The sequence below is a fragment of the Crinia signifera genome, chromosome 4 (assembly GCF_055691185.1).
Source record: "Crinia signifera chromosome 4, ASM5569118v1, whole genome shotgun sequence".
NCBI lineage: Eukaryota > Metazoa > Chordata > Amphibia > Anura > Myobatrachidae > Crinia > Crinia signifera.
Window position 1 is genome coordinate 241,328,840 of NC_139220.1, and position 144,179 is coordinate 241,473,018.

Sequence of the window (144,179 nt, forward strand, 5' to 3'; positions counted from 1 at the left end):
TCATAGTCGCCGTGTAGATAATTCTTCAGGTTATACATTGCAATCCCTATTCTGAAATTATTTTTTCATGTGGTTCGCCATAGGCGAAATGTAAAAATTTATAAAATATTAGTGAACTTATGTGAGAAGTTTTCCATAGTAACTGCGTTGCACATAAGCATTACCTATACAAATCAATCCAGTGACATCATTTTTCTTTAATAGACTGGAAAATATGGACAACACCATCTGCTCTACACAATTACCTGTAAAATGGGGTTTAACACATAGGTGACATTGGCAATTAATACACAGGCCGTAACATTTTTCCATTACAATTTTTTAGGTAATGGACATAATTGAGGTAGGATGTGATATGTCACTACAGCCAGTCTAGAAATATACTGCTTTGATTGTAGATATAGGTCATCTATGCTCTTCTAGATAATACATCTATTTATATGTTTGGCATCAGGGAAGGCAAGATTCATATGCAGTGCACATCTACACATTTCCACGGCACAGTAAGTAGACACGTTAACAGATGGCTCGCACCCTTCTCACATGGTGTCCGTCACCTCTTTCTATCATATCCAGCAAGAGCTATTAAATCTAGCAAGGCACAGATAATAAAACTACTGGTTTTCAAGCGCTACCAATAACACAGATAATAAGCACATCCCTCTTCTAAAGTTAAACAACTTCCAGCTATAGTGACAGTTACAAGGCCAGAGGTACTAAGCTTGAAAAGGGATACAACGGAGAGTGATAAACCACCAGCCAATCACCTCCTACCTGCCTTTGTCACAAGCTGGGTTTGAAAAATGACAGGTAGGAGCTGATTGCCTGGTGGTTTATCACTCTCCACTCTAGTCGGCTAAATTATGTATTTATATACAGTATATGGTATTTTGCAGCGCTTTATTCTGCAGGCAGTGTGTATAGAAATAATACTAGGAAACGCAGGCAATTGTTAAAATCCAGTATCTTCAATGAAGTATTGTGAGAATAAGATGTTTACAACCTGGCAAAATAATCATCTACAGAACTCCCTATTAGTGCACCATGAGATAAGCACAGTTGAGCCTCATTGCAGTGTCCTTCAACATGGAAAATCCCATGTGAATAATATATTCTATCTGTAGCGGTGATAAGCTCCCAGAACATTACAGGTTTGTGTATTTTATACCTTTGCTGCAATTTTGCTAATTTTTAAAAAATCCATGCTTTGATAAGGAGGGGTGAATAGATAGTGTAGTAGTCTTATGTTTATTCATTTTCGGAAGCAATGGATAAAAAAAATACTTTAGAGATTCAACAAGCTATTGTCTCCCCCAAAGGTCCAGTTAATGGAATACAGTACTTTAGACCTATGTAAGCCCAATAATCACAGTAAGGCACTTACCATAGCCTCTCTCTGTGTGATGATTGAGCACTCAGATACGTAGACAGACACAGCAGACTTAAGGGGGCAATTCAATCTGTGATTGCAACTTTTGGAACATCCCAACAGTCAGAATCCCGGGTCCAACAACACATCGATAGTCAGAATTCAATGCTCCAATGTTCTGAGTGTCGGAAAGTCCATGGATCGGTGAAAATGACTGCAGATGGTCTTAAAACAACCGTGAATTTGACAATCTGCGGCTGTTTCTGACAAAACAGAGCCGACGTTTAAAAAGTAATTAACGGCAGCATTAAATAGGTGAGTGACAATATTTATCTTGTCGGGAAATATCAACACAGATTGAATACGCCCCTTAATAGTAAAAACTGCCACGTAGTTACTGCTGGCCAGATAGTGGGGAAGGGGGATTTCCATTCAACTGGAACCTCTGCCCCTCCTTGTGTATGTCTATGTACCAGAAACAGGAAAAAGGGTTGGAGCACCAACACTTTGTGCCTGTGCCATAATTCAGTAACCACTTAAGACTAATGAGGCAGCACGGACGGTGTATGGTTAGCCAATTGTAAAGCGCAACAGAATTTGCTGCGCTATATAAAACTGAAAATAAAAATAATAATTACTGCCTCACAGCACTGAGGTCATGGGTTTGATTCCCGCCATGGCCCTAACTGTGCGGAGTTTGTATATTCTCCTCGTACTTGCGTGGGTTTCCTCCCACAATCCAAAAAATATACTAGTAGGTTAAATGGCTCCCAAAAAATGAACGCTAGAATGTCAGTGTGTGCGTGTACATGTGGTAGGGAATATAGATTGTAAGCTCCACTGGGGAAGACTGATGTGAATGTTCAAATATTCTTTATAAAGTACTGAGGAATATGTATGCGCTATATAAGAAACTGGTAATAAAATAAAATACATAATATTAAATAAAAACCAAAATATTATAACAGATACACATTTCAGAAACTGGGATGGATTAAGCATCTCCAAACACTCAAAAATACACAGATGGCACTAAAATTAGTTCATCCTAGGGGTACATCTGTTTAAGAATCTGTCCGGAACACCTCACAAAAGGTAAAACAATTTTTTTTTTATCGTTATTGTGGAAAAGCAATTTCAGTGCCGTTATCTGTGCTGATACGTCATCTCCCCCACAGCAACATCTGCCAGCTTTGTTCTGCACAAGAGATCTTGTACTGCCCAGTGAGGCATCTGGAAGAGACTCAGTGCATCAGCAGCTGGCATTTTTCACATATGTCCCATCAAGTTCTAGTGTAGGATTAGGCAACCTTCAGGTGTTGATAAGAATTTCAAGTTGTTATGGGAGCACCAATTACATGGAAAGGCTTCTAGCTGGAGGAGTCGGGAACTCTAGTTCAACTGAAATCCTGTTAGCTATATTGGTATGTGGTAGTAAAGTGATGTCTTTGATCCAATTTATTTTCAGTCAGTCAAGGACAATAGCAAATCATCGGTAATCGCACGCAGCTTTGCTTCCTCATTTTATTTTATTTATAGTACATAAAATTCAAATAGAAGATGAGTCAAAATATTAGACCAACATTATAAAATAAATATTTTCTTTAAGTATCTACATTTTGGGTTTAGTATTTTCTCATCTGAAACAATGTCACAAAGCTATATATTCAGTAGCAGTTACATCAATCATCTGGACAGTAACACATTAGCTACAGTGGGCCTGATTCAGGTTTTTAAGTAAAGCAACCAATTGGGCAATATCATGGGGAAGATGTAACGAATAAAGAGATTTAGATTTGGGTGCCATGGGTTTAAACGGAATTGCAGTGTCAAAATAAAGCTGACATTTGTGGGCTACAGTACATGCAAAAGCAGCCAGCATTTACCCTGTCCAAAAAAATTTGTTTCCCCTTACGTTGAAACATGGTTTGTTCCAGACACAAAGTTAAATTGTTTGTTTGCTTTACTTAAAAACCTGCTTTAGGCCCAGTGTACAGTTGAAATGCACCAGCGGCAGACAAGTTGCTGGACACTCACTGATTTACAACACATGTCATTTACCAAATTGGACGAGCTCAGGTCCAACACTAGTTTCCTCTTTACTGAGCCAGTTATTGCAGTCAGAAGATGGAACAGATGTGTTTATATACGTCTATTCTCCGTGCGCTACAAGTCACGTTACACATAAGGCGCGAGTGCCATGTGACCGGGAGCCTTTCTGTACAACTTCCTGCCTGGCAATACATAGTCGTGGCTCCTTTCCGCACAAGGAGGCTAGATGTACAGTATATGGACACATATGATTATAGTGGTCATCTTCCAAATGCATTTCCCCATACTAATTGTAAGTTGTAGATGGAATACAAACAAAACATTGTGGTAGCTACGGAAATTCTCTCCAAAAAAAACGGCGGATACAGAGAAGAGAATACTAATACAGTCTCAGTGTCTCATGAAAAGAACAAGAAAATCCAATCTGCTACATAAAACAAAGGTCACAAAAATGATTATAAGCAGATGACAATAATAGTATTACACAACAATATCCAGAAAATAGTAAAATCGGAAATTGCACAATTCAATCTATAATAAACAGAAAGAAAAAAAAAATTAATTATGATCATGCTTCTACTTCTATTGAGGACTTGAAAACTGCTATATGCCCGATATTGCAGCATCAAAACATCAATAGATCTGTATTTTGCTACAGTATTAAAGAAAGGCAGCAACAATGCTTGGTTTAATAAACATCAATACCTAAGACACCTGTGCCATTGGCGGAAGCAGAGTTTCTTTGCAGCTGTGACTCTGACAGAACACTCTGTTGTGTGCACTATAATCTAAGAATCAAATCACATTTGTCTCATTTATATATGGTAGTTCAGTGCTGGAGCTGTATATTTCCTTGCTTCATTACTTGCAGTAACATAAAGCCTTTTATTTGCATTCCTCTGCAAGTATACTTGAGGAATTAACATCCTCGTATTAGTGCTAATTATATACATATATCTCCTGGCAGTTATATGGACATTGAGAGGGTATTAAAATAACCCCGCAAACTAATGTCAAAAATACATTTAGGATTCTGATCTTCTAAAACTCACATTTTCTATTATAGTAAAAATGACCTCTATGTCCCGTATCATCCCTCAACTAGCAGAATGGCGGGGGACTATAATTTATATGTCATTTTCTGCAAAAAGTTGTTACAACTCGACAAGAATATTTAACAACAGTCAATGAAAAATCCCTTACAAACCATCTATAGGGGCTCATATAGCCCATATAAGTGCAATTTCTAGTGTGCTTTGGCAGTAAGGCTACAGTACAGAGTAAAACAATGGGTTTTGGTAAACCATTACATGTTTGTGGCACCCAGTAGGGTTCTGGTTTCTTTATGAAGTATATTCTCAATTAAATTGTTTGGAATGCTTCCCACAGGAACTTTTGGAACTTCAATGGTAAGATGGGCTGGTCATTCAAGTTACCATAGGATCCTCTGAAGTACCCCAAAGTATGGGACCTAATGACATGATTGGAAGAAGTATAAAATGGGGCTAGGTCTTTTAGAGCTACAGTGTCTAAGTCTACAATCAAATGTCGACATGGTCAAAAGGTTTACATTGATAAGGTTTTTCATGTTTTTTTGGTCGATGAGTGTGCTTTCATGTTTTTGGTGACTGTATCGAAATAATGGATACCTAATATGGGAAAGGGTCATTTTACTTTATTTATCCATGTTTTTAGACCTTAAACACTGTAAAAGGGTGTACAGACTGTTCGGTGTCGCAGCCGTTGATAGCGATTTGACATTGACGGCCGGTAGAATCTGTCATCGAAGAGGAAGGAAGGACAGACGGTACGAGGCCATCGCGCAGGGAGGGGGATGCTGCATAGAGCAGCATTACTCTGCATTCGATCTGGAGGATCGAAGCAGAAATAGACTTGCCGGGCAAGTCTATTTCTTCTTTCGATCCCGGTGCTGCTGGGCCTCAAGGCAGTTAACAGTGATAGATTTAAATCCGATTTAGATTCCGAGTCCAAATCGAACAGTGTGCACACCCCATTACTTGTGTAAGTAAATAATGAAATGTTTCAATGCATACATTTGTTTTTCAAACATACAGTGGGCCTTTAGAGTTAGACTTACTAGTGGGCCCTCCATGACCCAGAAAGATGTTCATTTGGAAATCTTCCCTATGTAGTAAGTCAATTTGATTTTTAAGACAAATTATTATTTCTTAACTAGTCAAAACACCTTTCACGTTGTATCCTAAAAACACAAGAATACAGTGTAACCTACAGATCAGTAACAATCAGTACAGTCTCAGTGTAATATGGACGTAATATAGATTGCAGGAGAGGTAGAAAGGCAGCAATATTTGTTGCACTGTGTGTATGATTAAACATATTCTTCCTCAATCTCCTTAATTATATATAGAATAAAATTATCTTTATAAAAGAGTCAATATAACCCTCCCCGCAGAACAGTAAGCAGTAGATTGGTGCATGTAATCTGCTCTTGGACTTGGTTCTAATTTGAATTCACAATCTCTGTATTGATATGTTCTATTCCCAACAAGCCTCTCAGTGTAAGACAATGTTCCTCTGAGCTTGAAACAAAGGCAGTAGCTTAACCTCCCCTGCAACCCTAGATTTCCTGATAGCTATCATTCAAGCCATCAGCATGTCATATACAGGGAACACAACAGATAGGAAAAAGCAAAACTATAACCAGTGTCAAACTACAAAAACATAAATGACTGACTGTGCGTGGTCCATAAAAGGACCTACTATAATGTCCTGAAGTCCATCTTTTTATCAGGGCAAAGAGGTATCTCACAGCCAAGACAAAAAGGAACCTACTGAGATAATGTCCTTCTCCAGTAAACCATACCGGCAGAAGCAATGAGCTGGTCTGGCCAAATATCCATAACTTCTTCTGTGAGGCAAGGTCACAGCTGACAGGTTGGTTATCTCTTGTTGAAGACAGAACTCAAACTACTTTATTTCAATAGTGAGAGGTTACAAAAAAAAAAACAAAAAAACTTGGCCATTAGAAATTCAGCCACATTCAGGTAGTTCCTTTTAAGCCTGAAATTTTGTATTAAAACTATAATACATTATAATAGACCATTTCCTTCATAGTCTGTTCTGCTATTGAGTGATCTTCAGCCACATTCTCAACCTCCTTGTAAGTGTAGGAGTTCTCCTCATAGGCACCCATTTCCTGATGGCTGTTTATATCATTGGCTTCCTGGTCTGGAAGGTCCATCATTGGGTCTAAAGTGAAATAGCAAAGAAATGTCTTATGAGGATCAGTGGTCATATTAACGCTCTAATTGATCTGTGGTACAGCCTTATAGCTAATGTGCTACATATTCTGAAGCTTAGAATCTAAATGAAATAAAAATTTTACAGTCACTGGTTACAAGATGTCAATTAAAAAAAATGAAATAATTATTAAATTAACCATATACAGCAAGTATGTGATTTACTTTGTACAAGGAATATAAAGCATGAGTCTCCCATATCCCAATGATTGTATTTTGGATTTTTCTGCAATTTGGAATACAGTATTTGCATACAATATGGAGATATTTTGGGGATGGGACTACAGTCTAAACTAGAAATGCATTTATGTTTTCTATACTCCTCACACAAAGAGGGCCAGATGTACTAAGCTTCAAAGGTGATAAAATGCAGAGTTATAAACAGCCAGCCAATCAGATCCTACCTGCCATGTCACAGACTGTGTTTGAAAAATGTCAGGCAGGAGCTGATTGGTTGTTTATCACTCTCCATTGTATCACTTTGAAGATTAGTGCATCTGGCCCATAGCCTGAAGGTCAGTTTATACAATATTCTAAATTATTTTATACATTAAACAAAGTTTGAGTATACCGAACCATCGGAAAGCAGAGATGTCCCTGTCTCAGGGCAGTATTCAATGTAAAAAATTGCGGTGTGCAGCGAATCCTGTTTAGGATTCGCTGCACACTCGCTGTGTTCAGGAGGGCTGGCTGCCACTCGCTCTCCCAGTATTCAACGTCGCAGGTGCTCGTTGCCCCTCGCGGCGAATCTTAACCCCTACAGCGGATGAGCGTCTGCGGCAGGGAGCCGTGGGACGGTGGCAGGAAGGGAGATTGAAGTCTCCCTGCCTGCCCCAGAACGTATGAGGAGGGGGGGAGGGCTCCCCGGGACCCAGGCAGCACAAGCTGCCCCCCCCCAGAGCCAGCAGGGGACCGGGTATATTCACTGCTCCCGATCGTGCATATGTGATGATCGGGTGCAGTGAATATATGAATATCTAATGAGCGGCTCTCGGCTCCGGCCCCCTGCTGGCTGTTATCTGTATAAGCACATGAATAAAAATAGCATGCCGGAATAAAATTCCTGATTTTTTTACACCAAAATTAAAACAAAAAAACTTTTATTTTAAAAGTTCACGTTCCACTTCTCCATAAAAAGATGGAGAATTGCTACACAGAGAGACACTGCGAAAATCACTTAGAAAGACGGCGAAAAGTGCACGTTGAATAGGGTTGTTCGCTTTTTGAGACCAAAATTCTCTATCCAACGCGAAAAAAGCAGAAATTTGCCATAAAACACAGCGAATTTTCCTAATTGAATACTGCCCTCAGTCTTGCTCAGAACATTTTGAATGTTTGGATATTGGAGACTCAGCCTTTATACAGTTCAAGCTGATTAAAATGCTACTAGTACAATTAATAGATACCAGCACCATCCCAACCCATTTAGATTATTATCCTTTATCAGAAAGTCTCTTTACTGTTTGTATGTGAATAAAAGGAAATAAGAACGCAAAAGGGTAAATACTGCATATAGGAATGCCAATACTAGACATTGGGGGAGATTCTCTAAACTAAAAATGCGTTATCTGGGTTTTTACCGCATTTTGGGATGTTCTAAGCATCCCCCGCCGGGTTACCGCGTTGGGGGGCATCACCAGAAAAATCAAGCGATGCCCCATAGAATCCTATGGGCTTCTAACGCGACCCCCCGCACCTGTGTCTGGGCAGCACAGAGCTGTGCTGCCCGGACCTGTGACCTCCTCCTCCCTGCACTATGATCCTCTCCCGGGTGCAGGGAGGAGGAGAGCCACCCCCCCGCCGCAGCAGCACGGTGCTGGGTAAGGGAGGGAAGGACCCACCGCAAAGGACAGCTCTTGACGCAAGAGCTGTCCTTTGCCATAATTATCGCATATGTTACAGCATATGCAATAATTATGTATGCGGTAGCCGGCGGTAAGGGGGCGCGGATGTTAGAGCATCCCCCCATTATCTTTTGAGGTAAGCAATTTCTCTGTATTTGTTGGCTTTGTCCCAATGTAAAAATCAAAATAACATTTGTCCCACTTATTTGTGGTATTTCTATTCTGGAAATGTTTCTTCTGGTTTATTAAATGACATCAGTCCTTGAAGTCTAAATTCTCTACCACATAGATCACACATGCACGAAGGTCACCATTTCAGAAAATGCAGGTAGATTAATAGGCTTCGATAGAAGCCTATTAATCTACCTGCATTTTCTGGTTGAGACCAAAGGATCTGGAGGAAACCCATGCAAACATGGGAACAGCATACACATCTACACACATAAGGTGCTAATTGGAGTTACGCCATTGCCCAAGCTCTGTAAGATATTGGTAACCACTGTGCTATCAGCTGCTGCGTACAATCTGTCCTGTTATATATGATATTTTTTAAGTAATAAGGAACATATAGGAAGCCTTTGGTCACTGTGGGGGTTATTTTGGTTCACTCTTTCTGACAAATTCCTTCTTAGATGGACAAAACCATGTGCACTGCAGGGGGGCAGATGTAACATGTGCAGATAGAATTAGATTTGGGTGGGGTTTTACTTCAAAGTGAGATCTATATTGCAGTGTAAAAATAAAGCAGTCCGTATTTTTCCTGCACAGAAACAAAATAACTCACCCAAATCTAATTCTCTCTGCACATTTTACATCTGCCCCACCTGCAGTGCACATGATTTTGTCCATCTTAGAAGGAATTTGTCAGACAGAGTGAACCAAAATAACCCCCGGTGTGCCTAGTATGATGTGCATAGGTACACAGCTTATCTGGGAGGGCCGTCCGAACGAAGGTGTGCCCCTGCCTGCTCGGGGCGGACATCACATGACGTCAGCGCTCGCCCCCAATTTGACGGAAAGCGGCCATCTGAAAAGTATAGACTTGCTTTTCATAACAAAGTGTGAAGAAAAAAATTCATTTGATAGTGAGCGAGCATTGAATGATTTTTTTCCTCCATGCGGCCGCATGCGAGCAGATGTGTACGCGTACACATCCACTCGCATGGTAGCACAGGGATTTGCTTGGCGGGGGGAGTTGCATTCAGCGGGATGCCATTTACCTGCTCGCTGGGCAGCGAATATACACAGCCTAGCAAGTAGTCCTGAATCAGGCCCTTAGCGCCTAGTGGTTTTCACTAGGGTTTCTTTAAAAGTGCTTGTTCTAACTCCGAAACGGAAAAGAATAAAGTCATATTCATGTAATAATTCCGTATGTTAAAGGAAGAAAGTTACCCGGGGACTATAGATGTGGCTGGCTGCACACAATGGTCTTAATAATTAATCTCCTCTTAGTTCTCTCTTTTGAGACGTGAACATAGGAGAGATTTATATCCACATAGAGCTCATTCATCTCTACAATGAAGATGCAAGAACGGGGCACACGGAGCTTGATTAAAGGAGGGGAGATGAAGCCCTCCAGGGGCACGTGCCCTGGGTTCCCCTCTGTCAGAGGACTCCCCAGCCTTTGGTTGCAGCAGCTGCAGTACAGGAGTACCGTGGTGAGAGCTGCAGAAGTTGAAAAGGAGAATAAAGGTGCAAGGGTTGTACCTTTACTAAGATGGGATGTTGCCCATAGCAACCAATCAGATTGTACTTATTATTTATTTAGCACCTTCTAAATGTATTTATTTATTTATTTCCACTTTCTTATATAGCGCAGCAGATTGCGTTGCGCTTTACAAAAGTAGACAGTGATCGGTATTGCAAGCAGGGGAAACACTGAGATTTTGACTAACTGTTCTTACAATTTTGACTATTTTAAAACTTATTAACACTTTTTTCACTGGGCTTTATGGCTTATGCTAATTTATTAGGGTGCCGCACCTCACACATAGATATAGAAAAAGGGACCCCCAATACTCAGAGAAGTCTTGATGTATTTTTGTTTGTTTCCCCGCCCCTCTTTTTCATACTTACCTTGTCCCCCGATGTGCACAGCAGCCTCCTGGATCCTCTTCAGAGGCATCTCTGGTCCTAGGGGTGCATTGCACGAATGTGCGGGCATGCCGGTGACGTCACAGGCATGTCCGTGCACTCACGCAATGCACCCTTGGGACCAGAGATGCTGCTGAAGAGGGTCCTGAAGGATGCCGGGGGACACCATAGACATCGGGGGGACCATTGGGGCACCACCATGAAAAAATAAATTCTAAATCCAAAAAATTCCTTAACCAAAATGTTCATGGTCCAGAGCATTTTGGATAAGGGATACTCAACCTGTATATGTAACCAAGATCTCTGAATCCTAGCACCATTGGGGAACCAATTTGTTTTTTCTTACTTAGTAGTTCTTATTGCTGATGACTAGAACATTTGTGAGAACAACGGAACTGGATGATTGCACTAACAGAGATGAGGAAACTCCTAGACTCATTCCAAACACAGTTTTATGTTTTGGGAGAAATTCTTCTGAGAATTTTTCCTTTAAAGCAGGATGAAATATGGATTCTTACCTTGATTTTCTAAACTGATATCCATCACCCCATGCTTAACTTTCATATGACGACTGAGGTTGCCTTTCAGGTTGAACTTGCTGGAACAATAGGGGCATTTAAAGGGCTTGTAGCCGGCGTGAAGGTGCATGTGGCCCAGCAGATTATACATTCGATTGAATGATTTCCCGCATACCTAGATGAGAATAGGATATGAATAAATGTGCAGACTGAAGGCAGTGCCTATCCTGATGGGGGGGGGGGGGTGGTGTTATAGACTGGCCTGAGATAATGTATCACAATGAGACTGCCCAAACTGAAAAAACAAAAGTCAAACCAAAATGGCTATGTGTTTTCTGCAGTGTCATAAGCATACTTGGTGTAAGAGGTTCTATACGGCCTACACACATGCCGATATTAAGGCATTTTCTAAGCGATTTAGCTTAGTTTGGCAAAGTCGCTTAGAAAATGCCCTCACATCGGTGTATGTGTGGGGGCTATATCGGCAGCAATGCACGTCCCTGCGCGTCTTTATCGCTAGCCGAGATTGATGGACAGTGTCCATCAATATCGGCAGGGTTCTCTCACCGGAGAACACTGGCGCTGTCTGCTCGCTTAGCACACAGAGCTGACAGCTCGCTCTGTGTGTGGGCTGTCAGCTCTGTGTGCTATGCAATAGCGGCGCAGCACAGCCCGACCTAGCATAGCTAGGTCGCCCTACACACATCGCTATGTGTGTAGGGCCCATTACTCTGGTTGCAGTTTAATGCCTAAACTCAAAAAACAAAAAGTGCATGGTAGTTTCCTTGTTTTTGTCAGATATATCACAAGGAATTTTTTTGGGGAATGGTAAATAACAATAGGTGAGATTTATCAAAGCTTGGAGAGATAACATATTAACCAATCAGTTCCAGTCCTTTTACCGGCTGTGTGAGAAATGACAGAAGTTTATTGGTCGGTATTTTAGCTCTGTCCAAGTTTTGATAAATCTCACGCATAGCTGTAGTGAAATGCTTTCTTAGGTTAAAGTATACCCATTGTATCTGCTCATAGACAGCCATGGTGGGAGCTGAAGCAATATTCAGCCAATCATTTTACCATAGGCCAGTGAAATCACATAGGTATTTCTATATTGTATAGAGGAAATATATACATGTTAATGCTTACTCTGCTCTGCGGATGCAAATAATGCCACATAAATACAACACAATAGGTTAACGTCAAGAATTGATGGGTAATTCACCCTTTGAGTGCCAAGATCTTCTTGAGAGATGTTCAAAATATCCGCTAAAAATACCAGCGTCGCTCACATTTGTTATATAAATTCAAATAAATAAAGCTGCGTACAAAAAGCTTGGCAATTTTCACACCTATTTTGACAAATTCACTTGGCACTCAAAGGGTTAAAATCACTGAATTGCATCATTGCCAACCACAGTCAAGAAAAGCCTAGTCCAGTATAGCCCATTACAGAGGGCAGCTGCCTGGCTTGTACCTTGCATTTGAACGGCTTGACAGGGGAGTGCACTATCATATGAGTCTTCAGCGTTTGCTTTTGCACAAAGGTCTTAAAGCAGATATGGCACTGGAATGGGCGGACACTGGCATGGATCAGCATGTGACGCTTCATGTTGGCATGCAGAGTGAATTCCCGCCCACATACCTCACATTTAAATTCCTTTACTCCCTGAAATAAATAAAGAAGAAATCATTTATATCAAAATGCAGGCAAGAGACTAAGACAAGACATACGTGTGACATACATTCATAGCCCACAACTCTTAATGTATTGCCATAATACCCCGTAGCATTCACATGGCCGTGCTGCATTTGGTTGACTTACAAAGCTGCGAATTTCGCAGCTTTGAGAGTCAACCAGAATAAGATCCTAAGTGAGACTATAAAGGCCCTTCTCATCAGTGGACAAAAATAGGAGGTTGAGGAATCAAGTGGATTAATTGAGGAATGCAGCCTATCAATTCATGAGCAAGTGACATATTTATGACACTGAACAAACCTAAACCAGAATTGTGTCTTCAATTAAGTAAATCCTGTAATTATTGTAAGGGAAATTTTGTTTACATCCACATACCACAAGAGGGAGCCAGATAGTTTCGTAACTTCACAAATCAATGGATAAAAAGAAAAAGCAGCAAGTCCATCTAGAATACCTCAGGAACCAGTGACATTGATAGTCGTTATGCTCTCTTTTGTGTGTGTTCTTTCATAAAATCAGTCAAAATGGTGTACATTAGTCAGCACCAGTTTCCAGTGCAGCCCTAAGATGGGGGGTGCTGGTGGTGGTCATGTAATAGAACATTAATGCATATTAGGATCTGGGAGCCCTGGACTAATTACTTTAACATACCTCCAGCCTTTCCTTAGGAACATGGGCCTAGTTCCAATAACCTCTTATCGGACACTTAGTCAAGATAATCATGGCCAGTCGGACAGGGCTTTACTCTCCCTTCCCCCCCCCCCTCCCCCCCCCTTCCTTTCCTCACTCTCCTTGTCCCCCCCCCCCCCCCACTCCTATTTTTCCTTTTCCTCTTTCGTTCCACCATTAATCTTCTTTTCCTAGATTTTATTTTGAGTTCTGAAGGACACTTTTCTCCTCTTAAATTCCCCTATTTTCTTCTGTTCTCCCTGTACTATTTTTCTAGTATTTCGCACCCTTTTCTATTTCTTTTTCTCCTTAATGTTATATATAAAAAACGGTGATGCCGTTGTAGCATGAATGATGTGCATATGTGTATTCAGTCACGAACCTCTGCGCAGGTTCTTTATATTGTCTTTCGTTCTTGTGATTTCGGCATTACATTAATAAAATTTATATAAACAAAAATAGAACATTCATGCAAATTTTTTAAATGTTTACAAACGATCACACATGGCTTGCATTGAATGTATGGTTATTTCCTATTCCATGGGTGGTCCCTCTATCCAGACAGCTCACTATATTTAGCATATCAGTGGGACTTGCCGAGCAGGATTAGCAACCTGTAGCTCATCAGCTGCTATTGTTGTACACCACCCTGCGTGCACTGATGATGCTATCCATAAATAAGCATCCAAACTAGGAGGAGTTCCTGTTCAGCTTACCTTCCTGCATTACTTTCTGTATTCTGTATTTACTGGGTTTTAATTACAAAACACGGTCAGAAAAACATTTATTTCGGCAATAATGGTTCAATGAAAATGCTAAAAGCATTGTGGGAGTTATAAAGAAAAACCTACCTTGTGCGTGAGTGAATGTTGCTTCAGATGGTGGATCTGACTGAACTCCATGCCGCACTCCTTACAGACAAACGGTCGAACATTCTGATGCTTCAGCATATGGTTTTGCAGCTGGCTGCGATAGTGGAAGGACTTGTTGCACTCCATGCACTGGTACATTGTAGGTCCTTGGTGTGACGAGATGTGACGTTTCAGCTGTGTTAGGGTAGCAAAGTCGAGACCACATTCAACACAAACGTGGCATCTGCCGTTTTCATGTTTTACTTCATGGGCTTTCAGTTCACTGGGATAGGCAAAGCCCCTGCCACAAAAGCGGCAGCTGTAGGGTTTGATGTCTGTGTGGAGTAACATGTGTCTTTTCAGATGGCTGGTCTGCGTGAAAGCTTTGTTGCATACCTCACACTTGTGCGGTCTTGTCCCTTGGTGAGTGAGAAGGTGAGTCTGTAAATGACTTGGCTGCTTGAAAAGCTTGTTGCAGTGTGGACAGGAGTGGGGCTTGATGCCACTGTGCCCCAGTATGTGTGTGACCAAGTTATATTTTGAGGTATAGGATTTCTCACACATCCGGCACTGCCACCGCTTCTGGCGGTCACCAGCCTCCACCAGGTAAGAATCATCAATCTGGACGTTTATGTCTAGCCTGTCCAGCTGGGCCTTTTTATTACGCTCAATCGTTTCAATTGTGTCCGTTTCAAATTCATTAGGCTCTGGCCAAACATAGTTTTGCAAGTTTTCCTCTGCCTTAGGCGATCTGACAATTTGGGCTCTGGGGTCACTAGGCTGCATTAAGCTAGGGCTAAAACTGCATTGTCTTTGCATATTCCCCATATTTGAATTCCCTTGTATCAAAGGCATTGATGGAAGAGGGTACGAGTTCTGCATGGGATGCTGTATAATGTGACTATAGTCAGACTCTACCTCATGGCGTGGTCTTTCCCGAAAGTGGCGAGGCCTCTTTGGCCTCCTGCGGAACGTGCTGAGGTCAATCATTTTCACAGTACTGTTTTGAACAGTGTTCTCACATGTCGGCTCCTGAGTATCCTGTGAAAAGGGTTCTTCACTTTCCCCCTCTTCAGTTTTGGCCTCTACCACTACTTGGCAGATCTCCCCATCATCTTTCTCCTCCTCTGGCTTTTCATATTTTATTTTAGGGACTACTCTGACTGGCAACCGCTTCTTCCTCCTTGTGTGTTTCTCTGAGTCCAAGACCTCATCTTCGATAGGCTCAGCTGCAACCTTTCCCCCTGAGCTAAGGTAGGCCTCACCTTCTGGCTGTTCAGCCTCAGCAGGCCCATTATCTAAATAGTCACTCCTGGAGGCAGGAAAGAAACCACTTGGGCTTATTGTGGCACCAAACAGCTCATTTTCAGACACCAGGCCCAAAACGGCAGCCTGTGCAATGGACAGCACCACGACTGCATCGGTCTGGGTGCCAAAGTCAGTAAACCGTTCCATTTTACATATCATCAAAATAGCATACCCTACCTACAAAGAAAAAAAAAATACATATTTATTACATGGTCTTAAAATATCTTTGTACTATAATCAGTGAGACAGAATTACAAATCTTGTCTTTAGTTGTGTTATAAAACAGAAATAATGTTTACTTAAACTATAAAAAAGACATTGTCGCGGTGTGGGAGATTCTCTGTGGTATGGAAGCACTTACCATGCAACTGGACCAGTTTCTAATTTGGTCGTATAGATGGATTAACTACATTAGGCCTGCTACTAAAGTCTGCAGATGACACAATTACAGAAAGTTTTTCAACAGTGTCATTGTGTGGCTATTAATGGCTCAGCAGTATGTACAATTCCTGACTGAAGTAGCGAAAAATCGCTGCTTACCAAGTGCTAAAATGCCGCCCACCCGAACGCCTCCCCCCTTGCCAAATCCCCTCAGTACCATGCGAGGCGATGTGCTTGCTAAAACATCCCCTCGTGTGCCTCCGCTAGCAGGAGAAATAATTCGATGGTCACAGGCCGTCAAATGATTTCTCCTGCCTTCAGAAATAAAAGTCAGTCTCAACTTGACTTTTATTTCCTTCGATGTCCATTGGAAGAGCGGGCAGGCGCTGACATCCTGTGACGTTAGCCGACCACCCCAGGCAGGCATCAAACTGCCTGCGTTCCCATGGAAACGCCCAGCATTTTCATGGGGATGCTCATAAAACACTGAATGTTCCCATGGGCATGCCCCATTTCTGCTCTGGCCCTCCCTCCCCGCATTGAATGAGCCGGCGTGTGTGTAACTCGCCGGAGCCATTAGTTGCCAGGGTCTGCACATGCGCCTGTACGCACTTGCGCAGACCCCCACCATCGGCCGAAATCACCCCGTTACGATCCAATGTGAATCACCCCCTTGGAAGTTTGTGGATTTCGTCTGAATATTCTGGTTTCCTCCTACACTCCAAAAACATACTGGTAGGTTAGTTAGTTTGCATCTGACAATAGCGTGTGTGTGCGCGCGCATGTCCAGGTGGTAAAGAATTTACATTGTAAGATTGATGTGACAAATATTCCTATAAAGCAATGTATAATATGTGTGTGTTATATTAATACTAACAACAAAAAAAGTGCATGGCAATATTGCTGCCAGCACAGTAATACATGAAACGGGTAAATGCAAATATATTCAGACTTTGTAGGGAACAGACATTTCTAGTCACAATCGTCATGCATTCAGTTTCCTTTTATGCTACGGACATTCTTTAGCACAACAGAAAGGCTTAGCACAAACACAGAGTGTATTAAAGGAAATGGCCTAGTAGTTATAAGAAGTGTACTGTAAATATACAGAGATACTGACATTTTGGAGGTTTTTCTCATAAAGTAAAACACCCATTTTACATGTTCTGATTTCAGATTTCACAGAATTTAGAATTGTATTTTCTTATACAAGCCACTCATTTCCTAATTCATTTCAAAGGCCTGGTTACCTGTTTTTAGCACTAAGGGCCTGATTCGATATCCGGATGATAGGTCGATAGTTAGACAGATGATAGACAGCCAACAGTGTTTAGATCAGGCATGTCCAACGTTGGCCCTCCAGATGTTATGAAACTACACATCCCAGCATGCTTTGCAATAGTTTTAGCATTCTCTAATAGCAAAACTGTGGAAAGCATGCTGGGATGTGTAGTTTCACAACATCTGGAGGGCCAACGTTGGACATGCCTGGTTTAGATAGACATGGACAACATTGACCTTGACAAGGTCGACATTACCAAAAGGACGACACAAGCAAAATGTCGACATTACAATGGTCGGCGCATAAAAAGGTCGGCTAAAATTTGCAAAAGCCGCAGGAAGTATCTTGACTTAAAATACCCCACCGGCTTTGGTGACCGTTGCTGCATCAGAGGAGGCAGCATTGGAGCATCTGTGAGACAACTGGAAATCTGAGTAAACCTCATGTTAGTCAGGATGTCTGGCTAAATCACATTGTAGAGGCCACTTAGGGGGGTATTCAATCTCCCGACTGGGGGAATAGCGGCAGGGCCCTATTCAATTCGGTCTTCCCCGACAGCATTGAACAGGGAACTCGGCAGAACTGACTCGACATTTGAAGCAGTCGGGCCTGTTCTGCCGGTAACGGCCGTGGATTGTCGAGCTCCCGGCCGCAACTTGGCGATCCACCGCCGTATCTCGCAGCCACACCCCCTTATCGGCATTTGACAGGCGAGACATTGAATCCCGTCTGATGATTTCAAGTCGAGCCGGTTGAGAACGGGACAGGGTCACGGCAGTCGTGACCCTGGATTGAATATCCCCCTAAATCTGTATCAGAAGAAACAGACCCAGGCTATGGCATGTCTATGAATCGGAGCTGATTAAGATAAAATGATTGATTGCGCCACAAATGAGATTTCGTTCCTGCCGAACTTCTGTCAAATGCAACTGAATATTCAAGCCGTTGTCGACAAGGTATTCCAGAATCTAACAACCAACTATAAAAATCCAAAGTCATCTGGCTATAGATAATTAGTGCTTCCCGTGCGGAGCCGGGGCGGGTCGCTAGTAATTCATATTTTTAGTACAGATATAACACCGAGGTAGGGAGTGGATAGGTTTTCAGAGATAAGAACACTTTTTAAATGTATATTTTATTTGATGCACAGTAGTGATTTCACGGTCACAGGTACAGCTTTTTCAAAAGTTCATTGAAAAAGCTGTACCTGTGACAGTGAAACGCGTTAGGGGCTGCAAGCCCATTTTGCTGCCTACTGCCACCCTTGCACTTTATTGGATCCAGACCAGCCTCCCACCATTGAGGACCTTTTTCCAGTTGCCTACTTCGCACAGTGGGACTCTATCTCTGCACCTTCCCAACAAAGAGGATATCGCTGCTATGCAATCCTAATTGGATTAACTCCTCAGGTGGACACAATTGGTAACTATAACACTATTAGAGAACTTTACTGGAGACTGTGTCAACTGATGTGGTTCAATCTTTCCCCATCTATACATCCAAGTATGGCGGTATACATAGGATATACATAGGAATGGATCCCATTATCATCTATTAGGAGGTGTGCCAATCTGATGAGTAGTTTTTAATTTCTTTAATTATTTGTCTTATGTATGTTCGTGTGCACCATTAAATGTTTATTTTCGTTTTGAACTCCTCATTGGTATACTAGCGCTACTTTTTACTCTTTTTTGCTGTATATGTTTTCAGGGATTTACTCTATCCCATAAGTAGCTGCTCTACAGACCACCCCCTGCCAGCACCCAATCAGCTACCACGGTAGCAAATGGTCTTGTTCTTCCCTTGTAATGCTTAAAAATCTACAGTAAACCAGCCACGTTCTCTAAAGCCCTTCTTTTAACTATTTTTGCATTATATCTACTTGATAAGCCTGATTATTTTGACTTTTATTGTTAAATGCCTGGAAATAAAATAAACATCTTGTTGTCTCTCACTGTAAAGGAAAGATGGACGAAACACAATTTCTAATTCCAGCACATATTTATTTTCAAAGACTTGGTATGTGGATATTAGCAGCTGCTTTAATTATAAGAATACATGGCACAACTGATTTAATCTACATAAGAATAAGAATGCTGTAATGGAAAAGAAATCTAGAAGGAAAGAATACAGTGTTCCAGACATGATCCCTGGGCTATTGTTAATCACAAGGGGTTAGGAAGATGCCTGGGATGAGACATGGCAGAATGTTAGGAGTGGATGACACTTCATAGAAGGTCCAACATATTAAAACTGCTTCAAAGGCATTTGGAAGGCTGCAGACCACTGGGATTGTATTTTTCACACAGAAAAAAAACCATACATCAAACCAATAAGTGGGAGCTGTACATGTTGAAAGGGGCTTCAATGCAGAATAAAAGCAGCTGCTTGTATGATTTACATTTTTGCAGTCACTATATGGTTAAGGGGAAACAATAAAGCAGGAAATCCTTCCTTGTAACAATCAATATTTGCTCTGCATCTGTCTGTTCTGGGCTCCAGGGCAACTTGAATGAAACCTACCATCCTACTAAAGGGAACAATATATTTTTGCAACACACTAGTTGCACTCAACATATTGACTTGTGTTTGACTGAAATGACAGCCTTGTACCTCTATAAATTATCAAAAATTGTTATTTAGAATGCTTAGCTGACTTTATTAAACCAATAAAATAACTGGTTACAGCAATAAAATGTCTACCCAATAAATGTAAGAAAAACCCTGTACATGCTATGGCCCTCATTCTAATTGGTTTGCCCCATTGTGAATTTGCAACCGATGTACCCTGCCTGGCGAAGACAGGGCGGCCGAGTTTTAGTACATTTGAAAATGCGGGACCTTAGTATATCCCTCCCCTAGTCACCCAGCAGGAGCACTGTGCATCACCAACTGTCACATTAAAAAAATCAACAGGTGACCTGGAAAATGCAAACTGTTGGGGGTACTTGAGAATCGGGGTTGGGAACCACTCCATTAGAAGAAATGTGTACCCTGTGAGGTCGTACGTGATGGGACCCGGTGGGTGTGCCAGCATTGGCAAATGCGTACACACTTGAGGATGCCGGCTGCAACAAGCAACGGCACGCAGGAGGTTCAAGCGGGGATCATGCAGCATTCCACAGCATGGATCTACCTAACAATGCAAGCAGGGCAGACATAGGATGTAGCACAATTTAGTGACTTACAGCAGAGGACATTGATGCAACAATGGTTATAGCAGCAGGGCATCAGAAACCAAGGATTAGGGGCGGGATGTATTAAAATACATCACCGCCCTTCGCGCCCCCCCCCCCTACTAACATATGCGGCTGGCATCGCGATGCGGTGACGGAGGCCCTCCGCGATACCTGGTATGTGGTGTGCGGGGGGTCTCCGTCACCTCCCAGCCGGCTCCTGCATCCCTCACGCGGCGTCACGCCGGGGACAGCTAAGCAAGCTGTCCCCGGCACCTCCTCCTCCCCCCTGCAGCCGGAAGGACGTCCGGTTGCGTAACTAGGGGGAGGAGAGGTTTACCTTCCAGGGTCCAGGAGGACCCTTCAGGAAGGTAAGCCAGAGGGGGGGTCGGCGAGGCGGCGGGTTTGCGTCGGCGGGCGGCGAAAAGAAGCCCATAGGCTTCTATAGGGTACCGCCACCCAAAGGTGGCGATACCCTTCACTGCGGTATCATTTTTGATACATAGGAAAATGCGGTAAATCCGGGGTTTTACCGCATTTTCCATTTGATACATCTCGCTATTGGTGTCGTTGTAGGGAGTATAGAGTAAATGATATTATAAGTAAGGAAAACCAAAGCACATATTCATAAACACAAATAGAAAGTAGGATTGACCATACCTCCCAACATTATTCTGTTGGAAATCAGCCATCCCCAAAAGGTGGCGGAGTTACACCGCAAGTGGGTGTGGCATCGGAATAAGGGGTCAGGCCTATTGTCCTGATCCCCGTTTTTGTCACTTTGGGGGCTTGCCAAGAGCAGCTGGGTAGACCCCGGCTCTCTCGCTGCATTTCTTCTTCAGCTCCCCTCAACTGAACGCCCCCCTCGCGTGACACTACCACCCGCAGGAGGGACAGTCTCCAATTAGCAGGACTGTCCTGCTGCAATCAGGACATTTGGGAGGTATGGGCTAGACCCCTGCACATAATAGCACATAGCTATATATGTGCAGGAACAGAGAACGTAAAACCATACAGTGCATCCGTTAAAACATTTTTAAACAATTGTAATGGTGATTTCCAATAGAAAACTGAAATATTTGGTAAAACGCTAGTAAATAAATAAAAGAAAACTGGGAAGCCCGCCACCGCAACTGAAATGCATTCCTCCACTAGCCCCAAGGCTAGGATCCTGGGCCAATTCCCACTAATAACAGGGGAACTAGTGTGAACTCAGCTCACAGTCAGTTAGGATCCGGGCGGTTAGGTTTTTATTTCCTGCACAATTACAACTGTCCCATTGGACTACGGCGAGAAAGAAGAAAGTTGATTTATTTTATAATAAAGAAAGTGGGAGTCTCGGTAATCGTGTTGCAATAAAACTTTCTTTTAACCCTTGTCTATTAGCTTGGTAAAAATCATTTAAGCCATCACTACTGCCATACTGTAGCTTTTTTTGAATTGATTAAGACTGACAGAATTTGCTTGATTTAGGGTGATATATATTTTTAGTACATTGGAGAGTTTGGTCAATGACTTGACAATGTTATTAAAATATATTTGATAAACAACTGCTAAACATAATCGCTCTGCATTAGATATCCTATATTTGGGTTATTTATTGATTCAGACAATCAAGCATAAGTAGGAAAACAATTAAAAGCCAATAAAATGTGAAAATAATAAAAAAAAATATAAAGCTAGTTTAATATAACTAAATTGCTTTATTTTAGATTTTTTTTTTTTTTTATCATTCATTTGACTGTTGATTGTGAAAAAGTTATTTGAAAAGTTTGGTGCCATGTGATGTTGCGTATAGCGACCAATCCGATAATAGTGATCAATTCTGTATTCTATTGTAGAAAATGATCGACTAAATCAGACTGGTTGCTGAGAACCATAAGTCCCATAAGTCCCAGCATGCAGGGCATTAAAGGGCCCATTGGAACTTGAGGCTGATTTGATCCGCGATGCGATTTCGCGGCCGATTTTCCGTAATTTCATGCCGATTTGCATGCTATTCCATCCTTGCACACCCCCACTATCCAAGTCAGCCCGAAGTGTGGCGAGCGGACATGGTACGCATCCTCCTGACCTGTTCATACCCCCATTATCCACGTCGGCGTGGAGTTGACTTTATAAAGAGTGGCGAGCGTAGCGGAAAATGATCCCGAAGCGTGGCGAGCCCTAGGAGGGGACGCGGAATACATGTCAAGTAATCAGTGTCCCCTCGCTCGCCACGCTTTATAAAATCAACTCCATGCCGACGTGGATAGTGGGGGTATGAACAGGTCGGGAGGACGCGTACCGCGTCCGCTCGCCACGCTTCGGGCTGACTTGGATAGTGGGGGTGTGCAAGGATGGAATAGCATGCAAAATCGCATTCCGATTTTTGCATGCGATTTGCGGCCGCCGTCGTGATACCACACAAGTACCAGTATAACTTTATTACACACTGAGCCCATTAATACAGATACAGACCCGCTCGTACCAAGCCGAATTCAGCCCCTTCCCTGTGTTTGCTCATGCATATTTAGCGCATGTGCAGACGCCAGGAGCGAACGGCTTCGGCAAGTATCACGCTCGCTTGGCCGTTTGCTCCAGAAGCGGCGAACAGGGGGCCGGAGCAGGGGGAATGCCCAGCATTTCATGAGTGTCCCCATAAAAACCCTGGGAACGCAGGCGTGGCATTGCCTGCTCGGGCGGGCGTATTTTTAATACAATCACACAACCTGTATGATTGATGGAGAACACACATACTGTTTGTGGTTTGTAAGTAGTCATGTTTATTGTATGTTTTTGTAACAAGGTCCACTTAAATTTAATAAAAATTACTGAATGAAAAAAAAAATGGGGTGGTCAGGCTGCTGTGAGTGAGGGCGGGCTATGGTTATGGGGGGGTGACAACATTGGTATTTTCACCGCTAACATCTCCACAGGTTGGGATCATTAGGCCGACCAAAGGAAGGTCGACATACATTAGGTCAACCACTGAAGGTCGTCAGGTCAACACCTTCAAAAGGTCGGCACGGGTTTAGGTAGACAGGGTCATTAGGTCGACACAAGTGAATTGCTGGATTTGCAGTACTGGGGGCGGGGCTTGAGGACGTCTACATCAGGCCCCGCCCTCCGAAGTGCTGCTGAAAGTCTCCTCTCTGGGATTCTCCTGAAGACGAGACTTTAAAAAGTAGGCAACCCTGACTTACTGTAAAAATAATAATTATATCATATTCTACAATTCTATGAAGGCATCAGGCATGTACTTGCTGGGGCTCTGAAGGCCGATGAAAGCAAATACCCTATATGTTTCTTGTTTTGACCTTCAAACAATATTTGTCCAAGATAAAGAGAATTACTCCAGCCTCAGAGAGCAACTGCATTTTATATTTCTATGGATAAAAACATTTTATTGTAATAAAATATTTTTTGGGGGATATGTTAATCCATCGATTATTTATTACGGTTGGGGCGCTTAGTGCACTATTGTTGATATATACACACACACACATACAGTACACAGTACATATGCACACAGACACACAAAAGCATACCTACGTTCTTGTAACATATCCAGCCAAGCACTATTTGTGTGCAGACATATTGCTTGGCTTGGGAAACTAGTTAATCTTTAACTCTCTAAACTGCGCTAGAGACAGATAGAGAGAGAGGAGAGCTCGAATTCAGAGCCTCAATAAAAGTTTAATCAGTTCGCATAGGTCAGTGCAACTTGAGCTAGGTGCAAAAATACCACAGATGAGTGCATTCAGGCAACTACACTGCAAGTAAAGCCTCCGGTCCCTGTGAATCACACCAGATAAAAAGGGATATTTTGACAATAGTCTGTGGTGGAAAATGAAAAGGAGCATAGCTGAGAAACTGTACTCTATCGTCACCAGATGCCGATCTCCTTGGCACGGTGCTATTGGTCACTAGGTGAGAAGTATGTAGATTTACAGATTGTTACATCACTTATGATCCTCATAAAATCATAAAGCCCTCATTCCGAGGAGGTTTGTTATGTTATAAAGAATTGCTTCTCATTAGAGGGTTTAAAAAAAATAAAATATATATATATATATATATATATATATATATCAGGGTTGCCTACTTTTGAAAATTAATTTCAGGGAGAAAATGAAAAGCCAGGGGGCGGGCCTTGCGTTACCAGGGGCGGGCCTTGCGTCACCAGGGGCGGGCCTACAGTACTTTGATAAGCAGCCAGATATGGGTTTTATCTAGGTATTAATATGAGAAATTAATATCAGAAAAATATCTCTATGGATTGCCTGCACTGTAGTCCTCAAAGGGTTATATGGTTTTGGATGTGCCCGGAGGAGGAGGAGGACAGACTCAAGGAGGGAGATGATAATATTATTGCTGCAACTCTGCTGCTGCTGCTTGGGCACTGTTTACGTTAAGGCAAGTGATAAAGGGGCTATAATGCTGCACAGGGAACTCACACAGAAGCCTAGAGTATCCAATTACCTTAGTGCTGTGTGTGGAAAGCAGCAGCCTCCGTGACCCGTGTGCCGGAGCCGGCTGTCACAAGTGTCACTGTGTGCTGCTGCTGCTGCTGCAGGAAAAGACTTCACTAGTTAATACTAGCTGCCTGGAGGACGGGAGGGGAAGCCGCTGTCACCTGTTGCTGTTAGGCAGTGGACGGCTTCACGTGCACACTGTACTGTGTTGCCGTACACGGGGATCGGGGAGGTCTCCAGGCTGATGAAGGTACTATTGCCGCGATGCGTACGGCGCTTCATCGCGCATGCGCAGTTGCGCACTATACATATAGGGGACGGAAAGCTGCAGCTGCGGGAGAAAGGGGCCCTCTTCCGGGAGTCCGTGAGATGTCCCAGGATTCCGGGAGTCTCACGGACATTCCGGGAGAGTCGGCAACGCTGATATATATATATATATATATGTTGCAATTGTGAAATCCTGTGTTAGCTCTGTTAAAATACACAACACTTTGATACATGTAGGCATCAAGTATAGATATTTCAGAGCAGTGGTCCTCAAGCTCGGCCCTCAGAACCCCACACAGTTCATGTTTTCCAGGTCACCCAGCAGGTGTACTCATTACTCACTGACACATTGTAAAATATCCACAGGTGGAGCTAAATATTTTACTTGATTCTGTGTTGAGACCTGGAAAAGATGCCCTGTGTGGGGTCCTCAGGACCGAGTTTGAGAACCTGTGTTTTTCATGAAAAGGACAGTAAATCGCAGTATTCAGAATTCAAACAGATTGAATGCAAATCTTTATTTATAACTATCAAAATGTTCAAAGCACTTGACTTGATTACTTTTTCTATTTCCTTCCCAGAAACACAGTAGCCATTAGTGTACATGGGAGAGCTCGGATAATACCAATAAGTACTACTAATAATACTGGTAATACTAATAAGAATAAGTCTGCAAGAAATGGAGCTCAGCACGAGTATGTATTTCTGGGACAATTAGTAAGCATTACCATATATGCAAAATGACACACTGGCTCTGATATACCCCTCCTCATCGATGTTTAGCAGCGCTCCTCTAGGTAACTATAAGAAGGTCGTGTATTTGATGGTTTCCTATTTTCTTTCGGATATTGGGAACTTACTGGGGTGTAACTCCCCTGGAGACGACTATAAAAAATTAGCTCAACTATAATGAACCCCGGCAAGGAGTATGGGAACTCGGATTATCCATCCAGGTAAATGAAAGTCAGAAAATAAGTTACTGGGTTGATCTGTAAGTTGGCAGCCATGTCACACAGGGTAAGGATATAACAAAGGGTTAAATAGGACAAGAATGTTAGAGCCAGACAAAGGAAAAAAGTCCAGACAGAGGAGGAGACAGCTGCAGAAACAAGGGACGCTGTCACATAGGGAGGGAGGACAGGAAAAGAGAGAAAAGAAAAGAAAGAGAAAAATGGGAGGGGGAGGAAGCTCACAGAAAGAGAGAGGGAAGGCAAAGCAGGAGGAAGATTGGAGACAAAGAAACAGAAGAGAGGGACAAGGGTGTGAGATGGTACATTATTACATACAGTAACTTGTGTATATTGGATAATGTTACATTTGTCACATATTCAGTATACTGTGACATCACAGACTACATTATCTGGGCCAGATGCACTAATCTTCAAAAGTAATAAAATTGAGAGTTATAAACAGCCAGCCAATCAGCTCCTACCTGCCATTTCTCCCACCTGCCATGTCACAGAGTGTATTTGAAAAATGTCAGGCAGGAGTTAATTGGCGGGTTGTTTATCACTCTCCATTTTATCACTTATGAAGCTAAGTGCATCTGGCCCTCTGCCTGTAAAGCTGTGTACACACAGGGCGATATTTAGCCCATATCGCTGAGCGACCATATTGCCAGTGATTTCATGTGCTATGGGCGATAAATCGCCGGGAGTGCGCTTCTGTGGCCAGCCCTGCAATGGTCGCAGGAGCATGCTCCTGCAACCAGCGCTTTCCCCGGCAGTCAGCTGTTTCCCCCAGGCAGTTTCTCCTTCTCATCAGTGATCATCTCTGGTCGCTGATGAGAAGGAGACACTGAGCAATATACTGTATTGCTTGAAAATAGGACACCGAGCAATATATTACTCAGCGATATATTGCTCTGTGTGTACACAGCTTAAGTTGCCCACTTTGGTGCTTTTAGACAAATATTTCCACTTGGTAACAAAAAAAAAAAAGAATCCACTAAAAAACTACCCATTAAAACTAATTCTACTGAAGATAAAAGGGAGCGACTTATGCTTGTACATGGTTTTAATGTTTCAAGTAGTCCAAAAGTATTTAGCTGACAGTACACACACAGTTCCTTACTGGAGGGTAAGGCCACGTAATTTCCAGTGAGAGACATTAGTGAACACACTGTGCACAGAAGGAACCTGTACCTTTACTTATCATCACTGGGAACTCAGGAAGACTGTCAGAGCTCTGTCTACAGAAACACATAAAACATCAATGATAGAGGCAGATTTGCTTATATGTTTTCTCCATACTAAAAGATGGATCATCAAACTACACTTCCTATGCTAGGTCCCTAATGCAGTTATGAAAATAACCAAATTAATCAGTAATGTATCGGAGGAAATTACCAAGAGAACTGGTTAAAATATTTTTTAATTTTCAAAACAGCTATATACAACAATTACATATTGTGCATGGTAACTTTAATACAATGTGCAGAAACCAGTTTGGTAATTGTAGCCCAAATTGGCAGATAAGTGGAATGTGGGTGAAACAATCACCTTAGGGTGACAATGGAAATAAGATTCAGAAGTGAAATCAGAACAGAATCCAGCCATCAAGGCAAAATATTGTGTATTCCTCTGTACATACTGGCCTACGGGGTTGTTCAGACACTGTGGTGTGATTTAGCTGTGGTCTGCGATCAGATAACCGATGCCCAGGCTGCAAATCCATTCGCAAGACGATTTTTTCAGACTGGGCAGTCTGTGCGTAGAAGCCGCTACGGTAGAAGCAGTCGGATCAGGACCAGAGCTGATGTCACACAACTTCACCTCAAATGCCTGGGAACGTCTGCGCTTTCCCTGACATTCATAGAAAATGTTCGGTTCTCACCCTCAAATGCCTGCTTCAGGTCAATTAACTTGCATACGGCCAGCGATAAAGAAATGATCAGGATTTTTTTTTCGCAGGATGGCTACTCGGAAGCTTGCTGTGATCCATACGCGTGCCCAGTCTTTCAATGATTGCCCGCCCTGTGAATTTGCAGCAGTGTAATCAGTGTAGTGTGGTTATCTGCTGATAGGTAAAAGATTTCTAGCAGCCGCCCACCAACCAACCAACCAGATAAGCTCAACTTGATCCTAATTTATGTGGTTAGGTATAGGTGTCCACTTGTTAAGGCTATAGACAAACATGGAGTAAACATCTCCCTCTCTCCCTCATTAGTCTAGAAATCTCCCTCATGTCACCTAGCCCACATTTCACTGTTACATCATAGTTACCTCCCCTCCTGCATGAGACTCCCTGACATAGCAACAATCTCCCTCATTAGTCTAGCAATCTCCCTCATCTTACCTAGCCCACACTACACTGTTACATCATAGTTACCTCCCCTCCTGCATTCTGCAGGAGACTCCCTGAAATAGCAGCAATCTCCCTCATTAGTCTAGCAATCACCCTCATGTCACCTAGCCCACATTACACTGTTACATTTTTTGGGGAAAAAGGAATGAGAGATAGATACAGTTACATTGAATCATCAGCGCCATTTCCCAGCACTTTACCAAGTATAGTATCTCTTACTAACTGCTTTGGGGCTCGTCTACATTTGGATATAAGTAATTTTAAAAGATAGCTCTCAGATGTAGCAGTCTAGGTGCCATGTTCACAATCTCTTTTCACAATCTCTCCATATATGGAACTAGCCATGCCCTTTGGGAGGAGCATGACACACCCCCTTATTGGGATGCTGTGCAAAATTCTACTATATTTATTTATTTACAGTTTCTTATATAGCGCAGCAGATTCCGTTGCGCTTTACAATAGTAGACAGTGATTAAACAAACTACTACCAACTATACTCTCCCTGAAACTAGTTCTCAAAAGTAGGCAAGTATGCATTAAATAGTTAAAAGTAATCTAAAGTACACAAACAAAATGCCAGTGCTTTTATGATGCTGCCACTATTTCATACAGGTTGACATGATCCGTCATGCAACATGATTAATGTATGGAGCCTTGTTTAGAAATAACTTACATTTTCCAACTTGTAAGTTATAGATTTAGAGCAGGGATGGGGAACTTTCAGCCCTCCAGCTGTTGTTGAACTACACATCCCAGCATGCCCTGCAACAGTTTTAGCATGGTCAATGAGGCAAACTGTGGCAGGGCATGCTGGGATGTGTAGTTCAACAACAGCTGGAGGGTCGAAGGTTCCCCATCCTTGATTTAAAGAGACTATTTTCATACATTTGTTAGACTATAACATACAAAATAAGCAGAATGTGAATTGCCAGATACAAATTAAAACTCTAAAAGTTTAGGGAATAAACAAAAGACAGGGAAATATGTTCATTATAATAAAGTGAGAATACAGGAACAGTTTTGCCCTTCAGAGAAAGGTAGTGAAAGAGTTAGTGACAGAAGTGGGAGATGGAAGGAGAGAAAAAGAAGAGAGACAGATGTATTGTAAGAGAAGGAAGGAGAAAAGATGAGAATGATAAGAGGAGTGCTGCAGAAGCAGACAGAGACCAACAGTGGAGGGACAAGAGGAAGATGTGATGAGAGAAAACAGCAGAGGTAGAAAGGACGGGAGGGGGAGAGAGGTGGAGAAGGATAGACTGTGAAAAGTGTGTGTAAGGGGGGTGAGAAGTAAGCAATGGGAGGGGATGTAGAGTGAGAGATGATAAGTGTGCAGAGATGGAAAAAAAAAGAGAAAGAGCAATGAAAAAAATCCACAAAGATGAAAAGAGAAATGGAAAGCAGGAGAGGATGGACATGTGAGAAGGATGGGGAGGGGAGAGGGCAGGTGGAGCGAAGAAGAGAGAATGGAAAAAAACTAAGAGCGACAAAAATCTACAAGAGAGGGGGGTAGAATCTAAGGTACAGGAGAAGGAAAGCAAAAATAGGAAACAACTAAATTAGGATTTAGATAGTGAAAGTAAGAAATGGGGATGTCAGAAATGTGTATTTGGTAGGAATGAGTGAATGATAAAGTAGACAGTGTGTGTAGAAATGGGGGAAGGGATGAAGGGATTAAAAAGGAGGACAGTAAAGTACAGAGTGATGGGAGAGGTGAGCTGGGGAATGAGTGAGAGGAGGAACATACAGGAGATGAGAGAGGAGGAGGGGATACAGATCTCTACTGAGACACAGATCGGCAGTTTAGGAGCAAAATAAAACAAATAAAATTAATATAGAGGAGAAATCCACAGTAAAAAATATATGTCAGCTGTATCTCAAAAACAAGGAGACATAATAGGAGAAGGTGATCATTTTACTGAGGGGAGGGGGCAGGAAAACTGGTACAGAACACAAGAAGGCACAAAAAGACCTGATCTCACACAGGTCTGGAGGAAAGGCAGAGCTGCGGTGCTGGGTGCTGGAGAGAAGTACGGACAGGTTGGGAGGGTCATATTGGAGCAGGAAGATAGAGGAGAGACATGGGTGGAGGTGGGAGTTTAGGGGAGGGGGGGGGCTCAGAGTGGAGAGAAACAACTGAAATGAATGAGGAGACAAGAAAAGAGTGTGCTTTAGAAAGATAAGAGAAACGGCAGTCAAGAAAGAGGAAAAGGAGAGAATGATCATGACAAACAGGAAAAGGGCAGGGGGTGGAGGGAGGGTTGGAGTGTCCCCAAGACAGGGTGGAAGGAAAGAGTGGGAAAAAAAACTGGTGATAGGAAAAAGATATATGAGGGATTAACTGTGAAGAGAAAACAACAGCAGGGGTGGGAGGAAAAATGGAGGAGATGAAGGGGGGAGAGACAGATGGAAGACAGGAGAGGGGGAAGGGAGGAATAGAGATATGAAGAGTAGGGAAACGAAGAGTGATCTGGAGAAAAAAAACTGAAGTTGCTGAGATGGTGACGATAAGGAGCAAGGAGGGAAGTAGAATAGAGATAGGATACTAAGAAAGAAACTGATGAAGAGTTAAAATAAAAGATAGACAGGCTTGAGAAACACTGATAAAGAACAGCTGAAGTGTGCAGGAGGGAGACAGAAGCACAGAACAGAAAATGGAAAAAAGAAAGAGGGTGAACTGACCTTTTGTGCTACAGAGAACATACAGTACACTGCTGGCCATCATTGGTACTAAAACCACTGGCCAAAAATCCCCTCTTACTGTTACTGGGTCAGAGATACCCAGCGATATGAATAAGGAAAAACACCAAGCCATCTGTCCAGCACCAAGGCAAATATATTACAGTAACTGTGCCAACTTCTGTGCTCTCTCAGCACATATTACTGCCACTATGAGTACCACGGCATTATCTGAAATCAGTAACTTCTCGTCATTCAACAGGTCTTCAGGGCCAATGTTTGTAACAACAGGCACAGCTACCATCATAAGAGCCACATTATTGGTTAGTATGGCAAATTGCTACACACATGAAACAACTTATCGGAGGATGCCAAATATCCAGGGCCATAAAGATGCCTGCACGCATACTGTCTCTTCCCCCAGATAAATTGTGCTGTATGAAAGTAGAGTGCTGGATAGTGAATATACAGGCAATTTTATTATAAAGCTAAAAGTGGAAGTATTAAAAGTGTATAAAAGTAATTAAACAATGTACTGCAGATGTGCCCTCATCCATATCTGCTGCAGTTATGCCAAACAGCCCCTTTTTGCATAACAGATCATGGGCGGGATGCTCTAACATCCGCGCCACACATCGCGGGTACCGCTGACATAATTATCGCATATGCTCTAACATATGCGATAATTAAGGACAGCTGTTGTGTTAAGAGCGGTTATATGCGGTGAGCCAGCGGGTCCTGGTGGCTCCCTCCCTCAACACACCAACAGTCGAGATTCTGACAGTCATTAGCCCGACGTCGGAATCCCGACTGCACAGCGGAGGGAGCGCAACAAAGCTCGCTCACCACCTATTTTATTCTCCCTCTAAGGGTCGTGGACCATCACGAGGGAGCAGTCGGGATTCCGATGTCGGGGTAATGACTGTCGGAATCCCGACTGTCGGTGAGTCATCAGGCACCCGACTGTGCTGCTGCTGCGGTGGGCTCTCCTCCTCCTCCCTGCACCCGGAAGAGGATTTTCAGTGCAGGGAGGAGGTGGTCACAGGTCCGGGCAGCACAGCACTGTGCTGCCTGGACACAGGTGAGGGGGAGGGGGGGCGGTCGGTTCGAGGTGGCAGGGGGTCCGTTCAGGGTGGCGTGGGTACAAGTGTAATGTAGCAAATGAATCCAACATAGTCTCATCAATGCATTTTCAACAACAATGGACCTGGCGGCTCACTCACGCAAGGCATCTTGCACTACATGTTGTATTGAGACTAGATATATGAGGACACATCTGTAGTATAAAGCCCCGTACACATGGTGAGATATTGGTTAATGGCCAATTGGCCAATTTTGACTAGATGCACAAGAGATTAGTGACTAGATGCACTGGAAATTTTGACTAATGTGGGGTACACACCACGACGACCCGCTCACGATGCACATTGTGAGCGGGTCCTCAGTGTTTCTTCAGACCCGCTCACGATGATGCGGGGGGGGCACATCTTGGATCTAGATTGAGGGGATCGGGCCCTAGTTGTCCTGGTGTGTACCAGGCATAAGCAATTTTGTGTAAGTGATGATGATCTAGTCAAAATTTCCTAGCCTGCACAGTCAATCTATGCTAAGCAATCTATACTAGACAATATTGACTAAGCAGGAGAAAAAAACTTTGGAGATTTTGGATAACCTTCTAAGAGATTTTGACTATCTATTCAAAGGCCCTTATTCAGATCTGATCGCAGTACAAGTTTGTTTCCAAGATGGGCAAAACCATGTGCACTGCAGGTGGGGCAGATGTAACATGTGCAGAGAGAGTTAGATTTGTGTGAGTAATTTTGTTTCTGTGCAGGGTAAATACTGGCTTCATTATTTAAACACTGCAATTTAGATTTCAGTTTCAACACACCCCACCCAAATTTAACTATCTCTGCACATGTAACATCTGCCCCACCTGCAGTGCACATGGTTTTGGCCATTTTGAGATCAAATTTGTACTGCGATCAGATCTGAATAAGGGCCAAAATCTCCTGACAAAATCTCACTGTGTGTACAACCCTTTAGGTGTGTATACAAAATATTCACAGTATGTAATGGGGTAACTAATTGCCTATGAATTGCAGGTACATGCAGTTTTTCTGCAATTAGGTTCTAGATTTAAAAAGCCAATAACTTTAAATTGCAGTTTTAAATTAAGAAGCTAAATCAAATTGAAGGCTGCCAAATTTTCCCCATTATATCATATATATAGAAGTGCATCACCAAGGTATCAAGGCAGCATAACTGCCATTCCCTTGAAAATATAATACATACTCCATGGCGAACGAGCACAATAAAGTGGAATGTGTTATTGTAGCATTGCATCAAACCCCAAAATCCCCAGGTTGACTGAGAAAACCTGGGCACAGAGTGAGTGCTTTGGTGACCCTAATTTTCTGTGCATTCATAATACGTTAAAACACATGCAGAAAGAAATGCCACAAACGTTTTATGATAGTGTCAATGTGTAAAAGATTCTTCTAGGAGAAAGGTTGCATAGTCATACTGTAGGTTTGTCAAACAAAACTCCTTTTTTTTTTGTCACTATCAGAAATATCTAATCTAACCTAAAAATAAAAATCTAATCTGCCCATCCTGGTGAGACGACTATCATAAAAAAAAGTGCAATGATGGTGGGATGGCTATATTTTTGAATGAAAGAGTCCAATATACAAGCTTGCTACATGAACCTAGCAGTGAACCCTTGACAATGCCAGCAGAGATGGTGTGAGTGTGTGTGCGCACACTGGACGATTTAATGATTTTCTTGTAACAAATCATCTAGTGTGTACCTGGCACAAGTCTCCTGTGTAGTGTAGCTTTGCTTCAACCACAAACAGCTGCTTCTAAACTTTAGTATGTTGCTCATTCTTCAAACGTTCTTCAAAGCTACAAGCAATAAAATTAGATTTTTTAAATGAGAACTGGATCTCAGTGGGATTTAGTTAGCAGATCCACACACTGTATATTTCTCTGATATGCTATCTGCTATCCCAAAGCTGCTCTATGGTGTGGAACACATTAAAAGGTGCTTAATTGATTATCTAGGCTCAATGCCGCTACTGCAGTTGCTTCTTGACAGGGAAACAAAGTAAAGAACTGGTTACTGTGGAACTACATGATACGGTCATTGGGACACCAGCAAGTTGTTACACAGTCATTACGTCGACATCATTAGGTCGACATGCAGGAAGGTCGACATGGGTTAGGTCGACAGGGTCATTAGGTCGACATGGAGTTTTTCAATGTTTTTTTGAGCCGACAAGTGCTGACAGGCGGTATTTCATGCCCTACCATCCATTAGGGCGTGGCGGGAGAATAAAATAGTGTGCCGAGCATAGCGAGGCACCGAGCCCGAAGCATGGCGAGTGCAGCTAGCCATTCGAAGGGACACGGTGCACTTTAACCTGTGTCCATGTCGACTGTGTCGACATTCGAAAAAAAAATGAAAAACCCCATGTCGACCTTTTGACTGTCAACCTAATGACCCTGTCGACCTAATGACCCGGTCGACCTAACCCATGTTGACTTTCCTGCATGTCGACCTAGACACAGGTCGACCTAAATGCATGTCGACCTAATGACTGTCTAACAACTTGCTGGTGACCAACTGGTTCACACCCAGAACTACAAACCCCAGAATGACCATATCTCCTTAGACTTGAAGGACATGTTGAGACTTAGGGGCAAATTTATGAAAGCTTCTAAAATGATAAGAGGTGATTTTGTCCATAGCAACCAAGGAGATTTGTCTATTATTTCACAACTGCATCCTAGAAAATGGTAGACAGTATCTGATATGTTGCTATGGGCAAAATCACCTTTTTTCATTTCAAGAAGATTTAGTAAATGTTCCCCTTCTAGTTCTAGAGCGGCAGCTGAAGTATACTACCACTTCTGAAGACAGACATATGACCCCACCCCCAACAACCCATGATCAGATTACACTTCCACTTTGTAGGCTGGCTTCAGATGCATAGATCAAGCAGGATAATTACAGAGTTGTAGTAAATAAAAAAAACCCAGAAACACTACAGTGTAGTTAGTCCATGTATACGCCTCGAAAACTGTTAGTACCAAAAACCCACCAGGGACATGATGATCCGGTAAAACAATGCAGGCACCTATAGTTATACATGCATTATTTTATAACATTATATAGTACTGACAGTTTGCACATTTTTTACGAGTCCAGAAAACCTAAAGCCTTGAAAAATCCATGGAGAAAAGACGGAAAGCACTGCAGACGGTGTGCACAGAGGAACATGCTGGGACAAGAGGGAGGAGGTGTATAGAAAGACAGAGGCAGTCGATAGAAGAGAAGGAAGGAGGGCAAGAGGAATCCGGTAGCGGTGGAAAGGGAGGGTGTGGTGAAGAAAACAAACTAGGCAAAATATGGATGGAAATAGGATAAGTGTGACAATAACAGGAAAAGCTAAGGAATAAAAAGAACAAAATAGGCCAAGAGGTGGTTATATGGAAAGGATAATGTTGAAAAAAGGATACTTAAAGATAAATACAAATACATGAACAGGAATAGTAGTAGACTATGATATGAGAACAGTCCCAAGGAGTAGAATTTATATAAAAAGTCTGCTTAGTAATTCCCTGTTGGGTCTGTATTTTTCCTCAATATATTTCTCTTACAACACATCTAGGGCAGAAGGTCACCACCTCTTTGTCCTGTCCATTTTGGGTTTGTCTACCGTGCTGGTACTTCTCTTATAGTAAATGGCCAATGGCTTCATCTTAAGCTGGGTACACATTACGTAACATTATATCTACATACCTCCCAACTGTACCTATCATAGCAGGACAGTCCTGCTAATTGGACACTGTCCGGCTTCCTACCTGCGGATCGCAGCAGCCCAGGGGAGAAGTTGGGGGAGCCGATGATCACCATTGCTCTACTCTGCAGAGCAGTTGGAGATCACCGAAAAGATGATCAGTGCAGAGAGGGGAGCTGGGGTCAACCCAGCATGCCCCCCAAAAAATGACAAAAACAGGGGTCACGCCACTAGGTCACATCAATCCACCCATGCCCACAGTTTTGTGGCCCTACCCCTTTTTCCAGGTGGGATGAACCACCGGCATGCTAGGTCCCATTTCGAAGATTCTCTCAGTCATCTTGCATGTACAGAAGATGCAGGATATCACTAACAACCCATGGAAGCACGCATCGCTAAGTTTAGTACTTACACACTTGATATGCACGATAACAATCTTTTTGGCGCATATCATCAAATAAGGAGGAGGTACAGGTTTGTCCTGTACCCATGTGAGCTACTCCAACCCTGGTTAGAAGGGTGTGGATTGTATGGTCGACCTAAAGTTGGTTGACCGTCATTAGGTCGACACCACTAGGTCGACATACTGAAAGGTCGACATGGTCTAGGTCTACATGGGACAAGGTTGACAGGTCATTAGGTCGAAACAAGCATTAGGTCGACATGTTCTAGGTCAACAGTCAAAAGGTCGACATGGAGTTTTCACTGTTTTTTTTTTTTACCCAAATGTCGATACGGACACAGGATAAAGTGCACCGCGTCCTCTCACATGGTTGGCTGCGCTTGTCATGCTTCAGGCATGGTGCCTCACTACGCTCGACACACTATTTTATTCTCCAATCATGCCCTAGTGGATGGTAGGGCATGAAATACCACCTGTCGGCACATGTCGGCTCAATAAAAGTGTGAAAATTCCCATGTCGACCTAATGATTGTGTTGACCCAATGACAAGTCGACCGAGACCCATGTTGACCATTCAGTATGTCGACCTAGTAGTGTCGACCTAATGACTATTGACCAACTTTAGGTCGACCATATGACTGTATCCCGTTAGAGAACAGGAGAGAAGTGATGGAATAATAGATGGAGACATTTTAATAGATAAGAAAAAGGAAACTGCGATGACAAGATAAAGAAGAGTAAAATATATATGGTGAGAGAAAATAGCATGTACAAGAAAGGACATTAATGACAGTTACTAAACAAAAGTTTCCATTTTAACATCGTTGTTATTCCTAATTTATCACATATGCATTCTTCTTACTGCATATTTGCCACTTATTTCACTTTTAACCCTTTGAGGGTCAAGAAAATTACCAAGCAAACATTTTTATTCATCATAATGACTTGTAATGCTTACCTTATATAGGAAACAATCTTTTTTTTTCACACATTTTTATTTTAATTTATATAATAAATGGGAGCGGCCCTGGCATTTATAGCCAATATTTTGCATATCTCACAGAGATGTTGGCAAAGGGTTAAATAGGTTTTTAAAAAGAACGTGTCTGAAAAATCTTGCTGCCTAGGTGTCATTCTTGACTCTGAACTGTCCTTTGTTCTCCACATTCAAGCTCAAAATCACGTTACATACATCTAAAACACATCCAAATATGCCCATACTTTACACACAACACCGCTAAACCTCTAATCCATGGGTCCTCAAACTGCGGCCCTCCAGATGTTGTGAAACTACAAATCCCAGCATGCCTTGCCACAGTTTTGCTATAAGGGAGTGTTAAAACTGTGGCAAGGCATGCTGGGATTTGTAGTTTCACAACATCTGGAGGGCCGTTGTTTGAGGACCCATGCTCTAATCCATGCAATCATTATCTCACGCATTGATTATTGCAAAAGTCTCCTTACTGATCTTCCCCAATACAGACTCTCACCACTATAATCTATCATGATTGCAGCTGCGAGGCTAATTTGTCTCACCAGACGTTGATCATCTGTAAAACTGCTCTGTCAGACTCTCCAACGGTTGCCTGTATTTTACCATTTTCAATATAAAATGTTTTTACCTACACACAAGGCCATGAACCAAACTCAGGGGGTCCTCAATTGATGGGATTTTCACTAGTGTCATGTCACAGTGTCGCCATAAGGGGATTCCCAATTGGGGTCCAGGTGGTCTTTTAGGAACCCTTTACAATCCCGTAGGTCTCTTTTCCTTGAGCCTACGGTCTCCCGTAATGATAGTCAATCACTTAGGGAGACCGTAGGCTCCAGGAGAAGAGACCAACGGGATTGTAAAGGGGTCCCTAAAAGACCACCTGAACCCCATTTGGATATCCCCCTACGGTGACACTGTAGTAAAAATTTCTCATCAACTGGGGACCCCCTGTAGGTGTACCAAACACCAATTATGCCCACAATATCCATACCCCCCTCCACCTATAGATTTGTTTGGCAACCCACCCCCATCCAAACAATTATCAGTTTGAATTAGAATTTATTTTTTAATCCTACTTTTATTTCTTGATTGTACTTCTATGTACATATATTTTTTTCACGATTTATTGAGTAAATTGTACACTTTAACATGGCAAATCTTCATCTCAGTGTTATTCTTCAACTTCTTACACTCATAACATTCAAACAAATACATGCAGTGCTCATGCCCATCGACCAAACATTATCTATGAACCAAAAGAGTCTGGGACACCCTCAAGGCAGAGCAGTGCCTAACATGCAACTGACTAACAGGGTGAGTGCACTTTGTATTGATCAACGGGTGCATTGGCCAGGACAAAGATTTCTCAGTGCAACTGGCTGGGGAGCGCAGTGACAGGCTGGCGGACTGGAGAGACGGATATGGGGAAAAAAGAAAAAATGGTACATTAGGTACAGTTTTTATTTGCCGGTACAGAGTGTTAAATAAACGTCAATTTTTTTTTAATGTGTTCTGTGTGTTTGTGTGTTGTACTGTGTGTGTGTGTGTGTGTGTGTGTGTGTTGTAGTGTATGTGGTTGTGTGTGTTGCATGTATCTGTCCAATGCGTAAGTGTGTGAGGTGTGCTATGTATGTACAGTATGTGTATGTGTGTGTTGTGTCTTTGTGTATCTGTGCAATGTTTAAGTGTGTGTTTTATGTATGTTGTACGTTTTTTTGGGTGTGTATGGTGAATGTGGGTGTGTGTTGTGCTGTTAGAGGTATGTTATGTGTGTGTGTGCTGTGTGTATCTAGGTGTGCTACGTATAAATGTGTGTGTGTGTGTAGTGTGCGGTGTGTATCTGTGCAATGTTTAAGTGTGTGTGATCTGTGTATTGTACTGTTTTTGGGTGTGTGTTGTACTGTGAGTGGTGTGTTATGTGTGTGTGTTGTGTGTATCTGCCGAATGTGTAAGTTTGTGAGGTGCGCTACGCATACCTCCCAACATGACCCTCTCCAGGAGGGACACAATGCTCTATTCCTGGACTTCTGTCTTAATTCAGGATTGCTATCACCTGTGTGGAAGCACATTTCTTATCATTTAACCTGTTCAAAGCAGGTGACTTCAATCACAAATTAAGGGGAAGTACAGAAACAGAGCATTGTGTCCCTCCTGGAGAGGGGCATGTTGGGAGGTATGGCTACGTAAACATATGTGTGTAGTGTGCTGTGCCTATCCTGGCAATGTTTGTGTGTGTTCTGTGTGTTTCTGTATCTGCACAATGTTTTAGTGTGTGTGTGTTCTGTGTGCTTGTTGTACTGTTTTTGGGTGTGTTTTGTAGTGTATATGGGTTTGTGATGTACTGCATGTGGTGTGTTATGTGTGTGTTTTGTTGTGTGTATCTGTCTAATGTGTAAGTGTGTGAGGTTCGCTACGTATATACTGTATGTGTGTGTTCACCAGATCATCAATGAAGGCAAATTTAAACTTGGTGTTTTTTAAATTTCTAAGTGAAATTTCCCAAAAACGGCTTCGAGGTGCACACCACCGGTTCCAGAGGTATCTTGTTGCTGAATTTGGTGGCTCTGAGTGCCACGGTGTGTCCGCAATGCAACGGACACACACGCACACACACTCTTCAACTTATTATATAGATGATCATAAATGTGCTGCCTATGCAATAACTTCCAAATGCAATTTAACCATACCTACCTACTTTTGAGAAAGTATTTCAGGGATATATTGTAAAGGAGGCACCAGAATCAAGAGGCCCTGGAAGGTGGCAAAGAAACATAGAATTTGACGGCGGATAAGAACCATTTGGCCCATCTAGTCTGCCCCTTTTTTATCCTTTAGGTAATCTCAACCCTTTTTGATCCTTATTTCTTTACATCTGAGAGACAGATTAGTAAGATCTTCTGTACTTATTGAAAAAAATACACTGATATGTGTCAGGGCTTATTCATGTATTGTGTTTTACATGTGGTTCCATGAGAAACCTTATTTTAAATGCATTCAGCCACAGGGATCATTATATAGCTCGTATTTTTTTTTTCCTCTCAAAAATGTAACTGCTGTGTAATATGAATTAGGTGAAATCAGGGAGATTGCTGGACCTGTCAGGGAGAGAAGGAGATTTCTACTATTTCAGGGAATCTCCTGCATAATGCAGGAGGGTAGGCAACTATACTTTAATGTAGTTTTCAGGTTCTGAGACATAAGGAGGCAAAGTGAGAGATTTCCATCACATTGTCATCTGAAGTCTATGCAAAGCCTCACCATGCCACTATTATACAGTACAATATTTTGGTTTTTTTTTGCCCCTGCCCCTTTTTTCATACCAGGTTCCCCAATATCCACAGCTGCCTTCAGGACCTTCTTCAGTGTCTTTAGAGTGATGTCACCAATGTGCCTGCAAAATCGCGCAATGCACCCCTGGGACCGCTGAAGAAGATCCTGAAGGCCGCCATAGACGCCGGAGGACACCGTGAACACCGGGGGGCCAGGTAAGTATGTTAAAAATATATATTCCTAAAACTGGAAAAATCCCTTATCTGAAATGCTCGTAGTCCCGAGCATTTTGGATAAGTGATACTCAACCTGTATATTCAATGTTTTTAACTACTGCTCTGAAACCAAAGCGAAGATACTGTTTTTTTTTCTGTGTATTTAAAATCCCTCATAGTATGTTGGCACAAATTGTCCCCTGGAGGATACAGTATTTTATTATCTGCCTGTGGGATGATAGAAGAGGAAGCTGTACATTATGGTGGAGGCTGAGAGATTTACTAAACAGTTTCCCAACCCACAAGTGTATTCAAAGCACCATCTAAAATACACAGTGCAGGATAAGGCAGAGGTGGCTCATATATGCTTGCTACCACTGTCGCTGTTTGGTACAATTTTCAAAAGGAACAACAATTACATGTAGGGAATTGTAAAACCATTAAACCTTAATATTTTCTGTTTACATCAAAGAGAAATAATTTTATGGTAATGTTCAGTTTCAGAAAAAAAAATGCAATATGTTTCTATGTAAAGTGCTAAGTGTGTGTGTGTGTGTGTGTGTGTGTGTGTGTGTGTGTGTGTGTGTGTGTGTGTGTGTATATATATATATATATATATACATACATACATACATACATACATACAGGTCAAGTATCCCGTATCCGAATTATTCCGAAATACAGACATTCCAGAAAGTGAAAATTTTTATTTTTTTTGCTAAAAACACACTGGGGACATTTGAAACAGCATCACTGGGGACATGATATGTAACTGGCACTATATATGTGCAAGACAATGATTGCTTGGCATTCAAATTCAGTGCTGAGATAGTACACACATTTTGTTTCACGTTTTGAAACCTTGTTTTTTGAACAATTAAAATATATTTGTGTGTATTTTATGTGGTAATAAAATATATTTGTGTGTATATTATGTGTTTATACAGCATAAATGCAAGATACTTCAAAATACATCATTGAAATATTAAAATATTCCGAAATACGGAATAATCCATTATCCAAAATTCTCCTGGTCCCGAGCATTTTGGATAAGGGATACTCAACCTGTATATATATATATATATATATATATATATATATATATATATATATATATATATATATATATATATATATATATATATATAGAGATATATATATAGATATATATTATATAGATAGATAGATAGATAGATATACATACATCTATATATATTTTCACACACACAAATCATTATAAAATTTGGGTCACCAGAATAAACGTATGCATTTCTTATAACTGAAATGTGATTTTTACATGCACAGCTGACGCTATAATATTTTACCTTCACAAAACGGTGTTATTATCTGATCAATATAGTATAGGCACCCACTTAAAATAAACATTAAGAAATGTGTTTTGTTTTTTTGTGTAGTCACATATTTAAAATAATAATTTTGCAAAAGCTACTTATTTAAAAAAACAAAAAACATTTTGTTCTTTACTAATTGTAGAATAAAGACAGGGAAGGCTGTATGGACACTATGAAGTTTCAAAAAAAAAAAAAATGTTTCTGGTCACTTACAGTACACTAAAGAAAATGTACCTAAACTACCTTTAATTTTTTTATTTTCATCAGGTTCAACAGTTTTCTTGTTTTTTTTCTAGCTTTATTAGTTCCCTAACCATTAAAAACAAGTAACACTGAACATTGAAAATGTAAAGTCGCAGGTATTAGAGGGTCAACTGAAGGACACCACAATCAGCCTCTTGTGCTCCGAAATAACTGATAACCTAATACAAAAGATAACATATCAACTACATAACAAATGTAAATACAATAGTGAGCTATTAATGAATAAACAGCAGTGTACACATGGTGAAATAATGTCTAATGCCTAATTTTGACTAAAGGCCCCATCCACTAGTGTGATATAGCCTGTATTTATGCGATTGAGACGCATTGCTGCGATGGATTGTACGAAAACTGGCACATTGTATGTCCTTTTCCTGCGATTGCGATGCTAGATTATGGTGAGGGTGGCGATGGAGATTATGGTAAGGGTGACTAGGGTCCCAGCTCCATCCGCTCATCCATGGCTCCAGTTGATATGGATTATTGGCGGGGGATAGTAACTGCAAGGAACAATAGGTACATATTTGTCCACATAGTCATTCCCTTACTGGACTGCATGTTCAGAACAGACTTTTCTCATAACTGTGCATTTAGACTCATCAAACTGTCCCCAGCACATGTGATGTTATGATTCCACAGAAAAGGAGAAGCTTATGCTGCTTTCCCACTGCAGACCAGTTTAAAGTACTGGTAATCTTAAATGGTATTTAAAACGGTATTAGCATACCCACTGCAGCAGATTACCGTTTTAAATACCATTTAAGTACCATTCCCATTGCAGTGAACCGTGTAAAATGTAGAGTGCCTAACCCCCCCCCCCCCCCCAGTGTAAAGAGTGCCTAATCCCTCCCCCCCCCCCCCCAAGTGTAAAGAGTGCCTAACCCCCCCGTACCTGCCCTGTGCCCCCACCTCCCCTCCCTTTGTACTTACCTGCACGGGGATGCAGGGCAGTGGGGAGGCAGCGGGGGTCCATGCAGGGTCCATGCAGTCCCAGTGCCTGATGAGAACTAGTAGTTCTCACTTTGCACATATGTAATGAGTGCACGTGCATAATAATGAGCCGCTCATTACATATGGGCATATGTAATGAGCGGCTCTTTATTATGCACGTGCACTCATTACACATGCACAAAGTGAGAACTACTAGGTCTCATCAGGAACTGGGACTGCCTGGAGGCTAAATAACGTTTAAGAGGCATTCCCACTGCCTCTTAAACGTTATTTTAACATGTAGGACTCGGCTTTAAAAACGGGTTGAAATACCATTTAGCTTTAAACGGTATTTCAACTCTGGCACTTTCCCACTGCAGCCTTAAAACGGTAAATTGCGCTGAAAATCGGCAATTTACCGTTTTTTAGCTGCAGTGGGAAAGGGGCATAACTGGACATACTGCTCATCCCATCTACCAAGTCGGTTACAGGTGCACTGTATTCGGTAGTGGAGACTCAGCATTTTTCTGAATGTCCCTGGGAATGCAGGCTGGAACGCTCTGCACATTAAATCACATTGTAGTTTTCATAAACCATTCCTCAGAATCATCTTGGATAGAATGGTGTATGCTACACCACAGTAATATACCATGTGACACTTTCCAGGTCATTGCAGAATGTAAACAAACTGAAATATGAGCTGAGGGGTAGGTGACACGGAGCAAAAAAGTATCGCAAAATAAAAGGACTGCTTTTATAGGTTAGGTTAATTATTCCTTATTGTGAGAATGACGTATACTTTATCTTTAGTGGAAGGACGTGGTATACAAAGACAATATGCAAAATTTCATCAGGTTATAAATGTCAAAACCAAACCATAAAAAATAATGCAACAATATACTGTGGACATTCTGGTGTTTACATTATGAACACTAACATTTTAACCATGTCGACCTTGTCCATTCCGACAAGATCCTGAGTGGAAATTAGTGAAGGGGTAGTTTATGTGCATTAGAAAGTTTACATAAGGTATGATAAAGGCATCCTACATGCTTACTGTTTTACAACAACCTTTATGAGCGTGATCTTTGTACCAGGTTTCATTTTTACAAGTCACTTGTGGGTAAAGGTTTTAGCTTCACATTTTCCAGCAAACTTTGCATTTTTAAGAAGCCTTTCATAACGATGAGCGCCTGAAGAAGGAGTAAAAGGAGAATGAAGTGAAGTGTCTGACTGAGGGCAGATAGAACCTATTGTTTAGATTCCTCCTTCCTCCATCTTCCTGTTTTTCATTCCCCACTACTCTATGACTGTGTAATAACAGTTAGGCCCGCAGGAACTCATTTAAATGTTACAATAATTGTAGTTCCTTCTGGCCACAGTATACATTTACATATGTCTTTATGTTGGCATGTTAATATCCATTACGCCAGAGGCACATGTAAAATAGAAAGGCCTTATCTTCAATAGAGACCTGCAACAACGCAACGAACACAACTAAGCAAATTATGGCCAAAATGCCATCCATAGAGACAGAGCTTTACTATATGGGTGCATTTACTCCACTTGTAGCCCTTGTCTGCCTGGAAAATAAAGAACATAGAGGGGCCAATGCAGAGTAGAGCAATTCCCAGTTGCGGACTTCTATTGCATGTTTTCACCCTATGCATGTTCATGAGCCGAGTGTACACGGTTACGGAGTTGGGGAGGCATTTGCAGCATCGTTGAAGTATAGAGAGAGTGTGGTGATGGACTGCAGACTAAGGGGGTTATTCTAGTTCACTCGCAAAAGGTACAATCACTCCCTAATGGACAAAACCGTGTGCACTGCAGGTGGGGCTGATGTAACATGTGCAGAGAGTGTTAGATTTGGGTGTTTTATGGTTTCTGTGCAGGGTAAATACTGGCTGCTTTATTTTTACACTGCAATATAGATATCCGTGTGAAGTACACCCCCCACCCAAATCTAACTCTCTCTGCACATGTTACATCAGCCCAACCTGCAGTGCATATGGTTTTCTCCATTAGAGAGTGATTGTGCCTTGCCGAGTGAATCAGAATAACCCCTAAATGCATTGCTGTGCTCACATTTAATGACTCCATACAAATAACACACATTCTGCGTCAAGAGTTCAATGATCACTACTACTCTTGTACCTTGCCCACAGTTCACATACTTTCTATGTACCAAACAGAACGGAGAACCACACAAATGGGGCTAATTCAGCATGGATGACTAAATAGAGGATTTGATAATCAAGCATTTATCCAATGACTGTGCATGCGTACCTTGCACATCACACATGCGTAAGGAGAATTCACAACAAAAAATGTGTATGGATTGTGAATGTAATCCCCTCGCAGTTTGACTGGCATTAAGCCAATGTTTAGGCGTAGTATCCTGCCATTTTCTGGGTGCGTCAGAAAAAACTAAGACATGCCCAGGCATTGGAGGGTCTGACTGTGACGTCATCGATGACCACTTCCACCCTGTCACAGATTACTGGAAGCCTCAGACTTACTCACATTTGCACAGACAGCAAAAATGCTTTGAAGGTTTGGGAATTGCATATGGATTTGGGAGTTTCAACGTTTGCAATTCTTAGTAAAAAAAATTGCAGTACAAATTGCACTTTTTACTGCAAAAATCGCACATTTTGACCTCCCATTGTTTTCCCATTATAAAGTTTACAACTCATAAATTTAATAGAATGCGTTTTTTTTAAAAAGTTATGAAAAAAAAAAAATCACAAAACAAAAAGACCAAGTTCAACATGCCGAGTTTGACAGAACCATCCACTAGTGTATGGGGGTCTTTATTGTGTAAATTCCTACTTTTAAACACACCAGTAGCGTGTCATGTCAAACATATAATGCTACAATTTAAAATAGGACCATTTATGAGATTATGAAGTCAACTCTTGAAGTGTATTGATTTTTGCATGCGAGTCTGTCAATAGAAGCTGCTAGATTAAATTGATAAATCCCAGAGTGTAGAAATATAAACCTTTTTTTTTTTTTTTAAATGTAGGCAGCTCTTATTGATTTGAAACCCCAGTACCTAAGAGTAGACCTTTCAGGAACTATGGCAGTATTTGTATGTCCACACCCTGGTTTCAATTCTGTAAACAAAATAAATTAGAGGAATAGCAACTGTGGCTTAGAAGTAATCATTCCGCAAAGTTCAGGTTATGGCAAGCTGAAAAAAATTCAAACCTTTAGCAGCAAAGCAAAATCACATGTATATGTGGGCGGGGGGTTGTGCCCCATTATTCCATTATAATGACCAGCGTTTCATGGGCGTTCCCATGGAAACTCTCCCGTGATGCAGGTGCGGGTGGCGGGCAGCTGATGTCAGTTGATGTCAGCTGTCCGCTCACTTCCCGTACAGGGCGCCCGCAGATCTAGGACACCAAAGAGGTGTCTTAAATCTGCAAGCGCTGTAGAAATCATTCAATGGTTGGCGACCATGAATGATGGCGCATGGGGCGTTCAAATTTCGCAGCTTTGCGTGTCAACTAAAAAAAGGTCCTAAATATACATGTCCTCTACAAAAACCACCACAGGATTAACTAGCCACTGTGCATAGTAGCCTTTCAGTGAAAAACCAAAAGAATATCTTGCATACAGCGGCGGAACTATCATTGGTTCAGCAGGTGCAGTGCAGGGCCCTGAGGACTAAGGGGCCCACTGCTGCCTCGGTCAACCACTGTTTTTACTGGTCATACCTCTGCCTGTCACCCTCTGCCTCTCCCTAGGGTAGATGTATGAAGCAGTGATAAGGGAGGAGACATGAGCCAGAGAAGAAGTGGAACATGGCAGCGAATCAGCTGCTCTGTATAATTATATATTATGCAAATTATAGATGTTACTTCAGTGCTGATTAAGCCAGAGTAGAAGTGTCCCATGGCAACCACTTCTCCTTTATCACTGCTTCAAACATCTACACCCCTCACCCACTGCCATGTTGTATATAGTGAACTTGGGATGGGGTGGAGGAGTGGGGGGGGGGGGAGAGAGACAAATGATATTTTTGCACCTGGGCCCACAACTCACAAGTTCCACCAATACTTGCATATACTCATATTGCAAATTTACCACACTTAAGATTTATTACATTGGAAGTCCTACAACCCCTGGACATCATATCCTTGGAAGAAGAGCTATTTTATCTGGAATACTCATAGGAAATTTACCCTAATATTTTTAGATACTTGAAACTATCATTATTACACTGTATGGGTGTGTGTGTGTGTGTGTGTGTGTGTGTGTGTGTGTGTGTGTGTGTGTGTGTGTGTGTGTGTGTGTGTGTGTGTGTGTCTGTAGACTATTTATTATTTGATGATTGTTCATATTAGTTATGTCATTATGTTCTACTTTTACTAGTGCTCCTATTTAGCTACACTTAACAATATACGAGTGCAAAATTGCAGTTAATTTCAGTGGACAGGCAATCATTATTAAGCCGTCATCTCTTGGGAAGGTTCCATGTGGAGTTTAGCAAGAATTTCATCAAAAGTCCCAATAAATGCTATGTTCCACTGTTCAGTGGCCATTGGCACTACCAACACATCAGTCATCCAGAGACTGACAGGCAGATAGTTCAATGTTAAGGTGCGTACCCACGGTAAGATATAGTGCAAAATCTAGCACACTATCTAGCTAGTTTCGAATTGCATGCTAGATAGTGCACTATATCTTACCGTGTGTACGCACTATCCGACGTACGATGCGCGCTCCCGCCGGTCGTCTGGGAGGGAGCTGCTCGGGTGAGCATGCAACTCAATCTAGCTAGACAGCATAAGATAGTATGGTGTAGTACAGCTGTGATGTCATATCGTATATGATATCTTATGCACATTGTACGTTATTTTAAGCACAAATCTTATGCTTTTGACCACTGGGACTTTCCTGGGAAATCGTATACAATATCATACGGAACATAAATCGTACCGTGTGTACGCACCTTAAGCTGTTCCGCACACTAATACCCCTTTCAGACATATGTAAAAATCCCAGTTTTTTTTTACATGAATGCACATAAACCCTCATAAGGACCTTAAGGTGCGTTCCCACGGTACGATTTATGTTCCGTATGATATTGTATACGATTTCCCAGGAAAGTCCCAGTGGTCAAAAGCATAAGATTTGTATAACGTATAACGTATTTGAATAACGTACAATGTGCATAAGATATCATATACGATATGACATCACAGCTGTACTACACCATACTATCTTATGCTGTCTAGCTAGATTGAGTTGCATGCTCACCCGAGCAGCTCCCTCCCAGACGACTGGCAGGAGCGCGCATCGTACGTCGGATAGTGCGTACACACAGTAAGATATAGTGCACTATCTAGCATGCTATTCGAAGCTAGCTAGATAGTGTGCTAGATTTTGCACTATATCTTACCGTGGGTACGCACCTTAAGGATCCTAAGCACCTGCAATCGACCCGGGTCACTAAAATCCCGGGATCAAACCCAGGAGTTAAATCCAGGATATGTCTGAAAAGGGTAGAGTTCTAACATTGGGGATCTTCATTCTACTTCAGTGGAACAGAATTTCACTACCGCACTGCTATCATACAGCTGCCTCTCTCAATACATTGTTTGCGGTTCCTAATTTGAATCTCTATTAATAGAAATGTGCAAATAAGTTGTTACCACTACTGCCTATAGGGGTATACACACATAGAGATGTGTGCTAAGCAGTTTTGATAAGCTATTTAGGGTAGGCAATTTCCTGGTGTCCAGATTTCCCATGGAGGGCACATACACATGGAGAGGATTTGTGCTAAGCAATTTTGCTTAATAAAAAAAAAAGGGCAGGTAGTGGTTGAAAATGAGAGATTGTGATCAGTATCTCTCATTCTGTACACACAGAGAGATTTGCAGTCATTTGCTAAGCAATTTGACTAGATTTTGACAGCACGCACTGACTTAACTAGCAAGCTCATTGTCATTTCTCAGGGGCATACACAGAGAGATCTGTGCTTACTTGCTTAGCAATCTAGTCAGATTGCTTAGAAAACAGTACAAAATCGCTCCATGTGTATGCCCCTTATGTCAAATAAGTATGCAATTTGATATTATTCAGATTGCCTGATTACTACAAGGTTTCCTCTTTGCTATATTAATGGTAATCCATCTCAAATGTTTAAAATCTAGTCCCAAACACTACAAACACCTACAAGCTATGCTATTACTGATGCCTGTCCTTGTGTTTCCCTCCTATATCCCTATAGATTGTAAGCTTGCAGCAGGGCTCTCCTACCTCCAAGTATTTTACCCAACTACCCCCAGCAGTGGTGTATCATAGATGTATTCATTGCTACATACAGATAATACATAATTATGGTATTGTTTGAAGCTGGATTGTCTATTTTTTATTTGGTTAAAACCTCTTATATACACACTATATTATATATATATACTTCTTGGTGAATATACATATTTACCTGGTTTTAATTGTGTTTATCTTGCAGGTTATGTGGATTGACCCGGCTGCATGTATCCGCATTTATTCATCTTTTATTAATTACTTGTAGTCTTTGTTCGCCTAGAACTGGCATTATTATTTCTCTCCTAGTAAACCTTGACACTTGCCACCGGGATTTTAAAAAGCTTCACCCGATCTAGCTGAAAACACAAGTAACGGAGGGAAGGAATCAGTCTTCTCATGCCAGCATTGGCTTAATGTTTTATTGTAGCCTTCTGTAACCAATGGCACTATTAACTTGTATGGTATCAATGCTATAAATAAGTATATTCAACATTACTGTAACAATATGGGACAGTGTTCTCCTTCTGATTTAATGCTATGAAAAATAAGATTATAGAACACTGCCTAGATTTGATTCTCTAGGCTTTGGCACGGACAAAGAACACGCTGAATTTGAACGAAACAAATGTTCCTTTAGCCGGTAACATCCAATAATTCTGTAATAGTGTGACACCTGGGAACATTGCAGGAAAATGTGTCCTCGGTGCACACAGCCTAGATCTTTAGTGGGGCACAGAGAGAACGTGCTAAAGTCAAGCACAAAGTAGGACAATGCTCCTCTTGCTAAAGACCTCATCAATATCGCAGAGACCTCTCTGTCTTTTAGTTTGGAATCAATTTAATCATTTCCACATGTGACGGTTACATGATAAATGACAAAGCCTATAGACAGCGTTCCAACATGCTGTACAACTATATATACTCTACCCTGGTAAGAGGTTGATTGCTTCTTACAATTTCAGTTTGAAATAAGTCTCCTGCCGCACATTTCTAAATGGGGTAACAGGCTAATGGGTTACAGATTACACAAGTTAAAAATAATTGTCTTGTACAGTATCATCATGGAAGAACAGCCCGATATATTGTGCTAATGGAATGCTAATAAGACATCTTCAGGCATACGCATCATGTCGCCCTACTTAATTTTGTTTGTTGGCTCAGCCATCATGACTAGTATCAGGACTTATACCTACACTACGCTGGATGCAAGAGCTCTGTCTGAAATACATGTCTCCTCAGCATACACACAACTTTTGGATGCAACTTTGGTCATATGTCAACAACACAGTTCTCTTCCATGCAAACGCTTAGCTGACATTCTAAAACACTCTTAACGTATGTGGTAAAACATCTCGGTCTGTCGGAATGGCCCCGAAATGCGCAAAGGGGCACATGTTCTAAACAGCGCACGTGCAGTTCGCTTCAGTAGATGCAGCTGCATATGAGTGCATGTGACTCAGAAAGAGGCCTAATACAATGTGAGCCAAAATACATTATAGGGGTGATTCACTTGCTCCCATCCATTAACAAGTTTTTGTTCCAACCAGCCGGATCGGACAATAAATCTGTAGATGTATGGCCAGATTTAGTTTATGAATGTGGGAAAGTCTTTCGCTGCAAAGCAATGCTACAGGGAACACTGTCTCATGTTTATCAGGTTTTGGGCATTGATAGTGTGTGTCTGTCCATACAGGTATGTGTAAAAGGGATTCATCTTTCTTCTTCTTAGCGAGGGTAACGTGGATGAGTTGCTCGTCTTCCTATTTACGATTTTAGGAGATTCTTCCATTTTTTTGTTTTATTCTAAAAGCTTAGGCACTTGCAAGTCACTCCTGCCCCCACCCGCAGACATATTCCAGCCATCTCTTCTTTCCATACCTCCCTCAGTCCTTCTTTCTCATTCTTTTCGTTTCCCAGGCAACAGCTATCTTACTTCTGTGTGGATCCCTCGCGCCTCTTTCTCCCCTGTTATCTTTCTCTTTTTTTTCCCCTTTCATCTATCTCCACATCTCTGCTTGCATTTAAACCTCTCCGTCATTGTCTTTCACTTTAATCTCTTTCTGCCTTCTGTTTCTCCACTCACCAGGCACAGCTTTAAACACACACACAATTCAACACAACTTCTTGCACAGCTTCTCCTTGTGAGTGTGCACAGGTGAAAAGAACAATTCCTAACTCTGCTTAGGTTATATTTAACTTATAAATGTGAAACGGTTTTTCTCCATGAATAAAATCTATTTCCTTTAGAATTATTTACAGTATATCTATAAGGAATTGCTTGACAGAGCTGAAATCATAAGGGCTGAATCTGAATAGGTAGATCCCTATGCACATGAGAAAATGGCATGTACACATCCTTTTTAGATTGAAGCCAAGTTGTATGTATTTGGTGTTATAAGAGGTATAATGGTTGCCAGGCTATAGGAGTCATTTGCTAAGTGGACCTGTAAAGCACTGAAATTGCCAATGTAATGCCATGAATCGACCTAGGTGGTCAATAAATATAGATGCACACAAATGGATAATGCATGCACTTGTGTAACAGGCTGCCCTGTTACTCTTGAAGGTGGGATGTACCAAAAATAAAATGCTGTAAAAACCTTGTTTTGAGGGTTTTTACCACATCTCTATATGTACTAAGCCCAGCAGAGCTGGAATTTGTACTGTGAGGAAATAACAACAGTAATGTCAGCACTAGTGGCTGTGTGCGCCCGGACAGAGTGATACTTGAAATGGCTGACGGCTCGCAAAACACTTGAATCCCTAACAGAGAGATGAGGAAACTTTTTTTTTTTCCAGTTTGTGATTTACGATAGATCTATTTGAAAATTCCTCTGAGTCTGTTTCACCCTATTACATCACAAAAGGAGCAGTTTTAGAAGATACATATGCAACTCTTGGGTGTGCTCTGATATATATACACAAAACACACTAAGGCATCTGTACATCAGAACAGTCACACTCCTATTCCACACACAAACCTTATATATTTACACCCAAGTAGAGGAATCTCTGTCCTATGCTTTGTCCCAAGCTGCTCCCTCACTATCACTTCTGCATATGCGTTCCAAGTGTGTCCTTCTCCTCTACAGCTAGGCTAGAATATGCCCCTCACTGAGCAGTGGGAGTCGGAGATGTTCAAGGGATCATGGTACGAAATTCTTCTCCCACTGCGCATGTATTGGGTAGTAAGGACAGGTCTTAACAGATTGTTTTACGATAGATTTGTCAATTTATCTTTCTGCAGATGTGATCAACTTCCATCACACTCACGAAAATAGACTGTTATGGTGGTTTAAAAAAATAAATGTAATGGGTGCATTTACACAGAATCGGTATAGGAATTCCAAATCCCTCATATGAAATACAGGCAATACAATGTCCCCTGTATTTCAAAAATAGAACATTTTAAGAGAAATGTAAAAATGAATGAGGGTTCCGAAGTTGTTCTGCAAGCCACCAGTATAGGTAAGACAGCAGGAGGTGTGCATCACAATATTGACTGTAAACTATGAACTGATTTACAGAGCTGGGTGATTCCACACCTGGGACATACCAAGCAAATAGCATACAGTACACTAGGAATAGGGTTGCACATACTTATGATGTTTATAGGTATACCAATATAAAATCGATAATGAGAGAACCTCCAAAAAATAAGATGGTGGAGTGTTACAGTGGAGATTCTGTTAGTTCTTCTCCATAGTTTAGTCTGCTGAGGGCTCCTGACTGGTGAATGTGTGGTGCATGCCTGGACACTGCGGCAGAGAGTTGAGGACCACAAGACCATGCAGACACGTCATACACTCCTGCACAACCTGTTCTGTCCTCAGTGACAGCAGCTGCCACTTGACAGAGTGGTCACCCTTTTTTGTCGACCCTCCTCATGAAACCAGGACATTTGGGGTGTACCAAAGACTGGGACATATAGCAACCATAATAGCCTTGGAGTATATAATTCAATTTCATTTAATTGAGGCTTTCATGCTGAATAACACTATTATTATTAACCAATACATAAACATAGGTACAGAAATTATGTTCTTTACATGACATTTTTTTATTTATTATTCAACTAAATATTTACAGTAAAATAAATGGAAACTACACAAAAAAGGAAATGTGTAATTTCATTAAATATACTTAAAAAAAAAAAAAAAAAAACAAGAATCAATAAATCAGGGAACCAAGCAGAGCTGTGTGAACCTGTCATAAGATACGTACAGTGCAGGCATCTTGCATCGGTCACATTTGTTCGGTCATACATTTAATTTGTGACATCATTACTTGGCTTCATCATGACCTATGATACATCTTACATATACACTTCTGGACACTTTGTTTAATGATGTCATCCTGCACTTGGTGTCCAGTTTGGCCACACACATTAGGCAAGACACTTCTAATAGTAAGTAGTAGTCAGAACGAGCACCTGCAAAGCTGACAGCAGCTACCTACACACTTATCCGAAACAGAACCGGTTCCCTGATATCACAGGGGGTGTGGCCAACTTGCCCTGATGCAATCTGTTCTTATTAACACAAAACTCTTGTGCTGAGGGGGTGTAATAAATATGTAGAATACAGGAAAAGGTTAATCAAATCTAGAAATCACTGGGATTATTAAATCTGTTAAAGACGATGTTCATAAAGATAACTCTTATAAACATCATGTCCCGTATTTAGGGGGAGATCTTCAATACCGGGTCACGTCTTTCGGGCTGGTCTGACAGCTGTGACCATGTCCTGTTCCCAGTTGGCTAGACGGTGAGTCCGCAGGTGGAATTCAATGACCCGCCTGCCGAACGCCAAAAAGGGGCGCGGTCGCGAGATTCTCCCATGGATCTTTGAGCTGCGGTCATGAGTTCAACAATCAACGTCCGTTCTCGGCAGAACAGGCCCGACTGCTTCTAAAGTCTGGCCCATTCTGCCAAGATCCCTGTTCAATGCTGTCGGGAAATACACTATTGAATAGGGCCCCGTCGCTATTTCCCCCATCGGAAATAGCGGTGGGAGATTGAATACACCCCTTAGACTGGTTATTAAGGGTGGGGTGGTAAACCTTTTGGCTGAAATTGTTTCTTACCAAATCTCTCACTTTCTGAATATCTCATCCTCTTAAATTTTACCCCATATACTGCAGTGGATTAAGAGCAAAAATGCCCCCAAGTATACTTGTTGTATGCATGCAACAGGAGAGAGAGGACGCGGGAAGGAATGAAATGAGTCAGTATACCAAGCAGTGCTGCAAACACTATGGGACTGCAACAGAGATCAACACACATTGGTGGAAGTCACAAGAAGTATACTCGTCCATATGTGGAGCTGCACCTATGTAGGCGACCACACCGTCCCTAACCATATACTTGGTTTCATAAATGTCATTAATATCAGTGCGCTTCCATGATGAGAGAGCTCTACCTTAACCAGTGTATCTTTGCATGAATCAAAACTGTCAATAGCAGTACTGAGCTTCGCCTACATGCCCCATTACCACAGCTTCCCATAAAATGCCTACTCTCAGCTCCACAGCATGTGCAGTGAAAAACACTCACCATCTATATCTGCAAAACTGCATCAGCCTCTGCGTCCATCTGCTGATCTCCGGTATGAGTATGTATCATTATCGAACATTGTCCTTGCTGACAGGCACAAAGTTGAAGAGAAGAGGCAACACACATCTACAACCCAGAGATTCATGTGAGAAAGATCTGTGTAGTGTAGTGTGACAGAGGGCACATTTATTGATGGGAGATGTAGTGCTTCAACTTTACAGTCTATTTATACTTTTGATCATACTGCTAAACAATGGAGTCTGTATGGCTAATGAAGAACATTTTCTCCTTTAAGAAATCAGCACAAGTAAGCGATGATCTGAAGTAGATCCCCATATGGGGTTAAGGATTTATCCATGGCCTGTTAAGCCCCATACACACTAAAGGATATTGTGAAAGACATTGCTCACAAAGGGGCATCTGAGCGATATCTTTCACTATATCGTCTAGTGCAGGCATGTCCAAACTATGGCGCTCCAGCTGTTGTGAAACTACACATCCCAGCATGCGCTGCCATAGTTTTAGCAAAACTGTGACAAGGCATGATGGGACTTGTAGCTTCACAACAGCTGAAGGGCCATAGTTTGGACATGCCTGGTCTAGTGTGTATACTTAATATTGTTAACGATGCGCACTCCAGCACGTCGTTAATGACAATTGATGTCAGCAGAACATGCAGGTTAAATTGACGATACAGCCAAACAAACTGCATGTTTAGCGGGTCCCAGTGACCGCACTGAAAGATATCAGCGGCCGATATCATTCAGTGTGTGCGGACCATATTGGCCGACCGCAGCCAATATACTGTAGTTAAATATATAGTCATCGACTAGTGTGTATGGGGATTTTGTCTACACTAGTCTGTGAATCACTAACAAAGCATGTTTTGTAGCCTTCATCACCCAATTAAATACAATTGTACTTTATGTATGTCAAATGGGAGCCAATTCCAGAACAACTTGTCTTGGCTTGTAAGATCAACTGTGAATTATGAAACGGAGGTAATTGTACTAATAACAATAATGTTGTTTGTTTCTATTTTAGGGAATACACTTTGTAGGTATGAGTACATATATCCAGTTTGACTAGTTTCATCAGTCATTGGGAAAGACTTAAAACCAAGTCAGGAAAATAAAGAGGATACTCAGATACTGCTATGGAAAGGTCTCTTTATTAATAAGTACTCTAACTCGCCGCAATTCCAAGCTCCAAATTACACCCAGATTTACATGCATGTCGGGAAGAAGGAAGAGTTGGGAGGTGCATGAAATGATGATTTACTTCTTCCAAAAGTTTAAAGGTTTGTATTTAACCTATTTAAAAATTGCAAAACGTTGGAAGGTTAACAATATCCTGTTTTTACTTCCCTGTAAATATTCACAGCTATACACCGGTTTTTCAAGTTTCAGGGCATGCTAATCTCATACTAACATGCTAAAACACCTGTACCAACCATCAGTTATCCCTGCAATGACCTTGAAGTAGTTATTTTTGTGCAGTAGATATTGGGAGGGCTTTACGCAGCCATGAGTCTATCAATGGATGCCATTTTGAGCTTCCCAGATTTTGTTCGTATACAGAATTATTAAATATAGAGTCCACACTACAGGTTCAAAAGAACATTCAATAGCAAAATCTATCAATCAATCTATGTATATCCATAAAATAATTAAAGCATGCACAATGCTGTACACACTAGATCAGTGGTTCTCAACCTCAATGATCCCCAACAGTGAGCCATTTCCAGGTCACCCTGCAGGTGCACAGGTGCACTCATTATTCACCGACACATTTTAAAAGATCCACAGGTGGAGCTAATTACTTCACTTGTGATTCTGTGTGGAGACCTAGAAATTGTGAACTGCTGGGGTTCCTTGAGGACCTAAGTTGAGAACATTGGCACTAGATGATCAGCGGGCGGACTATATTGTGGATGCACACTGAATGATATTGTTAACGACAACGCTCAGAGATGTCACTGGGACGCCGCTGAAAATGCATTATATAGCCTATATCGACCTGCGTGTTCAGCCAATGGGGGGGGGGGGCCTTCGGAGTGACACAATTTACAGAACCAGGTAGTGGGGCTTGAGAACCAGATGAAACATTTAAAAAAATGCTAGCAATGACTACAGCACTATACTGTACGTAAGCTCTATTTCCGGAAGTTCATATATGTTTTTATGAACGTAGCAGTAATTTCATTGTAGGCAACTACATTATATATTATTAACAATTTCTAAGTTAATTACAACAGTGGATCCATTGAGATTAGCCAATCGCAAAAAGAGACATAACATGAGGAAAGCATTGTGTGAGGATATTGTGGTTACAAAAGTGCGACCTCAAGAGTTAATGCAGCTGCTCAGTTCCTGTCCATGAAAACCAGGATTGGATCTGATCAAATTAGCCATCCAGTTCATTATAAAAAAAAAAATAGGTTTTAGCTCTGCTGTAGGAAATGAGCCTAACTAATTAGAGCAAATTTACCTCAGCAAATGTTGTTCAAAAACAGTTAATTCTGTTTTTGTCTCAGTATACATAAGTTGTGTAGTCTGCGGTATCTTGTACATGTAGCATGACATTTTGCACAATTGTATATTACTATACAGATGTGACCCCATACACCTATGCTTTTTTGCAACATATGGATTCCCATGATATGCACTTTTTCTCTCAAATGCTGTTTACACACGATACGATTTGAACTATCAATTTTGACTATATAGTCAAAACCGCATAGCACATAGTGCATGATATGAAGCACCTAATCTCGTTTCGATTCCGATGCACGGCATCAGAATTGGATGTAGAAATAAAAATTATCTCGGAACAAGGGCCGCTTCCTCTCCTCCACCCTGCTATGTCGTACTTTCCTGATGCCGGCACAGCGCTGGCTGCCGATATAAATCGATATCGGCGGTCGCCGTATGGGCTTGTGTGGACACACCATTAGGCTGGGTACACAACTTTCTGACTAGGAGAATACAAACCTTTATTATATTATTGAATATTTCCAAAGCAATTCACCATAAGAGAGTAAATTCACTCTGGGAAATGTTGAATTGTTTCCTCCTGAATTCTCATTGATAGAAATTTTCAGTATATCTAGTTTCTCTTTCCTGTCCCCCAGACATCACCAAAGAAATAGTCGATAGAAAGCAAGAGCGAGCAAGAGAGCAAGAGAGAGAGAGCAAGAGAGAGAGCAAGCAAGCAAGAGAGAGAGCAAGCAAGCAAGAGAGAGAGAGAGCAAGCAAAAGAGAGAGAGAGCAAGCAAAAGAGAGAGAGAGAGCAAGCGAGCAAGAGCGAGAGAGCAAGCGAGCAAGAGCAAGAGAGAGAGCAAGCGAGCAAGAGCAAGAGAGAGAGCAAGCGAGCAAGAGCAAGAGAGAGAGCAAGCAAGCGCGAGAGAGAGCGAGAGCGAAAGAGAGAGCGAGAGAGAGAGCGAAAGAGAGAGAGCGAGAGAACGAGGGAACGAGGGAGAGAGCAAGAGAGCGAGGGAGAGAGCAAGAGAGCGAGGGAGAGAGCAAGAGAGCGAGGGAGAGAGCAAGAGAGCGAGGGAGAGAGCAAGAGAGCGAGGGAGAGAGCAAGAGAGCGAGGGAGAGAGCAAGAGCGCGAGGGAGAGAGCAAGAGCGCGAGGGAGAGAGCAAGAGCGCGAGGGAGAGAGCAAGAGCGCGAGGGAGAGAGCAAGAGCGCGAGGGAGAGAGCAAGAGCGCGAGGGAGAGAGCAAGAGCGCGAGGGAGAGAGCGAGAGCGCGAGGGAGAGAGCGAGAGCGAGCGCGAGAACGAGAGAGTGAGCGAGAACGAGAGAGAGAGAACGAGAGAGAGAGCGAGCGCGAGGGAGAGAGCAAGAGAGCGAGGGAGAGAGCAAGAGAGCGAGGGAGAGAGCAAGAGAGCGAGGGAGAGAGCAAGAGAGCGAGGGAGAGAGCAAGAGAGCGAGGGAGAGAGCAAGAGAGCGAGGGAGAGAGCAAGAGAGCGAGGGAGAGAGCAAGAGAGCGAGGGAGAGAGCGAGGGAGAGAGCGAGGGAGAGAGCGAGGGAGAGAGCGAGGGAGAGAGCAAGAGAGCAAGCGAGAGAGCGAGTGAAAGTGAGAGCGAGGGAAAGTGAGAGCGAGGGAAAGTGAGAGCGAGGGAAAGTGAGAGCGAGGGAAAGTGAGAGCGAGGGAAAGTGAGAGCGAGGGAAAGTGAGAGCGAGGGAAAGTGAGAGCGAGGGAAAGTGAGAGCGAGAGTGAGCAACCAAGTATAAGAAACCAAATAAAGCACTGAACACAGGGAGAATATTAAAAGAAAAGAAAATGCAGTCTGGAGAGGGGGAGAGAAAACACAAAAGGGAGTCATGAAAAGAAAGGAGGGGGAAAGGGAGGGAAAGAAAGGAATGAAAAAAGAAAAAGCATTTTGAATAGAGAACTGTACCCAGATGAATAGTGTGTACATAAAGGAATGACTGCCTGAAAAGAAACAGCCAAATGAAATAACCTCTCTTCTAGAGGCAATGCCAATCAAAACGACAATGCTAATACTTCCTTTCTTCCTTATGCTTCTACTTTCTGCTTTTAAAATGGGCCAAGGAAGAGCTGCCCAAGTGGGGGTGGAATTTTAGTGATTAACAAATACTTCCATATTAATACAAGGCAAAGCACAGACAGACAAATACAGACTGATAGACAAAGACGGAGAGACCGGGAAATGCAGACTGAGAGACAGACAGGGTATGAACATTCCATGTCACTGCCACAGCATTCTGCTCAGAAAGGTCTATTATACCAAATACAGAACTCAAAGCTGAGCTGTAATAGTCTTATTTACAATAGGGAATTCCTTTTGCCATATAATACAGGAGTCTTAAGTATAATGATGTAACGCTACAATAAAAAAAAGCAAGATTATCAATATTATGCAGAATACGAAAGCGTTGTTAGTATATGAATATATACTTTAAAAAATATCGGTAGAAACAATGGATTCTGAGGTCTTCAGTCTAGTGTTGTATAGTATAAGAAACAATGTACCCTCTACTATAAATGACAGATGTTGGAAGCTGAGCTGTATTATACCGCTTTCACACTGCAAAAACGTTTCAAAAACCGCTATTTTGAAACGGTATTTAAAATTTAAAATGGGTCTGAGCCTTCACATTACAGTAGATTACCGTTTTAAATACTGTTTAAGTACCATTCACATCTGTCAACCCGTTTAATCCCCTGAACACGTTTCAAGGCAGAATGCAGGGGACAGCCTATCACAGGTCTGCAATCTGTTGTTTTTACTAAATACCGTCAGAGCCATTCACATTGCAAAAAACGGCTCTGAAACGTGTAGGACTCTGCTTTTTAAACGTTTTGAAATACTGGTTATCTTTAACCGGTAAATTAACTCTGATGCTTTCCCACTGCAGCCTTAAACGTGTTGAAATGTGAAAAAAAAACAGCAATATACCGTTTAACAAGTGCGGTGTGAAAGGGGTATAAAATCTCTTGTCCGAAAGAATATATGTCAGGAAAGACACTATTTGTATATAAACTGTGTGTAAATAAATAAATAAATACACACACATATACTGTATACACACACACACACACACACACACACACATATATACATACACATACATACACACACACACACACACACACACACACACACACACTTATTTATTTTTTATAGTCAAAGTCCTGGTTTCTTCTTTTAGGCAACTAGGTTATTGGCAGCAATAAGAATATTAGGCTAAGCAGCGATGTGTCTTGCTCGATCTGGCAATCTGAAGACCTCAATCTACTCTACCATTGGTCACCACAAGGTCCAATCCCATGGACAAAGTGGTACAATCTTATGGCCCCTACACACGGAGTGATATTCAGGCATTTTTTGAGCGATTTGAAATAATGGTACTTGTTTCCTAGCACGGCCACACCGATTCTAATCTGGGGCATCGCAGGTAAAAAAATCTTATCGGTCGCATCGCATGCGTGCTAAAAAATCGCATGCGATGGTCCCGACGCGATGCCCCCGATTTCCCATAGGGAACAATGTTAAATGCCTCAATTTACCCAAATCAACAGGGAACAATGTTAAATGGTCCAGAAACCCCCCAAAACACCCCACAATGTTAAATGCCTCAATTTACCCAAATCAACAGGGAACAATGTTAAATGGTCCAGAAACCCCCAAAAACACCCCAGAACAGTGAAATGGCCCCCCAAAATTAGTTAAAGCCACCCCACGATCAACGTGAACCCGAAGCGTGGCGAGCGCAGCGAGCCCGCGAGGGGCGGCGGTACGCGTCCTCCGACCTTTTCATACCCCCACTATCCACGTCGGCGTGGAGTTGAGAATAGAATAGTGTGGCGAGCGCAGCGAGCCCGAAGCATGGCGAGCGCAGCGAGCCCCGCAAGGGGACGCGGATACCTTCACAGTTATACGCGTCCCCTCGCGGGCTTCACAGGTGTCCGTGACGGACACCTGTGAAGGCCGCGAGGGGACACGTTTACCTGTGAAGGTATCCGCGTCCGCTCGCCACGCTTCGGGCTCGGTGGCTCGCTGCGCTTGCCACACTATTCTATTCTCAACTCCACGCCGACGTGGATAGTGGGGGTATGAAAAGGTCGGAGGACGCGTACCGCTGCGCTCGCCACGCTTCGGGTTCACGTTGATCGTGGGGTGGCGTTAACTAATTTTGGGGGGCCATTTCACTGTTCAGGGGTGTTTTTGGGGGTTTCTGGACCATTTAACATTGTTCCCTGTTGATTTGGGTAAATTAAGCCATTTAACATTGTTCCCTATGGGAAATCGGGGGCATCGCGTCAGGACCATTTAATGCTTATTTAGCCACATTCGACGCGACCGACGCGATTTTTTAACTTTTCAATGCATTTCAATGGGAAATCGGGTCCATCGCGTCGGGGGCCATCGCATACCACTATTAAGGGCACAAGATCAATGCGATTGTGGCCGTGCTAGGAAACAAGTACCGAAATAATTTCACTAAATCGCTCAGAAAATGCCTGAATATCACTGTGTGTGTAGTGTTCACAGCAATGTAAATGTGCGGCACCGCGGGTCTGTATCTGGGGATGATTAACAACCCGTATGCAGATTATTAATCAGTTGGGGTCTGTGTTCTCAGCGAAGAACACTGCCCCTGACACATGGCTCAGCACACAGCGCTGTGCAGCGCTGTGTGCTGAGCGATGCAGCATTGTTCAAAATACTCATTCCCTCCGTTCACCCCATGTGTAGAGCCCATTAGATATTTGGCAATCAGAATGTATGACCAGCTCTGCTAATGTAGCCATCATTAGTCATGGAATTCAATAATTTTTGGAATAATATATGACAATAATATAAATACCTTATATTGCTGTAGCATCAACACTTATAAACATAATATAATATAACTCAGTAGTTAAAACTACAGACAAGATCTCCTGAAAAATCCTCTCCACCTTAATATGCAAAAGATTGGTGAACAAGGTAACATAACTTGCCCACAAAGGACCAGCCCAATATTTCCTCTGGCCACCAAGGAATAAGCAGCACTGTTGAATATGCTGTATTAGCCATACTTTATTGTCAGTAATAGAGCGAGGCTTCAGACACTGTACAGCAATATTGCTCTTTGCTAAATGGAAAAATTTAAGTAGCTTCCTTCCCGCAATCCATGTAACCCTTTTGTGACTGACTAAATAACAGTGACTTTAATCACCAGGTTTTTTGAAGCAAAGGCATATGGGAAAGAATCATACTTACTGATTAACATGAAGTGTTGACTCCAGGCACCAACTGTTGTAGCGTCTTCACAACTGATTTGTCTAGAAGGAAAATGACATATTGCATAAAAATGTTTATAATCTGTTCCATTTTCTATTGCACTGAGAAACTGTTCAAAATACATATGGTTAAAGGCAGCTTATCAAAAAAAAAAAAAAGAAGTTGCAAATTCACACGTGACGTCTATTGTTAAAAGAAAAAATATCACTGTCATACCATCATATCTGTGGAGATAAAAAGGTATTTTCATCTAAGTCATATACTGTAGTACAATACAACTTGTCAATTGCAGCCGACTGGCATTCAACTGTGCACTGAACCAGTTGTGAGAACAAAACTGTTACATGTGTGGACAGCTTTAAGGGGGTCATTCTAATCCATTTGGACGCGGCCTAATTCGGCTGTTTAGGGTTCGGAGCATGCGCATGGTCTTTTGTGCGTATGTGCAGCTCCCCTTTGCGAACGTCGGCGAGGACAGGGGTCGGGCCATGGGACCACCTGGCATTTCATGGCTTCCAACGCTGGGCGTTCCCATCGCTAAAGCGGTCGGATGTGTGCTGGGGACACATTCGTCCCAGCACATTTTCGCATGGTAGCAAGGGGACTCTGTGGTGGCGGAAGTGTGGATTTTCGGCAGGGCGGGCTCTCATTGCAGCTTACTGAGTTAACCGGAATCAGGCCCTAAAACAGACAGCTTACTAAACTGATAGTACAGCACTTTTTTATTTTTAGAAATATTACCTTAAACATACTGAGAGCAAACAAAATATATATATTTTGCAAATTCTGTTCAGTTTAAGCCCACAAACTAATGTTTAATAAATTTATCCAAACTGCTGAAAAAGAAAGTATAGAGTCGGAAAATACACTTATTATTACAAAGCGGACTTTCCATAAAACCGGCAACATGATCAGAGGATAAGGGAACAGGAAAGATAAATTTAGAACACCTAAATGCAATCCATCATTCTGTACTTATTTCCTTCTTCAAGGAAATCAAGAAATACAACATTTTTTTTTTTTTTTAAAGATAATCTACAGATTTAAAAGAGAGGCAATTATTTGTGGACAGAACAAAACTTTTTCCACTGAGTAATGAGATTTGGATCTCACCCAAGCCAATTCTACAGCTATTAAAAATTGGTGTCTGTGGATTTTGAGAGCTGAAATGTCTTCACTGTGACATATTTTGCAAATGCGCTATAATAAAGGATAATGTACATTGTACTATAATTGAGAAGGATAGCAGCCACGGTGGGAAGTCCCATGAACGCAGATCGTCAGGCCTTAGAAATCAAAGGTGACTTCATATTTTTAGTACATGTGCATTTTCCTTGTACACCACCAGCTTTCCTAATGAACAATTATAAGTGGTGACATTGGAACTTCGTTTTTAAACGGATATTATTTGCAATGATTTTTACATACATTAAACATTGATTGTGCCTAATAGTAGAATCCATTTTCACTTCACTACTCTATATACCGTATTTATCGGCGTATAACACGCACCGGCGTATAACACGCACCTTCATTTTAAGAGGGGATTTCTAAATAAAAACTTTATTACAGTGTTTATTAACATAATTGATTATCTGTAAAAGAAAAAAAAAATCCACCTTGAATAACAGAAGCAGGGCAGCACAGTTAGCACAGAAATCCTTCTCCTCCTCCAGGCTACAGCCAGCGCTTGGGAAGGCTGATGACGCTGCTGTAGCCAGGGAGGAAGGAGTCACTGTGCAGGGAGGAGTTTTAAGTGTGCTGCTGCTGCGAGGACCCGACGGTGAGCAGCAGCAGCAGCAGCAGCAGAGAACACGCGATTAGTAGGCGCCCCGTGGATGACAGGGAGGAGTTTTAAGCGTGCTGCTGCTGCGAGGACCCGACGCTGAGCAGCAGCAGCAGAGAACGCGCGATTAGTAGGCGTCCCGTGGATGACAGCAACGCGCATAACAGCAACACCCGGCATTACAGGCATTACAGGTACCCGCCGGGTGAAATTACCGCCGTATAGCACGCATATCGGCGTATAACACGCACCCATCTTTTCCCCCTATTTTCAGGGGGAAAAAAGTGCGTGTTATACGCCGATAAATACGGTAGGTTAATTATGATAAGTTAATTAGAGTGTATTTAGGAGTATTGTGAATAGTGTTTGGACGGGTGCCGGACGGGGTCCCGACACAGGCATTCACCCGATGTCGGGAATGCCAAAACACTGACAGCCGGGTTCCTGACGGCCCTTGGCTATTTTCCCTTGTGGGGGTCCACAACCCCCATAGAGGGAGAATAGAATAGGTGGGGCTTTGTTGCACTCGCCATGCTGTCTGGGTCCGGCCAGTCGGGATCCCGACGTCGGACCCCTACACCACACCCGTTTGGACACACTGGGGGTGATTCTGATCTCCAGGCAGTACAGCGAGCTTGGCCCCGTCCTAATGTTTTTGGGACATGGTCTATTATGCGCATGTGCAGGCCTCCCTTGCGAACGGCTTTGGCGACTTGCATAGTCGCCGAGCTATTGACATACATCGGGGCGGGCCGGACGGCAGTGGGGACAGGGACAACCCATGGGAACGCCAACTTATAGGTAGACGTGATATACATTCCTATAGAACAATGGGCCTGATTCAGAGATGTACGCTACTATTATCTTTAAGCAGTTGAGCGGTTATCGTTGACCTGTGAATGTGCACATTTTATGGATGGGTCACAGCCTGCATCTGTGATCTAGTATGCAGGATACTTGGTTCTGGCATCTCAACACAGACAACCATGCTGCATGACTTTAGGGCTACTTAGGTTTCAGTTATTGAAGGACCTGCAAACACCACTGCGTCTTTGAATGTCTTTAAGATGACAAATCAACAGATTGCAAAAATACTGTATTTATGTAAGAACACATTAAAAAAAAAAATCAAAAAAGAAAATCTGAAGAAATAAATGGCTAAATCAGAAAACGCTGATACTGTAGATTTCTTTAATGTATTGTATGAACCATGGCAAATCTGCCTGGGTTTATATAGCTACATGTGCAATGAACTTGTTGCCATTCTGAAACTCAATTGTGGAGCGCAGGGAGCCGGATGAAAGTCCCTGCTAATTACACGGTTACAAATCCTTTGAAATCTTTTAATTTCCATAAAAAATAAAAGAATACACACAATTGGTGGCTGTTGTAAACAATGGGCATTATGATTAAGAGATCTAACAAGCAGACAAAATTTTATGGAATTTGGTAAAAGAACATTTCCAAACTTTACTAGACAAACATATGGAAAAAACAGACCCACGCTGTTATCTCTAATGCTTTACTTATCATTTGTCTCATCCACTTTGAGCTGAAACAAATAGCAACATTTGCTAGCTTTTTTTTTTAGTCTGCTAGGATGCTTCTGGTTTGGTCTTTCACTCTCATTGCCATAGCACACCACTAATGGGGCCTACACACGGAGCAATTTATGGGCATTTTCTAAGCGATCTCACTAGATCATTTAGGAAATGCCCCTACATCACTCCGAACTGACACAAGGCGAACGATGGAACGAATAGCTGTGCCTAAATATATTGTAAGGTGTATGGAGGCATGCCTCACTACGAAACACAGAAGTGGCTGAACGATGACCTTACAGGTTTCATAATCAAATCAAATGATCCTGACAGTTTTCATTCTGTGATTTGTCTTCCATGTGTATACACTGAGCAATAATAGTTTAGAGCATTTTTTTCATTGGCTGACCTGAATGATTATCATTCATTTTATGGCCAGCAGTACTCCAAAAATACTTCTACATATAACTCTATGCTTTAAATTCTTTGAATTGAAAGAACTTTATTCAGACTCAAAGATCTTCGGTATTAGAACAATTCATGATTTTATATGAGGCATACATAAGAACCACCAATCGTAAAAATAAAAAAAAGCTGGCTTTTAGGAGGATTGTTACAACTGCAACGCTGTAGCATAGGAGGAAAAAAAGAAAATTATATTTACACCTCATCAATGGCTAGCTTTTACCGTGCACCTGTTGTCTCATAACAAAGTTGGGAGCCATTTTGTAGTAGTAAAATACAGTCTACTACTTCTCGAAGAACCAGGGTCATGGCCAAGGAATTCTATGTTTAGTCAACAGCTGCACTTTAAACTTGATTCAGATCAATAATATGCCCATATTAGATGTCATTAGCAAATGCCATTGGCTAGTCTGAAGAAAAAGTGATATAAGTAACTGTGCGATAGTTTTTCATGTGCACACCTATCAATTTAGATACTCACACGCATTATGTTTCTAGGTCACATTTCTTCTTCAACTTTTCTTCAAAATAGAACAGTGTAATATTGATAGCAACACAATACTGCCATGTGGCAACTCAAGTCACAATACTTTTTTTTACTATGTCAGATAAAAAAAAGTAAATGACAGAGACATTGCTTTATGCATTGAAAAGTGAGCATGCTAGTAATATAGTAGATTAAGACATGTGAGATTTGCAGACTGTTTTAAAGGATCATGGGTAATGACATGCAAACATTCCCATTATAAGCTTCATCTTCACTTCCTGACATATTAATACAGCTTACAAAGCATCATCTGGATACGGACCAACTCAGAAATAGTGCAGATCACAAAGAGACGGATAAGACATTTCGGCCCTTATTCAGATAAGAGATTTTGACTATCTATTCAAAGGCCCTTATTCAGATCTGATCACAGTACAGATTTGTTCTCGAAATGGGCAAAACCATGTGCACTGCAGGTGGGGCAGATGTAACATGTGCAGAGAGTTTGATTTGGGTGAGTTATTTTGTTTCTGTGCAGAATAAATACTGGCTGCATTATTTTTACACTGCAATTTAGATTTCAGTTTCAACACACTCCACCCAGATTTAACTCTCTCTGCACATGTTACATCTGCCCCACCTGCAGTGCACATGGTTTTGCCCATTTCGAGAACAAATCTGTACTGTGATCAGATCTGAATAAGGGCCTACATTTGTGCAAAAGCAATCACTTGTGATGAAGTCCTTCTACCAAAATAGCAATCACATAGGTATGTATTCAATGCTGTTTGCGAGTGGTGACAGCGAGCAGGGCTTCCTGCTCGCTGTCACCACTCACCCTGACAGCATTCAACGCAGCCTCCGCATCCGCCAATTCCCCCTCGCTTCGTTTTTTGAGCGAGGGGGAATTGGCGGATGCGGCTCCAGAAGCAGCGAGACCCGTGGCTAAAAACTGTGAGTTTTCTGCAGTAGCCGCGGGTCTCGCTGTTTTGGGGAAATCTCGCCGTCCTGTGATGGCGAAGATTTCCCCAGCAGGTTGAATAGTGCGAGCGGCCGTCGCTGGTTTTCAGCAATCCTCGCTGTTTAACCCCCTCGCCGGCCGCTCGCTGCGGCATTGAATACATGCCAATGTGTTACTTTTTGACCTACCTTTAATCAAATGTCAAACAGTCAACAAACCTAGGCATTAAAGTGAATGTAATAACAGTAAAAATTAAATAATCCAGTGAATATGAATTTCCCAAATTTGCAGTATATGTAAAAATGTATATTCTGCTTAAGTACAATTATAATAAAATAAACTATCACAAGTCATGGAAAACCTTTCAAATAGCAGATACATGCCATTAAAAAAGGCTCAGCCTTAAGTTAAGACATTTGTGAGCTGAAGTGAACCTCTTAACCACTGCATTGCCTGACACAGTAGTTCTCTAACTCACTGACTTGAGTTTTGAATAATTTATTCATTGGGCCATATTCAATGAGAATATTGACGGCGTGCAGCGAATCCTGTTTAGGATTCGCTGCACACTCACCACTGTCCGCCGTGTTCCGGAGCCTCGCTGTCCCCCCTATTCAACGTCGCAGGGGCTCGCTGCCCCTGACGGGGAGTGTGAACCTGAGGACGGTGGCAGGCAGGGAGATGGAAGTCTCCCTGCCTGCCCCAGAACCTATGTGGGGGGGAGGTGGGCTCCCCGGGAGCCAGGCAGCACAGGTTGCCCCCCGAGTGAGCCAGCAGGGGACCCGGTATTCACTGCACCCGATCGTGCATATGTAATGATCGGGTACAGTGAATATATGAATGTCTAATGAGCGGCTCTCGGCCCCCTGCTGGCTGCTCTGTGTAAAAAAATATATATTTTTTTTATTAAATATATATTCATGTGCTATAAGCACATGTATAAAAATAGCATGCCCCTTCTCAGAATAAAGTTCCTGATTTTTTTACACCAAATGTAAAAAAACAACACCATGAAAAGATGGCGATTTGCTACACGGTGTGGGACGGTGAAAATCACTTAGGCCCTTATTCTGATCTGTGCGGCCAGATCAGAATATGCGGCCAGGACCGTGCAGGCGAATCCTAGCCTTCCATACGGATCGCCACCTCCGTCCGTACACGGATATGTGGCGGTCCGCATGAAAGTGGACGGGGATACGCCTCCTCCATCTTGGGAGCAGCCCCTGCATTCGATGGTCGCCGAACATCGAATGCAGGGCCGCACGCTCCACCAGCGCCCGCCACCCTAGACCACATGGACACTTGTCCGTATGAAATCATGTATGGGGGCGGGCAGCTGACATCCGGCGATGTCAGATGCCCGCCCCCTACACATGCGTCACGGCTTCATTACCATGCATACGCCCTGCGTTTGCATGGGAACGCCCATGAAACGCGGGGCGTATGCATAGGGTAATGAGGCTAAGTAGCCCTTCACGCCCCTCTCCGCCCCCTGTGCGGCGTCTAAAGAATACGTGCGGCGAAACCTCTGCACATGCGCAGTGGAAAACCATCGGCGGTACGACCGCATGCGGAAAAATCCGCACCGATCAGAATAAGGGCCTTAGACGGCGAGAAGTGCACATTGAATAGAGTGATTCGCTTTCTGACCCAAAAAAATCACCTTCCAACGCGAAAATAGCACAAACTTGCCGTGAAACAGGGCAAATTATCCTCATTGAATACTGCCCATTACTTTTTATTTATATAGCACATACATATTGCGCAGAGCTTTACAGAGAATATTTGGCCATTAACATCAGTCCATGCCCCAGTGGAGCTTACAATTTAGATTTCCTACCACATGTACACACACACACATATATATATATATTCACACTAGTGTTCATTTTGTTGGGAGCAGATTAACCTACAAGTATATTTTTGGATTGTGGGAGGAAATCAGAGTACCCGGAGTTCACAAACACCGGAAGAATACAAACCCCACACAGTTAGTACTGGGAATAAAATCCATGACCTCAGTGCTGTGAGGCAGTAATGCTAAGCATTACACAGTCCGTGCTGCCCTAACAGGACTACTTTGCTTAGAAGAGGCCTGGGAGGTCTTGGAATCAGCATACTGTAATTTCATGCATGAAATACATCAGTTATTAATATACATTATTTCAACAGAGGAAGTACAGATACCAGAAACTGTAAATAAAAAAAACTGTTGAATATTTGTGGAGTTAGGGTCATACCCAATTTTTCTTACTTTTTAGTTTAGTCAATCATATTGGATTTTATATTTTAAACAAAATTTGAATTTTGTATAGTTTTAAGGAGATATATACATCTTCTTGAAATAAATGTAGTAGGTGTGGGAGTCAGCATTTATTTGTAGCGCCTTTTAAATAAATGTAAAAATAATTAGCAAGTTTGGTACTTATATGTTAGTTGGGCGCCCACTATAGTTGGTATGCTCATACCCCCACTATCCATGTCGGCATGGAGTTGATTTTATATAGTGTGGCGAGCGCAGTGAGCCACCGAGCCCGAAGCGTGGTGAGCGCAGGGAGCCCCGCGAGGGGACGCGGAAAACTAAGCAAATAGCTTAGTGGGCGCCCAACATATAAGTACCACAAGTTTCATAAATTAACCTTAATATTTTATTGTTTCTATATTATATGGTATCAAAGATTTTACTTGTTTCCCACAACTAGATTAATTCTATCCAATTTTCAAATACGTATTTTGTGCATCCATATACTGTAGATATGGACACAACCTTTCTTTTTAATGGAAAAAATATATAGCAAGATATAGCATTTCTACCTTCCAAACAGACAAACTAAGGAGGTTATTCAGGTTCAATTTGCAGCTTTGCGTGTAGTTTAAATGCCGCCCGCACAAACACCACCCCCTCCCCTCACATGCCAAGTTCCCCCGCACACATACGAATGGATGCTTAGCATAAACATCCAATCGCAGCTTCGTGCGGGGAGGAAATCATTCGATGGTCGCCGACCATCGAAAGATTTGTAAGGCGCACGCAAATCTAAGACACTTTGGTGCCTTAGATATGCGAGATCCCTATACGGGAAGCGGGAGGTGCCCGCACCCTCGTCATCGATGAATTACCGTGGGAACGCCCAGCATTTTCATGGGAACACCCATGTAATGCTGGCCGTTAACATGGGCGCAGCCCGCCACCAGTACTGCTAGGTGCGAATGGGGCGGCAAATAATCAATTTGCCATGCCGGCACGCACCAAGTGGCTGCACATGTGCATAACTGCTTATGCGCAGTCGCTAAGCATCACTCCCCCGCATGAACGTTCATGTGGGGGAGCGGATTTAAATCTGAATGAACACCTAGGTCATTTTCAGTAAATAGACCTAACATTTATTTTGGGAATGTTGTGCATTATGTTTCAGATGTACAAAATCATTCACACAGGTGAGGCAGCCATTTTGTGTTCAGAAAAATATTCTTAACAATGAAAAGCACAATGCAATAGGTACACTTTAACCTCATAACATGCAGGGCTGTCTTAATGGCATTGTGGGTCCTAGGCAAAGCAATGTACTGGGGCCCCTACTTAAGTAAAAAATGTATAACTTCCTGCAGTGTTTTGCCACCTGCTATCAGCCATCCAGCAATTACCATGCTTACAGCCAGTAACTCTGTGGCTGCAGGCTGGTAGAGATGGTTTCCCAGCAGCTCTGATTTTGTGTAATTCACAACCAAACCAGCCCGGGAGCAATCTCGGTACTTGTGAGTTATCTGGGCGTCCGATTTTGGTACTAGATCGCATGCGATATCGCATGCGATTTGCATGCGATTTAGCATGCGATTTGCTATTCATTTCATTACCCCACTATCCCCAAAGTGTGTCTATCAACGTGAACCCGAAGCGTGGCGAGCGCAGCGAGCCCGCAAGGGGCGGCGGTACGCGTCCTCCGACCTTTTCATGCCCTACTATCCACTAGGGCGTGGAGTGAGAATAGAATAGTGTGGCGAGCGCAGCGAGCCCGAAGCGTGGCGAGCGCAGCGAGCCCCGCGGACACCTGTGAAGCCCGCAAGGGCACGCGGATACCTGTGAAGGTGTCCGCGTCCCCTCGCTGCGCTCGCCACGCTTCGGGCTCGGTGGCTCGCCACACTATTCTATTCTCACTCCACGCCCTAGTGGATAGTAGGGCATGAAAAGGTCGGAGGATGCGTACCGCTGCGCTCGCCACGCTTCGGGTTCACGTTGATTGCCACGCTTCACGCTAAGGGGATAGTGGGGTAATGATGAATAATGAAACGGATAGCAAATCGCATGCGATATCGCATGCAAATCGCAAGCACCCAAAATCGGGAGCCCGGATAACTCACAAGTACCGCAATCTCTAATAGGGCCAGATGTATCAAGCTTCAAAAAGTGATAAAATGGGGAGTGATAAACAGCCAGCCAATCAGCTCCCATCTGCCATGTTACAGGCTAGATTTGAAAAATGAAAGGTAGGAGCTGATTGGCTGGTTGTTTCATTAAGCCTCACAAGAAACTCCAGACGCACCAGCAATCCCCTGCTTAATGGCATTAGGATTGTGGGGCCCTAGTAAACACATGTGTTAGGATGGCCCTGATAACATATGCATATTTATGCACTTTGGAACAGTCACACTTACAGTTTATGCAACTTTATTATATATGTATACATTTGTTAATTATCTCTAAAAGCAACAACATAGCAAAGGGGTTGAAAAATGAAAATATACAAGGTAAGGGAAATAGGGCTCATTATTCAAATTGTATTTATACAAGGAGAACACAGAATACCCAATGTATATATGGAGATAGTGGGCGGGATTCACTAATAACCCCCGCTGCACATCGCCCGCATTCGCATTGTTAATAATCGCATATGCACTAACATATGCGATTATTAACTCAAATGCGATGGCGAAAACAAAAATTGTGTACTCTTAAGTAGCATAGTCTGCTTAACCACATAACCTATGTCTTTATCTTTCGAATAATCACCACCGCACAAACTGCTTGTTAAAAATAATCTACATGTTTATTATTTTTGTTAAAAAAATAATTGCAATTATATGACATACAGCTGCAATACTGTTTTACTGTATGATTATGCCTGTACAACTTTTGAAAATAAAAATTACTCAATTAAAAAAAAAAAAAATATGCGATGGCCGGCGATGTGCAGCGGGTTCCCCCCTCCCTGCCGGAACCCTTACACAGCTGTAAGGGCTCCGTTTCCTCCTCCCTGCACTCGGAGGAGGAGGCTGCCCGGACACAGGTGAGGGGGGTGCGTCGCAGATCGGCGGGGGGCGCGGGGGGGACACGAAGGGAAGCCCATAGGCTTCCATGGGGTTATGCCATCTAGGACTGGCGTAACCCCCCACAGTGAAGCCCCGGCGGTGGGGCTTTGCTGCATATGAAAATGCGGTAAAAACCCCGAAAACTGGGTTTTTATGGCATTTTCAGTTTGGTGAATCTCGCCCCCTGTGTATATGTGCCATTTTAGAAATTGTGATAAACAACTAATCATATATAACGTACTGTGTGCCTATATGGCCGATGTATGGCTCTTCAGCACCTTATTTACACATCCATTCTCTATTGGTGATTGACAAAACCCCAATTTTATTGATACCTGAGCTGCACGTCTCTTTTTTCGCTATTTATTCCAAAATAATTTTCTCTGTATTCTTCAGCACCTTAGGCAAAACTTCCCCAATACTGACTTTCCAGAACCACATGTGAAAGCTTGGAAGTGGTTCAACACCTGCTGTTTGCATTAACCCTTTGAGTGCCAAGTGAATTTGTCAAAATAGGTGTGAAAATTTCCAAACATTTTATTATATATATATATATATATATACACACAGTATATATATATATATATATATATATATATATATATATATATATATATATATATATATATATATATATATATATATATATATATATATATATATATATATATATATATATATATATATATATATGTATATATGACAGCAGGTAGTGGACCAACGGCGCTGACAGGTGCAACTACTCCAGCCAATTTAGAAGAACTTGGTAATCAGGTTGATTTAGCAAGTCAGCACTAAATCCAATTTTTAGGACTGCAGCCTCCTCCAAACTCCCTGGACTCTGGGAGTAAGCAATGGATCTGTCAAAAAAGAGGACAGGAGGGGCGCTCCATAGTGCATAAATGACAGTTTTATTAAAATGATCATAAAACCACTTTCAAAAAAAGAGACAAACAATTGCTTGTACCATAAAAAAGAACGCTGTGGGCTGGGTACCACAAGGCTTTTGTATATACAACACGACCCGGCAAACTCCTACCAGCCGTCCGGAGCACTATCGCCAACCAGGATCACCCACTGGGAACACCGATGGTGAGAACAGCGTGTCGTTGGAAGCCGTAGGAACAGAGGCGTGCAGGGGAGCCGGGTACACACACAGCAGACGTCACAGGCCTCGTTCTTTTTTATGGTACAAGCAATTGTTTGTCTCTTTTTTTGAAAGTGGTTTTATGATCATTTTAATAAAACTGTCATTTATGCACTATGGAGCGCCCCTCCTGTCCTCTTTTTTGACATATATATATATATATATTATATTATACTATACTATACTATACAACATAATATCTGCTTTCCTACATTGGGAAACATATTCCTGGCTACACACTATGCAATCATCATACACACTATGCAATCATCAGCCTGAGATAATCTGCAGATCGGGACCAAAACTGTATACTCTCTTACCAGCATTTAGCTTAAAATACATATTTAGTTACATAAAGCAAACATACACACACACACACACACACACACACACACATATATTAAAAAAAGTGGTAACAACCAACCAACCAATGTTTCGGGGCAGCGCCCCTTTGTCAAGGTGCAGGTGAGAACGGTGGGTCTCACTTGCACCTTGACAAAGGGGCGCTGCCCCGAAACGTTGGTTGGTTGTTACCACTTTTTTTAAAACAAATATTTCACCCAGACCCAGGAATGCCAGTCTCTTTTTTTCTGCTGCATCTACACCAAGACAGGCACTGTGGGCACACAAATACACTAGGGGTAATATTTTTGTTTTTCAGTTGCCAGCTAACCTACCAGTATTTTTTTTAGAGTGAAACGAGAAACTGAAGAATCCAGAGAAAACCCAGGAATTGAGCTAGTAAGCAGTAATGTTAACTAATATGCCAACCGTGCTGTGTAAATACACACTTCACCACACTGTCTCTATTTGAGACTACTGCTATTATCAGGTCAGGAAAGGGTGTGGCCTCCTGAGAACGTGGGTATTGTGGTTGTCCCATCCAGCATTGTACACTGTTAGGACAGATCCTCAAGTAGTTTGGTTTCATAATGGAAAGAACCTCATTGGATACCAATATAGGTTTGAGTATAAAATCACAGTATGCTAGGTACCACACCAAGCAAAGCACAATATAGTATTGTGAATCTTCTATATCGGAAACCTTAACCTTGAGGAAAACAAGAAGACTCACATTTTAGCCAGGCCATGTGGGTAAATTGTGTTTAAAAAAAAAAAAAAAACTGGAAATAAACTGAAAAAAAAAAAAATATATATATATATATATATATATATATATATATATATATATATATATATATATATATATATATATATATATATATATATATATACACACATATAATATGTGTGAAAATTAAATATTAATGACTTTTTATAATGTAGTATTGCCCTCAGTCTGTCCAAACACATGCTTTGCCATGCTTAATAAAACTCATTTCTAAAACACCTCTCAAACCACAACTATTTATAGTTCAAAACTTGTCCTTGCCTCTGGCAATGAGCATGTAGCTTCCCCATGGGCAACGAGCATGTAATCCCCACTGTGCAATGAGCGTATATCTCTCCCTGGCAAGGAGCATGAAACTCATGGCAAAGAGCATGTAACCCTCAGGCAAAGAGATGTAACTCCTGGCAACGAGCATGTAGGTATGCGCAGACAGTAGCGCAAGTAGAAATATATTGCTACTATACCCCCCCCCCCCCCAAGACAAGTCACCCACCGGCTGAAGCTTTAGCCTTTCATGTCTCCAATGTCTCTAGGTATAGTGAGGCAGTAATCCCACCTACTATTGTGGTGGCTCCGCCCATTGTTGTTTTGATGCCGCCCACATGAGGCCCTTCCAGAAATTTTCCAGGGACACTTTTAGTCCACAATCCGCCCCGCATGGATGCAAGTTTTAGGGGGACTGTAAGAACATTCTGTGTGTAGAATATCAAGTATGGGAATTGCAAATGCAGAATTCATGCAAGCATGCAACAGAAGAGTTTTGCTCAATAGAAAATTATTTCACCAAAAACACAGGGCTAATCACTACAACAGAGATACTAAAAAAATGGGTTTATTGTCATAGGGAAAAAACAGTTCCCAAGCTGGTGCCTCTGAGTGGAAGAGGAGGAAGGGAATGCAAAAAGCAAATGCCCCTCTTTCAGAGGTTAACAGCCTATTTCTGAAAAGCACCGAAGCTCTCGAAAAACATCCCTTAGTAGTGTAGGATTGAGTATTGACAGAGGGATTCCAGATCCAAGCATTGACTGTGGTTTTGTCACCCTCTGGAAGCCTTTGTCCTCATACCACAGTCTGCTGTCTTAAATCATTGCTGTCCAAAGGGTGGTAAGAAATTAATCTCTGTAAACACAACCACACCCATTTACACACAAGTACCGACCATCAATAATTAACATATCCAAGAGACTTCTAGACACATCTTCCTTGACCAACTAATCAATGTGAAAATGGTTCTATTCATGTTTCTGAAAGGATGTACCAACCATCAATTCCTTTCTAGAGGAACTCCTGATTTCCTACATTACATTACCCCCCTTCAGGTAATTTTATAAAGGAAATTGGGAGCTGAATAAGAATGGATGTACAATTGTACAGATCAACCAACCACAAAAGGGGAAAAATCCCTGTGCTGCAGACTGGATGGCAGGGGAAGGGTAGTCTAGTAGACTCCCTACTTTGACAGGACATGTGTCAGCATCTCCCTTACAACTATTCTGGATAAATACAAAATATTGAAGGTTAGTGCTTGTGATTGTAAAAAGCACGGCTCCATTATGCCGAATGGATAACAAACTTTGTAAGGACTTCGGAGGAAAAAAAAAAAAAGTTTAAAAAGACGGTGAAGATTGTCAAATTAATTACACACATACACCTACTACAAAAATAAAGTTTAATTAGGTACAACAAAGCAAGGTATTGAGGCCTCTTGTCCACTTTTTGGGGACACCAGCATATTTTAACATAAGGCTGGTAGGTTTGTAATTCTAATAAAGAACCTCCCAAACGGACTAGGCAGACTTGTGTGGAGGTTTTACTACTCACAGAAATTGAAAGGAGCAATGATTTTAAAATCTATGCATTTACTATCATAGTGGTATTAACAGAGCTGGTGTCTAAAACAACGACAGGCCTCTGTCCTCAATCGAGGAGGCTAATTAAACAATTTTATCAGACATTGGGCCTGTTAACCCAATTCCCACATGATCCAATCCAATGAAACTTGTCATATAAAAGTGTTCCCTGGCTGTTTATGGGTTCCTATTCTGAAAACATAAAAGCAGTTACTGAACTCTCAAAACTGATGTGCAGGTAAAAACCACAGGTACAAACCCAGGTCTCAGTATTTTAATACAAAATGGTGTAGCAAGTGGTTAAAGCCCCAAATACACTAGAGGATATTGTGAATAATATCACTCAGAAAGGGGCTTCTGAGCAATATCGTCTGGTGTGTACACTCACAATAGTAAACGATGCCAGCTATCTTCTGAACACAAAGATATATATATCCGAATGACCTGCCTGTTCAGTGGGTTCTGTTGATGTCACTGAACGATATCAGTGGCCGTTATTGTTCAATGCATATATAAGGACCTGCTGCCGATATTGTTAATTAGATCGGCCACGGCCCCCATCGTTTAGTGTTTATGGGGCTGTATGCAACTAGAAGACATGAAACTGTCCAGTTGTGAGGTAAGTAGGTGAAAGAGTGATAAGAGAGATTGTGATGAACAGAGACATAAAAGATTGCAGAGAAGAAAACACAGTGTGCAGAGAAATGGAAAGAAAAAGTAGAGAGAGACATGGAATTAAAAAAAAGGATGAAAGACAAAAAAGATGAATAGAAGGAAGGGAGAGAGAGGCAGGAGAAAAGAGCAAGCAAGAGCGACAGGAGGCCAGATAAGAGAAGAGAGTGAGCAAGAGAGGGAGTGGGGGAAAAGAGAGTGAGCAAGAGAGAGAGTGGGAGAAAAAAAGAGTAGGGGGGGGGAAAGAGTGGGGGGGAAAGAGTGAGCAAGAGAGAGAGTGGGGGGGAAAGAGTGGGGGGGAAAGAGTGAGCAAGAGAGAGTGGGGGAAAAGAGTGGGGGGGGAGAGAGTGAGCAAGAGAGAGTGGGGGGGAGAGTGAGCAAGAGAGAGGGGGTAAAAGAGAGTGAGCAAGAGAGGGGGGGAGAGCAAGATAGAGAGCGGAAGCGAAAGGGAGGGGGAGAGAGAGAGAGCTCAAGAGGGTGAGAGGGGAAAAGAGGGAGAGAGGAGGAGAGCGTGACAGACAGGAGGAGATGAAGAAATAAGACAGAGACAAGAGAGAAAGAAATAGGAGAGACGGAGAGGACAGAGAGGAGGGAGAGGGAGTAACAGAAGACAGAAACGAGAGAGATACAGGATACATAGGAGAGAGATGCTCCGACCATCAGCAGCTCACTCTAGCAGTAGATGCAACAGCAGAGTTATCAGCAGAGGGAGCGGGCTGGCAGTGAGCGCCCCACACACCCCCCGGTACAGGATGACACACACGCTACCAGCCACTGACATGACAAAGTTTATTATAGTTACTAGTCTGCAGACAAGGGATGTAGGAAACTTCCAGCGTATGACTATCCTTAGCCTGGGACTGGCTGAGAAGGACACGCACAGCCCAGCTGGGATACACGGCTTATGTTACCCCGTATTACGCTGCCCTGGCACCTCTCATCTGCCCTGGCACCTCTCATCTGCCACTTTACCTGCCCGCTGTGTCCCCCCCTGCAGGCGACCTCTCCCCTCCTGTGGCGTGTACACCTATACATGACAGCGGCGGTGTAGGTGGAAGTGAAAGAGAAAACACGCCAGTGGCTCCCACCCCCCACCGACCGCACACACCCCTCCCCAGCACCGCGTCCCCGCACCGACCCTTCCCTAGGGAGAGCACAACACCAGACAGGGACCTCTGAGGGGTCAGGGGCAAAATGACCAGAAACCCGCAAGAGAGGGAACTGCGTGATACGGGAGGAAAGTGAGTGACTCACCCGGTCAGTGCAGGGGGCTCCCAGCCGGAGGGTCTCAGGGGTAGGCGGCTGAGGTGCTGCCGCTGCTGGGATGTCTGCTTTCCCCCGGCGTGCAGCACCGTCTCTCTCCGGCAGGCAGGAAGAAGGGAATGAGGCAGGGCTGACGTGAAGGGATGCAAAGCAGCAGCTCCTCCTAAGCCTCGGTGAGAGAAAGAGGCAGACTGGGGAAGCACAGAAAGAGAGAGAAACAGCAGCAGCCACCCAGCCGGGAACCTTCTCTCTATCTATCTCTCTCTTTTGTTTTCTCACTTCCTCCCCTCCTCCTCCTCCACCAAGTTTTCTTTCTTTCTTTACACCAAAGACTGGGGATTTTTCTCCCTTTGAAACTCTTCTACAGTAAGCTCTTTAAAAGCAGAACTTGTTTTTTTTTTATTATTGTCTTCTGTCTTCCTCCTTTCTCTTCCTTCTTTTTTTCCCCATGTAATCTTGTCTCAGTGTAAGGTGTATACAAAATATGAAATATGATAGTGGTGCCATGAATAATTTAAGTAAGAAGGCTCACCTCAGTAGAGGTGACACATTTTCTGGAGATATATGATAGGCAGCGCTGAGAATTATAATGAAATGAACATATTCTCATTGTATCACTGTTTTGGTTAAATGTCATCACTGGAATCTGCAGACACATATTAGTGTGTGGTGACCTCCGTCCTGTGCCATACACTCCTAACATCCCTTTTGCAGATAACATCTCCCTACCTTTTTTCCTCTTATTACATTTCTTGGTAATTACTTTAGGCCAACCATCCCTTTTTTTTTTGTACACGCCATATGCTGTATAATTGAATAAAATAATTATTCAAAATGCCTCAAATTAAAATCTGTATCAGCTTAGCAAATATGATTTAAAACCATAATATAATGCTCAGTTATTAGGGTCTAAAATATGATGTCCTCATCCCAAAGGCTGGTTTTACCTGCATATTGGGAGCAGCATTTTGTGTCATATCCAGGGGTTAAAGTGAGGGGTAACATCATGGTGGAACTGAGTTCCACCACCTCTAATGGCATCCTATATAAGAAAAGGTGCTCCTCACCTCTATGGGGTGAACTCAATGGTTGTGTGCGCTGGCGGCCACTAGATAGCACTCCGAAAGAGCAAATAAAAGTGTTGTTCTGCTAGCCACCAGCATTGACCTTACTTTTGTGTTGTTCTGTCATTTATACAGGTTGGTAACAAATGTTAACAATTGTATGAAGTAGAAATTTGCTGCTTCTTAAATTTAGGTCTCACATCAGCCAAAAATAACCCTGTTGTGTATAACTCATCCAGCACTTGTACCATTTGTACATCTCAAATTATTCTTACCTACCAGTATTTAATAGGACCAATAGAGGCAGGGACTTTTTAGAAGAGGAGGCCCATGTGCAGCTTCCTCCAGCCGGGCTTCCTCCTTTATGCCAGGAGCAGTGCCCGCTTGCCCGCCGCCTCGGACAGTAGAGTCTGAGCACTAAAACGGTCAGACTCTACAACGCATGCGCAAACAGCTGGAAAAATGGCATAGTGGCCATTTTTTCTGCCGATTCTGGCAGCACTGCTGCCTTCCTTGTGGGACTCCGAAAGGGTGAGTATTAAAGAATGGCTACAGTGTGTGTGGTGTGGATGCCCCTGGGAATCAGGCCCGTGTATACTGTGCACATTGCACTCATAAGCCACTTAAGCAGCATGGCGCGCCTTGCCTGCACAGTCTATGTTTGCTTTTAACCTTGATGCCATGGGATTGTGCATCGGGATCAAATCTAGATCGAATGCAGCTGTACATGTGCGATTTAGGGTCACTTTGTATTCAATTTGGACTATATAGTCAATGTCAAATAGAAAGTGACCCTGAATTGCACCATGTGTACACAGCATAAGAACATAGACTGTATAGCACTTATACGATATGGCCCTTTTTTCACACATTTTCGACCACAATTCAGACTGAATTGCGTCCTCAGGATTCATATTCGCCTCTTGAACTCTGCATCCGAGGGAGGTCCAGCGGGGATGTAGGACACATGGCCACCATGAAGTCCACTCGGCTATCAATAGACTCCCAGCCATTCTGGGAGGGTAGACAAGTATGGTGCTGATAGCAATGTTTTTTTTTGTGTTTTGGTGTAAAGCTAACAAGAGCCTCTCTTACAGTACCTGGCACTCGGTAGCTTGATTGAATTTATATATCTCGAATAGTAAGTGAATAATAAATAAAAAATTCAGCTGCTGCAAACGCTTCTATGAGTCCGTCTAGACTCACGTTGAAAAACACTGAAAAATGGGGGGAATTGAAGTAAGTTTGCGCTGCTGAATAATATTGCTAGAAACACAGTATAATCGGCTGGATAAATTGAATGATTGACACACTGTTGTTGTTATAACCTTTATATAAAAGTAATCATATAGAAATACACAATTTATACAATATATAAAAAATAAAATGTCAGGTATAGGACAAATCAATGTTGAATTGGAATCCCGATTTTATAGGTTGTGATAGATTTTAGGAAATTCAGCAAACTTTCCTTGATGAGTGGGAGTTCACACTAATATGCATATAGGCCCTTATTCTGGTTGGTGCGGTCAGAGCCGCACACGGGGCTCCGACCGCACAAACCAAGGGCCGCCCACCCGACGGATCGCCACGGCCGTCCGTACACGGACGGCTGGCGATCCGCACAAAAATGGTGGAGGCTACGCCTCCACCATGGTGGGAGCTGCCCCCTGCCTTCGATGGTCGACGACCATCGAAGGCAGGCCCGCACGCCGCGGCAGCTCCCGCAAGCTCAGACCACACGGACAATCGTCCGTGTGGGAGCTTGAAAGGGGGCTGAAAGCTGACATCCGGCGACGTCAGCTTTCCGCCCCCATGTCATGGTAATGAGGGCGTCATGCCCTCATTACCATGCATACGCCCCGCGTTTGCATGGGAACGCCCATGAAACGCGGGGCGTACACATAGGGTAATGAGGGGCTGAAGCCCCTCACGCCCCTATACGCCCCCTTTGCGGCGGACGAAATCCGTCTGCGGCGAAGGGGGCTGCACATGCGCAGAATGACCTCTGCGCATGTGCAGAACAAAAACATCGGCGGTACGGCCGCACGCGGGCCGTACCGAGCCGAGTAGAATAAGGGCCATAGTGAGGATTTAAAAGTACCGGTAGGAAAGGTCCAATTTGTGCACAAAAAATATATGAAAAAGTATGAAGAAATATATAATTTTTATGTTGACCGATGTTTATAATAATAGTGGCACATGGAGGTATTATAGCAGTCACAGGTTTTGTAAGTTATGCTCACCCTTTTGTAGTAGCACTCTCTCTGTGCTAATTGATGCGGGGTCCCGGCAAATAGTCCCAGTTGTTTTTCGGGGAGATGGTGTAGCTTATAAACCTGGCGTTCACCCTCCTCGGCAGCAAGCCGGTGTAGTCCGCCTGTGGTCAGTGACGGAGTCACCATCCTGGCCGCAGCGGCACACAGGGTGAGTTGGTGGTTATAGAGGTCCTCTACCCAAATGGGGAGCCGGATGATTCACATCCTCACTATGGGCCTTATTTTGGTTCATTCTTTCTGACAAAATCCTTCTTAGATGGACAAAACCATGTGCACTGCAGGGGGGCAGATGTAACATGTGCAGAGAGAATTAGATTTGGGTGAGTAATTTTGTTTCTGTGCAGGGAAAATACTGACTGCTTTATTTTTACACTGCAATATAGATCTCACTTTGAAGTAAAACCCCACCCAAATCTAATTCTCTCTGCACAAGTAACACCTGCCCCCCCTGCAGTGCACATGGTTTTGCCCATCTAAGAAGGATTTTGTCAGAAAGAATGAACCAAAATAAGGCCCCCAATGCATATTAGTGTGAACTCCCACTCATCAAGGAAAGATTGCTGAATTTCCTAAAATCTATCACAACCTATAAAATCGGGATTCCAATTCAACATTGATTTGTCCTATACCTGACATTTTATTTTTTATATATTGTATAAATTGTGTATTTCTATATGATTACTTTTATATAAAGGTTATACTGTGTTTCTAGCAATATTATTCAGCAGCGCAAACTTACTTCAAGTATGGTGCTGATGCTTCCAATCAGCAAGATGTAGTAGTTTATAAAACATTCACACATGACTGATTTATATTCGAATTAGCTGTACATCCCATAGTCCATGACAGGTGTATTCTGGAATCAATGTAATTTTTTTCTTTTATTCCTGATGTTTTAGCCTCTGTCTAGACGTCTGTAATGTTTAGATTGCCACCTTTAATTCTGCTTGGCCCCTGAACATTTTTAGATGCTGCCTGCCTTGACCCTGACCTTTTAATTTTTTTAGACTCTGGGCCTTTAACCCCTTCACGACATTTGACGTATATATACGTCATGGCCGGGAAGTACTTCCCGACACATGACGTATATATACGTCATGACTTTAAACTGTCACTGCGTCTAGAGACGCAGTGACAGAGGGACGATGTCTGCTGTCCCTGACAGCAGACATGTCCCTGCATGCCCAGGGGGGGCTGCGATGCCGCCCCCCCGTCGGCGATCGCTGTGATTGGCTGTTCAGTGTGAACAGCCATTCACAGCGGTTTCCTGTGTTACTGGCGAATCAGACGCTCGGTAACACAGGTGTCAATCACCGCCGGGCGTCAGGGGGCATGAGGGGGTCATCGGTGACGATGACACCTCACCCCACCCTCACCCCACCTGCCCCCAAGGCTGTGATTGGTCCGTGGGACCCACGGACCAATCACAGCCAAGGCGCGACATTTAAACTAACGGTGACTGCGCTGCAGACGCCATTCCGGTCTGGAATTGCGTGCAGAGCGGTCACCGTGCCTATCTGCCGTGATACTGACCTGATCCTTGCTAATACTTACCTGATCCTTGCAAATACCTTACCTGATCACTTGATCACTTGATCACTGCTTGTAGCGTGCTGGACGCTTCCTGGATCTGACTTCCTGAGACTTCCTGCTGCTGCTGCAGTGTGATAGAGAGATAGAGAGAGAGATAGAGAGAGATAGAGAGAGAGATAGAGAGATAGTGACAGAGAGAGCTATATTTTGTGTCTGCTACCCCCCCTTTTTGGGGGTGCAGGTTTTTTTTATATATAACTGTCAGTGCTGCTGCTGCAGTGTCATAGAGTGATAGATAGTGATAGATAGTGATAGATAGTGATAGATAGTGAGAGATAGAGAGATTTGTGTCTGCTACCCCCCCTTTTTGGGGGTGCAGGGTCAGTGCTGCTGCTGCAGTGTCATAGAGTGATAGATAGTGATAGATAGTGAGAGATAGAGAGAGATAGTGACAGAGAGTGATAGAGAGTGTATATTTTGTGTCTGCTACCCCCCCTTTTTGGGGGTGCAGGTTTTTTCTTATACATATAACTGTCAGTGCTGCTGCTGCAGTGTCCTAGAGTGATAGATAGTGATAGATAGTGATAGATAGTGATAGATAGTGAGAGATAGAGAGAGATAGTGACAGAGAGTGATAGAGAGTGTATATTTTGTGTCTGCTACCCCCGCCTTTTGTGCTGATCACTATATCTGAGGTGATCAGCAACTTTTTGGGGGCGCAGAGGTTTTTTTTTTTATATATATATACCTGTCAGTTGCTGCCAGTTGCACTGTCAGTTGCACCAAAGGTTGTGCACCTGCTGCCCCTCACTGGTAATCAGTGTCGCATCACTGATCACCTTTTTTTTTTTTTTGTGGGTGCTGTGTGGTCTTTTTTTAATTTTTTTTTTACACACACTGTGATTTTGTGGGTGTCCTGTGGCCACTGTGCGCTGATCAGTGACGTACATCACTGATCAGCTTTTTCGGCACAGGGTTGATCTATTTTTTTTTTTTTTGATCAAATTCCTGTTGCCTTTGAGCGCTGTTCAGTGACGGACGTTACTGACCAACATCTGTGCTCAATTTTTGGCGCAGGACCTTTTTTTTTGTTTTTTTAACCCCTTCAATTTTTTTTTTTTAACCCCTTCAATTTTTTTTTTTTTTTAACCCCTTCAATTTTTTTTTTTTGTATAAAGTATTTTTTTTTTCTGCACTACATACACACTACACACTACATACCCCCCGGGTTGAAATAAAGTTTGTACCCCCCCCCTACACTATACACGTGTTGAAACATTTCACTACCAGTAACACAAAAATAAAAATGGCATCCCAAATGTCATCCCAAATGTCATCCCAAATGTCATCCCAGTCATCCAGAAGAATGTATTCAGTGGAGGAGGCATATGCCATGCTTGCCTCTGATTCTGACACAGCCAGTGAGGCAAGCGGGGAATTTGAAGGATTCGTCTTAAGCTCCTCTTCCTCCTCTGGTGATGAGGGACCCCCTCAAAGACGCCCCCGTAGAGCAGATGAGACCCCCCCCCCCCAATAATTGATCTCGTATGGACCCCACCACCAGACAATTTTGAGCCCCAGGTTCCTGAGTTTTTGGCCATGCCAGGAATCCAATTTGATTCCACAGGTCTCAGAGAAATTGACTTTTTCAAATTATTTTTCTCTGATGATTTTATAAATTTAATGGTGGACCAAACTAATTTATATGCCCAGCAGTTTATTGCTCAAAACCCCACGTCATCATTTGCTAGGTGGACCCCTGTAGATGCAGTAGAGATGATGACGTTTTGGGGTCTGGTGTTTCATATGGGCATAGTAAAAAAGCCACAAATTAGGCAATATTGGAGTACAGATGTTCTGTACAGCACCCCATTTTACCGTATGGCCATGACTCGGGCTCGTTTTGAGGCAATCCATAAATTTATACATTACACCGATAATGCACAGTGCCCACCCAGAGATGATCCCACCTTTGACAGGCTATTCAAAGTCAGGCCAGTCATTGATCATTTCAGTGCCAAATTTGCAGAGCTATACATCCCTGATAAATGTATTAGTATCGACGAGTCCCTTATACATTTTAAAGGAAGGGTTAAATTCCGCCAGTACCTTCCCAGTAAGAGGGCAAGGTATGGCATAAAAATGTATAAGCTGTGTGAAAGCACCACAGGGTACACCCACAAGTTTAGGGTATATGAAGGGAAGGATTCAAGAATTGAACCGCCAGAATGCCCCCCTCCCTCGTAGGTGTTAGTGGAAAAATTGTCTGGGATTTAATGCACCCCTTCCTGGATAAGGGTTATCACCTCTATGTGGATAACTTTTACACTAGCATCCCCCTGTTTAAGGCCCTTGGTTCAAGAGGTACAGCAGCTTGCGGTACTGTGCGCAAGAACCAAAGAGGCCTCCCCAAAACGCACATTGCCCAAGTACTAAGAAGGGGTGAAAGCAGGGGAATATGCACCGAAAATATGTTGTTGGTCAAATATAAGGACAAGAGGGATGTCCTTATACTGACAACAATTCATGGAGACAGTACCACCTCCATCCCTGTACGAGGTACCAGTACCCACACCTCAAAACCAAATTGTATCCTAGATTACAATAAGTACATGGGCGGAGTGGATCTTTCAGATCAGGTACTGAAGCCGTACAGTGCCCTGCGGAAAACAAATATCTGGTACAAGAAGCTGGCCGTGTATATCATCCAGATGGCACTGTATAACGCTTACGTGCTATTCCGTTCTACCGGCCAGAGGGGGACATTTATGCACTTTCAAGAGGAAGTCATAAAGGGCCTAATATTTGGGAACCAGCAGGCAGAGGGCCCCAGTACTTCTAGTACTGGCCCCCGTATTGTACCAGGGCAGCATTTTCCCAACGAAATCCCCTCCACTGCAAGAAAGGGCAGGACACAAAAAAGGTGCAAAGTTTGCTATAAAAAGGGAATAAGAAAGGAAACTATTTTCCACTGTGAAACTTGCCCCGACAAACCTGGCCTATGTATAAAGGAGTGTTTCAAAATATACCACACATCTATGGATTATTAGGTTCATCATTTCACCGTGCTTCGGGGGTCTTGCTAATGCCACATAGCACCCACCATTCATTCCACCAGAATCTGAGCTGCAAAATCCAAAAATCACTCCTTCCCTTCTGAGTCCTGCCATGCACCCAACTGGTATTTTTTGGTCACATGTGAGGCATTGCCGTACTCTGGAGAAATGGGGGCACAGATTTTGGGGTGCTTTGTCTCCTTCATTCCTTGTGAAAATGACAAATTTTGAGCCAGAACTGCATTTTTTGTGTAAAAAAATGTAATTTTTCATTTTCACTGCCCAGTTGTATCAAAATTGGTGAAACCCCTGGGGGTTTGAAATGTACACTATACCCCTAGATGAATTCCCTGAGGGGTGTAGTTTGCAAAATGGGGTCACTTGTGGGGGGGTTCCACTGTATTGGTAATGCAACATAGCACCCACCATTCATTCCACCAAAATCTGTGCTCCAAAATCCAAAAATCACTCCTTCCCTTCTGAGTCCTGCCATGCACCCAACTGGTATTTTTTGGTCACATGTGAGGCATTGCCGTACTCTGGAGAAATGGGGGCACAGATTTTGGGGTGCTTTGTCTCCTTCATTCCTTGTGAAAATGAAAAATTTTGAGCCAGAAGTACATTTTTGTGTAAAAAAATGTAATTTTTCATTTTCACAGCCCAGTTGTACCAAAATTGGTGAAACCCCTGGGGGTTTGAAATGTACACTATACCCCTAGATGAATTCCCTGAGGGGTGTACTTTGCAAAATGGGGTGACTTGTGGGGGGGTTCCACTGTATTGGTGCTTTGGGAGTCTTGCTAATGCAACATGGCACCCACCATTCATTCCACCAAAATCTGTGCTGCCAAATCCAAAAATCACTCCTTCCCTTCTGAGTCCTGCCATGCGCCCAACTGGTATTTTTTGGTCACATGTGAGGCATTGCCGTACTCGGGAGAAATTGGGGCACAGATTTTGGGGTGCTTTGTCTCCTTCATTCCTTGTGAAAATGAAAAATTTTGAGCCAGAACTGCATTTTTGTGTAAAAAAATGTAATTTTTCATTTTCACTGCCCAGTTGTATCAAAATTGGTGAAACCCCTGGGGGTTTGAAATGTACACTATACCCCTAGATGAATTCCCTGAGGGGTGTACTTTGCAAAATGGGGTGACTTGTGGGGGGGTTCCACTGTATTGGTGCTTTGGGAGTCTTGCTAATGCAACATGGCACCCACCATTCATTCCACCAAAATCTGTGCTGCCAAATCCAAAAATCACTCCTTCCCTTCTGAGTCCTGCCATGCGCCCAACTGGTATTTTTTGGTCACATGTGAGGCATTGCCGTACTCGGGAGAAATTGGGGCACAGATTTTGGGGTGCTTTGTCTCCTTCATTCCTTGTGAAAATGAAAAATTTTGAGCCAGAACTGCATTTTTGTGTAAAAAAATGTAATTTTTCATTTTCACTGCCCAGTTGTATCAAAATTGGTGAAACCCCTGGGGGTTTGAAATGTACACTATACCCCTAGATGAATTCCCTGAGGGGTGTACATTGCAAAATGGGGTGACTTGTGGGGGGGTTCCACTGTATTGGTGCTTTGGGAGTCTTGCTAATGCAACATGGCACCCACCATTCATTCCACCAAAATCTGTGCTGCCAAATCCAAAAATCACTCCTTCCCTTCTGAGTCCTGCCATGCGCCCAACTGGTATTTTTTGGTCACATGTGAGGCATTGCCGTACTCGGGAGAAATTGGGGCACAGATTTTGGGGTGCTTTGTCTCCTTCATTCCTTGTGAAAATGAAAAATTTTGAGCCAGAAGTACATTTTTGTGTAAAAAAATGTAATTTTTCATTTTCACAGCCCAGTTGTACCAAAATTGGTGAAACCCCTGGGGGTTTGAAATGTACACTATACCCCTAGATGAATTCCCTGAGGGGTGTACTTTGCAAAATGGGGTGACTTGTGGGGGGGTTCCACTGTATTGGTGCAACATAGCACCCACCATTCATTCCACCAAAATCTGTGCTGCAAAATCCAAAAATCACTCCTTCCCTTCTGAGTCCTGCCATGCACCCAACTGGTATTTTTTGGTCACATGTGAGGCATTGCCGTACTCTGGAGAAATGGGGGCACAGATTTTGGGGTGCTTTGTCTCCTTCATTCCTTGTGAAAATGAAAAATTTTGAGCCAGAACTACATTTTTGTGTAAAAAAATGTAATTTTTCATTTTCACAGCCCAGTTGTACCAAAATTGGTGAAACCCCTGGGGGTTTGAAATGTACACTATACCCCTAGATGAATTCCCTGAGGGGTGTACTTTGCAAAATGGGGTGACTTGTGGGGGGGTTCCACTGTATTGGTGCTTTGGGAGTCTTGCTAATGCAACATGGCACCCACCATTCATTCCACCAAAATCTGTGCTGCCAAATCCAAAAATCACTCCTTCCCTTCTGAGTCCTACCATGCGCCCAACTGGTATTTTTTGGTCACATGTGAGGCATTGCCGTACTCGGGAGAAATTGGGGCACAGACTTTGGGGTGCTTTGTCTCCTTCATTCCTTGTGAAAATGAAAAATCTTGAGCCAGAAGTGCATGTTTGTGTAAAAAAATTAAATTTTTCATTTTCACAGCCCAGTTGTACCAAAATTGGTGAAACCCCTGGGGGTTTGAAATGTACACTATACCCCTAGATGAATTCCCTGAGGGGTGTACTTTGCAAAATGGGGTGACTTGTGGGGGGGTTCCACTGTATTGGTGCTTTTGGAGTCTTGCTAATGCAACATGGCACCCACCATTCATTCCACCAAAATCTGTGCTGCCAAATCCAAAAATCACTCCTTCCCTTCTGAGTCCTGCCATGCACCCAACTGGTATTTTTTGGTCACATGTGAGGCATTGCCGTACTCGGGAGAAATTGGGGCACAGATTTTGGGGTGCTTGGTCTCCTTCATTCCTTGTGAAAATGAAAAATTTTGAGCCAGAACTGCATTTTTGTGTAAAAAAATGTAATTTTTCATTTTCACTGCCCAGTTGTATCAAAATTGGTGAAACCCCTGGGGGTTTGAAATGTACACTATACCCCTAGATGAATTCCCTGAGGGGTGTACTTTGCAAAATGGGGTGACTTGTGGGGGGGTTCCACTGTATTGGTGCAACATAGCACCCACCATTCATTCCACCAAAATCTGTGCTGCAAAATCCAAAAATCACTCCTTCCCTTCTGAGTCCTGCCATGCACCCAACTGGTATTTTTTGGTCACATGTGAGGCATTGCCGTACTCGGGAGAAATTGGGGCACAGATTGCCTCCTTCATTCCTTGTGAAAATGAAAAATTTTGAGCCAGAACTGCATGTTTGTGTAAAAAAATGTAATTTTCCATTTTCACATCCCAGTTGTACCAAAATTGGTGAAACCCCTGGGGGTTTGAAATGTACACTATACCCCTAGATGAATTCCCTGAGGGGTGTAGATTGCAAAATGGGGTGACTTGTGGGGGAGGTTCCTAACTTTTAGCACTTATGGTGCCTAGAAACCTACATGGTGCCTAAAAAAAAATCTCATAAAAAGGAGGCTCCAAAATCAAGTAGGTGCTCCTTCTATTATGAAGCCTGTGGTTTGGTCAACGTGCACACTAGGGCCACATATAGGATATTTTTGAAAACAAAAGAATTGGGGGAATCAATTTTTAGTCACATTTCTCTAGTAAAATCTACTGTATTCGTTAGAAAAATGTATTAAAATTGAAACTCTGCAAAAAAAAAAGAAATTTTGAAATTTCACCTACACTTTGTTTTAATTCCTGTGAAACACCTAAAGGGTTAACAAACTTCCAAAATGCTGTTTTGAATACTGTGAGGGGTGCAGTTTTTGAAATGGCATCATTTATGGGGGTGTCTCACATACAAGTCCCTCAAAGTCACATCAGAACTGAACTGGTCCCTAAAAAAATCAGTGTTTGAAATTTTCTTGAAAATTTGAGAATTTGCTAGTCATATTTGAAGCCTCCTAGTGTCCAAAAAAATGAAAAGGAGGTTGAAATAATGATTGCAACATAAAGTAGACATATGGTCTTTGTTAGTTATTAACTATTTTGAGTGGTATGATTATTTGTCTCACAAGCAGAAAATGTGACATTTTGCATATTGCTAAATTTTCCATTTTTTCACGATATTTTGGTATTTTTCACAAAAAAACACAGACTGTATCGACCAAAATTTACCACTAACTTGAAGTACAATGTGTCACGAGAAAACAGTCTCAAAATCACTGGGATAAGTAAAAGCAAAAAAAAGTTATCCCCACTTAAGTGAGACATGTCAGATTTGAAAAAAAGGGCTCTGTCATGAAGGCACAAACTGGCTCTGTCATGAAGGGGTTAACTATTGGCAACTGTATAATATTTACGATTTTTACACAACCCTCTCCTATCAATATGCAATTTACATTACTGCACAGTGATCCTCAACTTCCTGTGTCAGCACCTATAACAAAACAGCACATGCTGCTATGTGCACAAAACATGGTATATTTTACATTCTAAGAAAATGTATGTGTTGTAAGAATTCATCTAGGAAGCAATGGAGAAGTGAATCTATACATGTGACCTATTAGAGTAAAGGTTACAAAAGAAATAGCTAAATGTACATTTTAGAATAAAAGAGGGACAGTTATTACTATTATTACATTATTTATATACAAAATCAGTTGCAACTCAAATATTAAACAAATGGTATATTATTAAATAAGTATCACCTATATTGCAATGACCTGCAGCTCCCAATTAACATTCTGGGATATTAAAAATAAACAATTTAAAGGCAATATTAATAAGATTAATACCCATTTTCCACTAGAAGAAATAACCCGGTTTTTCTGCAAGTGGAAATGCTCCCTGTCAAATAACCCGGTTTGGATTCCCCCGGCAATCCTACCCAGGTAATGATCAGGGTAGCACCCGGTTAGCACCCGGATTCAAGGGTAGTGGAAACGCTCCCTAACCGGGTTATTTGACTGACCATGTTAAAATCTTCACTGGTGCTGCTGGGGCGCTGGTGAGTGATGTCATCACTCAGAGCCCCGCAGACTGGGCAGAGGACAGCGTTCTGTGCACATGTGCTGCATGTCTGTCCTGCTGACTTTCCCCTGCTGTATCAGAGGCTGCTCCAGCAGCCACCTTCCACTCTGCCGCCAGCACCACAGGCTGCCCCAGCGGACACTGCAATTCATCCCGCAGCACAACATCATTATGGCTGCCAGCAATTGGTCTGATGCTGAAGTGAAGGAGCTGCTGCTCATTAGGGCAGAGGAGGAAATCAAGCGCCAGGTGACTGGTACCGTAAAAGACACAATTGTGTACAGAAATATTGCCCAGATGATGGAGTCTAGGGGGATACACTGCTCTCACCAGCAAGTGCTTAACAAATTGAAAGCATTAAAGATGCAGTTCACCAAGGTCTCTGACCAGAACAGGAAAAAAGCGGTGTCGAGTGGGTCCATTACGATCTATGCTGCAGGGCATTTGGCAACACAGCTCTGACTAATCCTGTGGCACTGTCATCCTCGTTGGCCAGCCAGATGGAGAGTAGCCAGGAGCCACCTGACACACAGTCCACCATGGCAATGTCACCATGCAGCCCAACTTCTCCACTCCTGATTTTGGAAGATGGCGATGAAGAGTGCAGTCTACTCGATAGGTCTGTTTTGTCTGACACCGCACAGTCCATGGAGGATGGGTCCGAAACAACAACGGAGCAGCCGACTCGACAACAAACACCAAAACTGCGTTCAAATAGTAAGTAAAAAAAAAATCAGTAGTCAACGGTATATGTTGCAGAGTGCCGCAAGTGTGCAGGTGGGATAGGGCAACAAGCACAGGTCTGCAAACACCTCTGCTATTTTATGTTTATAGTGTTTTTTTGTTTGTCCCACTTTCAGTTTACAATGTGCCGCCAAAGAAGAAAAAACAAAACCGTTCCGATCAAGCAGCGAGAGCTTTCTCTTCCATAGTAATAGAACAACTGCGGGAAATGGACTCTGAGATGCAGGCCAATGAGGATGCTCGTATGGAGAAGTTTTTAGCAAATGAAAGACAGATGCAGCACTCTTTCTTGGATCAATTAAAGGACATACAGGACAGACAATTGTCCTTCTTGGAACGGATACTTAATCGTGGGTATAAGCCACATCCTCATTATCCACAGTATCCGCCACATGCTCCACAGGCCCCAGCGTACCCAGCATACCATGAGTATGCATATGGCTAATACAGTAGGGGGCCAACTCCCTCTGCCCCTAGCACTTCGTGTGAGCAACAGCCACACCAAGAGCCTTTACCATATAGAGGATCCAGTAGCCACGCCCCCGGCACAGCAACTAGCTACCACCCCACCACTGGTGCTAGCTACGCCCCCAACACTTCCACTAGCTATGCCTCCAGCACTGCTACCAGTGCCCCACTAAACCCAGAGTATAGTGAGGCAAACACCACTAGCCGTGACAACACGTCTACTACACTGCTGCCAAACCTAGACTCCCCTGAATTTACGGTATATCGTAATTTGCCATAAGAAATACTTGTTTTTTTTCTTTGAAATCCTTGCAATAAGAATGTTGAATACATCTATTGCATTCAGTCGCCTTGTGGGCACAGTTTGGTTAAACCCTACACCTTGCACTTTTTTAAATTTTATGGGCACTTGTTTTTTAACATGTTTACGTGCACTTTTTTCATTTTTATGTATGCCAAAGGCTCAGGTATACGGCAAACATTTTACCTGAACAAGTTCCAAAGATTTAATATTTGGCAGTAAAATAAAAATAAAAGTTATTTTAAAAGAAATGAGTGTGGTAATATTTGCCAGTAAAATAAAAAAAAAGTTATTTTAAAAGAAATGAGTGTGGTCTCTTCTTCTAATATGGTAATATTTTTAATGGTGGCCCTTTTGGTGTAATGGTGGCCCTATTTTGTGACCTCCCATGGAAAAGCCCTTTAAAAAGACTTTTTCTTATGTAATCTATAGGGAAAAAAAGGCCTTACCCAGGTTAAGTGTAAAAGGGGATGATCAGGCAATTTACCGGGTAGCACTGTAGTGGAAATGTGTCTCTTACCCATGTTCAAACCGGGTACAATTTACCAGGTCTGACCCAGATTGCTAGTGGAAAAGGGGTATAATATGATCAGAGAGCACATACAAAATACTGCACATAAATATAATCGGTACTTGTGTAGTGTCACGGCGGTACTGCCCGCAGATCGCATCATATGCAAATCACATGCGATTTGTATGTTGCATGTGATGCGATTTAGCACACCCCCACTATTCACATCGAAGCATGGCAAGCCCCGAAAGGGGACGCAGTACGCATCCTCCCGACCTGTTCATACCCCCACTATCCACGTTGGCGTGGCAAGCGGACACGTAAAACGAGCTCGAAGCATGGCGAGCACAGCGCGCCCCGCGAGGGTACACAGAATACACATCAAGTAATACATGTAATACACATCAAGTAATCTGCTGTGCTCGCTTCGGGCTCGGTGGCTCGCTGCGTTCGCCACACTTTATAAAATCAACTCCACGCTGTCGTGTATAGTGGGGATATGAACAGGTTGGGAGGACCGCGTCTCCTCGCGGGGCTCGCTGTGCGCGCCAGGCTTTGGGCTGACGTGGATAGTGGGGATGTGCGAAATCGCATGCGATCCGCGGGCAGTGCCGCCGTGAAACTACCAAGTACCATATAATCTTTTTAATTCAATTTAAATACACATTACACATTGTAATATTGATAACAATGTTAACAAACCCCTTGATAAAAATATATACTGCTTGATTCCTGATAATTATGTGATATATAACTTTTGCAAGGGATCAAGCCATGTGACATAAGTATTTCATTTAGAGGATTGGTTCAATATATAAGCTTCAAAAGATGTTACAATCAGCTTAATTGGCCTATGTGAATTCCAGTAATGAAGTTGTAGTATTCAAACAGCTGATGATATAAGGGCTGTGTTGTATTCCCAGCCATATTATGCTCAACCTCGCCCAGTTGCTAATGATGGCTTACCATGTGATGTCCTCTGCTCAAGCAGATCCTTACAAGTGGCTAGTAGGTGACTCACCCCAGCTGGGATTCAGCATTAGTATCCAGGATTTAGGGCCTAATTCAGCATGGATCGCTATCCAAAGAATTTGCAAATCGAGCTAAAGGAATTAGAGACAGAAAATGCATATGGCTCGTAAATGCCCTGGAGCCACAGTTTGACTGACAGGAAGCTGGCATTTGGGTATGAAAACTTGCCATTTTCTGGGTGTGTTTGTTAAAATGCTTTTTGAGAAGGGTCTCTGACGTCAGTGATGATGACCACTTCCAGCCTGTCTCAGTTGCAAATTAGCGGAAACCTCAGACCTTCTCACATTTGCACAGATGGCAAAGTCTCTTTGATGTTTTGGGAATTGCGTAAGGATTACGGTTATCGATCCATTAAAAAAATTTGTATGAGGCTTTTTTCTTCTGTTTGGGCAGAGGCTTTCTCCTAGCAGTCCACTGCAAATTCTCTGATTAGCAATCCATGCTGAAATAGGCCCTTACTCCGTTAGCATGTGATGTCCTTTCTCATTTATGAGACAACAATCCGGGATCCCTCATTGGATGATTCAGCCTAATTAGGGGCCATTGTAGATGACCAAGGATGGCTTCATTGGCAAGGGGGAGGTAGAATTTGTCTGTATAGTTGATACCGAGAATATTAATTACAGCAAGCTTTCCTTGGCTTTAGAACTTCAGGGAATGCACAGACCACTGTCCTTTACATGTTTCTCCACCTTCTATACCTGGTGGTTTCTTCAGAATTAGTCTGTAGGTGTCCGTCAGTTACAGGTAATGTATTTATACTGATCCAAATCAAATCAAATTTTATTTGTCCCATACAAAAATCATACATAGTACAATATGTAGTGAAATGCTTTTTTATACAACTGTCCTACATTATATCGACTGAGGAAGAGTGTAGAGAGAATGTGTCGGTAGGTCCAGAAGGAAAGAAAGAAAGTCCCGGTACTATAAGGTCTGGTTGAGGGCTCTAAGGCCTGCGGGAAGAAGCTCCTTCTCATGCGCTCTGTGATCCGCTTTCATTTATAATAAGTACACCTTCTAACATGACCCATCCCAGAAGGTACAAAACCATGGCAAGCAAGGTGGCTTGTGGTATAAATCCACCAGGGTAACTATGAAAGAAAAGTATTACTATCCTGAAACCTGAGGAGGATGAATAGGGAATTGTCTTATAATTGGGTAAGTATATTTTATTGTATCAGCAAAATCTACAAAATTGAGGCATGCACACAGCCCACAAGAGAAGTACAGACAGGATACACACCAGTGGCAGTTACCAGAGGGAGAGTGTATGGGGCTGTGGGCTGTGAGGCACCAAAAAAAATGCATAGTACACACACCAGTGGCAGTGACGAGAGGGTGTGGGATCTGTGTGGCACTGTATTGTGTGTTCAAGCACCAAAAAAATTAAATAAACTGTTGTTTGTTCAAGCACTGCGTAAAAAAAAACAGTTCTGTGTTGTTCAAGCACTGTGTAATAACATTAAGGTGCGCTGTGAGTCAACAAGAAGAGCAGGAGCATCAACCCGGTACTAGTGCTGCAGCTGTTTCCAACCATGATAGTACTTCAACATCTACTAAAGATGGCTCAGGGGACACAAAGTTTAAGAAAGGGCATCTGAAATCTAAATAATATATCCATAGGCGTGCGCACGGGGGGTGCCGGGGGTGCACAGGCACCTCCTAATGGCACCCCCCGCATGATTGCTGCACCGACTTTAGAAAGGCAGCAGCAGTGACGATGCGGCTGGCTGCTGAGCGGGAGCACTGCAGCCGCGTATTGTAGTCCCCGCTGCTGCCCGCCCACCGACATGCATACAGTATACTGCGCTTCTACCCGCCCACCCACCGATGTATCCTCCAGCCTCCTACATGTCCGCGCACGGCCCCCGTTAATTGGTGTCCCACAGGAGCTCAACAGCAGCAGGACATCAATCAACGGGGGGCTGTGCGCGGACATTTGCATTCTTCTCTTCCTGGTGACAGACTCGGCCACCATGCTGTTCCTCTCCTGGAGGTGTGCGGGACACTGCTGGAGCTGCTGGAGGGTGAGTGTGCCAGGGATGGGCACCAGGGAGCCGGGTGTTTGCTGAAGCTGCGGGGGGGGGCACTTTGTCCTTCCTTATATTATGTGAAGATAAGTCTTAAGAGCATCTAAGACACATTGGAAAAAAGTTTGGTCTTCATGGCCTCATGGTGTAGAGGTGAGAGGATATCTCTAGAGGTGTAAGGCTATGCACTCACCTGACGACTCACCCAGATAAAGCTGGCCCTAGGCATAGGCAAATGCCTAGGGGCATGCATTCCGTGCCTAGGGCCGGTTCAGATAAGGGTTGTATTGTGCTACCAGCAAACATCTTTTTCAGATAATCCCTTTCAGCCCCATCTGATACATAGTTCCGAAGCTATGATTGTGTCTTAGACTGCGTCTCCTGGCACACTGCGTCTCCTCTGGGCAATGAGCACGTAATCCCTCCGCTGGGCAATGAGCATGTAATCCCTTGCTGGGCAATGAGCATGTAATCCCCTGCTGGGCAATGAACATGTAATCCCCTGCTGGGCAATGAGCATGTGATCCCCCAGGTAAATGAGCATGTAATCCTCCCTAGGCAATAAGCACATAATCCCCCTTGGGCAATGAGCATGTAATCCTCTTGGGCAACAAGCATGAAATCCCCCATGGCAACGAGCATAAATTCCCTGGTATCAAGCATGTAACTCCTAGCAACGAGCATGTAGGTAAGCAGTATTTATGTGGCATAATAAGTAATAGGCGTTATGGTGTGTGGCATAATGTGTAAAGGGCATCACATGTGTCAGTGTGTAATGGGCATCAAAGTGTGTGGCATAATGTGTAATGGGCATCACAGTGTGTGGCATAATGTGTAATGGGCATCACAGTGTCAAGAGTAATGGGCATCACAGTGTGATACGCAATGTGTAATGGCATCACGGTGTGAGGCATAACGTGTAATGGGCATTACGGCATGTGGCATACTATGTTATGGGTGTGTGACGTTTAATACACTGCACCTATTGTCCATGTTTTACAAAAATGTGTTAAGCCCTGGCATAATGTGTAATGGGCATTATGGTGTGTGGCATTATGTGGAATGGGCATTATGGTGTGTGGCATTATGTGTAATAGGTATTACAGTGTGTGGCATTATATGTTATGGGCATTATAGTTTCTAGAATGTGGGGGGGGGGAATGATTAATTCTGAAGTGTATATACATAAATAAGTCACCTTCTATTTAGTGCATTGATGCCCAGTAGGCGGTGATGGACACATTAAGTAGGCGGTGATGGAAATGCCCAGTAGGTGCGATGGACACGCCCCTCCAATGGTGCACCCCCTAATAAAATGGGCTGCGCACGCCTATGAATATATCACAATTCTAAAGAAAATATCACCTCTAAAGGGAAAGTTTACTGTAAAAAAAAAAAAGTTAAATTTCCAATTTACATCAAACGTAGTGGCAAGGAAAGGCTCAGGCCAGGGCTTTTGTTCACAAATGTTGGGCCTACTAGTGCTATTGCTGTTCCATTCAGTAAGAGAATGTCTACACAGTCAGGCTTCTTCTTATGTAACCTCATATGAGGATGCAACACCTTTGTAGAATTAGAGGTATCACCTTTACACTCGTGCAAATGTGGGGATGAGAATTAAAGATGGTGACATAAATTGTGTATCTTACACTAATGACGATGTTGATGAGGATGTTGTTAAAATCAGCTACAAATGGTAGCAGTTCTTGCCCATGATAAAAAGATGGCAATTGTTATTCCTGGGCATAAACTAAAAAAAAGCCACCCTCTTCATCAACCTCCTCATTAATAATCAGAGGTAGGCCTTCTAAAAACATTTTTATGTTGGTCAAAACAAACCAAGTAATTCAGCCCAAAAAATAGGCACAAAAATGGCAGTCCCTATTGCTGAGGTGCTTGGTTTGTGCATTTCTTATCTTAATATCCAACATATCTCACACTAGATGGACTAGATTTAGCAGAAAAAAACATGGTATCATACCATGCTCAGACTTACAGGTGCACATCATAAATGTATTACACAGGTGTGTTACACAATTAGGAAGGTGTGTGTATATAAATATACATTATATATATAAGCTACGTTATCAGCATAGCGATGGGCAGCAGCAGTGCACCCAGCGCTGACAGGTCACTGTGGTACTTGTAGTTCCACAGTGAAATAGGCATTCCTGCGCACCGCTGACAACCCGGCAATTTAGACTCCTCCGGCTATTTAGAAGTCTAGATTTAGACGTCTAAATCCAGACTCCCTGCAAACCGCTAAGATGGGGGCATCTAAATTTAGACGGTAAAGCGTCTAAATTTAGTAGGGTCTAGGGGTACACTATTAAACCTGTTCACAATGACACTAGTCGACGTAACAGCTGTCGACCTTGTTAATTCCACTATCCACGCCAACCCGAAGCGTGGCAAGCGCGGCGAGCCCACGAGGGGCGGCGGTACGCGTCCTATGACCTTTTCATACCCCCACTATCCACATCGGTGTGGAGTTGATTTTATAAAGTGTGGCGAGCCACCGAGCCCGAAGCGTGGCGAGCGGACGCGGATACCTGTGAAGCCTGCGAGGGGACGCAGATACCTGTGAAGCCCGCGAGGGGACGCGGATACCTGTGAAGGTATCCGCGTCCCCTCGCCACGCTTCGGGCTCGGTGGCTCGCTGCGCTCACCACACTTTATAAAATCAACTCCACACCGACAAGGATAGTGGGGGTATGAAAAGGTCGTAGGACGCGTACCGCCGCCCCTCACGGGCTCGCTGCGCTCGCCAAGCTTCGAGTTGGCGTGGATAGTGGAATTAACAAGGTCGACAGCTGTTACGTCGACTAGTGTCATTGTGAACAGGTTTAATAGTGTACCCCTAGACCCTACTAAATTTAGACGCTTTACCGTCTAAATTTAGATGCCCCCATCTTAGCGGTTTGCAGGGAGTCTGGATTTAGACGTCTAAATCTAGACTTCTAAATAGCCGGAGGAGTCTAAATTGCCGGGTTGTCAGCCGTCTAAATCTAGACTTCTAAATTGCGGAGGAAGTCTAAATTGCCGGGTTGTCAGCGGTGCGCAGGACTGCCTATTTCACTGTGGAACTACAAGTACCACAGTGATCTGTCAGCGCTGGGTGCACTGCTGCTGCCCAGCGCTATGCTGATAACGTAGCTTACATAAGGAAAGCAGCCACGTGCTGCACTGAGAACAGCTAGAGCAGCACGCGCACAGTAAACACAGAGTCTGGCAGACTGCCAAGTTTCAAAGTTTCACTGTGCGCGCGGTGGCGCCGTGAAACTACACAAGTACCATATATATATATATATATATATATATATATATATATATATATATATACTAGAATAAGACGACAGCACTCGTAGGACTTTTAAACAGACTGGTGTATTCAAACAAATGACCAACGTTTCGAGGTGCTTACACCCCTTTGTCAAGGTACAAACTGGTGAGAAAACAGTGCATAATGGGTGTCTTACCTTAAATAAGGTGGACAGAGAGACGCCACATCCCCCGTTCTCCCGCGCTCGGTCCGGTCCCAGGAGCCGTCCTGTGGTGACGCAGGTGGGCTTAACCGGAAGTGCTGTAGTTTGATGCTGGAGCGCAGCGTGACACGCACGCTGCATCGTGGTCATGGATACCGTCACTGTACAGGCGGTGATTCCTGAGACGGGCCGGGCGTCTACGGACAAGAAGAAGGGATGTGTTCACAATAAGTGCAACACTGGGTGCTGAATACATTCATGTGCAAAAAAATACAGACAATACATGCATGTAAACATTAGAGGAAGACACATAGCTTTTCTAGCTGTGCGATCGTGTTATGCTTTGGTGTGGTCGACACTGTGGGGTTTATTCTAGTTCATTCTTTCTGACAAAATCCTTCTTAGATGGACAAAACCATGTGCACTGCAGGGGGGCAGATGTAACATGTGCAGAGAGAATTAGATTTGGGTGAGTTATTTTGTTTCTGTGCAGGGAAAATACTGACTGCATGATTTTACACTTCAATATAGATCTCACTTTGAAGAAAAACCCCACCCAAATCTAATTCTCTCTGCACAAGTTACATCTGCCCCACCCGCAGTGCACATGGTTTTGTCCATCTAAGAAGGATTTTGTCAGAAAGAATGGACTAGAATAACCCCCTGTGTGTGTCGACACAGATGCCACTGAAAAAATAAAAAATGTGAAATATATATGAAAAATACAAAAAATACAGTGCACTTTAAAAGCAGTTTGGGCAGCAGTGCGCTCTAGAGCATAATGCACTTTAATGTATTTAACTGTTAATATATTGGCTTATCTTTGGCATAATTATATGCTGTAATGCAGCTGCAGGTGGGGCAGATGTAACATGTGCAGAAGGAGTTAATGTGGCCATACATCTACAGATTTATTGTCCGATCTGTCTGTTTGGAACAAAATACTGGTAATGGATGAGAGCGCTTTGCTTTAAAATGCTGGAAAACTGCCAAAAACTGTCATTCAGATATTACCAGGTATTTGTTCCAACCAGCCAGATCTGACAATCGATCTGTAGATGTATGGCCACCTTTAGATTTGTGTTGAGTTATTTTGTTTCTGTGCAGGGTAAATACCTGCTGCAATTTAGATTTCAGTTTCAACACACCCCACCCAAATTTAACTCTCTCAGCACGTTACATCTGCCCCACCTGCAATGCAGCATTTGTTTTGCCCATTTTGAGAACAAATTTGTACTGGGATCAGGTCTGATTAAGGGCTATTATGCAGTGTTATATTTCACACAGTGTCACCGAAATTCCATTTAGAGTATTTGTGCTTCTTCTATTATAAACATGTTCAGGAGAAAACACACAATATTCACAATTGTGACCATGAAAATGGGTCAATTATTAGGGATATTTTCTCCCACCAAAGTCATTCACTTTGCACTAGGACAAGCTCATACTCTCTTTTACTATGCTAAAGTATATTAATGAACCCCTCTAAGGCATCCTGACATAATTATAACTAGATCGGAGCATCTTCATAGTTTTCGTCATTTTCACCAAAAAAGTGAAACTTCAGGCCTCTTGCCAGAACAGAAGATGTTGACTCAGATCAAAATGCTTTTGCACGTTTCTTATTCAAGTCAAGTCACAACTTTTCCACACTAGCCGATTTTGAATTTCTCAATTTCAGTTTTTCACTCCGCCCTAATATATATATATATATATATATATATATATATATAAAAACATGAGCATGAAGGTGGCACTCCCGTGCAATAACGACTCAAATGCAGGTAAATATCAACAATGTTTTGTTGACCTCATCATCAGGTCAAATAACAAAATAAAAAAAACATACTTTACATACCTTCGCTAGTCAAGTATATCACATCCAGGTGTGGGGTTCCCAGCCGGCGTCCTGCACTGTCGTCATCAGGGCACTCCAGATCAAGTCCACATGTCCCAACGTAGATGGGTCTGAACTCTCCGTCTTCTCCCCCATTACCATCTGTAATAAGCAGGCTATAATGCTGTTTATCTGTAATGGACAGGCTATAATGATGCTGCACATGCGTGTGGACCATACCGTGCATGCCCAAGGCCATCCTGTGATAAAATCCTGCTAAATTTTTGATAGCTGGTGTACACAAGTTGATTGACAGAAAGGCAGCAATTGTGGGTGGTAACTAGCCATTTTCTGGGGGTGTCAGGGAAAACGCTGGCGTGCCCAAGCGTTTGAGGGTAAGTCATGTGGTGTCAATTTCGGCCCCGATCTGACCACTTCTATCTCAGCTGCAGAGTAAGTTCTGGGCTACACACAGACTGCACAGCAAATGGATTTGCAGATAATCTTTGATCCAGCTCATTTTTGTAAGTCGTACTAAGCAATTGCAGGCTTTTCTGGGGCAGGATTTCACTCTAGTTGGGCAGCGTATACCCGATTGCAGGGCTCTGCAATTTAGTGGAGCAGCGATCAGGTCTGAATAATCCACAATATCGTCACAGACTACATGTACGGAGCAGCAGGGGGACGAGTGACGTCACTGACCGATATCGTAAACAGTATGTATGTATTTATAAACGAGATTGATAATGATTTCTCTGATGCAGGTCACTGTTCTTCCAAATCCAGGTCTACAAGCACTGGAATAGTATAGACAATGTGGAAAACAAAGAAGGAAGATGGTGTCTTGTGCTGAAAGTTCCACTATTGTCTCTTCCTGTTTAAGGAATAGCTCTGGTCAAAAGATGCTTATGTATTTCGATCCTCTGGGATATGATTATATTCTCCAAAAATTTGTTATATTCTCCAAAAATTTGTTCAGGGACCATCCGGTCAGGCCACGTGCGGGATCGTACGCACTTGGCCTGGCCGGAGACGAATGGCGCCCATGTTATTTCCGGTACATGGGTATTTAAACCCCAACAGGTACACACACACTCCACCTTGAAAAAGCCCATGTTACTTCCGGTACATGAGTATTTAAACCCCAACAGGCACACACTCACTCCACCTTGAAAAAGCCCATGTTACTTCCGGTACATGAGTATTTAAACCCCAACAGGCACACACTCACTCCACCTTGAAAAATACGTCCAGGAACGTCGAAACATGTTGGAGGAGTTTAGCTAAGGATACCAATCCATTATAGAAAGGCTGAGGATTCCCTTTTTCCCAGCATTTAAGAAAACCTGGGTTTTGCCATCATTATCTGTATTCAGTAAAGGTTTCAACCACTTGGATATATGGTACAGGGATTATCCTATTTTTTTAACTTTTGATTGACATATTTTGATTATATACTGCACCATGGAAGTCTTTAAGTGATTTTCCCACATATGCTGTATGTGTTACGATCCGGGGAGTAACTGAACGTCTCCCAGACTGTATGGTGGTGACACCTCTAACCTCACTTTATTGGCCCTCCCTGACAAGTGGTCGTGGACTGTGGGATGCTAGGCTTCACCTGTAGCCACCACGGCTGAAAGGGCGAGTTAGGGCCATCCAAGCTCCGGTGCAGCCAGGTGTTAGGTGGTGACAAGCCCACGACGACCGCCAGGGATAGGTCCAAGAGGACAATCTGACTAAACTAATAACACCAACTAAAGAGGAAATAATAATGAAAATACTGTGACTCCGTTGCAACCAAAACATCAGTCAAGCTACCCTGTTGCAATCAAACACCAGGCGACCTTGTCGCACACAGACAAGTTGTTCCTAGCACAACTTAAAGTGGAACAACCCCACATAAATAAACTGGAGGAATAATGCCCAACCTTCTTTTGGGCAACTGACATGCACCACAGTGCAACCTAACCGTAGCCTAAGACTACTCATGACACCGGGCATAAGATGGAAGTTAGTGGTTCCCAGATGCTTGAGAGTCAGCAGGCTCACGCAGGAAAGGTAGCAGCAGCACATCCCAGGAAGAATCCTGCATAAGGCACGGGATGACTGGACTCAGACTCCAGCAGGACAAGACAATCCAGACCAGGAAATTGCAAACCAGGAAACAGGAAGCTATCACCAGCCCTGCATTGCTGGGGAGAATGCCTTAAGAAGGATTCAGGTGATTAGCACACCTGTGACATCTCCAGCCAAGCTGCCAGCAGGAATAATGAAAGAACCCCCCACCCCCCCCCCCATTATGTTCCTCATTTAAGTCTATACATTACAAATCCCACTGACCACATTTATATTTGATCCCTGAACAATTTTTTGGAGAATATAATCATATCCCAGAGGATTGAAAATACATAAGGATCCTTTGACCAGAGCTATTCCTTAAACAGGAAGAGACAATATTGGAACTTTCAGCACAAGACACCATCTTCCTTTCTTCCCACAGTGTGTATGTATTATATTGTTCTCCCACGGCACCACTAATATACTTAACTATATTGGCGGGCGCAATCACTGAGTGTGTTCCCAACATTAGAAATCCAGATCTCAGGTTCTTTTGGAGTACTTAACTTCTTTGTTCAAGAAACCTGTGAACCGTTTGCTGTGATTTGTGACCTACATTAGGAACATCAACCGTTACCTGGGAATTGCCTTACTGTGCGGAATATAAAGAAACTCTGCTTAGAACTGTTATCCGGTGTATGTGATCCGTGTCATACAGTTTATATAAAATATAATGCAGCAGAGAAGAGAGAAAACGGTATTATATTACTACCCCACAGCACTGACGTCATAGGTTTTATTCCCACAACAGCTCTTAAACTGGGTAGAAACTGTGCGATATGATGTCTGGTCAGGCAGAGCCACATTGTTGTTGAAAATGTGTGAGTCGGGTGAACGCAATTTTCTCAATAGGTTGGAGGGGAATGGGAGTTAGTTTTGGAGGGAGTTAGGGACAGAATTTAGTTTTTAATTTTGTCAGAATGAGAGTAATCACTGCAGTATTGAATAGTGATGAAAAGATACCAGTAGAGAGAGAGACAGAGAGGGAGAGAGAGAGAGGGAGAGAGAGATACAGAAAGAAAAGGAGAGATAGAGAGAGAGACAGAAAGAAAGAAAGAGAGAGAGAGAGAGGGAGGGGAGGGAGGGAGGGAGGGAGAGAGAGACAGACAGAAAGAAAGAAAGAGAGAAAGACAGAAAGAAAGGGAGAGAGGGGGAGAGGGAGGGAGAGAGAGACAGACAGAAAGAGAGGGAGAGAGACAGAAAGAAAGAAAGAAAGAGAGAAAGAAAGAAAGAAAGAGAGAGAGAGGGAGGGAGAGGGAGGGAGAGAGAGAGAGACAGAGATTGAGATTACAGTTTTCATTAAGGTTGGGAGGTTAACTTGCAAGCAGAGAGATGAAAAGGAGTGTTGGAGAATTCAGAAACTGGGCATAATTTGGTGAATAAAAGATCATGCCAATGCAGTTGCACTCTTTATAATTACAGTCGATCCACTGGGAGAGGTCTAGAAATGAGGTTAGTGCAGTGGTGTAATAAGGATGGGGTACTAGCAATGGGCGCTGTTGCAGACCCAACAAAGGGTGGTGCAAGAGCAGTGTACTACCCAGTGGAGTGTCATCCCACCAGATGATATTATGTACCTAATTGCACTACTCTCCGTATTGCCCAATGGTACATTGGCTTGGAACATTCAGGGTTGCGTGGTACGCTTCCAGGTACATAAGAGCAGCACTGAAGTCAAGCACAATGCATAGGCTTGAAGCTGAATGAAAACCAGGCTTGAAGCCTGGTGAAACACAGACGCTGTAAGCTGGTTTTGTATTGTCCTACAGGCTCAGATAGACAGGGTGATGGAAGAAGAACTTTGTGGGTGACATAGGTGCCGATTTATGTTTTTGCTGGTGGGTGCTCAAGCCAAAAATATAAAGGAGTGGTTTCATGGGGAAGGGGTGTGGCCACAAAATAATACCAATTTATATTATGGAGCACAGTTGTCTCCAATATTTAAATTACGGTAACAGAGTTCCACATACATAAATGCCCCCACAGTGCAGGTACATAAATGCCCCCACAGTTCAGGTACATAAATTTCCCCCACAGTGCAGATACTCCGCGGACAGAATACACTCTTCCCGGCATACTGTTTCATAGGTGGCGGGTCCGGCAATGTGGGTGCTGCAGCTGCAAATTAGCAAGTTATTATGGCAGCCCAGCAGCGGGACTCAAGCAGCCCATACATGTCCCGATGCGGGCGTGCGTTGTGGGCTTCAAAAGCAAGGATCACATTGCATTGCATTGCCTGTGCATGCGTTATGCATGCAATGCGATGCAATGCGATGCAATGCGATGCAATGCGATGCGATGCAATGCGATGCAATGCGATGCAATGCGATGCAATGTGATGAAAACTAAGTACAAAAAGTATGTGCAAGCATTCCGTGGGTGCTCGGGCCTTTGAGTACCCACAGAATCGGCACCTATGGTGGGTGACATCATTGGTAATGGTAGTCTGAGATTATGATGTAGGCACTAAGGAACATGCGTTGGGGCCACATCTCCCAGACTACACACTTCTCTCAGGAGGCTGCAGTGCATAACTCACTGCTGTGGGAAGCATTTAGGCTTATATTTCCATCATAGTGCAGGCGCCTCTAAAAACATCTCTTCCAGTAACCAGCTGTGGCAGTGGAAGGTAGAACCAGGGCTGCTACCAGGGCATCCTGAGGGAATCCACGGTGCGCAGTCCCATTTGCGGCCGTGTCCCCTACCTTCACGCTGGTACGCCCTGCGCTGCAGGTTCAATTCTTGTGCCACCTCAGGTGATGGATCATGGTGTGATGTCCCTTGTGCCCAGTGTTCCCTCTAAGCTGTGCGCACGTGCGCGCGCACACACCTTGACAAGCGCGCGCACAGACATTACAACTGAGCGCACAAAGCAGCAGTGGTCCCTTTTTGCAGTTGTGGACTCAATTAATGTGTGTTTCACCAATTAACTACATTGTGTACTGTATTTTGAATGTTTAAATGTTTAATAACATTTTGAAGTAAAGTTAACACAAATGCTGAACCTCATTTTCCAGTTATATATAAGTGACGCACAAAAATGTTAATTTCATTCCAAAGTTGCACAACCAAAATCTTTAGCCGCACACAGCCTTCGTAAAATTAGAGGGAACATTGCTTGTGCCCCCTGTGCCCCGTGGGCAATTGGCGTTGCCCCTTGCCAGTTTCACGCTCGACCAATGCAGTATGGGTGCCGCCATGACACCTGTGTCCAGTTGACTGTGTAGGCCAATCACACTGCCCGCTGCTCTGAACTGTGACCTGTACACCTGTAGCAGAATCAAGGTGTACACTGACACTTCCTGGTTCTGATTGATGCTGCGGCTTGCAGCCAATCATGAACAGGCAAGGGGGATATAGTTCAGGCCTTGCGCCTAACTTCCTTGCCTTGAACAATTGCTTTTATCTGTTCCCTGAGTGTACTCCTGTGTCACAGAAGTTCCCAAGGCTCCTGGCTATCCAGTCTTACCAGCGATACCATCTCCACATGCCCTGCTGCTGCTGCTACTTACCTGGTTCCGTACATCTTCCAGAGACTCCTGCTAATTCCACTTCTGCGGTTGAGTGAACAAGTAAGTAAGTAAGTAAGTATAATTTATATGGCGCACTTTCTCCAGCAGGACTCAAGGCGCTTACAGACATTAAAAAACAATGCACATAATACAGAGGATGTTGGTGGTACAGTAACAGACATGTCACAGACAAAAGAAACCCCTGAGCACACAGTAAGCATAATGCAGGAGTGGTGCAGCATTTTGGCTAATAACTTCCATGGGTTGTGTACTCCACCCTGACAAGGTACCAAGTGCGGCAGCCATTTTAGGCGCTCTGCGTAGGATTACCCAGGGTGAAATAGCATACCCCTAAAAGAAATTACCCAAAATGGATGATTTCAATGTATACTCAGGTCCATGTATTTTTCATCCCATTCACAAGTGCACCAGATGAGGCAGCCATGGTGGGCGCACTACGAAGGTTACACTGTAAGCTATCCCCAGCAGAGGACACCGCTGGCACTGGCTAGCAATCCCTCGCTAGCTTCCAGGCTAGACTCCATTGGCTCCCAGGCCAAATTGCTTTTATCATCAGTGACTTTCTCCATCTCAGTCCTGATCTGTCGACAGGCACTGTCAACATCCAGGTCGACTCTCAGCTACTGCCGTCTCCTAGTGACCGATACCACCTGTGTCCTCTCCGACGACCATCAATTGCTGTTCGACTGTGCACTGACGTGCCCCCAGAGACTTTAACTTCTTTCTGGATATCGACATCTACACGTCCGACTAACGACTCCCAGGTCGTCAACTCCCACAGCTCCCAGGCTGCTCACTGTCATCCCCGGCTCCCAAGCCGTCCCACAGCTCCCAGGCTGTTCACTGTCATCCCTGGCTCCCAGGCCGTCTCAAGACATACCCTCAAGTCTCCAGTGCCCCCAGTCCCAGGCCGCGCCAGAGGACCAGGGCAGGGGGCCGCGACCTGCTTGTCAGATGCAGCTAAGTCCAAAGTTCCTTGCGGGACTCCCTGGTGAATACCGCTGGCAAGTTAGATAGACTCCGCGCCCCTGCTTCTGGTCTCGGCCAACCCTCTGGCTCGCTGTGCCCTGGTTACCCATGCATCTCATATATCAATCCTCCTGCTTTCGGCTTTCCAGCGCCCTCCACTGGTCCACCACGGTCACAGCCGGGAACACAAGAAACCTCGGTGCTGACACCACATAACTGACCCGGTGCCCTCCAGAGCATGGCAACATGTGTAAACATCTCCTGGATATTGGGTGAATTGAGGAGAAAGTCACAGAGAATTGCCCAGCACAGGGATCCAAGTGGTTTCAGAGGACTTGGCAGATGTAAAGATGCCTTGCTATAAGTCACTTGCAGATGGAAGTTGAAGTGAGTGTGGTCCCATAAGTAAAGAAGGCAGGTCCGGAAGATCTGGTTCACCAGGGTGCAAACTGGAGCAATGTGGTTGGAAGAGCTCAGCGCGTTTCAACGTGTTAACACGTCTTCATCAGGCTCCGGCTCCAGTGTCATATCTGATTCTGTGAGCCATGTTTCTGTCATTGCCAGAAGATTGTAATTGTGAATTGGTCATGGATGTATGTTAGTTTGTTACAAAACGAGCGTGTATTCCATAATTATTTGGAGAGTGATGGGAGACATTTGATGCGTATGGGGTTGGCTATAGATGTTATTGACTGGTATAACAATTGAATTTAAGAAATAAAAATATTATACGGCGCCCATCGTATGCCATCGTATACCACTAATTAAGGGATGCGACCCGATTTTTGGGTCCTAAGACCTGCACTGTACAATTTTAATATCGCGTTGCATCGCATGCCATTACAATGGCATGCGATGCGATTTTTTATTGTACAGGCACCCTGATGGGTGATTACTATGTTAAATGCATCCCCATTGTTAACGCCACCCCCACTATCAACGCCAACCCGAATCGTGGCGAGCGCGACGGTACGCGTTCTCTGACCTTTTCATACCCCCACTATCCATGTCGGTGTGGAGTTGATTTTATATAGTGTGGCGAGCACAGCGAGCCCCACGAGGGGACGCGGAACACATGTGAAGTAATCTGCGTCCCCTCACCGGGCTTGCTGCGCTCGGCACACTTCGGGCTCAGTGGCTCGCTGCGCTTGCCACACTATATAACATCGACTCCATGCCGACGTGGATAGTGGGGGTATGAAAAGGTCGGAGGACGCGTACCGCGTTCATAGTGGGCAATGGGGGTGCATTTAACATAGTAATCACCCATCAGGGTGCCTGTACAATTAAAAAATCGTGTCTGATCACATCGCATGCGATCGGGTCGCATGCGATGCGATGCTATCGAAACGATGGCATAAGAAGAAAATCGTGGGCGCCGTGCTAGGAAACATGTACCTATTATACAATTTTTCAGCTATGGCCTTATTGAGTAATGGTAAGAGGAAACTCGGTGAGAAAGGCTGTGGTGGATGAAGGGTATTTAAACAGGTGCAGCATGGTGTCACAGAGGTGGCAAATGCAGAGTATTTCCGTTCATGAGGTGTGAAGTATGGGGCCTGTGGGGCCTATATTCCATATTCATTCCCCTCCTGTCACAAGATGCTAATTCAGTGCTTGGTACCCCAACATCACTCATCCCATGATGCTTTCACATGCTCCTCATTTGCTCTTAAATTTTACAATATGCTTCCCTCTTATTCCAGAATAGCCCCATATACCCTCAGGCACTCACCATTACAAATTGTCTCCACATACAATTGGACCGCATGTACTTAGATCTTCCCCTTACTCTTGGATCCCACATACACTCTGAAGCTCTAGAAGCCCTAACATCCACTCAGGCCAACAACATGTAAGTAAAACGTAGATAAAAATATGTAATAGTAGATGTGTGTATATATTATGGCAGGGATAATAGCTTTTCCCTGGTTAAAGCACATAACATATCCCGCGGGTGGCTGAGATAGGCTGGGGGGAGGCTTTGGCAGCACCGGGAAAGGCCAATACCTCGATCCGAATCCAGCAAATGAAATTTAATATTATGCATAGGAGCTATATAACCCCGGTTAGATTAAGAAAAATCGCAGGTACTCAATCTGATTGTTGCCCGAAATGTAGGGCTGAAGTGGGGACCTTTTGGCATATTTTATGGGATTGCAAGGTGATTAAGGGCTTTTGGGATGAGATCATTGATAAATTGGTGATAGTGGGAGTGCCTCGGGGGTCCCTTACTGTGCTTAATCTGGTAATGGGAGTGTGGGAGGAGGGAAATATTGCATGTGAATGGAAGTATCTTGTGAAGAACGTATCTGCCATAGCTAAAGTTATAATCGCAAGGCAATGGATGGCCGCCTCAGGCCCCAAAGCTATCGAATGGGTGAACCTAGTCAACAGTACGTGTGAACATGAGAGATATGTATACGCCTCAAGGGGGGCAGGGATTAAATTTTTGAAGATTTGGGGACATTGGAGACAATCAAGGTTCTATAAAGTGATCAGCGGCGTAACTATAGCACCGCAGCCCCCGCCACCGTGGGGGGGGGGGCGCTGTGCATGTGGGGCGCCGGGGACTGCGGTGCTATAGTTACACCCCCCCCCAATCCCCCGCAGACTTTACTATCTCGCTGGTCCCGGCGGCTCCGTTCTTCTGCTGAGGACCACCACAAAATGGCCGCCCCCATATAGCACACAGTTCTCTGAAACTGTCTGCTGTATGGGGGCGGCCATTTTGTGGTGGTCCTCAGCAGAAGAAGAACGGAGCCGCCGGGACCAGCGTGATAGGTAAGGCTGCAGGGGATTGGGGGGGGGGGATTTGCATGGGCAGCGGGGGATTGGGGGTGCTTGACGAGGCAGCGGCGGGGCAGCGGCGGGGGGGGGGTATGAAATACTATATCATACTAGATTATTTTTTATAGATAGTTGACACGGATAAGGAGGTGGAAAAATGCTTATCGTAAATATAAATGTAAAATAGATAAGAAAAAAAAGACAAGAATTTGCACGGATCACGATTATACAATGTATGTTGGCAAAATTATGAAATTAGTATTATGTTTTTCCCTTTTCTTTCTCTTCACACGTCTTTTTCTAATTGAGGAAATCATAAAGGGCTATAATAGGTCCATGTATCTATTTAGCAGCTACGGTAGGATACGGGCTAATAATATATGAGCAGGTGAACCCCGGTAGCGGAGGCATCAAGGAAGTAAATGAAACTAAGAATGGAAGTAATTCATTGAGAGTAGAATTGTAGGTTAAGATCGTATGAAGTGAGCGCTAGACTAGGCCAAAGGCTATGTTCGGTGGGTGGGGTGTGCGGGTAATATACAGGTTGAGTATCCTGTATCCGTACATCTCTTATCCGAATTATTCCAAAAACCGTGGTTTTTGGAATCATTCGAATTTTTTTTTTTTAACCCCCCATACCCTCTTTTCATACTTACCAAGTCCCTGGGCGTCCACAGCAGGCCTCCGGCATCTTCTACAGGGTCTCCAGCGGTCCCAGGAATGCATAACGCGAGTGTGCGCGCGCACCGGTGACGTCACCGGTGCGCGCACACTCGCGCAATGCATTCCTGAGACCGCTGGAGACCCAGAGAAGATGCCGGAGGCCTGCTGTGGACGCCCAGGGACTGCGTGGACGCCGAGGGACCACCGGACACCATCAGGGGACAGGTAAGTATGCCTAAAAAAAATATTCCAAAAACCGAAAAATTCCCCTATCCGGAATGCTCGTGGTCCCGAGCATTTCGGATAGGGGATACTCAACCTGTATATATGTAAATTATTATTCATGGAACTAGTGATTGTTTTGTGTTTTGTATTGTTGTGCTGTTTGTATAAATGTAATAAATAAAGACTCAATTAAAAAAGCACAAAACAGCTGTTAAACATGGATCCAGCCCAGGATTTGATTGAGGTCAGTAATCAACTGCAGCAAAGTTGATTAGTAGCACCTGTTAGCTGCCTTTAGGAATGGTTTCTGATGTCACAGTAGGGACTCCTGATGCTGGACAAGCCAGCCAGGTGATAGGCTGGGGGTCTAGGGTTACATTGAGAGTCATTGGATTGTTTACCAGGATTATTTGTCAGACCATGGAATGCAACAATGTAAACTGCTATTATCCATGAGAATGTCCTTACTGTTGGATAGGGAAGCCAATCCTGGGGCATTTTTTCTTAGTTTAGAGGAGTGTACCCAGCCTCTAAACCAGGGCTGGGCAACACCGGCCCTCCAGATGTTAGTGAACTACACATCCCAGGATACTTTGCATTAGTTTTGCTATGTGGCCATGCTGAAACTGATGCAAGGCATGCTGGGATGTGTAGTCCATCAACATCTGGAGGGCCGCTGTTGCCCAGCCCTGCTCTTAACTATAAGATTACCTTTCCAATTTGACTGTTTGGAATGGAAATATGGAAATTTCTGGGAGCAAATTGCAATCAACCATTAACTCCCAAACACAGAAAACAGACAAAAATGGTCATTCAGACAAATTGGTTAATGCCTTTTGATGTAATCAATTTATGCAAATGTTTTGTCCATTTTTGTCCATTTTCCAGCTTTTGCGAGCAAATGGTTGATTGTTATTAGTTCCCAGACATTTCCAGATTTTTCAATCAAACCAACCAGATTGGATAAATAATCTTACTTACTTGGGGGCACTATGGTGTCCCCCAAGATCACATACTAAATGGTTGAGATCCTGGTCAAACTTCCCATTGGTGTACGTCAGAAAGCACTTTAACATAGTGAGCCTGTTCTGGGCCTCACACTGGATAGATTTGGATGAAAACTTTTATGGACTGAAATAACCATCATTCAATGACCGAAAATAAATGACTGAAATAGCCAGTGGCAGATTCAGGGGGGGGGGGGCACCTGGGCACGTGCCCCCCCTGTCATTTTATTTTGTAGCTGAGGACCAGGGCTTTCCAACGAGCCCAGCCCCGTGTCTCTAACACCCCGGGAACCGGAGATATCGCCTGGCAAAGCTGTAACGTTTTTACCCCATAGGATAATATGGGACCCAGCAATTCCGACCCCCCACCCGGTTCCGACAGCTACCAGTTCCCTCCCTGGCATCACAGAAATTTGTAGTTGATCTCATTCAATTCCAAATCGATGGGCCTTCAATATGATATCAGGCTGGTCCATATAGGTCAATCGGTTCCAGAGATATTGCGTGTAAACCGATTTTTTTTTTTTAAATGTAATTTCATGGCTGTGATTACTCTGGAACCAAACGTTCCAGTTTCACTGGACCAAAATCATTCAAAGCCCACTCAAAATTCTTCAATATGATACTTGTCTCATGTAAATGGGTCAGTTGGTTCCGAAGATATAGCCGGTTAAATGAGATAACTGGTTAAAGAGGGGGAGGGGTGGTCTTCTCTCCCCCTCACACAAGAAAATGCAGGGACTAGGTTGGTGTAAAAGGGGCCATCCTGGGAATACAGATGTTTGGACAACCCCATTTATTGACCCATACCGGATAGAAGTCTGAACCAACCTCTGGGACCCTTCCAACAAATCTGAAGGAACCTCTGCATTGCACCACATTCATTGCAGTTGCCATTTGCTTAACCATCTTTGCTTCCACGGACCCGTGGACTGGACTCAATTGCCCCCTCACAGCCATCGGTGATTTGTGCCATCCTGGACCGAGCAAGGACTGTTGGAGGACTTCTGTACCCTCAAAAAGGGTGGTAATTATCCTTTCCAATATTTTATCCCAGAAGGTATACTAGGAACGGACTCTCCGGTGCCCAATACATAAATTTGGGGTGTTCATGTATGTTTTATCAAATTCTTTTATGATATATGTAATTTTTAATTCATTATTAATTGTTAATAAATTTATCCTACCTAAGACCATCCAATCTGAAACTTTTTCATTTTACTTTCAAGGCTGTGCGCTGCTATACCTGTTTATTTATACCTCTTTTTCTACGGGACTAACTATCCCTACCAACAAGCAGCTGCAGGAAATTGCACTCTAGGTGAAGCGCCCCCCAGCTCTGTCCCCCAGGGCCAGTTCTAAATTTTCTTTTTGTAATTATAAAAGGGTAAGGGTCATAGGGTCAACATAACTTAGGTTGACAGTCATTAGGTCAACCACTATAGGTTGACAGTCACTAGTATATTGTATAAGTCTACCGCCTCCCCTCGCTTTGCTCGCCATGTTCTGGGTACGGCGCCTCACTGCGCTCATCTCACTCTATGCCCACTTGGATAGTAAAGTATGAAAAACCACCATTTTTTTAAAAGAAAAACAAACAAAAAAATATGAAAAACTCATGTTGACCTTTTTCATGTAGACCTGTTCCATGACAACCTACTGCTTGTGTCGACTTAATGACCATGTCAACATAATGCAAGTTGACCTCATTCTTGTGTCGACCTAGTGACTGTCGCCCTATAGTGGTCGACCCAAATGCCTGTAGATCTAATGACTGCATCCCATATAAAATTGAACAGCAAGGAAAGCTGTGGACTAGGGCTATTGGCCCTCCCCGAATAAATAAATAAATAAATAGAAACACACTGGTCAGGTACCGCATGGGTGTGTTGGAACAGTTGCTAATTACCGTATTTAAAAAATGACAGTTACATCCAACTTATTGCTGATTTAATAGCTTGAAGATTTAAAACCAGGCAATGGCATGTTCTTCATCTAGTACTTTATACGTGGAATTCAATAGAATTATTTCTCTTTACTAGTTTTGTGGTCATGCTTGGCATTTCTATGTGCTAATTGAATCCATTTTATAAAACACAAACGGTACTAGGAAATATAGTTTAGAAACATTGATGTTAGTCATATACTGTATATACTGTATATGTTACACATAAATGCAATAGAAAAAGAAAAGCAAATGTACCTCTGCTGCCCTCTAGAGTCAACCCTGAAGTAGAGTCACCTGTACAGACAAACAGATTTCAGTGTATTAAGCCCCCCCATACACCAGAAAGATATTGCACCCAGTAGTACAATCTGGACTGGTTGCATGACAGATTGTATGCAGATTGTGTGCAAAAAGTATGTGCTGCACATACTTTTTGTACTAGATCTCATCTCATCGCAAAACCGAGATGCGATGAGATGCGATATTGCATACAATATTGTATACAATAATTGTAACGTGTATGGGCACCTTATATGAATTTGTGTAGCGCATGCAGGAAAAAAGGTACAAATTGTGTTTCTGTAAAATCCCACAATCCACTATTTATGCATATCCTTCATTTAGATATCCAGAATGTCATCATTAATAATACAAATATGGGTACTCTTTACCTAGAAGGGCGCCCGCGATTGAAATCGCGGGCGTCGGGGGTAAAAATCGCGGGCATCGCGGGTAAATCGCGGGTACATAAAAATCTGCTACCCGCGATTTTCCCATAGGGAACAATGTTAAAACGGCTGATTGAGCGCGATTTTGATGTAAAATGCCTCAATGCCCGCGATTTGGCCATAGGAATCAATGTTAAATGGGCCACAGAGCCCAAATAGCCACAATTAACCCTTAAATGTCCCCCCAAATTTTTAACGCCACCCCACGATCCACGCCAACCCGAAGCGTGGCGAGCGCAGCGAGCCCGCGAGGGGCGGCGGTACGCGTCCTCCGACCTTTTCATGCCCTACTATCCACTAGGGCGTGGTGTGAGAATAGAATAGTGTGGCGAGCGCAGCGAGCCACCGAGCCCGAAGCGTGGCGAGCGGACGCGGATACCTTCACAGGTAGACGCGTCCCCTCGCAGGCTTCACAGGTCTCCGCGTCGCCACGGACACCTGTGAAGCCCGCGAGGGGACGCGTATAACTGTGAAGGTTTCCGCGTCCCCTCGCGTGGCTCGCTGCGCTCGCCATGCTTCGGGCTCGGTGGCTCGCTGCGTTCGCTACACTATTCTATTCTCACTCCACGCCCTAGTGGATAGTAGGGCATGAAAAGGTCGGAGGACGCGTACCGCCGCCCCTCGCGGGCTCGCTGCGCTCGCCACGCTTCGGGTTGGCGTGGATCGTGGGGTGGCGTTAAAAATTTAGGGGGACATTTAAGGGTTAATTGTGCTTATTTGGGCTCTGTGGCCCATTTAACATTGATTCCTATGGCCAAATCGGGTCCATTGAGGCATTTAACATTAAAATCGTGTCCATCGGGCCTTTTAACATTGCTTCCTATGGCAAATCGGGAGCATCGCGTCGCGGGCATCGCGGGTACATTTATGGCCGGCCGCGACGCGACCGACACGATTTCCATGTTTAACATGGGTTTCAATGGGAAATCGCGGGCATCGCGTCGGTCGCGTCGCGGCCAGACATAAATGTACCCGCGATCACCACGACGGGCGCCCAACTAAGTAAAGAGTACCCAAATATGTTATTGGAATGGAATGTTAATACATAAAAATAATTCAATAGTCAATAAAATCTATTTATGTGGTATAGTTGAAGAAAAAGAGAGATGGATAGAAATAGGAAAATACAGAATGCACAAATAAAAAAAAAAAGAAAATGAATAACAATGTAAAAAAATAATTGGTGAAATAAAAAAATAAGAACGTAAAATCAGTGTGTGTACTAAAAATAAGGTGATTTTTACTTACATTTTGTGATAGCTTTATGTAGATAATAAGGCACTCCATGGTGAAATACTATACTGATTTGTGCAGGGATAGTGCTTGCAGCTTAAATAGAACACTGAATGCTCTGCTCCCTAACAGTCCTGGCATAGGATGACCACAGACCCCCCATCAGAGGCATACATTTGGAGAACATACATTTGGCTGAAATTCAGAGGACTCTCCTGCAAAGTTCAGTTTGACGCATTAGGACAATGATGACTAACCTTGACACTCCAGCTGTTGTTGAACTACACATCCCAGCATGCCCTGCATCAGTTTTAGCATGGCCAAATAGTGAAACTGTAGCAGGGCATGCTGGGATGTGTAGCTCAACAACAGCTGGAGTGTCAAGGTTAGCCATCACTGTATTAGGATCTACTTATTGCTGCTGGAAGCACTGATTTTTAACCCCTTCCTGACAGAGCCAGTTTTTGCGTTCCTGACAGAGCCCTTTTTTTCAAATCTGACATGTCTCACTTAAGTGGGGATAACTTTTTTTTGCTTTTACTTATCCCAGTGGTTTTGAGATTGTTTTTTCGTGACACATTGTACTTCAAATTAGTGGTAAATTTGGGTCGATACAGTCTGTGTTTTTTTGTGAAAAATACCAAAATATCGTGAAAAAATGGAAAATTTAGCGATTTGCAAAATGTTAAATTTTCTGCTTGTGAGACAAATAATCTTACCACTCAAAATAGTGAATAACTAACATAGACCATATGTCTACTTTATGTTGACATCATTATTTCAACTTCCTTTTAATTTTTTGGGACACTAGGAGGCTTACAATATGAATAGCAAATTCTCAAATTTTCAAGAAAATTTCAAACACTGATTTTTTTAGGGACCAGTTCAGTTCTGATGTGACTTTGAGGGACTTGTATGTGAGACACCCCCATAAATGATGCCATTTAAAAAACTGCACCCCTCACAGTATTCAAAACAGCATTTTGGAAGTTTGTTAACCCTTTAGGTGTTTCACAGGAATTAAAACAAAGTGTAGGTGAAATTTCAAAATTTCTTTTTTTTTGCAGATTTGCAATTTTAATACATTTTTATAAGGAACACAGTACATTTTACTAGAGAAATGTGACTAAAAATTGATTCCCCCAATTCTTTTGTTTTCATAAATATCCTATATGTGGCCCTAGTGTGCACGGTGACCAAACCACAGGCTTCATAATAGAAGGAGCACCTACTTGATTTTGGAGCCTCCTTTTTATGAGATTATTTTTTAGGCACCATGTAGGTTTCAAGGCACCATAAGATGCTAAAAGTTAGGAACCCCCCCACAAGTGACCCCATTTTGCAAACTACACCCCTCAGGGAATTCATCTAGGGGTATAGTGTACATTTCAAACCCCCAGGGGTTTCACCAATTGTGGTACAACTGGGCAGTGAAAATGAAAAATTATTTTTTTTACACAAAAATGCAGTTCTGGCTCCAAATTTGTCATTTTCAGAAGGTATGAAGGAGACAAAGCACCCCAAAATCTGTGCCCCAATTTCTCCCGAGTACGGCAATGCCTCACATGTGACCAAAAAATACCAGTTGGGTGCATGGCAGGACTCAGAAGGGAAGGAGTGATTTTTGGATTTTGCAGCTCAGATTCTGGTGGAATTTTGGTGGGTGCTATGTCGCATTAGCAAGACCCCCCAAGCACCAATACAGTGGAACCCCCCCACAAGTCACCCCATTTTGCAAACTACACCCCTCAGGGAATTCATCTAGGGGTATAGTGTACATTTCAAACCCCCAGGGGTTTCACCAATTTTGATACAAGTGGGCAGTGAAAATGAAAAATTACATTTTTTTACACAAAAATGCAGTTCTGGCTCAAAATTTTTCATTTTCAGAAGGTATGAAGGAGAAAAAGCACCCCAAAATCTGTGCCCCAATTTCTCCCGAGTACGGCAATGCCTCACATGTGACCAAAAAATACCAGTTGGGTGCATGGCAGGACTCAGAAGGGAAGGAGTGATTTTTGGATTTTGCAGCACAGATTCTGGTGGAATGAATGGTGGGTGCTATGTTGCACCAATACAGTGGAACCCCCCCACAAGTCACCCCATTTTGCAAACTACACCCCTCAGGGAATTCATCTAGGGGTATAGTGTACATTTCAAACCCCCAGGGGTTTCACCAATTTTGATACAAGTGGGCAGTGAAAATGAAAAATTACATTTTTTTACACAAAAATGCAGTTCTGGCTCAAAATTTTTCATTTTCAGAAGGTATGAAGGAGAAAAAGCACCCCAAAATATGTGCCCCAATTTCTCCCGAGTACGGAAATGCCTCACATGTGACCAAAAAATACCAGTTGGGTGCATGGCAGGACTCAGAACGGAAGGAGTGATTTTTGGATTTTGCGGCTCAGATTCTGGTGGAATTTTGGTGGGTGCTATGTCGCATTAGCAAGACCCCCCAAGCACCAATACAGTGGAACCCCCCCACAAGTCACCCCATTTTGAAAACTACACCCCTCAGGGAATTCATCTAGGGGTATAGTGTACATTTCAAACCCCCAGGGGTTTCACCAATTTTGATACAAGTGGGCAGTGAAAATGAAAAATTACATTTTTTACACAAAAATGCAGTTCTGGCTCGAAATTTTTCATTTTCAGAAGGTATGAAGGAGAAAAAGCACCCCAAAATCTGTGCCCCAATTTCTCCCGAGTACGGCAATGCCTCACATGTGACCAAAAAATACCAGTTGGGTGCATGGCAGGACTCAGAACGGAAGGAGTGATTTTTGGATTTTGCAGCTCAGATTCTGGTGGAATTTTGGTGGGTGCTATGTCGCATTAGCAAGACCCCCCAAGCACCAATACAGTGGAACCCCCCCACAAGTCACCCCATTTTGAAAACTACACCCCTCAGGGAATTCATCTAGGGGTATAGTGTACATTTCAAACCCCCAGGGGTTTCACCAATTTTGATACAAGTGGGCAGTGAAAATGAAAAATTACATTTTTTTTACACAAAAATGCAGTTCTGGCTCAAAATTTTTCATTTTCAGAAGGTATGAAGGAGAAAAAGCACCCCAAAATCTGTGCCCCAATTTCTCCCGAGTACGGCAATGCCTCACATGTGACCAAAAAATACCAGTTGGGTGCATGGCAGGACTCAGAACGGAAGGAGTGATTTTTGGATTTTGCAGCACAGATTTTGGTGGAATGAATGGTGGGTGCTATGTTGCACCAATACAGTGGAACCCCCCCACAAGTCACCCCATTTTGCAAAGTACACCCCTCAGGGAATTCATCTAGGGGTATAGTGTACATTTCAAACCCCCAGGGGTTTCACCAATTTTGATACAAGTGGGCAGTGAAAATGAAAAATTACATTTTTTTACACAAAAATGCAGTTCTGGCTCAAAATTTTTCATTTTCAGAAGGTATGAAGGAGACAAAGCACCCCAAAATCTGTGCCCCAATTTCTCCCGAGTACGGCAATGCCTCACATGTGACCAAAAAATACCAGTTGGGTGCATGGCAGGACTCAGAAGGGAAGGAGTGATTTTTGGATTTTGCGGCTCAGATTCTGGTGGAATTTTGGTGGGTGCTATGTTGCATTAGCAAGACCCCCCAAGCACCAATACAGTGGAACCCCCCCACAAGTGACCCCATTTTGCAAACTACACCCCTCAGGGAATTCATCTAGGGGTATAGTGTACATTTCAAACCCCCAGGGGTTTCACCAATTTTGATACAAGTGGGCAGTGAACATGAAAAATTACATTTTTTACACAAAAATGCAGTTCTGGCTCAAAATTTTTCATTTTCAGAAGGTATGAAGGAGAAAAAGCACCCCAAAATCTGTGCCCCAATTTCTCCCGAGTACGGCAATGCCTCACATGTGACCAAAAAATACCAGTTGGGTGCATGGCAGGACTCAAAAGGGAAGGAGTGATTTTTGGATTTTGCAGCTCAGATTCTGGTGGAATTTTGGTGGGTGCTATGTCGCATTAGCAAGACCCCCCAAGCACCAATACAGTGGAACCCCCCCACAAGTGAGCCCATTTTGCAAACTACACCCCTCAGGGAATTCATCTAGGGGTATAGTGTACATTTCAAACCCCCAGGGGTTTCACCAATTTTGATACAAGTGGGCAGTGAACATGAAAAATTACATTTTTTACACAAAAATGCAGTTCTGGCTCAAAATTTTTCATTTTCAGAAGGTATGAAGGAGAAAAAGCACCCCAAAATCTGTGCCCCAATTTCTCCCGAGTACGGCAATGCCTCACATGTGACCAAAAAAATACCAGTTGGGTGCATGGCAGGACTCAAAAGGGAAGGAGTGATTTTTGGATTTTGCAGCTCAGATTCTGGTGGAATTTTGGTGGGTGCTATGTCGCATTAGCAAGACCCCCCAAGCACCAATACAGTGGAACCCCCCCACAAGTGACCCCATTTTGCAAACTACACCCCTCAGGGAATTCATCTAGGGGTATAGTGTACATTTAAAACCCCCAGGGGTTTCACCAATTTTGATACAAGTGGGCAGTGAAAAAGAAAAATTACATTTTTTACACAAAAATGCAGTTCTGGCTCAAAATTTTTCATTTTCAGAAGGTATGAAGGAGAAAAAGCACCCCAAAATCTGTGCCCCAATTTCTCCCGAGTACGGCAATGCCTCACATGTGACCAAAAAATACCAGTTGGGTGCATGGCAGGACTCAGAAGGGAAGGAGTGATTTTTGGATTTTGCAGCACAGATTCTGGTGGAATGAATGGTGGGTGCTATGTTGCACCAATACAGTGGAACCCCCCCACAAGTCACCCCATTTTGCAAACTACACCCCTCAGGGAATTCATCTAGGGGTATAGTGTACATTTCAAACCCCCAGGGGTTTCACCAATTTTGATAAAAGTGGGCAGTGAAAATGAAAAATTACATTTTTTTACACAAAAATGCAGTTCTGGCTCAAAATTTTTCATTTTCAGAAGGAATGAAGGAGACAAAGCACCCCAAAATCTGTGCCCCAATTTCTCCCGAGTACGGCAATGCCTCATGTGTGACCAAAAAGTGGCAGGACTCAGAAGGGAAGGAGTGATATTTGGATTTTGCAGCACAAATTCTGGTGGAATGATGGTGGGTGCTATGTCGCATTAGCAAGACCCCCAAAGCACCAATACAGTGGAACCCCCCCACAAGTGACCCCATTTTGCAAACTACACCCCTCAGGGAATTCATCTAGGGGTATAGTGTACATTTCAAACCCCCAGGGGTTTCACCAATTTTGATACAAGTGGGCAGTGAACATGAAAAATTACATTTTTTTACACAAAAATGCAGTTCTGGCTCAAAATTTTTCATTTTCACAAGGAATGAAGGAGACAAAGCACCCCAAAATCTGTGCCCCAATTTCTCCCGAGTACGGCAATGCCTCACATGTGACCAAAAAATACCAGTTGGGTGCATGGCAGGACTCAGAAGGGAAGGAGTGATTTTTGGATTTTGCGGCTCAGATTCTGGTGGAATGAATGGTGGGTGCTATGTGGCATTAGCAAGACCCCCGAAGCACGGTGAAATTATGAACCTAATATTCCATAGATGTGTGGTATATTTTAAAACACTCCTTTATACATAGGCCGGGTTTGTCGGGGCAAGTGTCACACTAGAAAATAGTTTGCTTTCTTATTCCCTTTTTATAGCAAACTTTGCACCTTTTTTGTGTCCTGCCCTTTTTTCCAGTGGAGGGGATTTCATCAGGAAAATGCTGCCCTGGTACAATACGGGGGCCAGTACTAGAAGTACTGGGGCCCTCTGCCTGCTGGTTCCCAAATATTAGGCCCTTTATGACTTCCTCTTGAAAGTGCATAAATGTCCCCCTCTGGCCGGTAGAACGGAATAGCACGTAAGCGTTATACAGTGCCATCTGGATGATATACACGGCCACCTTCTTGTACCAGATTTTTGTTTTCCGCAGGGCACTGTACGGCTTCAGTACCTGATCTGAAAGATCCACTCCGCCCATGTACCTATTGTAATCCAGGATACAATTAGGTTTTGAGGTGTGGGTACTGGTACCTCGTACAGGGACGGAGGTGGTACTGTCTCCGTGAATTGTTGTCAGTATAAGGACATCCCTCTTGTCCTTATATTTGACCAACAACATATTTTCGTTGCATATTCCCCTGCTTTCACCCCTTCTCATTACTTGGGCAATGTGCGTTTTTGGGAGGCCTCTTTGGTTCTTGCGCACAGTACCGCAAGCTGCTGTACCTCTTGAACCAAGGGCCTTAAACAGGGGGATGCTGGTGTAAAAGTTATCCACATAGAGGTGATAACCTTTATCCAGGAAGGGGTGCACTAAATCCCAGACAATTTTCCCACTAACACCTACGAGGGAGGGGGGGCATTCTGGCGGTTCAATTCTTGAATCCTTCCCTTCATAAACCCTAAACCTGTGGGTGTACCCTGAGGTGCTTTCACACAGTTTATACATTTTTATGCCATACCTTGCCCTCTTACTGGGAAGGTACTGGCGGAATTTAACCCTTCCTTTAAAATGTATAAGGGACTCGTCGATACAAATAAATTTTTCAGGGATGTACACCTCTTCAAATTTGGCACTGAAATGATCAATGACCGGCCTGACTTTGAATAGCCGGTCAAAGGTGGGATCATCTCTGGGTGGGCACTGTGCATTATCGGTGTAATGTATAAATTTAAGAATTGTCTCAAATCGAGTCCGGGTCATGGCCATACGGTAAAATGGAGTACTGTACAGAACATCTGTACTCCAATATTGCCTAATTTCTGGCTTTTTTACTATGCCCATATGAAACACCAGACCCCAAAACGTCATCATCTCTACTGCATCTACAGGGGTCCACCTAGCAAATGATGACGTGGGGTTTTGAGCAATAAACTGCTGGGCATATAAATTAGTTTGGTCCACCATTAAATTTATAAAATCATCAGAGAAAAATAATTTGAAAAAGTCAATTTCTCTGAGACCTGTGGAATCAAATTGGATTCCTGGCATGGCCAAAAACTCAGGAACCTGGGGCTCAAAATTGTCTGGTGGTGGGGTCCATACGAGATCAATTATTGGGGGGGGGGTCTCAGCTGCTCTACGGGGGCGTCTTTGAGGGGGTCCCTCATCACCAGAGGAGGAAGAGGAGCTTAAGGCGAATCCTTCAAATTCCCCGCTTGCATCACTGGCTGTGTCAGAGTCAGAAGCAAGCATGGCATATGCCTCCTCCACTGAATACATTCTCCTGGATGACTGGGAGGACATTTGGGAGGACATTTGGGAGGACATTTGGGATGCCATTTTTATTTTTGTGTTACTGGTAGTGAAATGTTTCAACACGTGTATAGTGTAGGGGGGGGGTACAAACTTTATTTCAATCCGGGGGGTATGTAGTGTGTAGTGTGTATGTGGTGCAGAAAAAAAAAAATACTTTATACCAATAAAAAAAAAAAAAATGAAGGGGTTAAAAATAAAAAATTTAAGGGGTTAAAAAAAAAAAAAAAGGTCCTGCGCCAAAAATTGAGCACAGATGTTGGTCAGTAACGTCTGTCACTGAACAGCGCTCAAAGGCAACAGGAATTTGATCAAAAAAAAAAAAAAAAAGATCAACCCTGTGCCGAAAAAGATGATCAGTGATGTACGTCACTGATCAGCGCACAGCGGCCACAGGACACCCACAAAATCACAGTGTGTGTAAAAAAAAAATTAAAAAAAGACCCCACAGCACACACACAAAAAAAAAAGGTGATCAGTGATGCGACACTGATTACCAGTGAGGTGCAGCAGGTGCACAACCTTTGGTGCAACTGACAGGTATATATAAAAAAAAAAAAACCTCTGTACCCCCAAAAAAGTTGCTGATCACCTCAGATATAGTGATCAGCACAAAAGGCGGGGGCAGCAGACACAAAATTTAGCACTCTCTATCACTCTCTGTCACTATCTCTCTCTATCTCTCTATCTCTCACTATCTATCACTCTATGACACTGCAGCAGCAGCACTGACAGGTATATCTATATATAAAAAAAAACCTGCGCCCCCAAAAAGTTGCTGATCAGTTAATTTATACTGATCAGCACAAAAGAAGGGGGCAGCAGTCAGTTATATAAAAAATATATAGCACAATCTGTCACTATCTCTCTCTATCTCTCTCTCTCTATCTCTCTCTATAACTATCACACTGCAGCAGCACAAAATATAGCACTCTGTCACTAGGCCTCTCTATCTATCTCTCTCTCTCTATCTCTCTCTCTCTATCTATAACTATATCACACTGCAGCAGCACAAAATATAGCACTCTCTGACACTATCTCTCTCTCTATCTCTCTCTCTCTCTATCTCTCTCTATCTCTCTATAACTATCACACTGCAGCAGCACAAAATATAGCACTCTGTCACTAGGCCTCTCTATCTATCTCTCTCTCTCTATCTCTCTCTCTCTATCTATAACTATATCACACTGCAGCAGCACAAAATATAGCACTCTCTGACACTATCTCTCTCTCTATCTCTCTCTATCTCTCTCTATCTCTCTCTCTATCTCTCTATCTCTCTCTATCTCTCTATCTATCTCTCTATCTAGCTAGTACACTGCAGCAGCACAATTTCACAGGAAGGCACAAGTAGCAACAGGATCCAGGAAGCAGTGATGAAGCAGCGATCAGGTAAGTATGGAGCAAGTATGGAGCAAGGTTCTGGTCAGTATGGCGGCAGGGGGGTACGGTGACCGCACTGCACGCTATTCCAGACCGGAATGGCGTCTGCAGTGCAGTCACCGTTAGTTTAAATCCCCCTCCTTGGCTGTGATTGGTCCGTCGGTCCGACGGACCAATCACGGCCTTTGGGGGCGGGCGGGGTGAGGTGGGGTGACACCAGTGTCACCCTTACACCCCGCGGTGATTGGTGCTGTACTTTACAGCACCAATCACCTCTGATCCCGTGTCACCGGCGAACGTTATTCGCCGGTGACACAGGAAAACGCTGTAATTGGCTGTTCACACTGAACAGCCAATCACAGCGATCGCCGACGGGGGGGCGGCATCGCAGCCCCCCCTGGGCATGCACGGACATGTCTGCTGTCAGGGACAGCAGACATGTTGAAACTGTCACCGCGTCTATAGACGCGGTGACAGTTTAAATCCATGACGTACATTTACGCCATGTGTCGGGAAGTGCTTCCCGACCATGACGTAAATGTACGTCAAATGTCGGGAAGGGGTTAATACATCTGTTATGAGCCTTCAAGGGAGGAACAGGAGGAAACAATAATATAATAATATGCCACCAGTGCTAAGAAAAGAACAGAGCTCATTTTACGTTTTGGGCATTTGGGCCTCATTCAAGGCCTGGACCTTATTAACTAATGGCCCAAGGCAGCTGTTTCCGACAGTTTATCCTAGACATGTTTCTCCATATTTATTTAGGTATTTAGTAAGGCCTTCAGTACAGAGGTCTGTAGTACTTTATATGGCCTGCCAATGCCCATTAAACCTATTCGGTGTTCATGTATTCTGTTGTTTAATCTTGATCACAGTAAATTACCTTATCCACGAGCTATCTGATAGAAAGGGCCCACTGAGTCCAAAGGGCATTGTTTTAACTTAGGAACAAGGAGGTGGCAAAGGTGGATTTGTAACCCCCTACATCTTCTCAACCTTGTGAAATCCAGGGACAGGGTGGAAATATAATCATGCAGGTTCAAGATGGTTGTATAGTTCCTTGCGCTAAATAGCCCCTCTCAGCTAAGCTTTCATCCAAGGCAACTTGGCCATTCAGAATTTATTTTTTTGCACAAAATGTTTTATTAGCAGTAATAAACTATTGAAGCTGTATTTAGTGACATTTGTATATCTGTGTGCCTATGAGTCTAACTATGGGCAAAAGGGTCTCTGATTATGCAAATAGTTGAAGGTTTCCTCATGCCAAGTTCAGTTGTGTTAAGTTTGCTACTGTACATGTGTAAAACCAATTCCTTTGCAGTTAATGTCACAGCTCAGCCTCTCCAGTGCACTGTGAGCAGCTTTTACCTGAGACGTATAAGATGCAAATTTATAGGAAAATGCGGTATGCTACTGCTCTCCAAGCCTCTCAGTCATGTCTGTCATGTTAGCACCATACGGTGTATAAAAGCTAGGTGTACACATCTGTACTAAATTATATATATTTTTATGATATATTATATATTTGCTTTGACTTTCGGGTGTCAGGCTGAAAAAGGACAGTCAGTTTCTCCACCTCTTTGAAATGGACTATATGGAAATAGGACTTTATCTCACAGGGTAATGACATGAGAGTCAGCGTTACTGGTATAAAGCTGTTCATGTCTCTTGCAAGTTTCGGACATTTTCCCAGAATAACCTAACAAATAAACCTTGGTAGCTGGGTATAATCAAAACATTCTTGCTTCTAGACATTTCTACTCCCATGGAGTAGGGAATGTCATGACCCAGGTCCCATTCACAGTATGGAGGAGGCAGCACTGTCAGCTCCAAGGTCTGCCTCTTTCCCAGCCCCCCATGATGCGCCATTGGTGACATCACCGACACGGCAATAAGCCGGGTTGGATGCGGTACATTCAGACCGCAAATGCTGGGTCGCTCTTGGAATGGACCCATGTCCTAATCCCGGTTGTGACCCGCCATTTGCGGTCTGAAAGCGGTATAAGTGAGGTATAAATTAAGAGTGAATAATGTCTCCATAAACATATAAAAGTAGAAGAAAAGCTAATTTTGGAAGAAATATAGAAACACAATTTAAAAATGGATGATACCTTCCCCAATTAATCTGGGACTGTTTACATCATATCTAAGGTATGTGCTCCAAATGGCCAATATTTATATACCAAGAAGTAACCAAGAAGTGACTTTTATACAAAGATTTATTTACCAATATTACCGTTACCAAGAAGTGACTTTTATACAAAGATTTATTTAACTGGGAGAGTGTCAGCAGTCCTACATTCATAATACAGTCCTACATTCATAATACATTTCAATATACATTTGCTTGAATTTTGTACTAATAGCATCTACCTAAAAATACACAACAGACACAATAAAAATAATAACATGGGGAAAAAAAGGTTTGGATTTGTTAGTTTTAATCAGAAAGACTTAACCCAGAAACATATCTCTGGAATGAATGTATTTTGCTTCTTCAGAGGATTACACTGTTAATGGATGTTTAATAGTGTGCATTCCACAATGCTGTTTTGACTGTTAAAATTATTTGAAAAGAACATTTGAGGATAGTTTGATTGTTATCATTAATACATTTGCCCACAATTACGGATAAAAAGAAATATACAATAATGCCACTCTTCGTTTAAATTTGTTTCTATGCAGACACCCACTTTATGCTATACAGATAAGCATAAAAGCAGAATAAATTAGGGAGAGAGTGAAAAAAAATGTTTTAGAATTCTAGAAAACTCACTAATAACCAAGTACAAATAAAAATATTTTAATTCATTCAGCTTCAGAGATTTATTTGCTGGTCATTCACCACTATAAAGACTTCTTGCGAAATGAACACAAACCCATATAAAGGGGCATGAACACATCTATGGCATATTGGGGATCATTTTACAACATGATCAGTGGTGTCACTATCTGTGGTGGCAAACAGTGCGGCATTGCGCCTGCAAAAGGGGTCATGTCCATTTGGTAGTGAAGCAGTGCCCCCCCCCCCTTTTTTTTTGCAGTATAACTGCGTCATGGCCCCATGCTCGTCATTGCCTAGTTCTCTTGGAGTTGCTGAGCAGCTGCCAGCCTCTCCCGACAGTGTATAATGCCTACACATGCAATCATCACTGCTGCTCACTGACACTTATATAATAGAGCAGCTCTCAAACGGTGTCACCCAATGCAGCCTGCTCCCCCTATTGACAACTCTGAAAATGATATAAAGACTTATTATGCTCTGTAACCAAAAGCAGCCAATCAGACATTAGCAAGTCCTAAAACTATTATCTCATTGGTTGCTATAGATGACATCACTTGTTCTGTTTCATTTTCTGTGTACAGATTGAATGGACCATACTGTATGTAATATCCCATTACATTACTCCTTCCAACTCATACACCCAGAACCATCTATACATTCTTTACATTTTGCTGTATACCTCATTCAACAAGCTCTAGCTGTCATTTACTGTCCTTCTGGACACCCCACCCCCAAATTCCTTGATGACTTTGCTTCTTGGCTCCAGGGGCGGATTGGCAATATAAATCACCGGGAACTTTCCCGGGAGGCCGGCCGCATGTGAGGCCGAAAGCTTTACATGGGTTCACTCACTCACGGGTGTTGCACCGCCCACACAATTCGGCCGGGGACACCACAGGAGGTAGGGACGATGAATACTTATTCAGCCCTGTCTCCTGTAGTGTCCCCGGCCAAATTGTGTGGGCTGCGCTACACCCTCTACTGGGAAACTTCGGCCTCCTATCAGCCGCTCAGCCCATGTAACCCCGCCTCCTCCCACTGCTGAACTTGCAGGAGAAGGCTCGAGGAACTTGTAGGCACCACCCCCAGATCGCCGGGACCTGCATGGGGGTCATCCAGCCTCTGAGAGCAGCAGCCAGGTACTGGCAGCTAAGGTGCAGGGGTGAGAGTGATAGAAAGAGGGACTGGGGTGTGGGCAGGGGTGTCGGAATAGAGGGAGGGGGGGGGGTCAGATCGCGCTCCCCCCTCCCAAAATATGAGCGAGGCGTCTGAACTGTATAGTAATGCAGAGGCGCAGCGGAAGGACAGGTGCGCTGTGTTAATGATGCTGTGTGCTCACTGTGCTGCTGGCTGACTTAGCCTGCGCCAGCAGCAGAATCCCCCTACCTGCTCCTTCCCTCTCCTCTGCGGTCTGCGCTGCCCCTGTCAGATAACAGTCAAGCAGCGTCACCTCAGTTTGTCCCTCCCTGGCTTCCTGCTCCAACCAGGAACGGAAGTCACATGGTGCACACGGTGTGCACTGGAGGAGCCCTGCTCAGCCTCAGCCCAGCACCAGTAAGGTGAAGAGCAGCAGCAGCAGCCACAGCACAGCCATCCACAGAAGCAGAGGCCAGGCAAGTTCTGCTAAAGAGGGAGAGTGTCACATTAAGCTTTGGGGAGGGAGCGGGGAGAGTGTCAAATTAAGGTTGGGGGGGGGGGTGGGACAGTGTCACACTAAGGTTTGGGTGGGAGGGGGAGAGTGTCACATTAAGGTTTGGGGGGTAGGGGGGCACATTAATGTTTGGGGGGAGTGGGGAAAGAGTCACAGTAATATAATTTGTTGGTTGTTCTTTTCATGATTTTTTTAGGTGGGTGCTAATTGATTCTGAATGGTACAGCAATACTAGGGTTAAATTAGTCCATGTTTGTAGATATTGTATAATATGTGTTTAGCATATATATATATGTGTATGTGTATTTTCGGTACTTATGTAGTAGCCAGGCGCCCAATTTGCATACGTACGCTTACTTAGGGAAATCGCATCGCATGTGCCTTTTTATGGGCCATGCGATGCGATTTTCCTATGTAAGTTATTCACTGCTTTCTTGGCCCCGGGGGATCGCATCGCACCTCCTGCAAAATCGCATGCGATCGCATGCAATTTTATAGGGTGCGATGCCATTACATTACATATACACTTGTATGACATACAAAGAGGTTTGAGGCACCCCCTCACTATCCATGCCACCCCGAAGCGTGGCGAGCTCAGGCGGAACGCGTCCTCCCGACCTTTTTTATACCCCAACTATCCACGACGGCATAGAGTTGATTTTATATAGTGTGGCGACCCACCGATCCCGAAGTGTGGCGAGTGCAGCGGATTACTTTACATGTATTATTTACACTATCCACGCTTCGGGCTCAGTGGCTCGCTGCGCTCGCCACACTATATACAATCAACTCTATGCCATTGTGGATAGTGGGAGTATAAAAAGGGTGGCGTGGATAGTGTGTGTGGGGGGGGGTGTCAAACCTCATTGTATGTCATACAAGTGTATATGTATTGTAATGGCATCGCACCCTATTAAATCCTATGCGATTTTGCGGGACGTGCAATGCGATCCCTGGGGCCAAGAGAGCAGTGAATAAATGACATAGGAAAATCGCATCGCACGGCCCATAAAAAGGCCCATGCGATGTGATGTGATTTTAGTACGCTGAATAGCCCACTAAGCAAATTGCTTAGTGGGCGCCCGGCTACTACATAAGTACCGTATTTTCTGTGCATATCACTATGGTAATGTCCGTGGTGAGTGTGGCCGTCTGTGGTGGTCCTGGATGGGGAGAGCTCTGGGTACCTCACACATGAGCTACACTTGAGTGTGATTGTGTCCGATGTTGCAGAGGTCCTCAAACTATTTTGTTCTGAGACTCCATCAGACAATAAAATTGATTACAGGACCCCATCAGACAATAAAATAGATTACGGGACCCCAACAAGTTACTGCAGAAGGTCATCCAATCACCTGTGTGGTCAGCAGACAGCTGGCAGCATTGTGGAGGCACAAAATAATGTGAGTCTAAAATAACAGACAATTCAACAGATTTTTCAGATTCCTTCAATCACTGATTGAGATTAGAAAAATCACCAGCCTGATGGTCAGCAACATAGAGTCACGACCCCATGCTGAGAAGGTCAGGACCCACTTTGGGGTCAGGACCCACAGTTTGAAAACTGCTGGTCTACATCGACGGGTGAGAGCTGCTGATGTTGATTCGGGCTAACAAATATACACTCTGTTTTATTACATGTTAATGTGATTTTTAATATGCCTTTTTGTAATATGTAAATGTCATTCTCTCCAACTGTCCTCACGCCAGTAGGGCTGCAGCCTGTGCCGGGTTGCTAGGGGAACGACACCTGCGCGGTAAAAGCCGTAGGTGTTCTCCCTATGCACCGTCACTATGGTCGCTGGCCGGGCTTGGTTGTTATGGTGATGGCGTCGGCGGGTGTGAGCCGCTGACGTCAGATCTATGCGCTAGGTCCGGGAGGCGGGCAGCACCAAGGCATGGGGCGGCTGTGAGGGTGCGGAATAGCAGCAAGCGTTGTACTTCATAAATGGTGAGTGTGACACCTTGTATGAATATGTTTGGAAGTCTCTTGGTAAAGGGGTTGTCCCCCAAAACGGCCCTGTCGAGGCTAAATAAACTACATGATTTTTGGTGACAAGCTGCAGTGACGTGCATGCCCTTGGAATACAGGAACGTTGTGGTGTATATATTTTGGCAAAGGCACGCAGCACTTGTGTAGATATTCGTGGAGAGTGCCGGTCCATCTGGATCTATATAATATAAAATATATATATATATATATATATATATATATATGTGTACAGGTACAGAACAGGTGGCACTCCAGAAATAAATACAGCAGTCAAAGGTGGTGATCCAACGTTTCAAATGTTATTCCAACATTTTTCATCAGGGTGATCTCTTAGACTCACTATACATATATATATATATATATATATGCATTTGCTGTAAACATATGGAGAAAAAAACATTTAATTGCAAGATCGATAAAAAACAATACACACTTAATCAACCCGCCACCTGCAACTCCGTCTACGTAATCTACAGGATCACGTGTAACTGTGGGCTCGCCTATATAGGCAAGACCAAAAGGCAGATTAAAATAAGAATGCAAGAGCATATGCGAAACATAAAACATAAATTGGTTATACACAGTGTCCCCCGACACTACAAAGACAAACATGATTCGCAGGTTAACAATACCAATTTCACCTTCACCATACTTGAGGTCATCAGCCAGGATCCAAGAGGAGGTGACAGAGACCTTAGGCTGGCAAAACGAGAGACCTTTTGGATTTATACCCTGAACACGCTCCACCCCAACGGTCTCAATGAGAACGTAGACATCGTTTCATTTTTGGGATAAATGATTATCTGCCACCACCAATTTCCATTATATTTTCATTCTTCTTTATTAGTTTTTTTTTCCTTTTTTTCTTCTTTTCTCATTTCCCTTACTCTGAATATACACATGGGTGTATTTATCACGGTGTCTTAACACATCAAAATTATATAAAAAATTGTATCTGTCACGTTGTTGTAACACGATAAAATTATAAAGAATTGTAAAAAATGGGTTCAATACATTATGTAAGGCAAACATAACACCACAACCCTTTTCTAAAATCACACAACTTAATTGCACCTAATAATAGTGCAATGAGTTTGGCACACACAAAGTGGTACAGAAATCTGACCACTTCAACACTACCTTGTATTGTCTGTTATATTTTCATTAATTTAACCATCCTAGTACAAATATAAACAGTCACAAATGTAGGCACCCTCCATCTAGAATGGCTCACCCCTAAAGAGCTTTAGCACTTGTAATAAATATAGAAAGTATATAAAATTGTATCCATGAATGGATGATCTTTATGATTCACCACCTCACCCACTTTACCTTCCCTATCGATAGGCCGGTAGATAGGATTATCTCTTATGCCGATAGGCCAGGCATCAAGTATTTCTATGATATTACATTCCACTTTATATCACGTACTTTACCTCCCCTGTAGATGGTTTTCATTTAGATAGTATTATTTCTTATGCCGATAGGCCAGGCATCAAATATTTCTATGATATTACATTCCACTTTATTTCACGTACTTTACCTCCCCTGTAGATGTTTTTCATTTAGATATTTGTCTATCTAGTATCTCTTATGGTGATGGGCCATTATCAATTAAATTAATTGCCACCAATAACTGCAGCACTACGTGTAGGATCCCTACTCTATCAACAATAAATAGAAGCCTATGTTCTTAAATCCTAGCATTATGAATTTATTCAGTGTCTAAAATTAAATATCTATTCCCCACTAATTTAGCGGAGTTGTTATAATATACCTCCATACATTGGGATCCAATGGGAAAGCGCACTGATAATCAGGAAAAGCGCCAACAGGGTTATGCGCTGACACGTATTATTCATTCAGCCTTCTCTCTATAAATCGCGCTGACACGCTAGTGGAGCGTGACACGCAGGTGGAACGCACATTTGTCAGAGAATGCGCTGACACGCACAGGGTGATCAGCCCTCTTTCTGTGGAGCGCATTAGAAGCAGGAAGCTCACACGCGCCAGTGACCAATCACTGTCCCTCCCGGAAGTTAGCTCTGACCCGCAAGTGGAACGCACGCGGGCTAATTAGATAAAGACAGGACTTATACTGCAGCCCCCGTACAACCAAATGTATATATTAAATGGCAGTAGGCACCAGTAACTATGTCTAGTGTTGGGGAGAATGCTGTCCCCTCCTAACAGGATTTATCCACGACATACACTTCTCCTGACACACGGAAGTGATGTCACTGCTTCTGGGCATAAAAGGCAGCCTGTTCAGCAGCTGTATTATTGGCAGACAGATCATTGCAGTACTACACATTCAGACCAGGTAAGAGGAGGTGGTGTGTTGTTTGACCAAAGTCACTATGACACTAGAAGTAATGTTAAATATCTTGTGAATTGAACCCATTTTGATAGCGATTGCAATGTATGCCACAGATACATTTTGGATTGCCACTATTTGTGTAAAGTAACATTGTATAAACATTGCCTTATGTGAAATCCTTCACAGGTAAGTATTTCTTTCTTCTCGTTACAGGTGGTCAATTTATTGCAAGCGAGCAATTTGGTACTTTTTAAATAACCAAACAATTTATTATTCAGCAACAGATACCATCAGTATACATAGAACCTTAAATTTGCATATATGCACCAATAAAACGTACAATTGCAACTCAATTTTTATTATACAAGAACTGCAGTCTCCTGTCCTCTTCTATTCGCTTGCCCTCCTGGCACTATTAAATGAAACAGGTTGATAACCCTACCTTGTCGCTACAATTAACACAAGTTATTTCAAGTATTCAGCAAGATACAATGTACTAAATATTAACATTCAACAGATAAACTCCATTGCATTTCTCATTAAATGGTTACTTTAAGCATCCACTTTACTATTACAATTACTATATCATAGAGGCCTCTACTTTACTAGGAACTATTATTATTGTGCAATAACTGTTTAATATACCGTGGTCTCAGAGTGTTCCTATTATAACTGCAGTTACTCTTTTATAAAGCGCTTCTTTATAGAACTGTCCCTTTCCCACTCAGGCGACTAAAGTCTACACTGAAAGTTAATTCCTAGGGTATTTGTAATCCACAAAGCAAAGTTGAGGTAAGTATTAAGCAATTAAGTTGCTGATCCGCCAAACTTAAAGCAGAAATACTGTTATCCACTCATAAATGTTGGAATCCCTAGTTCGCAATGCCTTATTTCTCAAGCTGCCGCGCTGTCGTCCTTATTTGCAGCAATCACTGCTATTTCTTCAAGATTATAACGCACTTTTCCCTGAGCTGACTGAGTATACGGCTCTCTTTACAGTACTGACTCAGCTAGTGGTGGCTGCTAGCAATTAGATAGTTTAGTTAGTCTCGGAAGTAGTTACTAACTTGCTGGGGAGATGGCTGAATCCCAAGATGAGATGTTTCTTGGCTAATACTGTTTACACACTGTACTTGAAACAAATGGAGTAACTAGTGTATTGTCTCTTTGCTGAGGACCTCTATTAATTAGTATTGTTCCTGAGGTAACTGCCTTCTGGGATAGTGTAGGACATTTGCGTACTTTCAGTCTCTGCACACACAAGTGTGGATGGTATATTCCTCCAATTAGCTGTTGGCACTTGCGAAAACTGTAGCTGTGTCTGTAACAACCTGTCGGTATCCATTTTTCTGAGCACTATATCTGCAGTAACTACTCCTTTCTGACAACGTGAGATGTTTATCATTAGTCTCTCTTTATACTAGGCAACAGGGCTATAGACTGGGTGGTAGTTGTATAAATATTTAGCCCAGATATGGAAGTTCTTTCCTCACAGCGCCATCACTACAAATGTCCCTCCAGCTGTCAGTCAGTTGCTGCTATGCTGATGGTGGCGGAGCTTTTATATAGGGGAGACATGGATGCTGGCTGTCAATCTATATTAGCTTCTCCCTTCTGAGTATGAAGTGGAGGTTTGGCCTGCTGTTGGATTTGGCTGCCTTTTTGGGGCCAGGTTCACACTCACCACTCACTGCCCCTCTCCACAGAGATTCTCCATCTTCCCCTCACAGACTGCACTGCATTACTGTTGCTCCCTCTCAACTGTCATCCCCTGACCCTGGTCATGTGACCAACTCCTGACCTCTGAAACAGTTGCAGAGGTTGCTGGGAATTATTCATCACACAGTCAATGTCCTCTGTGGGGATAGCATATGTTTATAGCACAATATACTGTATCTTATATTAAGAATAACTAGTATGGCATCATATGCCTGTAGAGCATCAATATATATATATATACAATCATCACATTTTTCCCCGGTAAAGCATTGCATGTCCTCAGGCAATGGACTTTATACATTTTAAAACATCAATATACTACATATACACATATCAAACATTGCAAATCATTACATGCTTTTTAAGTCAAGAAAGTTTACATTTTGATCATAAATCATGCTTTACTTGAAACAAGTTTTGATTAGTCTCTGAATCTGAGTGGTTTCACCCCTTGGGGACTTCTAATGAGTACACCTTCTTTTTGGACGAATGGGCCACGTTCCTCGGCCTCTCTTCTTTTCTCTGCGAGGAGTATTTCCCTAAGGCGCTGAAGATATACTGGGTCTTCCATAGGATGGTAGGGGACTTGTGGTATTGCGTCGTCTTCTGTACAGTCCTGGCATGGCTCCATTTGGTTTCTGTGTACCATCTTAAGAACTTGGTGGTCATCTCCATCTCTTCTTATTCCATACACTCCATTGGTCTGTATCACTTCCGTCCCCTCAGGGAGGGTGTCATGCTTCTGATCCGCTGCTCTGTTTCCCCTACCAAAAGGTTGCCTGTGGGAGAATGGCGGTGGACTTCTGCACTGGATGGGTCTCTGCGGAGGGAACATTTCTTCCACTTTCTCCCGTTCACTTGCTTGGTCTGTACTTATGCTTTCTCCACCAGATTCGGCAGCATCCTCTAATTTTGGCTGGTAAGACCATTTGCGGAACTGACGTCTGTTGGGAGCAAACTGGCTTCCTTTAACTGGTACGCCGCCAGGGCCCATCACGTTGGCTGCCTCAGCACCCTTCTCTCCTTCTACCACATTAAATTCAACCGTCTCGCCCTCTCCAACACTGCACAGAAATTTCTGGGGGTTGTTTCTCTTTATGGCCGTCTGATGGACAAAGACATCCTCTTTTGTATCAATCCTGTTCGTGACGCCAAATGTGAAATCCTTCACAGGTAAGTATTTCTTTCTTCTCGTTACAGGTGGTCAATTTATTGCAAGCGAGCAATTTGGTACTTTTTAAATAACCAAACAATTTATTATTCAGCAACAGATACCATCAGTATACATAGAACCTTAAATTTGCATATATGCACCAATAAAACGTACAATTGCAACTCAATTTTTATTATACAAGAACTGCAGTCTCCTGTCCTCTTCTATTCGCTTGCCCTCCTGGCACTATTAAATGAAACAGGTTGATAACCCTACCTTGTCGCTACAATTAACACAAGTTATTTCAAGTATTCAGCAAGATACAATGTACTAAATATTAACATTCAACAGATAAACTCCATTGCATTTCTCATTAAATGGTTACTTTAAGCATCCACTTTACTATTACAATTACTATATCATAGAGGCCTCTACTTTACTAGGAACTATTATTATTGTGCAATAACTGTTTAATATACCGTGGTCTCAGAGTGTTCCTATTATAACTGCAGTTACTCTTTTATAAAGCGCTTCTTTATAGAACTGTCCCTTTCCCACTCAGGCGACTAAAGTCTACACTGAAAGTTAATTCCTAGGGTATTTGTAATCCACAAAGCAAAGTTGAGGTAAGTATTAAGCAATTAAGTTGCTGATCCGCCAAACTTAAAGCAGAAATACTGTTATCCACTCATAAATGTTGGAATCCCTAGTTCGCAATGCCTTATTTCTCAAGCTGCCGCGCTGTCGTCCTTATTTGCAGCAATCACTGCTATTTCTTCAAGATTATAACGCACTTTTCCCTGAGCTGACTGAGTATACGGCTCTCTTTACAGTACTGACTCAGCTAGTGGTGGCTGCTAGCAATTAGATAGTTTAGTTAGTCTCGGAAGTAGTTACTAACTTGCTGGGGAGATGGCTGAATCCCAAGATGAGATGTTTCTTGGCTAATACTGTTTACACACTGTACTTGAAACAAATGGAGTAACTAGTGTATTGTCTCTTTGCTGAGGACCTCTATTAATTAGTATTGTTCCTGAGGTAACTGCCTTCTGGGATAGTGTAGGACATTTGCGTACTTTCAGTCTCTGCACACACAAGTGTGGATGGTATATTCCTCCAATTAGCTGTTGGCACTTGCGAAAACTGTAGCTGTGTCTGTAACAACCTGTCGGTATCCATTTTTCTGAGCACTATATCTGCAGTAACTACTCCTTTCTGACAACGTGAGATGTTTATCATTAGTCTCTCTTTATACTAGGCAACAGGGCTATAGACTGGGTGGTAGTTGTATAAATATTTAGCCCAGATATGGAAGTTCTTTCCTCACAGCGCCATCACTACAAATGTCCCTCCAGCTGTCAGTCAGTTGCTGCTATGCTGATGGTGGCGGAGCTTTTATATAGGGGAGACATGGATGCTGGCTGTCAATCTATATTAGCTTCTCCCTTCTGAGTATGAAGTGGAGGTTTGGCCTGCTGTTGGATTTGGCTGCCTTTTTGGGGCCAGGTTCACACTCACCACTCACTGCCCCTCTCCACAGAGATTCTCCATCTTCCCCTCACAGACTGCACTGCATTACTGTTGCTCCCTCTCAACTGTCATCCCCTGACCCTGGTCATGTGACCAACTCCTGACCTCTGAAACAGTTGCAGAGGTTGCTGGGAATTATTCATCACACAGTCAATGTCCTCTGTGGGGATAGCATATGTTTATAGCACAATATACTGTATCTTATATTAAGAATAACTAGTATGGCATCATATGCCTGTAGAGCATCAATATATATATATATACAATCATCACACTTATACATATATATATTTTATTGAAAAAAAAGTGTATTGGACTCACACATCAAGCCCTACTAAGGGAAAATTGTTTATATACACTCTTGTTAAAGCCACACACCTTTTTTACATTAGCCCTATAAGTAACAATCAGCCTGATTCATTGTTGCGATATTGTTATTACACTGATCTTGGAAAAGACAAATGGTTTATTCACACATGTTCTTAGGCCCCATACACACCAGAAAGATTCATGCAAGATTAGGGTACAATTCGTCGTTCGTAACGACGGTTGTGCATGAATCTTATCACTATCGTTTGTTTTTTACTCACGATTGTGGTCGTTAACGATTGGATGCGCGATCCCGTCAGCTCGTATGTCGCATTGGCGGTTTTGCCTCCTGCAGCAGAATCAGCCGATCCGCCCGCAGATTGTGTGTTGATCATATGCACATCGTTAGCACATTGAGTGTGCTTCCGTCGTCGCGACCATCCATCCGATCCGTGTTTTCGCGCGAGTTCCTGGACACTCCTACCGCAGCCATATTGCCCCGTGGATGCAGCAGCGAAGGAGCACACGGCGTCTTCTACTGCGCGCACCTGACAGCAGGTAAGCAGGCCACCGCTGACCTCAACACCCCACCTGGGTCCCCGCTGCCCATACCAGGCCACCTCTGACCTCAACACCCCACCTGGGTCCCCGCTGCCCATACCAGGCCACCTCTGACCTCAACACCCCACCTGGGTCCCCGCGTCCCATACCAGGCCACCGCTGACCTCAACTCCCCACCTGGGTCCCCGCTGCCCATACCAGGCCACCTCTGACCTCAACACCCCACCTGGGTCCCCGCTGCCCATACCAGGCCACCTCTGACCTCAACACCCCACCTGACCTGGGTCCCCGCTGCCCATACCAGGCCACCTCTGACCTCAACACCCCACCTGGGTCCCCGCTGCCCATACCAGGCCACCGCTGACCTCAACTCCCCACCTGGGTCCCCGCTGCCCATACCAGGCCACCTCTGACCTCAACACCCCACCTGGGTCCCCGCTGCCCACCAATAAAGGTGGCCAGATGTATTATGCCAGCCCAGCCGCCAATCTTCCCCTGCGGCCTACCTACCAAATATTATGCCACCACCACTAAATGTAATGTAAAGATGATAAATGTATAGAAATATGATTTATTAAAATTTCTTAAATGTATAAAAACAAAACATTTATTTTTATTAATTATATACAGTTTAATGAAACATATAATTTTAACTACTATTTATATTAACCAAACTATTGACATTTGAAAAATATGTACATAGACTATTGTCAAATTTTTTTTTTTTTTGGCAGGAATGTCCCAGGCACTGGTCAAAGAACAGGAGTTTGTGGAGGCATTCATAGAGAAATACCGCGAACTTGAATGCCTCTGGAAGACAAAGTCGAAAGACTATAGTAATAAAATCAAAAGAGCTCAAGCGCTGCAAGATCTCCTTGAATTTAGCAAGAGCTACAACCCAGAGGCTGATACGGAATGGGTCCGTAAAAAGATCCAGAATTTGCGGACTGTGTTTCTTAAGGAACATAAAAAAATACAGTCTTCCAAAAGGTCCGGTGCTGGTGCAGGAGAGGTGTATGAGACGTCGCTGTGGTATTACCACTTGCTGACCTTCACACTCAGCCAGGAGGTGCCAAGGCGAGGGCTCTGCATGATGGTGGAAGGCGAGGCGGATGACGTGACAGCGGCCATGGATGAAAGTTTCCAGCCGTTATCAGTAAGTACTGGTCCAATGTGTATATCACCCCTTTGCCCCATTTCTTTCTTTCAATCATTTTTTTGTTCCTTTATCCAAAAAGATTTTAAATGTGGTCTTCCTGCCAGGGGACAGCACCAACACCATTGAAATATGCCTTATATTGGTCCCTGACCTGTTTGGCTCGTGCTGTCCCCCGGTACTGCTGGGCCGGCATCTCCAGGGACACAATTGGGGCAACCTCCCTGGGATCATCTGGGTCCTCCGGCGGTGCTGGTCCTGCCGGGCGATGTGCCCTTTCTTTGCGGCGAAGTAAATTGTGCAGGACGCAGCACGCCATGACGGCCCAGTCAATTTTATCCAGCCGGAGGTTGATGGCTGTGTGGAAAATGCGGAATCTGCTGGCCATTATCCCGAATGCACTTTCCACAAGCCGGCGTGCCCTGGAGAGCCTGTAGTTGAACACACGTTTGTCGTGGTCCAGTACACGCTTGGCATAGGGCTTCATGATGTGTTCATGAAGCCCAAATGCCTCGTCCGCAACAAATACAAAGTTCAGCCCATGCTTGGTTTGTTGAGCTGTGGGCAAGTGCATGGTGTTGGAGGCGAGCCTGTGGTAGAACTTGGTGTCCTTCAAAGTTCCACCATCTGAGGCCCGACCATTCCTGCCGACATCCACAAAGAGGAACTCGTAGTTCGCATTGACCACAGCCATCAGCACAATACTGAAGTACCCCTTGTAGTTGAAGTAGTACGAACCGCTGTGGGGTGGCTGATTGATCCGGACGTGTTTCCCATCGATGGCTCCTCCACAATTAGGAAAGTTCCACGCCTCATCAAATTCAGCAGCGATGTTTTGCCACTCCTGAACGGTGTTGGGGAACTGAAAAAAGAGAAGGTGATGTTAACTAATTGTTGTTGTTTTCTTTTCCACAGACAACAAGTACAGAGATAGAGGTGGTCCACACCTCAACCCCTAATCCAACCCCAGAGCCACAAGACTCATCGGGAACAATCTATGGAGTTCCGGAAACCCCCACCCCGCCTCAACTATTTGGCAAAAAGAAAAAACGCAGAACCAAGGCAGTTCCTGAACAAGAACCCGATGATATTCTGGTTCGAGCCGAAGAGGTGCTGCGTAGGCCATCTGATGAGTTTGACACCTTTGGAAAGTACATGGCTGATGGCTTACGGAAGCTACATCCGGACCAACAGATGGCGTTCGAACGCGTCACAAGCGAACTCCTGTTTATGGGCCGACAGGGCCGCCTGTCAATCAAAACCACACTGATGGGGCTTCTTCCATTGCACCAGACGCTGCAACAGATGCCTGCCGTACCCTCACCAGCCATTGCATCATTGCCTTTAAACACCCCGCCCATTAGACAATCCTGTACCCAACCTCAGACCCCACCCCGGTACAGTCACATGTATACAACATTGTTGGGAGACAGCACGAACCTGGATGATACACCGGTTTTGCAAGATTTATGACCGCATCCCATAGAATTATTTCGCAGTTGGCATGGAGTAGTATGTAACACGGTGCTTGTGGCGGAGATAATGGCCATGCTGACTTGTTGCATACTTGTAGAACAATGGGGCCGGGACCATTGTATATGCAGTATGCAACAGGTAATCATGAGTCCCTTTCTTTATCTGCGCTACAAGCGCCGTCTCTCTACTGCTCCATACTGCAAGGCAATGAGGCACTGGTTTGGTTTTAAGTTAAAATAATTTTAGTAGTTATGGCACTTTGCCTATGTTTTATATGCTATGTGTGTTCTTTCTATAGGTCCATGCTTGGAGCAGTATGGCACATGGTGCATGTTGTGCAGACAATGAAAGGACCTTCATGCTACAGTGGCGCAGAGTGCAGAGCAATGGGGCCGGGACCACTACTTCTGCACTATGCGCCATGGATGCATGAGGGTGCTTTTGTTGTCCGCGCTCTCATGCGTCGTCTGCCATACTGTCCCTTGCCGCACGGCAATGAAGCATTTGAAATGCCTTGTTATTTTTAGGGCAATTTGCCTATGTTTTATAT

At 43.3% G+C, this 144,179-nt stretch overlaps 2 protein-coding genes across 8 annotated transcripts; one reads left to right on the plus strand and one right to left on the minus strand.

The window, feature by feature from the left end:
* Nucleotides 1–2,485: 2,485 nt before the first annotated feature.
* On the minus strand, nt 2,486–83,134 carry ZNF710 (zinc finger protein 710). Of its 7 annotated transcripts, none has more exons than XM_083184145.1 (7): nt 82,987–83,134; nt 63,045–63,106; nt 49,927–50,107; nt 14,375–15,859; nt 12,633–12,824; nt 11,159–11,333; nt 2,488–6,652 (listed from the first exon to the last, which is right to left on the minus strand). In XM_083184145.1, exons 4-7 carry the CDS (start codon nt 15,839–15,841, stop codon nt 6,483–6,485), a joined length of 2,004 nt encoding a protein of 667 aa, XP_083040271.1. In that variant the 5' UTR covers nt 15,842–15,859; nt 49,927–50,107; nt 63,045–63,106; nt 82,987–83,134; the 3' UTR covers nt 2,488–6,482. The 7 variants fall into 7 exon arrangements, with proteins under 7 accessions (XP_083040273.1, XP_083040271.1, XP_083040272.1 ...); XM_083184146.1 differs by lacking the exon at nt 82,987–83,134 and adding an exon at nt 81,020–81,120; XM_083184142.1 differs by lacking the exon at nt 82,987–83,134 and adding an exon at nt 79,668–79,964.
* Nucleotides 83,135–141,439: 58,305 nt separating this feature from the next.
* On the plus strand, nt 141,440–144,014 carry LOC146075179 (uncharacterized). The gene is made up of 2 exons (XM_083184149.1): nt 141,440–142,153; nt 143,069–144,014. Exons 1-2 carry the CDS (start codon nt 141,734–141,736, stop codon nt 143,624–143,626), a joined length of 978 nt encoding a protein of 325 aa, XP_083040275.1. The 5' UTR covers nt 141,440–141,733; the 3' UTR covers nt 143,627–144,014.
* The last annotated feature ends 165 nt before the right edge of the window (nt 144,015–144,179 follow it).

Excerpts from the sequence above, each read along its gene's own strand:
- LOC146075179 (XM_083184149.1), top strand. The coding sequence starts at position 141,734 with ATGTCCCAGGCACTGGTCAAAGAACAGGAGTTTGTGGAGGCATTCATA. Across the intron at positions 142,154-143,068 it reads AAAGTTTCCAGCCGTTATCA|ACAACAAGTACAGAGATAGA; the intron begins GTAAGTACTGGT and ends TCTTTTCCACAG.
- ZNF710 (XM_083184143.1), bottom strand. The coding sequence starts at position 15,841 with ATGATATGTAAAATGGAACGGTTTACTGACTTTGGCACCCAGACCGAT. Across the intron at positions 12,825-14,374 it reads AACATTCACTCACGCACAAG|GGAGTAAAGGAATTTAAATG; the intron begins GTAGGTTTTTCT and ends TATTTATTTCAG. Across the intron at positions 6,653-11,158 it reads TATCAGTTTAGAAAATCAAG|ACCCAATGATGGACCTTCCA; the intron begins GTAAGAATCCAT and ends ATTTCACTTTAG.